General features: G+C 36.5%; 1 protein-coding gene across 4 annotated transcripts; it reads right to left on the minus strand.

Moving 5' to 3' along the window:
- Positions 1–50,242: 50,242 nt before the first annotated feature.
- On the minus strand, positions 50,243–115,095 carry LOC108049016 (homeobox protein Nkx-2.1). Of its 4 annotated transcripts, XM_044456562.1 has the most exons (7): positions 114,821–115,094; positions 101,664–102,132; positions 100,138–100,349; positions 88,927–89,078; positions 85,010–85,105; positions 67,738–67,824; positions 50,243–50,815 (listed from the first exon to the last, which is right to left on the minus strand). In XM_044456562.1, the coding sequence occupies exons 2-7, from the start codon at positions 102,089–102,091 to the stop codon at positions 50,384–50,386; spliced, it is 1,407 nt and encodes a 468-aa protein (XP_044312497.1). In that variant the 5' UTR covers positions 102,092–102,132; positions 114,821–115,094; the 3' UTR covers positions 50,243–50,383. The 4 variants fall into 4 exon arrangements, with proteins under 4 accessions (XP_044312497.1, XP_044312498.1, XP_044312500.1 ...); XM_044456563.1 differs by lacking the exon at positions 67,738–67,824 and having other exon boundaries at positions 114,821–115,095; XM_044456565.1 differs by lacking the exon at positions 101,664–102,132.
- Positions 115,096–144,179: the final 29,084 nt, after the last annotated feature.

The following is a 144,179-nucleotide window of genomic DNA, read 5'->3' on the forward strand; positions in this document are numbered from 1 at the left end:
GCTAAAAATAAATACAGTCATACCCATTTGCCAATTTTCTAACGCCTAGCTGCACTTAACGTACAAAGTAGGGTGAATTGATTCTCGATAGTAGAACTGTTGTTTTTCGAACTGTAGACCTCGTTTATCAAGTTGTTAACACATTTTAACAGTCAAGTCTAACGCCATGAGTCCAACTCACAAAGGCGAAACGACCCCCAGCGATAAGCTACCGTCTTTGCGGCAACAACGATCCAAATTTGAGGACAATATCAGTTAGCTAACCGCATAGAATTGCATTGCGCAAATTCTTGAGTCATAGTTCGGATAGCTACACGAAGGTCTTTGTCATCTTTGAGCAGTGCGGATGATATTATGAATGCGATAATGATAACCCTGGTTCTAGAAGGTTGTCAACGTATCCGAAATCGTTCTTAATTTCGCTGTCAAAGCCGTTTGTAACTACCCAAGCCAGCAGCGTTTCCTGTGGTTTAGCGACTCATTACGAATCTCACTGCAAGTCCTTTGCTAAATTAAATCTAGGTCAAATCAAGGATTACGTTAAAAAGGCACCACTTTGTTCTAACTGCTTACGGAAATCTCACACCCATCGAATTCAAGGTCCAGGTTATGCCAAACGACACATTACACTATTCTGCATGAATTTTCATCAATTCAGCCAGGAATCCAACAGCGGTAGTCCATATCAATGATGGAAACGGCTAGTTTCAGGAAAAAATGCGGCGTCGAGGCAAATATATTACAAACCACGAGTTTCGGGTTTTGAGTGGACATCGAACTTCGGGGTGATCGCCTCCATTTGTGCACAGCAACCGACTGAGGGTGTTGAGGGTGTAGTCCCAGCTGATCCAACATTCTATCAGCCCAGCAAAATCGACTTCCTGATCGGAACTAAAGGAATCTTCGAAGCTATCCGAGTTGGAAAGTGTACAATAGGTACGAACATGCCCATGCTCATAAATACAAGTTTTGGCTGCGTAATTGGTGGAAGTACAATGATGCCTAAAATCAGCCCTCTCTAGATGAAATTGTTTCCCATTTTTGGAAAGTGGTGGGGTACCAAGTGCCATGACAAACGCTTATCGAAGAGGAAAAACTCTGCGAACGGCATTACGAAACCACAGTTGCTATAGGATCTAACAATCGCATTACAGTTCGACTTCCATTCAAGGAATCGCCGCAAACGTTAGGCCAATCATACAACATCGACGCCAAAACTTTTTCCCTACTCAAACGCAGACTAAACAGAAATCCCTCGATAAAAGAATCATATGTTCAATTTATGTGTGATACATCAACACCACGGGTCATATGTCACTAATAAAAGGCAAGGCAAGGGAGAGCACCACTTTTTTCTTCCCCACCATTGTGTGTTACGGCCACAGAGCTTAACCACTAAACTACGAGTTGTAGTGCGCAAAAACGTCCAACAATAACTAATCACGACACTGCTTTCATTTCGTCTCAATCGTTTTGCTTTATCAGGTGACATATATCATGGATATATTGTCAATTTGTGGTCGACGAGCGGTATAGGAAATTTCAACTGATTCTTTGGAGAGAAACCGATACTTACATTCCACAGGTATATCACCTTAATGCGGTGACCTACGGTGTCCCAGCAACTCCTTTCCTCGTCATTCGTAGTTCATTTCACGGAGCCAATTTAAACGAACTAGAATTTCCTATCGCAGCCGCAGTGTTACGAACTGATCTGTTGTGGATGATCTTTTAACAGGCGCAGATGATCTGAACACCGTACTACAAAATAAGGAGGAAGTCTTCAAACTGCTAAGTAAGGCTGGGTTGACGATGACTAAATTTAACAGGAAATCATCAATATTTGGCAATTCATCAGACGCATGGAGGAATTGAAGTCAATGAAAATACTTGGACTAGCATGACAACAATCTGAGGATATATTGGTCTTTTAATTTAAATTCTAGTTTTCTGAGATTTCTACTTGACGGACTGTCCTATCTGAAATATCACGAATATTCGACTCGCTTGGACTTATCGCTACCGTCGTTCATGATTGGGATGAACCAATTCCAAACGATCTCGGTATAAAATCAAAAGTCGCTCCCATGCAATCCTTGTCGATACCAAAGCTTGAGCTGCTGATGATGGCAAAATGCAACGGAAAATCGACATAGCTTCATTGATGGAAATGTAGTCGTTTAGTAAAAACTGGAAGGGTGCACCTAGGCCAGCCGAAGTTTGCTTTCTTTATTGTTTTGTTTTAAAATTTAAAAGACAAAAACCATGACTGCAGGTTATACACCTATGGGTATTGTATTTGAAAGAAAGTGCAGTCAGTAGGGGCGCTACAACATGTTCGTTTTTGACTAATTTGTACATTTTTACCAATTTATTGAAATATGTCCGTGACAGGTAGAGGGAATCGTTTTTGACCCTTAACATTAAATTTTTTTTATTCTAGGTATTGTTCAAAGTTATTTTAAAATATATTACAAAAAATTAAAAACTAAATATTGAAAAAAAGTGACCACTTTTTTAATGGCCATTAACTTTAGGGATTTAATTTGATTCGTGGTGGAAATAAGCTGTGGTTCTTTTAGGTTTTTGTTATTAATTATTTACAAATGTTTCTCAAACTCTTAAAAGTAAGTCTTTTTAAGTTAAAGGAAAATTCTGCACTTTAAATAGTTTAGTAAGTTTAGTTTAATAAGACGAGTGGGAATGTACGTATACTTTGCAGGGCCAATAACGCTTTATTCCTGTTACATACATGTTACATACATTTTAACAATTTCAATTTATAATTTGTTTAAAATTATGTGTTAAAGCGGTTTACTTTGCCCATGTGGTTATAGTGGTGAAGCACCGTTTTCAAAGACGTCATCTTTTGAGTGCTAAAATTTTAATTGATTTGCGTTTATACGAAAGGAACACGAATCGATCATGCTGATTATATAAGAAGTCTAGTATCCAGTACGCAAAGTTGCTAAAGCTGTGTGGCCTGCTCGTTGCTCCGAAGTTTTTTATGTAATAGCTCTGTCAATTTACACAATATATTAAAAATATTTTTTTTTTTCGCGCGGAGTCCTACGGCCCACTTACCCGCCTAACCGACCAAGGGGCGCAGCCGTGTATCGTACGGCACGATTCGCGATAAGATAGACGTGAGATAGGAAAATAAAGGTAAAGGTCCGGGGAAAAAGTAATAGTTAGATCAATCTTGTGCCAATGAAGCAAGTATTAATCGTTTTTGGAGCGGCAGAGAGTCAAGATTTAATATTACAGGAAAAAGTCTATTATAGTCAGAACATAATACTCTGAAAGGCTCATGCAAGGCATAGTTAGATCTACAATGATTTTTAAATTAGGGGAATATAATTTCTAGTAACTCTATTTGGCACAGAAAAGTTTAGCCGACTTAACAAGTCGGGGCAGTCAATATCACCATGTATAAGGTTATAAATAAAGATAGTACCAAGCATCGTTCTACGGTTGGCTAGGGATCCCAGTTTAGGCGGACTAGCGAAATAAATAAAGTTTTAGTCAAATAAGGATCATCGAATTCTTTTGACCACCTTTTAATAAATACAAGCACTCCTCTGGCTTTATTAACCATAGACGAAATGTGATTAGAAAATTTTAGTTTAGGGTCCAAGAGAACGCCAAGATCGTTTACAAGAGTTATTCTATCCAAAGAGCTGCCACTTAACGTGTAAGTCGCGTATATCGAATTGGCCCGATAAAAAGTCATCAGCTTGCACTTGGAACCGTTTAAATTTAGTAAATTATCTCGGCACCAGTTTTGAAAATTATCTAGATCAGATTGCAAGTCTAAATGGCAGGAAATGTCCTCATACTGCAGGCCCAACTTAACATCATCTGCGTACATAAGTACGCAAGAATGACTTATAATGGAGGGAAGATCGTTAATAAGTAATGTAAAAAGTAACGGACCCAGATGGTTCCCTTGTGGGACACCGGAGGTAACAGGGAGAATTGCAGAAGTCGAATTTTTAAAAAGGACCCTTTGTGACCTGCCATTCAGATCACTTGAAATCCATTTAAGCAGATCTACTGGAAAACCTAACAGGTCTGAACAGAACCACCAACCACAAGATTTTCCCAAAAAAAAAAAAAAAAAAAAAAAAAAAAACAAAAAAAAAAAAAAAAAAAAAAAGAAGACAACAAACCAACAACATAAAAAAAAAAAAAAAAAAAAACAAAAAAAAAAAAAAAAACAAAAAAAAAAAAAAAAACAAAAAAAAACAAAAAAAAAAAAAAAAAAAAAAAAAAAAAAAAAAAAAAAAAAAAAAAAAAAAAAAAAAAAAAAAAAAAAAAAAAAAAAAAAAAAAAAAAAAAAAAAAAAAAAAAAAAAAAAAAAAAAAAAAAAAAAAAAAAAAAAACCCCCAAAAAACCCCACCACAAAAAAAAAAAAAAAAAAAAAAAAAAAAAAAAAAAAAAAAAAAAAAAAAAAAAAAAAAAAAAAAAAAAAAAAAAAAAAAAAAAAAAAAAAAAAAAAAAAAAAAAAAAAAAAAAAAAAAAAAAAAAAAAAAAAAAAAAAAAAAAAAAAAAAAAAAAAAAAAAAAAAAAAAAAAAAAAAAAAAAAAAAAAAAAAAAAAAAAAAAAAAAAAAAAAAAAAAAAAAAAAAAAAAAAAAAAAAAAAAAAAAAAAAAAAAAAAAAAAAAAAAAAAAAAAAAAAAAAAAAAAAAAAAAAAAAAAAAAAAAAAAAAAAAAGTTTTTGAACAAGAAGTAAGAGATTTACAGCGTCAAATGCTTTTCTAAAGTCAGTGTAAATGACGTCTGTTTGAAAACTACTTTTGAAGCCTTTTATCACAAATGTAGTTAGCTTTAGAAGGTTTGTGATTGTGGATCTACGTTTAATAAATCCGTGTTGACACGGAGAAATGATTGATCTGCAAAGGTGCTGCAAATGGGGAGTAATAATTTTTTCAAAAAGCTTAGGAATAGCTGACAACTTAGAAATACCTCTGTAGTTACTGGCTTCTAACTTGTTACCTTTTTTGAAAAGAGGAATAACAAATGATTCCTTCCAAATATTTGGGAATTGGGAGGTTTCTAGAGATAAGGTAAACAACTTGTGAAGAGGTTTGCACAGGGCCTTAGCGCAATACCTAAGCACGCACCCAGGAATACCATCGGGCCCTGGCGAATAAACAGGCTTAATACGAAGAAGATCCAAAAGAAGAGAGCTTTCTGTTAAAGTGGGACAGAATATGAGGTTTGACTTGGACATGGTGTAAGAATAAGGATGTGATGAATAATCTAAAGTAGAGTAAGTCGTTTGAAAAAATTGCGCAAATAAACCGGCTATTGCCTGACCTGTGGTTGCCGTCATGTTTTCGAACGACAGCGAGGAAGGAAAAGAATTAGATTTACGCTTGGTGCTAACAAAATTATAAAACTGTGTCGGGTCCTGAGAAAACTGGACCTTACAACGGTTTAAGTAACTATTATTACACTGAGCATTGAATATCAAGTTAAAACAGATTGAGAACCGGTATTTTTATATTTCCTAAAAAGCCTGACTTTAAATTTCTTAACTGTGTCAACTCTTTGCTAAAACAAGATGATTTATTGGAAATTGACGGATAGTAACTTGGAACACAGGAATAAAATAATGAGTTTATTGCAGTGTATAAAACATTAACTGCAACGGACATATTATTGCATAAGTAAAGATCAGACCAATTAAAGCCAGAAATATAATTATTTAGCCTCAGAAAGTCTGCCTTGCGAAAACAATGTATTCGTTTGGATTTTTCTGATTTTTCTTCTATAACTCGACCCGTATCAAACGAAAGTTCGATTGTTGGGTGATATGGATCTTCAGGATTTGATACAAATAACAAATCAAGTAGGCGACCTAATGAATTTGGAACATGGTTTACTTGAGATAGAGATATGTCAAGCAGGCCGTCAATAAAATCATGCTGTGCTATAGGTAGTAAGACATTCGATCCATCCTCAGTGGACCAAGTAACTCCAGGTATATTAAAATCACCTAGAACTACCAACTGATCCCTATCGGAAAGCTTATTTGCAACGGTCTTAATAAGGGATAGGTGATTTAAATAATCAGGAAGTTCAGACAACGGCGGAATATATGAGCAAGTTATGTATATAAAGTTACCAGGAAGCGATAACATTACACAAATAAATTCAATGGTATTGAATTCATCAAAAAATAACTCCTCAGACGGGAGGTTTGAATTAACTCCAATTAAGACTCCACCCCACCGTCTAGAGGGACGGTCATACCTATATATTGTGTACTTACCTGTAAAAACTTCGGAGCTAAAGATCTCCGGCTTTAACCAGTATGATATGAGATGCAAAGGAAAGGCTATCAGAATACAATTTAGTGAGTTTGCTACGCAAACCTCTTGCATTCTGATAGGAAAGAAGGAGGCTAGAAGTTAGTTTTTTGAAATTGGTACACTGGTTTGGCCTCGACTAGGAAGTTTTACTCCTACGGGCCCCTTCTTCTTTATCTTAGCCTCGAACTCTTTTACAACCATATTATCCGGCCAAAAGTCGCCCGAGCATATGGCTTCAAAAAGCTCGTTATGGACAGTTATCTTGAAAGATGAAATAGCATAAGAAAACTTAAACTTTTCCACCTTTACACTATTACAATCGGCTTTAGTTTTGTCTTGTATATAAGACAATACATCAGAAGATGTTTGATCAGGGGAAAGTCGAGAAACGAAAATTTGTTTCTTTAGTGGAACCACTGAAAGGGATTTTGGTGTAGCAGACATTGTTTCTGCAAAACCAACTTGAGCCGGTTGTCCGGCATCCCTTGTGGTGGTGATGCTACATTCTGAGAGATAGGTGGATCCACTAATTGTGAAACCACTACGGACAAATCGGCATTCTTAGAAGTCCCTGGTTGTAGGCATTCTGTAACGGATTGTTCGGATACCGAACCTATTTTAGCTGCTGATCTTAGCAACATTTGAGGGTTTGCTGAAATCAGCTGCTGATCCGCCGGAATGCTCTGTTGTTCTTTTGATTTCGGTTGCGGGGTGTTCCCCTTTTGCTCCTTACCACCAGCGGCCTTTTTGCGCTTTGGGGACTCTTCTAATAGCTTACGACTATTAAACTGCGAATCCAGCGCAGAGAGGAGATCATCAGCTCGGCGAAAACTATCTCTAGCAACTCCGAAACAGCTAATCAGCCCCATCAGGCCGCCTATAGTTTGGCGTATGAACGATTTCATCTCGTTCGCAACCTCGACACAAGCGTCACAACAAAACTTCAAATTGGGCCCCTTTGAAAGGTCATCACTTGTCCGGCCAGTAAAACCGGCGCACTTGGTGTGCACCATATTTTCACACAGCCAGCAAGTCATATTAGACTGGTCAGCCCTTATTACGAGGCTGCATTTTTTGCAGAAGCAGACTAAATTTTTATTATTCATTTTATTTCTTGGGACCACTGTACCAAGAAAGCGAATTGAAATTTATAGGCGAGCAGTTATAAGTACCGCAAGAGCGCAGAAACTGCACGCTTAGAACTTTCAAAGCAAAGAGAGCAAGAGAGCGGGAGCGTAAATAAGTTAAAGTGCATGCACAAAAGAGAAACGGCGGGGATATAAGAAAAGAAAACACAGATAACAATTACGAAAACTAAAACAATTTATTAGTATTAATACAAAGTGCAAACGCGAAGCGAACGGAGTTTAAATTTATGTTTCAATAACCGGAAGAAAATTACAATTGTTTTGATAAAACCCACCGATGGGAATAAATGAAAACAAAATACAAAGACGAATGATGATAAAAATAACTATTTATTAAATACATTGGCCTATATATATACACTTATACATTAATGGGTTTTATTGAGCATTACTTTCTCATATATATCATATTAAATATTTTTACTATTGACGTTACCATTAGGCTATACTATAAATATGTATATTTCATTTAATGAAACTAATATCCAATATAACCTTACCTTACAATTTTTATACCCGTTACTCGTAGAGTAAAAGGGTATATTGTATTCGTGCAAAAGTATGTAACAGCTAGAAGGAAGCGTTTCCGACCCTATAAAGTATATATATTCTTGATCAGGATCACTAGCCGAGTCGATCTAGCCATGTCCGTCTGTCCGTCTGTCTGTCCGTCTGTCCGTCTGTCTGTCCGTATGAACGCTGAGATCTCGGAAACTATAAAAGCTAGAAGATTGGCATTTTGCATGTAGATTTTAGGAGTTCCTACGCAGCGCAAGTTTGTTTCAAAAAGGTGCCACGCCCCCTTTAACGCCCACAATCGCTTATATACGATTTTAAAAATTTAAATATTTCGGAAAAGTAAAAATGCAGTTTTATTGTGTTTATCAATACCTATCGAAATGTATTTGAAATTTTTCAAATCGGACCATTCGTTAAAAAGTTATGCGTGATCAAAGTTTCTATCTCCATCTCCCTCGCACTCCCTTTACCTGAGTAACGGGTATCTGATAGTCGGGGCACCCGACTATAGCGTTCTCTCTTGTTAAAAATTATTTCTTACATATTTAGCCGAATAGAGTACACTTTGTTCAATTATACATTACATCATGCTCGCCCGGCAAATATTCACCATATTGCTGCTGATATCCATTAGAAATAAAATTATTTTGATTTCTATATGCCATGGCTAAGCTGTTCGACATCAAAGTATTATTGCAGGGTTACTGTAGCATAGCAACGTTGGAACCTCCAACAGTACCATAACAAGCGAGTAAAGAAGACGATGTAGATTACAGATCTAACTATGACTTGGTTGAGTCTTTCATAGTATTATGCTCTGACTATAAACAGTATGAGGGCTAAAGCTAGAGGTACTGCTCTTCATAATGCTTTTTCCAACGTTGCATCTGAAGTGCTTGCCACGGGCACGCCCACCCACAATCCGTACAACAGGAGGAGCACCCCGTCGTGCATAGATTGCTTTTTCTTCAAAGGTTTAGAAAGCAGCCTGCTCACTGTGCACGAAGAGTATGACCTGACGTGTGTTCACCTGCCGCTGGGTTGCGACGATATCAACATCGCCACAGAGAACTACTCCGACTTCGAGACTTGTTCCCCCAGGTAGCCATATACAACTCTTCTAAGATGAGCTGAACAATTCTGTTAACCTCAACACAGAGGTAAACACGGCGTGGGACGTCGATAAAGCTGTTGAAATGCTGATTAAGAAGGTCAAACACGCTGCTGAAATGGCATCTCCATCAAGAGCTCCTTCTTGGACAAGAAACGCACGCGGTTCCTTTGATCTAATTCCGGAAGCTGTTGGCCTTCTAACGCTCAAGAAACGCCTTAGACGAGAGCTCATCAGGGCATATAACGCAGCTATCGACAGACTACACGGCAGGATCTCTAACAGAGAGAAAGATACACCCGATGATAAATGAAATGTTGCTCTCTGGAAACCAGAGATCTAAGAGGCAAGTGCCCCGAAGTTTGCGATCCGAAGCCCAAATAGCTCTTGTTAACAATATCCACGGGACAGAGCCGAAGCGTTTGCTACCATTCTCGAGGAAAAATTTCAGCCACTCGAGACAGCGTCGCTCAGGAGATTACAACTGGTAGCTGAGTCTCTAGAAGCTCCTCTGCAGATGGCCCTGCCAGTAACCCCCATTACTCTTAATGAAGAGAATAACGAAATAAAAGCTCTTCGCAATAACAAGGCCCCTGGAGAGGACGCGATGGACGATTGATCATTTAAGCTTCTACCTCACAGAGCATTACTATTTCTGGTACGAACTTTTGAACTCTGCATTTCGACTCGGACACTGCCCAGACGCACTTGACATGCCCTCAAAAGACAACACGAATCCTTCACCTCAATGCCCTGCTAGTTGTAACTTTTGCGGATTACACTGGAGTCTCGGCCAGAAACAAATGCATTTACGCTGCTACTGACATGCTGCAGGCTTACCTTCAAAAATTTGGGCCTCTCGATGGAATATCGCGATAAACCTTGATAAATGTGTATCAGTCACATACACGTCCCCAGGTGTATTGCTGCATGCTAAGCTGCTTAACCAGACTAATGTACATAAGTATCTCGGTCAGACTATTGAGAAGCGGGTCACGTTCAACGTCTCAAGGCCAAAGCTATGTATGGTTTGGCTCCTCAACCCCAGGAACAAGCTATCCCTCAACAACAAGTTGAACCATCTGGAGATATGGCATCCAGGTATACGGCATAACTGCAAGGTCAAACCTAAAACAAGAAAGGAATGCTAACTTCGGGCGGAACCGAAGTTGATATACCCTTGCAGAATACTCTGTAAATTATATTCTCCAAAATTATTCATATGATGCATTCTTAATACTCATAAAAAATCCCAACTTCCTAACTTTAAAAACACCAAAGTTATAGCATTTCCAATCGTTCAGTTATATGGCAGCTATAAGATATAGTCGATCCTTATGAACTTTGGTAGGTCAGATTGATTGACCAAATATAAAACCCATAGAAAATCCCAGCTTCCTAACTTTACAAAACAGACAGACGGACAGACGGACAGACAGACGGACAGACGGACATGGCTATATCAACTCAGGAGGTGATCCTGATCAAGAATATATATATGTCTCCTTCACTGCGTTGCACACTTTTGACCAAAATTATAATACCCTCGGCAAGGGTATAATAAAAAACTTTTGAATGGTTCCGTCTCAATTCCTGCACACGATTTGTGGTGCGGAATGGTATATCCATAGCAACGACAATTATGAGCTCCGGACTCCGAGATTCGGCGATCAACACACAGCCTACCGCTTACCTGAATATGCTTGAAACGCACCCTAACAGACATTAATGGTGTTAAGGTGCGAAGAAGGCTACAAAACATCCATCTCACCGATTTAACTAACCGTTCCATATAATTGTTATATTTTTGTTTCCCTATGTACATTGTTCACTTTAGTCAAGAAATAAATATGTAATGATGTACATACAAGTATACTGCTGAATTAAGATCACAATGTAGCATAAGTTTTTATTCATAGTAACAGTGGGTTATATGAATAAAAACATCATTGACTAAATCTTTTTCTCCACAATAAACGATACATAACATATACATAAGAAAAAATACATCTACCGAAATTATATTTTGAAACATTGTCAAAAAAGAATTTCCCGCTCAGCTCTTAGAAGTGCCAAGCCATAATATTTGGTCACTGAAAAAATCTACATCGCCTAAAAATAAGTAAATATATTGCTAATGATGTTCTATTGTTTTTTATACATTTATAACAGTGGGTTATATTAATAAAAACATCATTGACTAAATCTTTTTCTCCACAATAAAATTAAAAAAAAAATAAAAGAATCCTGCCGTACGATACACGTCTGCGCCACTAAGGCGCTAGGCGGGTGGGTAAAAAAAATACATCTACCGAAATTAGATTTTGAAACATTGTCAAAAAAGAATTTCCCGCTCAGCTCTTAGAAGCGCCAAGCCATAAGATTTGGTCACTGAAAATATCTACATCGCCTAAAAATAAGTAAATATATTGCTAGTGATGTTCTATTGTTTTTTATACATTTCAAATTTGGAAATTGATGTAGCAGAATTAAATTATTAGTCTAACTTTGTAATTATGTTGAAGCTGGAGCTAACGCAAAACCGTGGCTTAATAACTCTACCTTTTGACTTCTTGAATTTGTTACGCAGCGTTTATTAATAAATTTAAACACAAATCAATGCCTATTTTTATTCTTATACAGCGCCAAGTGAAGATTAACAAGTTCAGCAGCGATCAAACATTTTGGCGACCGTGACAGGACGCATTCAAGAATACGAAAAGGTTGAGAAGTTGGCTTTAGATTTTGGAAAAGTGACCAGCGCATCGCACCGGCAAACGAAGGGCGATTTCAGCGTCAACCAAATATCTTTCGAGCTAATCACAAACGGAATCCATGGAGACATCAGCAGCATTGTCAACCTTCATCTATCCCTGTTCCATAATTCACATACTGCTACAAATAAATACAGTCATATCCATTTGCCAATTTTCTAACGCCTAGCTGCACTTAACGTACAAAGTAGGGTGAATTGATTCTCGATAGTAGAACTGTTGTTTTTCGAACTGTAGACCTCGTTTATCAAGTTGTTAACACATTTTAACAGTCAAGTCTAACGCCATGAGTCCAACTCACAAAGGTGAAACGACCCCCAGCGATAAGCTACCATCTTTGCGGCAATAACGATCCAAATTTGAGGACAATATCAGTTAGCTATCCGCGTAGAATTGCATTGCGCAAATTCTTGAGTCATAGTTCGGATAGCTACACGATGGTCTTTGTCATCTTTGAGCAGTGCGGATGATATTATGAATGCGATAATGATAACCCTGGTTCTAGAAGGTTGTCAATGTTCTTAACTTTGCTGTCAAAGCCGTTTGTTACTACCCAAGCCAGCAGCGTTTCCTGTGGTTCAGCGACTCATTACATATCTCACTGCAAGTCCTTTGCTAAATTAAATCTAGGTCAAATCAAGGATTACGTTAAAAAGGCACCACTTTGTTCTAACTGCTTACGGAAATCTCACACCCATCGAATTCAAGGTTCAGGTTATGCCAAACGACACATTACACTATTCTGCATGAATTCTCATCAATTCAGCCAGGAATCCCAAAGGTTTCTCTTGTACGTACCGCAAGAAAGACTCTTATACCAACAGCGGTAGTCCATATCAATGATGGAAACGGCTAGTTTCAGGAAAAAATGCGGCGTCAGTCAAGCTATTAGTGGGATTTTGGACACTTTGAGGCAAATCAATTACAACCACGAGTTTTGGGTTTTGAGTGGACATCGAACTTCGCGGTGATCGCCTCCATTTGTGCACAGCAACCGATTGAGGGTGTTGAGGGTGTAGTCCCAGCTGATCCAACATCCTATCAGCCCAGCAAAATCGACTTCCTGATCGGAACTAAAGGAATCTTCGACGCTATCCGAGTTGGAAACATGCCCATGCTCATTAAAACAAGTTTTGGCTGGGTAATTGGTGGAAGTACAAAGATACCTAAAATCAGCCCTCCCTAGATGAAATCGTTTCCCATTTTTGGAAAGTGGTGGTACGAAACCACAGTTGCTATAGGATCTAACAAATACAGTTCGACTTCCATTCAAGGAATCGCCGCAAACGTTAGGCCAATCATACAACATCGACGCCAAAACTTTTTGCCTACTCAAACGCAGACTAAACAGAAATCCCTCGTTAAAAGAATCATATGTTCAATTTATGTGTGGATACATTACCACCACAGGTCATATGTCACTAATAAAAGGCTAGGCAAGGGAGAGCACCACTTTTTTCTTTCGGTGACCTACGGTGTCTCAGCAACTCCTTTCCTCTTTATTCGTAGTTCGTTTCACGGAGCCAATTTAAACGAACCAGAATATCCTCTCGCAGCCGCAGTATTACGAACTGTTGTGGATGATCTTTTAACAGGCGCAGATGATCTGAACACCGCACTACAAAAGAAGGAGGAAGTCTTCAAACTGCTTAGTAAGGCTGGGTTGACGATGCCTAATTTAAGAGCAAATCATCAATATTTGGCAATTCATCAGAAGGCTGGAGGAATTGAAGTCAATGAAAATACTTGGACTAGCATGACAACAATCTGAGGATATATTGGTCTTTTAATTTAAATTCTAGTTTTCTGAGATTTCTACTTGACGGACTGTCCTATCTGAAATATCACGAATATTCGACTCGCTTGGACTTATCGCTACCGTCGTCATGATTTGCAAAACGTTCATTTAGGATCTAGGCACCCGAAAACTATCTTGGGATGAACCAATTCAAAACGATCTCGGTATAAAATCAAATCAAACAAGAAAGGAAAGCTAACTTCGGGCGGAGCCGAAGTTGAAATACCCTTGCAGAATATTCTGCAAATTATATTCTCCAAAATTATTCATTAATACTCATAAAAAATCCCAACTTCCTAACTTTAAAAACACCAAAGTTATGGCATTTCCAATCGTTCAGTTATATGGCAGCTAAAGAATATAGTCGGTCGATCCTTATGAAATTTGATATGTCGGATTGATTGGGCAAAAATAAAACCCATAGAAAATCCCAACTTCCTAACTTAACAAACACCAAAGTTATGGCATTCCCGATCAATCAGTTATATGGCAGCTATAGGATATAGACGGCCGATCCTTATGAAATTTGGTAGGTCGGATTAATTGGCCAAATATAAAACCCATATAAAATCCCAACTTCCTAACTTTACAAACACCAAAGTTATGGCATTTCCGATCAATCAGTCATATAGCAGCTATAGGATACAGTCGGCCGATCCATAGAAAGTACCAACTTCCTAACTTAACAAACAGCAGAGTGATGGCATTTCCGATCAATCAGTTATATGGCAGCTATAGGATATAGTCGGCCGATCCCGGCCATTCCGACTTATATACTGCGTGCAAAGGAAAGAAGGGTGTGTGCAAAGTTTGAATTCGATATCTTTAAAACTGAGAGACTAGTTCGCGTAGAAACAGACAGACGGACAGACAGACGGACAGACAGACGGACATGGCTATATCAACTCAGGAGGTGATCCTGATCAAGAATATATATACTTTATAGGGTCGGAGATGTCTCCTTCACTGCGTTGCACAGTTTTGACCAAAATTATAATACCCTCTGCAAGGGTATAAAAATGAAACGGAAAATCGACATAGCTTCACTGTTAGTAATATAGGCAAAGAATTCGAAATGTAGTCGTTTTGTAAAAACTGCAAGGGTATACATACCTAGGCCAGCCGAAGTTTGCTTTCTTTCTTGTTTTGTTTTAAAATTTAAAAGACAAAAACCACGACTGCAGGTTATACCCCTGTGGGTATTGTATTTGAAAGAAACTGCAGTCAGTAGGGGCGCTACAACATGTTCGTTTTTGACCAATTTATAAATTTTTACCAATTTATCCGTGACAGGTAGAAAAAAGCGTATTTGACCCTAAAAATTAAATTACGTTTTATTTATTCTAGGTATTGTTCAAAGTTATTTTACAAAACTAAATATTGAAAAAAGTGACCACTTTTTTAATGGCCATTAACTTTAGGGATTTAATTTGATTCGTGTTCGAAATAAGCTGTGGTCCTTTTAGGTTTTTGTTATTAATTATTTACAAATGTTTCTCAAACTCTTAAAAATACTATTCATAAATAATACACCATTTTTTTTAAATTAATGGAGTATTCTGCACTTTAAATAGTTTAGTTTTTGGATAAATGTAAATGAAATAAGACGAGTGGGAATGAACGTATACATTGCAGGGCCAACAACGCTTTATTCGACCTGTTACATGCATTTTAACAATTACAATTTATAATTTGTTTAAAATTATGTGTTAAAGCGGTTTACTTTACCCATGTGGTTATAGTGGGGAAGCACCGTTTTCAATGACGCCATCTTTTGAGTGCTAAAATTTTAATTGATTTCCGTTCATACGAAAGGAACACGAATAAATCATGCTGATTATATAAGAAGTCTAGTACCCAGTACGCAAAGTTGCTAACGCATTGTTGACCGCTCGTTGCTTCGAAGTATTTTATAAAATAAAATATTTTAAAAATAACTATTTATTAGATACATTGGCCTATAAATATACACCTATACATTAAAGGGTTTTATTGAGCATTACTTTCTCATATATATCATATTAAATATTTTTACTATTGACGTTACCATTAGGTTATACTATAAATATGTATATTTCATTTTATGAAACTGATATCCAATATAACATTACCTTACAATTTTAAAATAATTTCTTACAATTAAACGAATGTTTCTAATACATTTTATCATGCTCGCCCGGCAAATATTCACCAGATTGCTGCTGATATCCATTAGAAATAAAATTATTTTGATTTCTATATGCCATGGCTAAGCTGTTCGACATCAAAGTATTATTGCAGGGTTACTGTAGCATAGCAACGTTGGAACCTCCAACAGTACCATAACAAGCGAGTAAAGAAGACGATGTAGATTGCAGATCTAACTATGACTTGGTTGAGTCGCCCACCCACTATCCGTACAACAGGAGGAGCACCCCGTCGTGCATAGATTGCTTTTTCTTCAAAGGTTTAGAAAGCAGCCTACTCACTGTGCACGAAGAGTATGACCTGACGTCTGATCACCTGCCGCTGGTTGCAACGATATCAACATCGCCACAGAGAACTATTACTCCGACTTCGAGACTTGTTCCCCCAGGTAGCCATATACAACTCTTCTAAGATGAGCTGAACAATTCTGTTAACCAACACAGAGGTAAACACGGCGGGGGACGTCGATAAAGCTGTTGAAACGCTGATTAAGAAGGCCAAACACGCTGCTGAAACGGCATCTCCAACAAGAGCTCCTTCTTGGACAAGAAACGCACGCGGTACCTTCGATCTTTTTCCGGAAGCTGTTGGCCTTCTAACGCTCAAGTAACGCCTTAGACGAAAGCTCATCAGGGAATATAACGCAGCTATCGACAGACTACACGGCAGGATCTCTAACAGAGAGAAAGCTACACTCAAATGTTGCGCTCTGGAAACCACGAACAGATTTAAGAGGCAAGTGGCCCCGAAGTTTGCGATCCGAAGCCCAAATAGCTCTTGTTAACAATCTCCACGGGACAGAGCCGAAGCGTTTGCTACCATTCTCGAGGAAAAATTTCAGCCACTCGAGACAGCGTCGCTCAGGAGACTACAACTGGTAGCTGAATCCCTAGAAGCTCCTCTGCAGATGGCCCTGCCAGTAACCCCCATTACTCTTAATGAAGATAATAACGAAATAAAAGCTGTTCGCAATAACAAGGCCCCTGGAGAGGACGCGATGGACGATTGATCATTTAAGCATCTACCTCACAGAGCACTACTATTTCTGGTACGAATTTTGAACTCTGCATTTCGAATCGGACACTTCCCAGTCGCACTTGACATGCCCTCGAAAGACAACACGAATCCTTCACCTCAATGCCCTGCTAGTTGTAACTTTTGCGGATTACACTGCAGTCTTGGCCAGAAACAAATGCATTTACGCTGCTACTGACATGCTGCAGGCTTACCTACAAAAATTTTGGCCTCCCGATGGAACATCGCGATAAACCTTGATAAGGTAAGTCTACCGCTTACCTTAATAAGCTTGAAACGCACCCTAACTGACATTAATGGTGTTAAGGTGCGAAGAAGGCTACAAAACATCCATCTCACCGATTTAACTAACCGTTTCATATAATTGTTATATTTTTGTTTCCCTTTGTACATTGTTTACTTTAGTCAAGAAATAAATATGTAATGATGTACATACGAGTATACTGCTGAATTAAGATCACACTGTAGCATAAGTTTTTATTCATAGTAACAGTAGGTTATATGAATAAAAACATCGTTGACTTAATCTTTTTCTCAACAATAATCGATACACGCCTGCGCCACTAAGTCTTAGCGACTTAGCGGGTGGGTAAAAAAAAAAAATACATCTATCGAAATTATATTTTGAAACATGGTCAAAAAAGAATTTCCCGTTCAGCTCTTAGAACCGCCAAGCCATAAGATTTGGTCACTGAAAATATCTACATCGCCTAAAAATAAGTAAATATATTGCTAGTGATGTTCTATTGTTTTTTATACATTTCAAATTTGGAAATTGATGTAGCAGAATTAAATTATTAGTCTAACTTTGTAATTATGTTGAAGCTGGAGCTAACGCAAAACCGTGGCTTAACAACTCTACCCTTTGACTTCTTAAAATTTGTTACGCAGCGTTTATCAATAAATTTAAACACAAATCAATGCCTGTTTTAATTCTTATACAGCGCCAAGTGAACATTAACAAGTTCAGCAGCGATCAAACATTTTGGCGACCGTGACAGGACGCATTCAAGAATACGAAAAGGTTGAGAAGTTGGATTTAGATTTTGGAAAAGTGACCAGCGCATCGCACCGGCCAACGACGGGCGATTTCAGCGTCAACCAAATATCTTTCGAGCTAATCACAAACGGAATCCACGGAGACATCAGCGGCATTGTCAGTCTATCTGGAGACAGGTCAACCTTCATCTATCCCTGTTCCATAATTCACATACTGCTAAAAATAAATACAGTCATACCCATTTGCCAATTTTCTAACGCCTAGCTGCACTTAACGTACAAAGTAGGGTGAATTGATTCTCGATAGTAGAACTGTTGTTTTTCGAACTGTAGACCTCGTTTATCAAGTTGTTAACACATTTTAACAGTCAAGTCTAACGCCATGAGTCCAACTCACAAAGGCGAAACGACCCCCAGCGATAAGCTACCGTCTTTGCGGCAACAACGATCCAAATTTGAGGACAATATCAGTTAGCTAACCGCATAGAATTGCATTGCGCAAATTCTTGAGTCATAGTTCGGATAGCTACACGAGGGTCTTTGTCATCTTTGAGCAGTGCGGATGATATTATGAATGCGATAATGATAACCCTGGTTCTAGAAGGCTGTCAACGTATCCGAAATCGTTCTTAACTTCGCTGTCAAAGCCGTTTGTTACTACCCAAGCCAGCAGCGTTTCCTGTGGTTCAGCGACTCATTACATATCTCACTGCAAGTCCTTTGCTAAATTAAATCTAGGTCAAATCAAGGATTACGTTAAAAAGGCACCACTTTGTTCTAACTGCTTACGGAAATCTCACACCCATCGAATTCAAGGTTCAGGTTATGCCAAACGACACATTACACTATTCTGCATGAATTCTCATCAATTCAGCCAGGAATCCAACAGCGGTAGTCCATATCAATGATGGAAACGGCTAGTTTCAGGAAAAAATGCGACGTCAGTCAAGCTATTAGTGGGATTTTTTACACCTCGAGGCAAATCAATTACAAACCACGAGTTTCGGGTTTTGAGTGGACATCGAACTTCGGGGTGATCGCCTCCATTTGTGCACAGCAACCGACTGAGGATGTTGAGGGTGTAGTCCCAACTGATCCAACATTCTATCAGCCCAGCAAAATCGACTTCCTGATCGGAACTAAAGGAATCTTCGAAGCTATCCGAGTTGGAAAGTGTACAATGGGTACGAACATGCCCATGCTCATAAATACAAGTTTTGGCTGGGTAATTGGTGGAAGCACAATGATGCCTAAAATCAGCCCTCTCTAGATGAAATCGTTTCCCATTTTTGGAAAGTGGTGGGGTACCAAGCGCCATGACAAACGCTTAGCGAAGAAGAAAAACTCTGCGAACGGCATTACGAAACCACAGACTAAACAGAAATCCATCGTTAAAAGAATCATATGTTCAATTTATGTGTGGATATATTACCACAGGTCATATGTCACTAATAAAAGGCAAGGCAAGGGAGAGCACCACTTTTTTCTTCTCAACCATTGTGTGTTACGGCCACAGAGCTTAACCAAAAAACTACGAGTTGTATTTGATACTAGCGCAAAAAAGTCCAACAATACCTAATCACGACACTGCTTTCATTTCGTCTCAATCGTTTTGCTTTATCAGGTGACATATCCCAAGGATGTATTGTCAATTTGTGGTTGACGAGCGGGATAGGAAATTTCAACTGATTCTTTGGAGAGAAACCGATACTTACATTCCACAGGTATTCACCTTAATACGGTGACCTACGGTGTCTTAGCAACTCCTTTTCTCGTCATTCGTAGTTCGTTTCACGGAGCCAATTTAAACGAACCAGAATATCCTCCCGCAGCCACAGTATTACGAACTGATCTGTTGTGGATGATCTTTTAACAAGCGCAGATGATCTTAACACCGCACTACAAAAGAAGGAGGAAGTCTTCAAACTGCTAAGTACGGCTGGGTTGACGATCACTAAATTTAACAGCAAATCATCAATATCTGGCAATTCATCAGACGGCTGGAGGAATTGAAGTCAATGAAAATACTTGGACTAGCATGACAACAATCTGAGGATATATTGGTCTTTTAATTTAAATTCTAGTTTTCTGAGATTTCTACTTGACGGACTGTCCTATCTGAAATATCACCAATATTCGACTCGCTTGGACTTATCGCTACCGTCGTCATGATTCGCAAAACGTTCATTTAGGATCTAGGTACCCGAAAACTATCTTGGGATGAACCAATTCCAAACAATCTCGGTATAAAATCAAAAGTCGCTCTGTGCATCCGGGCTGATGACCCTAAACATTAAATTACGTTTTATTTATTCTAGGTATTGTTCAAAGTTATTTTAAAAAATATTACAAAACAAGAAAGGAAGCAAACTTCGGCAAGCCGAAGTTTATATACCCTTGCTGTTATTACAAATCGACTACTGCCTACATTACTAAAATCAATGAAGCTATGCCGATTTTGGGCTGCATTTTGCCATTAATTCTATGGCAGCTATATGATGTTGTTGTCCGATTTTGACAAAACTAAAAGCGTAATTCGGATTTAGTAAATAACTAATAAATCTCAAAAGAATATTTTAATAAATAGAAAAACAGCAAAATAATTGTTTTTTTAATTTTAATTTTTTTAATTTTTTGATTTTTCTATTGGAGCTATATGATACAGATGTCTGATATTAATTTAAATAAAACCGTAATTCCATAGTATTTAAATATTACCAAATCTGAAAGAAAAAAAAAAAAAATAAAACAACAATGTTTTACTTCACATATTTTTTCCGATTGTTCCTATGGGAGCTATATTATATAGTCGACCGATCCGGCTCGTTCCGACATATATAATACCTGCAAAAGAAAGAAACCGTTTGGGTAAGTTTCAAGCAGATAGCTTTAAAACTACGGGACTAGTTTGCGTAGAAACGGACGGAGGGACGGACAGGCGGACGGACGGACACACGGACATGGCTAGATCGACTCTCCTGCTTTAGTGTCGGAAATTTGACTGTAATTATAACACCCTCTGCAAGGGTATAAAAAATGCTTATTGTCGGTATAATGTAGCGGCAATTCACGAGCGTCTCAGCCTTGTGGAGGGTTTTTTCATGTTTTCTTAATCAGGTAATTCTGCGACTAGCTCGCTAGTGCTAGTGAACTGTAATACTTTCCGTTGCCTATAAGTCAAATAATTAAACCAATTACACATGCGGAAGATAAAAACACAACACTACTTGTCAATTTTGTTTGCATGATATTTTAGGTGATAAATTTCGACATGAAAATAGATGCCTCAAGAAACAAGAAAGGACTGGTGATGCTGATCAAGAATAGATATACTTTACTTTCACTGCGTTGCAAACTTTTAACTGAAATTATAATACCCTCTTCAAGGGTATACAAAAGGGTGGCTAATTTACATTTCTTTGTAAGAAAAATCGCCGTTTAGTGTGCCAAAGCCATACAAAATGCGGAAGTATTCTATAACCCGATTGCACTTGCTGCTGATAAAGTTTTAACTTTCCTACTTGAGATCTATTCTTCCGTAGAGGAATGTAATCCCATAATGGAATGACGCTAATAATGCTCTTGTCATATTTGCTGAAATTAAAAATACAGCTATAAATTATTATATTAACATCTTATGAGCAAAAGAGGAAAACTTAATATTTGGACGTTGCCCTTAAATTAAGATTTATATTTATTTTAATTTTTGTATCTAGACAGTTCAAAATAAATTCTGATAAATTTTAAGTATATTGCTTTAGAATATCCCAATTTTTTCAGGATCTATACAAAAAGTTGTATCTCGACCACTTAAATTAAACTGTTAAAAATATCATGCCTCCCATCGGCTACTTTTGAGGAACGAATCGGTTCAAAAAATTTACAAATTGGATAGGTTGCATCACGCTCGTAGGTACAGTCGCTGCCCTGTAAGATATATTTAAGAGACCCTTTAATTTTGACACTATTGATTCGGAAAACCGACCCTTCTTTTTCGCCTTCAACGGTCTTAGGCCTCATAAACCATGGCATCGAAGGCTTGAGAAATTGAGAACCAAATCCATATTTTGAGTTAAAGACAAAAGTCAAAGTGTGTTGGTTGGTCCGGTTATCGCCGTTAAGCTTAAAAATGTTTAAGACAAGGCATCAACACTTCGCGAGGTCATATATAAGTACGCAATAAGCCTCAAAAAACTTCGGCGTACAGTAGCGTCCTGGACAGTTGCGATACACAAAATACAATAATACAATTAAATAGTAATGCCCACTAAAAAAAACGTTAGAAAGGTTTTAACAATATTTTTATAATTTTTATTAAGACTCAACTTATAGGTAATAATAATACATAACAACTTAGGATAATTCGTAAGGTTTTTCAGAAAAAAATATAAAGGTGGAGTTTTACAATAATTGTTTCGGTGAAATTATAGGAGCATCACGTTGTTTAAAATGTTAACTTATAGATAACGGTCAATGATGGTTTTGACCCAATATACTAGCCCAACTCCATAGTATGAAAAAGTCGCACAAATCATTATTTCTGAACCACCGTGCTTTGTGTTTTTAAGGTATATTTAAAAAAAAACCACATCGAAACTGTTGATAGGCCTCTAGACAAAACTATTTTGGACTCATCCGACCACAAAATATTCCTCCACTTTTCCAATGGCCAATTCAAGTGCTGTAGTGCAAACTTAAGGGGTCTAGCGGCATGTTTTTTGTGAGTAACGGCACTTCTCATATTTAATAGCATTTCTAACCAGATGCCGTTTTTTTGGCATAAAGTCGAAAAATTGAGTTACACAGCTCAAACTTCGCACATTTTATTGTTATGGCATTAATAATTTGTGATAAAACAAGAAAGGAAAACTTACTTCGGGCGGAGCCGAACTTGAAATACCCTTGCAGAATATTCTGTAAGTTATATTCTCCAAAATTATTCATATGATGCATTCTTAACACTCATAAAAATACCAACTTCCTAACTTTAAAATCAACAAAGTTATGGCCTTTCCAATCGTTCAGTTATATGGCAGCTATAGGATATAGTCGGCCGATCCTTATGAAATTTGGTAGCTCGGATTGATTGGCCTAACTTAACAAACACCGAAGTTATGGCATTTCCGATCAATCAGTTACATAATCGATAGAAAATCCCAACTTCCAAACTTTGCAAGCACCAAAATTTCCGATCAATCAGTTGTATGGCAGCTATAGGATATAGTCGGCCGATCACGGCCGTTCCGACTTATATACTGCGTGCAAAGGAACGAAGGGTGTGTGTAAAGTTTTAATTCGATATCTTTAAAACTGAGAGACTAGTTTGCGTAGAAACAGACAGACGGGCATGCCTATATCAACTTACTGCGTTGCACACTTTTGACCAAAATTATAATACCCTATGCAAGGGTATAAAAATTAAAAACTAAATATTGGAAAAAGTGACCACTTTTTTAATGGGATTTAATTTGAAATAAGCTGCGGTATTTTTAGGTTTTTGTTATTAATCCCTAAAGATTATAAAATGAAAGACCGATTTTTAAGGGGATACGGCCACAGCCCAAACCGTAAGAGCAAGAGCAGCCAAATTTTTTCACAGTATTCCATTGGGGGCGTGGGCGCCCACTAAGATCCGATATGTCCCCCCAGTGGCCCCAAACAGCTCCAACATCCATTATTCTGAGCAAAAAAAAGTTGATGTATTTAAGCATAACTTCTAATCTGGTTGGAATTTCGATATTTGGTTTTTTCCGAATTTTAGGTTTTGAAAAGACCTAATTAGAAATCTAAAAGAAATTTTGATATCCCCCATAATTTGGGGGCTACATTTAAAATTAACTTTTCGATTTAAAAAATCTAAACCGCTGCTCCGATCAAGATGATTTTTCGCTCAATAGTTATTCTATGGCCCAAATGCTTAAGTTTAATTTTTCAAATTTTTAACATTTTTTTAAGTATTTTTAACGAATTTATTTAGATTTTCTAAGTCATTGCGTTGTATTTTGCGGGAGCCTGCCGAGAGAACGAAACCCAGAAGCCAAGAGAGCGACGGCCGAGAGAGCAACAGCCAAGAAAACTGATGAGGGGGAGGGGTAGTGCTGCAGGGAAAGGGGCGGGGAAAGAGGCAATTTAAGTTAAATTTGTTTAGGATTTTAAAAACTTAAACTGCTGCTCCGATCAATATGATTTTCGATCAATAGTCAGTCCTGTGGATCAAATGCTTAGGTTTTATTTTTCATTTTGTAGCAGAAGTAAGAGCCTTATTTAATTTCCACCATGGAAGAAAATAGAAAATTACTACAAATTCTGTAAGCAAAGCCAAAATGTTTCCAAGTTAAACTTTTGACTTGAACTTTTGACCAAATACGTATGTACATATGTATATTTGGATATGTTTTGATTTGCTTATATGTACAATACATGTACATACATACAATGTGTGTATGTTTCTATTCGAAAGTAGATAATGTGCTTAAATACAAATAAAATGATTTATTATACCCGTTTATCGATCAAATGTGGAATCTGAAAATAATACGTTACTTTGCTGTTTTTGTATTGGATGACAATCTTTTACTGTGTGTACAAAGGTTTTCGTTTCATTCAAAACAAGAAATTTGAAAACAACAAATTCCAATTTACAAACAAGTATACATATTTGTGCGCAAATTAAAATTGCATTGATAACATTGTAACTGATAAAAAGTATACAAGCTCACGACTTTTACTTGGATCACTTTCATCCCTAAAGATTATAAAATGAAAGACCGATTTTTAAGGGGATACGGCCACAGCCCAAACCGTAAGAGCAAGAGCAGCCAAATTTTTTCACAGTATTCCATTGGGGGCGTGGGCGCCCACTAAGATCCGATATGTCCCCCCAGTGGCCCCAAACAGCTCCAACATCCATTATTCTGAGCAAAAAAAGTTGATGTATTTAAGCTTAACTTCTAAACTGGTTGGAATTTCGATATTTGGTTTTTTCCGAATTTTAGGTTTTGAAAAGGCCTAATTAGAAATCTAAAAGAAATTTTGATATCCCCCATAATTTGGGGGCTACATTTAAAATCAACTTTTCGATTTAAAAAATCTAAACCGCTGCTCCGATCAAGATGATTTTTCGCTCAATAGTTATTCTATGGCCCAAATGCTTAAGTTTAATTTTTCAAGTTTTTAACATTTTTTTAAGTATTTTTAACGAATTTATTTAGATTTTCTAAGTCATTGCGTTGTATTTTGCGGGAGCCTGTCGAGAGAACGAAACCCAGAAGCCAAGAGAGCGACGGCCGAGAGAGCAACAGCCAAGAAAACTGATGAGGGGGAGGGGTAGTGCTGCAGGGAAAGGGGAGGGGAAAGAGGCAATTTAAGTTAAATTTGTTTAGGATTTTAAAAACTTAAACTGCTGCTCCGATCAATTTGATTTTCGATCAATAGTCAGTCCTGTGGATCAAATGCTTAGGTTTTATTTTTCATTTTGTAGCAGAAGTAAGAGCCTTATTTAATTTCCACCATGGAAGAAAATAGAAAATTACTACAAATTCTGTAAGCAAAGCCAAAATGTTTCCAAGTTAAATATTAATCTTAAGATTCGAACTTTTGACCAAATACGTATGTACATATGTATATTTGGATATGTTTTGATTTGCTTATATGTACAATACATGTACATACATACAATGTGTGTATGTTTCTATTCGAAAGTAGATAATGTGCTTAAATACAAATAAAATGATTTATTATACCCGTTTATCGATCAAATGTGGAATCTGAAAATAATACGTTACTTTGCTGTTTTTGTATTGGATGCCAATCTTTTACTGTGTGTACAAAGGTTTTCGTTTCATTCAAAACAAGAAATTTGAAAACAACAAATTCCAATTTACAAACAAGTATACATATTTGTGCGCAAATTAAAATTGCATTGATAACATTGTAACTGATAAAAAGTATACAAGCTCACGACTTTTACTTGGATCACTTTCATTTTTTAAAGCCCGCCCGTGTTAAGCATGTTCCCCTACTATCACCTTATTATATTGTTTAATATATATGTTTAGAATTATTTATATTCTTTAAAGGGGCGTATTATCCCTAAAGATTATAAAATGAAAGACCGAATTTTTAGGGGGATACGGCCACAGCCCAAACCGTAAGAGCAAGAGCAGCCAAATTTTTTCACAGTATTCCATTGGGGGCGTGGGCGCCCACTAAGATCCGATATGTCCCCCCCAGTGGCCCCAAACAGCTCCAACATCCATTATTCTGAGCAAAAAAAAGTTGATGTATTTAAGCTTAACTTCTAAACTGGTTGGAATTTCGATATTTGGTTTTTTCCGAATTTTAGGTTTTGAAAAGGCCTAATTAGAAATCTAAAAGAAATTTTGATATCCCCCATAATTTGGGGGCTACATTTAAAATTAACTTTTCGATTTAAAAAATCTAAACCGCTGCTCCGATCAAGATGATTTTTCGCTCAATGGTTATTCTATGGCCCAAATGCTTAAGTTTAATTTTTCAAGTTTTTAACATTTTTTTAAGTATTTTTAATGAATTTATTTAGATTTTCTAAGTCATTGCGTTGCATTTTGCGGGAGCCTGTCGAGAGAACGAAACCCAGAAGCCAAGAGAGCGACGGCCGAGAGAGCAACAGCCAAGAAAACTGATGAGGGGGAGGGGTAGTGCTGCAGGGAAAGGGGAGGGGAAAGAGGCAATTTAAGTTAAATTTGTTTAGGATTTTAAAAACTTAAACTGCTGCTCCGATCAATATGATTTTCGATCAATAGTCAGTCCTGTGGATCAAATGCTTAGGTTTTATTTTTCATTTTGTAGCAGAAGTAAGAGCCTTATTTAATTTCCACCATGGAAGAAAATAGAAAATTACTACAAATTCTGTAAGCAAAGCCAAAATGTTTCCAAGTTAAATATTAATCTTAAGATTCGAACTTTTGACCAAATACGTATGTACATATGTATATTTGGATATGTTTTGATTTGCTTATATGTACAATACATGTACATACATACAATGTGTGTGTATGTTTCTATTCGAAAGTAGATAATGTGCTTAAATACAAATAAAATGATTTATTATACCCGTTTATCGATCAAATGTGGAATCTGAAAATAATACGTTACTTTGCTGTTTTTGTATTGGATGCCAATCTTTTACTGTGTGTACAAAGGTTTTCGTTTCATTCAAAACAAGAAATTTGAAAACAACAAATTCCAATTTACTAACAAGTATACATATTTGTGCGCAAATTAAAATTGCATTGATAACATTGTAACTGATAAAAAGTATACAAGCTCACGACTTTTACTTGGATCACTTTCATCCCTAAAGATTAAGATTATAAAATGAAAGACCGATTTTTAAGGGGATACGGCCACAGCCCAAACCGTAAGAGCAAGAGCAGCCAAATTTTTTCACAGTATTCCATTGGGGGCGTGGGCGCCCACTAAGATCCGATATGTCCCCCCAGTGGCCCCAAACAGCTCCAACATCCATTATTCTGAGCAAAAAAAAGTTGATGTATTTAAGCTTAACTTCTAAACTGGTTGGAATTTCGATATTTGGTTTTTTCCGAATTTTAGGTTTTGAAAAGGCCTAATTAGAAATCTAAAAGAAATTTTGATATCCCCCATAATTTGGGGGCTACATTTAAAATTAACTTTTCGATTTAAAAAATCTAAACCGCTGCTCCGATCAAGATGATTTTTCGCTCAATAGTTATTCTATGGCCCAAATGCTTAAGTTTAATTTTTCAAGTTTTTAACATTTTTTAAGTATTTTTAACGAATTTATTTAGATTTTCTAAGTCATTGCGTTGTATTTTGCGGGAGCCTGTCGAGAGAACGAAACCCAGAAGCCAAGAGAGCGACGGCCGAGAGAGCAACAGCCAAGAAAACTGATGAGGGGGAGGGGTAGTGCTGCAGGGAAAGGGGGAGGGGAAAGAGGCAATTTAAGTTAAATTTGTTTAGGATTTTAAAAACTTAAACTGCTGCTCCGATCAATATGATTTTCGATCAATAGTCAGTCCTGTGGATCAAATGCTTAGGTTTTATTTTTCATTTTGTAGCAGAAGTAAGAGCCTTATTTAATTTCCACCATGGAAGAAAATAGAAAATTACTACAAATTCTGTAAGCAAAGCCAAAATGTTTCCAAGTTAAATATTAATCTTAAGATTCGAACTTTTGACCAAATACGTATGTACATATGTATATTTGGATATGTTTTGATTTGCTTATATGTACAATACATGTACATACATACAATGTGTGTGTATATTTCTATTCGAAAGTAGATAATGTGCTTAAATACAAATAAAATGATTTATTATACCCGTTTATCGATCAAATGTGGAATCTGAAAATAATACGTTTCTTTGCTGTTTTTGTATTGGATGCCAATCTTTTACTGTGTGTACAAAGGTTTTCGTTTCATTCAAAACAAGAAATTTGAAAACAACAAATTCCAATTTACAAACAAGTATACATATTTGTGCGCAAATTAAAATTGCATTGATAACATTGTAACTGATAAAAAGTATACAAGCACACGACTTTTACTTGGATCACTTTCATTTATTATATAGCTCTGCCAGTATCTTTCTGATTCTCTCTCTTGAAGGATCTTCTACAAAGGTTGTTTACACAAAGGTTTTCAAAAAACGCGCAAATAAGAAATAAGAAAGTCCTGACAACCCAATTTCCTAACTCCAAACTAATATTAAGCGAACGAAGTCGCTTCGGGTATAGCTATTTATTATATTTGTTTAAACAATCTGAATTTAATATATGTTTTTAAGGAATCTAAAAAGATGATATATATTTTCATCGATTTAACAAATTAATATCGCAAGTATTAGAAGAGGCGTATGCAAAAAATACACTTGCTCTCCTTTGCCACAATTCGATTTTTGGGAGTGAGAAGGAGGCAATTAGAAGAGGGCTATTTTTATTATTATACATATGTTTAAGCAACAATCTGAATTTATTATATGTTTTTAAACAATCTAAAACGATTATATGTATTTTCATGGATTTCACAAATTGAAATCCCAAGAACTAGAATTTTTGGAGTGAGAAGGTGGCAATTAGAAGAGGGCTATACAAAAAAACACTTGCTCTCCTTTGCTACAATTTCAATTTTAGGAGTGAGAAGGATGCAATGATAATGAGGGAGATCAGTAGCAAGTGTATAGGTAGACGCAAAAAAAAGGGGATGATCATGCGCACAACGAACCTCTGAGAGAGCTTGCCCAAAGAGAGAGAAACAAGACTGAGCATAAGATTGACAGTGGTGTGGCAAGGGGGTACGGCCAAAACTCACAATTTTAGTTTAAATTTTTGTTGAAAAACAAACCTCTTTTAGTACACATTTTGATTCTTTTTTGACTTCATTTTAATATTACTTTGATCAAATATTAATATTGAATGAATGACGCCCTCCACAAATTTTTGGTACGTCTATGAGACAGGCACAAGCCAAAAAACGGTTATTTGTTTTTCCATTTTGTGGCGCCACAGATCATGTGACCGTCACACAAATACATATGCAAGCGTAAATAGGACAAAAGGAATGTGGCAACTAATGGCTACACATTTCGACTATTCAGTAGCAATATGAATTTCAACAGGAGCGGAACATTCCAGGCTGCATGGCAGTCCCAACAACATCAGCAGCAGAATTTGCAATTGCAACTGGAGCAACACAAGCAGCAGCTTGAGTTGTTCCAGCTGCAATTGAACAGCCAACAGCCAACGCAGCATCAACAATTGCAGCAGCAGCAACAACAGCTTCAGCAAATGCAGCAGCAAATTTTAATGCAGCAACCAACGAAAGCTGCGCACCCAGGAAAGGATCGGCCGCCATTCCAAACGCTGCGAGAGGCCCACAACAGAATTCAGAAGCAGCAGCGCCAAATAAAGGGCCTTCAGGACAAGGTGGCTGCCTTGGAAAGTTTCCAGGCTTATGTGAGCTCCGTGATGCGCCTGCCCCAAACATGGAGTCCGCCGCAGGCAGTGCCGCCGCAGGTAGTACCGCTGCAGACAGTGCCGTTGCTGGCAGTGCCGTCGCAGAGTTTCCAGTCTGGCCCTTCTGCGGATGAGCTGATGCAGCAAATCGCCATGTTGCAACAGCAGCTCCAAAAGCAACAGGCGCAGGCGCGAGCCCCCGAGGAAGAGCGGCGAGATCAGCCGGGTCAACCTGGCTCAATGATGGCGCAGCAAATCCAGGGCTTGCAGCAACAGCTCCAGCAGCAAGACATTTCCAATTAATTATTTTTTTTTTATTTGTTTTTAATTTTTTATTTAGTCCTTACTTTAATTTAATTTTGTTCTTTTTCCCTTTCTTAGTTTTAAGTTTAATTTCATTACAATTTATTTTTAAATAAAAAAAACCAAAAAAAAAAAATCCATAAAAAAATGCTTATTTTGGGTGGCTCTTTATTGTTAACATATCTTGCATTTTCTTTTCCTGGGGTTTTCATTTTCTGTCTTCTTAGATGCGTTCCATTTTTTACACGAAATTGGAACATGAAAACAAAAAGTTAAAAGCAACTCATGTAATAGGCACGGTTACAAACCAATACATCCACATCTTACGATGTTTGTATTTGTGCTTGCGTCGCCGCTACGCAAATAGCTGAAAATTAAGGACAAGGAAATGAAGGAAACTAATAACAGCTAAACAGGCGCGAGAAGTTTAGTTTTATTTTGGATGCCTAAGCAGCAAGTGAAAGCTATTGTGAAGCGCAAACATTTTAAAATTTTTCTGTGCGTAAAGTTAATTTAAATTCTTACACGTAAGTTATTTTTTCTATTTCCACTATACAAGTTTTGTATAGACGCTAATCAAATTCTTGAGAAGCGAAGTCATAGTGACTTTCATTAGTTAGTTATCCATTTCCTTACAATGTATGGACACTTTTCACGTTAATATTTAACGTTGATCAGTGAAGTCAATTTTGACTTTAAATATAAGCAAGCTGTGCTTGAACGCTTTTCACGTTGCTTTTTAACATTGATTAGCGAGTTACTGTTGGCCTTTTTAAGTTGACATAACTAAATCGATTTTTTTTAACTTCTTTAATTGAAGTTGGCTATAAAAACTTTGGTAAAAGTTTAATTTGATCTTTGACCTTTAATACAAATTTAAAGCTTTAATATGTCAATTGAGAACCTAAGTATTAATGGTGAGCTGGTGCCCCATATGGTGGTTAAAATAATTGGCGATGGTGCTTGCCTGTTTAGAGCCATTTCATATCATTTAAAAGGCTCACAGCATTTCTCTGGAGTGATTCGCCAGGAAATTGTAGCTCACGTTGTTAACAATTGGGATTTTTTTCAAGTGCACGCACTAAACTCTAATGGACTAAATTTCATAAATTCTGCACAATATGAAGAGGAAATGATGAAGTCCCGTACTTACGGAACAGAGTGTGAGCTTCAAGCAGCTGCTAATGTATATTCAGTTTGCTTTCATGTTTTTCGAAATGGAAATTTTCATAGCGGTTATGGTTCAGAAGATAACCCTGTTAAATTATTGAAATTTTCTGGTGATCTTGAAAATGGACATTTCGATGTACTTCTATTGTATGAATCATCACCGTTAACAGATTCACCGTCACAAAGATTAGTTGAGGCTAGCACAAAAAAAAAAGCTCCCAAAAGGAGAGCTCGATTTTCTGATAGAACTAAGTCCCACCAAATAAAGGGAGCTAAAAAAAAATTCAGGATTGATCATACAGAACAAATAAAAGATAAAAATAAGGAATATTACGCTAATAAGACGTCAGAAGGACATCTTTTATGGAAAGTAAAAAAAATGTCTGGATTTACATATGATTGCCAAATAGCGTATAGTGCTGACAAAATTATTGAAATTGGGCCCATGAATAAGAAATGCAACTATTGCAATGCTTTGAAATGGAAGAACGAATCTGACGGAATTTGCTGTAGTTCCGGAAAAGTTAAACTTCCCCAACTTCAAACATTACCTGAGCCTCTTAAGAGCCTAATCCTAGGCGGTCATCCCAAGCATGCCCACTTCTTAGACCGTTTACGAAAATACAATTCATTATTTCAAATGACTTCATTCGGCTGTAATAAAGTTTATGAAAAAGGTTTCATGCCAACTTTTAAGGTTCAGGGTCAGGTATATCACCTAATTGGCAGTCTATGGCCTACAAAGGAAAAAAGAAGCACAGTTCCTTCAAATATATTTTGTTGGTGAGGATGAAAAGGAAACAGAACTGAGATGTAAAAATGCGTCTGATGTGAATCGTGATTTGGTAAAAGCTTTACAATCTATGTTGCATAAAATTAATCCGTTCGTTAAAGATTTAAAATCAACTATTGACAAAGTTCCTGCAAATACTACTGACTACAAAATGATAATTCATGCCGATCGCACACCATCTGGATCTCACAAGGGTTGCTATAATGCACCAAGAGCAAGTGAAGTAGCTTTACTTATTGTTGGTCAGCAGTTCAAACAGAGAGATATTATTCTTGAAAGTCATAATTCAAAATTACAAAAAATTAATGAACTACACCGTTCCTATGACGCTTTGCAGTATCCGCTTCTCTTTCCACATGGAGAGGATGGATATTCAATTGATATACCGCAAGTAGATCCTCTATCAAAAAAACATTTAAAAAAAACCGTATCGGCACTAAATTTTTATAGTTACCGAATAATGATTCGGGAGGGTGAAATTAATCATTTAATTTATTTCAAAGCTCTTTTAAGTCAGTTTTTAGTCGATATGTGTGCCAAAATGGAAGCAGAACGGCTTAATTTTATTCGAAACAATCAAGAAAAACTTAGGGCTGAAAGCTATATACACCTTAAAGACGCTATAGGTAGACAAGATGTAAATCCAGCTCAGCTGGGCCAAATGGTTATTTTACCATCTTCATTCACGAGTTCTGCACGTTATATGCATGAGAAAACTCAGGATGCTATGACATATGTCCGGCACTATGGCCGTCCTGATTTATTTATAACATTTACTTGCAATCCTAAGTGGAAAGACATTACAGAGTCATTATTACCCGGTCAGATGGCCTATGACCGCCATGATATAATAGCGCGAGTATTTCATTTAAAAGTTAAAGCACTAAAGGCTCTTTTAGTTAAGAACGAATTGTTTGGAGAAGTTCAATGTTTCATGTACACTGTAGAATGGCAAAAACGTGGCCTCCCACATGTTCATATACTACTTTGGCTTAAAAATCGAATTTATGCTGATCAAATAGACGATACAATATGTGCAGAAATTCCAGATCCACAGAAAGATCCCGTGCTACATAATATCGTAAAGTCCAATATGATTCATGGACCTTGCGGAATGTTAAACCGTAGTTCACCGTGCATGAAAGATGGCAAATGTTCAAAAAAATTTCCCCGTCAGCTCTCAAAGGAAACAGTAACAGGAATTGATAGTTATCCTCTGTATCGAAGAAGGGCTTCAGATGATGGTGGCTTTACTGTCGAAAAGAATGGTAATATTTTAGACAACCGTTGGGTTGTGCCATATAATTCAGTACTATTACGTGCAATGGAAGCACACATAAATGTTGAAGCCTGCAGTTCAGTTAAGTCTATAAAATACGTATGCAAATATGTCAATAAAGGCAGCGATCAGGCTTCATTTTCCCTTGAAGACCGACGAAATGAAGTTAAAACGTATGAAAATGGAAGATATATAAGCAGTTCGGAAGCCGTGTGGAGAATCCTGGCTTTCCCTATACACGAACGATTTCCAGCAGTTATGCAATTGTCTGTACATTTAGAAAATGGGCAGCGTGTGTACTTTAATCCCAATGATCCGAATCAACTAGCGAAGAAGATAAACACTCCTTCGAATACTACACTTCTCGCTTTCTTTGAACTTTGTAAAATTGATGATTTCGCCAAAACTCTTTTATATGTTGAAGTTCCATCCTATTACACATGGAACAATACAAAGTTTCTTAGAAGAAAACGAGGCAGTGACGTACCTCATTTTTCTGGAGTTAAAAAGGATTCAGCTTTGGGCAGAGTTTATACCGTTCACCCACATAACAGTGAATGTTATTTTCTTAGACTTTTACTCCATGAGGTACGAGGTCCAACTTCATTTTCGTATTTAAAAACTGTAAATGGCGTAATATACAGTACGTTTCAATTAGCTTGCAAAGCATTGGGCTTACTTGAGGATGATAGTCATTGGGACAAAACTTTGGCAGAAGCTAGCGTTTGTCAAGTTCCAAAAAACTTACGTGATCTCTTTGGAATTATGTTAGTTTTTTGTCAACTCTCGGATCCTTTAGGTCTTTGGAATAAGTACAAGACTTTCTTATCGGAAGATATACTTCATTCATTACAAATGCCCGTAAACTCTGACATTAATGACGAAATTATGGATAGAGTCTATAACAAATGTCTAATAAGCATTGAACATTTTGTATTGTCTATTGGTGGAACATGTCTTAAAGAATATGGTCTTCCTCAACCAATTATTCCTGAAGCCGAATTGGAAGAAAATAATACCGATTATCTAAGAGAAATAAGTTATGAAAGTAACAACACTCTCCTTACCAACAACGAAAATTTGCTTACAGACGAGCAAAAAGTCGTATACAATACAATTTTACAAAGCGTTGGGGCTGAGATGGGTGAAATATTTTTTTGGATGCACCTGGAGGGACAGGTAAAACCTTCTTGACAAACTTATTGTTGGCAAAAGTTCGAAGTTCAAAAAAAATAGCCCTAGCTGTAGCATCTTCCGGTATAGCTGCTACCCTGCTCAATGGAGGTCGAACTGCTCATTCTACATTTAAACTTCCTTTGGATTTAGTTAATTTAGAAACACCTCATTGCTCTATTTCAAAGCAATGTAATATGGCTGCGGTGTTTAAAGATTGTAAGTTAATTGTTTGGGATGAGTGCACAATGTCACATAAAGGTGGGCTTGAAGCCATAAATAGAACCCTGCAAGATATTAATGAGAATACTATGTTGATGGGTGGTATTACAGTCCTGCTAGCTGGAGACTTTCGCCAAACCCTTCCTGTTGTGCCAAGAGGTACAAGAGCTGACGAAATAAAGGCCTGTTTAAAATCTTCATTTTTATGGCCACAGATAAAAAAACTAGCGCTCACGAAAAATATGCGAGTGCACTTAAAAGGAGACAGTTCTGCAGGAATTTTTGCCGAAACTCTTTTAAAAATTGGGAATGGCGTCCATCCAACAGTTGATGGAAAAATAGTTATAACATCACGCTTAGGAAATGTAGTCAAAAACGTTCAAGACCTTACATCCAAAATATTTCCTGACATTTCCAACATATCATGTAAAAGCTTAGATTGGCTATCTGAGCGCGCCATTTTGACAACGAAAAATGAAAGAGCAACCACTATTAATAATTTATTGCTAAACTCATTTGATGGTTTAGAAGTCTCCTATAAATCGGTCGACTCTGTTCCTGATGCTGATAATGCTGTTCATTACCCTGTTGAATTTTTAAATTCTTTGAATCCTCCAGGAATTCCTCAGCATAATCTGTCTCTTAGGATTGGAGCACCCGTAATGTTATTGCGAAATTTAAGTCCCCCAAAGTTATGCAATGGGACACGATTGCAGATAAAAGGTCTTCATAAGAATGTAATCGAAGCAACAGTATTTACGGGGTGCGCGAAGGGGGAAACAGTGTTTATACCCAGGATCCCATTAATACCATCCAGTCTGCCGTTTCAGTTTAAAAGGCTACAATTCCCTCTAAAAGTTTGCTTTGCAATAACTATAAATAAATCGCAGGGGCAGACTTTGAAGCTGGCTGGACTAGATCTTAGAGAAGATTGCTTCTCTCATGGACAATTTTATGTCGCATGCTCTAGAGTTAGCTCTGCCAGTAGCCTTATTATTCTCGCTCCTGAAGGATCTTCTAAAAATGTTGTTTACACAGAGGTTTTAAAGTAATCATATTAATTAACATTATTAAACCTAGAAAGTTTCAGTGGAATAGGTCTAATTGGAGATACCACATTAAAAAAAACGCGCCAATTTCTCTACCTCAGGGGTGGTGTGGAAAAGGGAAAGTCTTGACAACCATACTCAAAACTAATTTTAAGCGAACGAAGTCGCGCCGGGTACAGCTAGTTATTTATAAATGTTTCTCAAACTCTTAAAAATACTATTCATAAGTAATACACCATTTTTTTAAATTAAAGGAGTATTCTGCCCTTTAATTAGTTTAGTTTTTGGATAAATGTAAATGAAATAAGACGAGTGGGAATGTACGTATAATTCGCAGGGCCAACAACGCTTTATTCGACCTGTTACATACATTTTAACAATTACAATTTATAATTTGCTTAAAATTATGTGTTAAAGCGGTTTACTTTGCCCATCTGGTTATAGTGGGGAAGCATCGTTTCAAAGACGTCACCTTTTGAGTGCTAAAATTTTAATTGATTTCCGTTCATACGAAAGGAACACGAATCGATCATGCTGATTATATAAGAAGTCTAGTATCCAGTACACAAAGTTGCTAACGCTTTGTTGACTGCTCGTTGCTCCGAAGAATTTTATGTAATAGATCTGTCAAATTACACAATTTATTAAAAATATTTTTAAAATAACTATTTATTAAATACATTGGCCTATATATATACACTTATACATTAATGGGTTTTATTGAAAATTACTTTCTCATATATATCATATTAAATATTTTTACTATTGACGTTACCATTAGGTTATACTATAAATATGTATATTTCATTTAATGAAACTAATATCCAATAAAACATTACCTTACAATTTTTAAATAATTTCTTACAATTAAACGAATGTTTCTAATATATTTTATCATGCTCGCCCGGCAAATATTCACCAAACTGATATCCATTAGAAATAAAATTATTTTGATTTCTATATGCCATGGCTAAGCTGTTCGACATCAAAGTATTATTGCAGGGTTACTGTAGCATAGCAACGTTGGAACCTCCAACAGTACCATAACAAGTGAGTAAAGAAAACGATGTAGATTGCAGATCTAACTATGACTTGGTTGAGTCTTTCATAGTATTATGCTTTGACTATAAACAGTATGAGGGCTAAAGCTAGATGTACTGCTCTTCATAATGCTTTTTCCAACGTTGCATCTGAAGTGCTTGCCACGGGCACGCCCACCCACTATCCGTACAACAGGAGGAGCACCCCGTCGTGCATAAATTTCTTTATGTTCAAAGGTTTAGAAAGCAGCCTGCTCACTGTGCACGAAGATTATGACCAGACGTGTGATCACCTGCCGCTGGGTTGCAACGATATCAACATCGCCACAGAGGACTACTCCGACTTCGAGACTTGTTCCCCCAGGTAGCCATATACAACTCTTCTAAGATGAGCTGAACAATTCTGTTAACCTCAACACAGAGGTAAACACGGCGTGGGACGTCGATAAAGCTGTTGAAATGCTGATTAAGAAGGTCAAACACGCTGCTGAAATGGAATCTCCAACAAGAGCTCCTTCTTGGACAAGAAACGCACGCGGTTCCTTCGATCTAATTCCGGAAGCTGTTGGCCTTCTAAGGCTCAAGAAACGCCTTAGACGAGAGCTCATCAGGGCAGGATCTCTAACAGAGAGAAAGATACACCCGATGATAAATTAAATGTTGCTCTCTGGAAACCAGAGATTTAAGAGGCAAGTGGCCCCGAAGTTTGCGATCCGAAGCCCAAATAGCTCTTGTTAACAATCTCCACGGGACAGATCCGAAGCGTTTGCTACCATTCTCGAGGAAAGATTTCAGCCACTCGAGACAGCGTCGCTCAGGAGATTACAACTGGTAGCTGAGTCTCTAGAAGCTCCTCTGCAGATGGCCCTGCCAGTAACCCCCATTACTCTTAATGAAGAGAATAACGAAATAAAAGCTGTTCGCAATAACAAGGCCCCTGGAGAGGACGCGATGGACGATTGATCATTTAAGCTTCTACCTCACAGAGCACTATTATTTCTGGTACGAACTTTTGAACTCTGCATTTCGACTCGGACACTGCCCAGACGCACTTGACATGCCCTCAAAAGACAACACGAATCCTTCACCTCAATGCCCTGCTAGTTGTAACTTTTGCGGATTACACTGGAGTCTTGGCCAGAAACAAATGCATTTACGCTGCTACTGACATGCTGCAGGCTTACCTACAAAAATTTGTGCCTCTCGATGGAACATCGCGATAAACCTTGATAAATGTGTATCAGTCACATACACGTCCCCAGGTGTATTACTGCATGCTAAGCTGCTTAACTAGACTAATGCTCATAAGTATCTCGGTGTGACTATTGACAAGCGGGTCACGTTCAACGTCTCAAGGTTAGCAGTATGGTTTGGCTCCTCAACCCCAGGAACAAGCTTTCCCTCAAGAACAAGTTCAACCATCTGGAGATATGGCATCCAGGTATACGGCATAACTGCAAAGCCAAACCTAAACAAAATTTTAATGGTTCCGTCTCAATTCCTGCACAAGATTTGTGGTGCGGAATGGTATATCCGTAACAACGAAATAAATTATGAGCTCCGGACTCCGAGGATCGGCGATCAACACACAGCCTACCGCTTACCTGAATAAGCTATAAACGCACCCTAACTGACATTAACGGTGTTAAGGTGCGAAGAAGGCTACAAAACATCCATCTCACCGATTTAACTAACCCTTCCATATAATTGTTATATTTTTGTTTCCCTTTGTACATTGTTCACATTAGTCAAGAAAAAACAAGAGGGAACGCTATAGTCGAGTGCCTCGACTATTAGATACCCGTTACTCAGCTAAACAACTTAATATTAATATGCCTTCTTGTAATAAATTGACTAGAAATATTAAACATACATACTTATATTGGCTAAACACATACATTCTTAAATAGTATTATGTATATTAAAGTCTAAATGTTTGCACAACACGAGTAACGGGTATAGCGAATAGCTTTCTTTGAGAGGAGTTATGTATCTTTGCCGGGCAATTGCAACTGTGTACAATGTATATACATACATATGTATAAGCTTACATACATACACACATACGCCATTGTTTGACTTAGACCTCCAATTTGGCTAACTAGATTTGATTTGCGTAGTTCTTGGGATATAGTTCGGTATTGACGATTTAATAGAAATCCTTATCGAGAATTAACGTTGACTCTGTTGAGCACCTTGGCCAGCTGTTCCAAAGTCATCCGTTAGATGCCGCCATGAAAGGCGGAAATCTAGGCGCTAGCCAGGCTTAAGCGTTTAATGGGTTTTTGGGCGTTAGAGTGGGCGTGGCAAACTTTTATTAGGCCAATCGATAGGTATTGACGAAACAAATACATATCAACTAAAATTTTCATAATAGCATCAAAACTGTGGCCAAAGCTTGTGGCTTGTGGGCGTCAGAGGGGGCGTGGCACCATTTTGAAACAAACTTGCGCTGCGTAGGAACTCCTAAAATCTACATGCAAAATGCCATGTCTTCTAGCTTTTATAGTTTCCGAGATCTCAGCGTTCATACGGACGGACAGACAGACGGACAGACGGAGAGACGGACAGACGGACATGGCTAGATCGACTCGTCTAGTGATCCTGAACAAGAATATATATACTTTATAGGGTCGGAAACGCTTCCTTCTACCTGTTACATACTTTTGCACGAATACAATATACCCTTTTACTCTACGAGTAACGGGTATAAATATGTAGTGATGTACATACGAGTATACTGCTGAATTAAGATCACACTGTAGCATAAGTTTTTATTCATAGTAACAGTAGGTTATATGAATAAAAACATCGTACGATACATGGCTGCGCCACTAAGTCGCTAGGCGGGTGGGTAAAAAAAAACATCTACCAAAATTATATTTTAAAACATTGTCAAAAAAGAATTTCCCGCTCAGCTCTTAGAAGCGCCAAGCCATAAGATTTGGTCACTGAAAATATCTACATCGCTAAAAAAAAGTAAATGTATTGCTAATGATGTTCTATGGTTTTTAATACATTTCAAATTTGTAAATTGATGTAGCAGAATTAAATTATTAGTCTAACTTTGTAATTATGTTGAAGCTGGAGCTAACGCAAAACCGTGGCTTAACAACTGTACCTTTTGACTTCCTGTATTTGTTACGCAGCGTTTATCAATAAATTTAAACAGAAATCAATGCCCGTTGTGACGAACACGGTGAAGTGGATGCTTTTTGGTTGCATACTCTGCCTACGGGATCGGCCTAGCTCAGGGAAGAGACAGCGTCACCGCCACACAATAAAACTTGTAGACAGAGTTAGGGAGGGCTAAAGGAAGGAGACAGTCAATCCGAATGAATGTAGGAGAAGATATCGATAAGTTAACTCGGTTGTTGAAGAACTGAGATGGTAATGTTCTTCGGCTTGGCCCACCCTACCTGTAAGGACACTTTAATGTTGAATGCCCTTACCCTTGTTAATGAAAACTGCTTTACCTTAGAAGCCCATTATGTTGTTCTTTACTTCATTTTATAAAACTTCAAATTAGCTCGACTTTAAATAAATTGGAACTTCAAATACATGTTTCCATCGGGACTCAATTGCAAATCACAGGACTCGCACAACTACTTAATATTATTTACGAAATTGAAAGAGTAATTAAATTGACTTCTCGGAACTTCAAATCTAAATAGGGGGTTCATATTCTTTCAACTTCACATTCGGTTGGTTTACACCATAAATTATTTAGATATCAAAGACAATGTGTTTACTCACGACCACTCCTCGATGTCCGCAGGCCTGTTGACTGTAGTGCTAGGATGAGTAAGGGTCAAATCAAATCATAAAAGGAATTTACTCTACGATTACTTAAACTTATTTCAAAATGTTAAAGATAACCGCTACTAAGCGGGACGCAGCATGTGCGGTGTTCTGTGACCGTTATTTGTCATTTGGCTAAATAATCATAAGCGTCACGTTCCCGTTTATCGCTGTTGTCGGAACACGGTCGAAATATGCAACCGAGCCAAAGTGAGCTTAAGCGCACGAGGGTTGCCGATGTGAGGTTATGTTGCTGCCCGAGACTATGTGGGGTTATGTTGCTGCCCAATGTGACTCCCTTGGTGTAGGTCAAGGCTCCAGATCAACGCTGCCCACGCACAATTTGCCGATCAAAATGCCAGCGCGAGTTGGCTCCTTGCACGTTTAGGGGCTGATCCAGAGGTAACTTAAAATATCGGTCCACAGGGAAAGGATGCTTTTGGGCGTAGTCCGACTCCTTTTGTTGCTATTATGGTATCCTGCGCGAATTATGGTATCCTTTTCTACATCGCCATCACATATTCTCCTTCTAGTCTCTTTATATTCTTTAAGCCGAATCATAGGTTTGAATTGCCGAGTTTTGGAAAGGTCAGGTATTTTAATTGATCTGTCAGGTATGTTTGTACAATCTGGTGTTTTAGAAATTTCGACATCCAAGTTCACATTCGGGCATCCGCTCTCGGACTGACACGGGTGTCCGGTTTCGAGTTTCCCGATCTTGGTGAACACTTTGGACAGGCAGGTTTATAGGTATCCGGAGCTCCGCACCTGTAGCAAAATACGCAGCGTGGCTAAAAGCACTCCTTGTATCGATGACCTACTTGATGGTCATTGCGAATTGCGAAAATCGTTGAATCACTTTCCTGAGTATTTTCCTCAGTTTCCTCATCTACATTTATCTCGTTGACGGTTCGCCTTGGTGCTGGGTGACGCGCATTGTTTCTCACTCTTAAATTATTAAAGAAGTCTTCATGACGATGACATTGTCTAACGACGCTATGGTGGGTGTATCTATATGTAATAATTCATGTCCTAGATCTGATCTCAAATTATTCAGAACCGCCTGAACCAATTCTGACTCTGACATAGGTTCCGATAGTGCATCTGAAATGGCCAGGATAGAATCGAGGAAATCGTCAAAACATTCATTAATTCCCTGCTTTCTTCTTCGCATTGCATCTCTTATGTCTTGGTCGGACTTCTGATCCTTATATATTTCCCTCAAACGAGAACACAGATGAGACCAATTCATTTTCTCAGACACTCTATGGCATCGCCATTGACGAGTCAATGAATTTACACGATATATGAAATCTTCAATGAAAATATCTTAGGTGAACCAGAAAACTTTAAGTTCCAGCGAGCAATTAAACTTGAAATTCGATCAGGTCGATCGACGTGATCTTCGCGACGGTACTCCTCTGAACGGTTATTAGCATATATTTGGGTAAGCGGAAAAGCTATTCTCGAAAGTCTGCCTTGGCAGTTGCTCTGCTGACGAATCCCATTCGATTGATTGCCTACGAGAGGACTGTACATTACGATTTTGCATTGCCGAGTTAATTTGATTGGTTAAGGTTGCCGTTATTCGGGTTTGGTACGATTCTAAGGCATTTGTTATCAGTTCATGAATTCTCCCTTCTGTGCCTGTAGAGCGTAGTGAGCGTGGAATTTGTGAACTGACATTGGATGCAGTCGTGGCTGATCGGGTACTAGGTCTAGTATTCGGGCGAGTTCTTGGAACAGTGCCTGTTCGTGCATTCGACCTATCTTCGTTTTGGGGTCTGGGAATCACTAAGTTGGCGTTTTCAGATACGCATTCAAGATTAGCGATCTGAGTAGGTAAGCATGGCTGTCTACAATTTGGGCATGTTTCGTTTTGCTGTAACCAGCTTTGCAGGCAACCGCGATGGAAACGATGCCCGCAAATGGTTTCGACACTTTCTGTATCTGCACTGGAGTCATTGCATATTGACCATAGCAAGAACTCAGCTGGCAATTTCTGATTAATTTCGGGACTTCTCCTGACCTACATGATTTAGTTTTCGATAATAATCAAGAACGATATATATATAGTGCGGTACGGGAGTGATTCGATAAAGCGGTACGACAAATTACGGTAGCGATACAACTGAAATTAATATATGATTAATTGAGACTTATTCTTCGTTAAATCGGTTTCATTTATAACATTACATGAGTTTTGATCGACTGATTTGCTCGGTGCACTGAATGAAAGAGTAGACTGCTGAAACTTTCCAGCCAGAATAATTCTCAATTTCTTCTTGCAACTTGACTGTAAATTATGTTGTTGAAATTTTAATAAAGTTATTAAGGAAAGAGGTATTGTTGAGCTAGCCAACAAATACAATACTCAAATTCCCTTTGACTTACTTTTTGTGTTAAATTATTCAAGACTATAAAAAGGAGGTATTGTTGAACTTTTCCACCAAATACAAATATCGACTTCCTTACTCCTGAATTGTAATGGATTCGCTTTCTTGAGCGGTTAATCCTCTGATTCGTAAGAATATCTACTGGTATGGTTCTGAAGCATATCCTAGACACACAGCAATTCCTATTATAAAGATTATAAAACGTTGTTTCTGAAACTATTGTGTCGGATGACTGTAAATGGATTTTTCAGAATGTTGGTTGGGGAACCATGGGGTAAACAATATTCTGATTTTCTTGCTTTTGCTTTGTTATTGTTGCAGTTGCTGTTGCAGTAGCCCCACGTTGGGCGCCATTTATTCTGTGACAAACACGGTGAAGTGGATGCTATTTGGTTGCATACTCTGCCTACGGGATCGGATTAGCTCAGGGAAGAGACAAGGAGGTCGGTTACTTCCTAAAAAGCATCACCGCCACACAATAAAACTTGTAGACAGAGTTAGGGAGGGCTAAAGGAAGGAGTCAGTCAATCCGAATGAATGTAGGAGAAGATATCGATAAGTTAACTCGGTTGTTGAAGAACTGAGATGGTAATGTTCTTCGGCTTGGCCCACCCTACCTGTAAGGACACTTTAATGTTGAATGCCCTTAGCCTTGTTAATGAAAACCGCTTTAACTCAGAAGCCCATTATGTTGTTCTTTACTTCATTTTATAAAACTTCAAATTAGCTCGACTTTAAATAAATTGGAACTTCAAATACATGTTTCCATCGGGACTCAATTGCAAATTACAGGACTCGCACAACTACTTAATATTATTTACGAAATTGAAACAGTAATTAAATTGACGATGTTCTGTGACCGTTATTTGTCATTTGGCTAAATAATCATAAGCGTCACGTTCCCGTTTATCGCTGTTGTCGGAACACGGTCGAAATATGCAACCGAGCCAAAGTGAGCTTAAGTGCACGAGGGTTGCCGATGTGAGGTTATGTTGCGCTCGAGCCTATGTGGGGTTATGTTGCTGCCCAATGTGACTGCCTTGGTGTAGGTCAGCGCCAGATCAACGCTGCTCCAATCACGCACAATTTGCCGATCAAAGCGTGAGCGCGAGTTGGCTCCTTGCACGTTTAGGGGCTGATTCAGTGGTAACTTAAAATATCTGTCCACAGGGAAAGAATGCTTTTGGGCGTTGCCTGACTCCTTTTTTTGCTATCCCTTAGCTGGCTGAGACCCGCGGTTGGAATGGGCAATTTCAGCAGCGCAGTTGTGGGAACGCCACTTAGGATCCGCGGCTGGCCGAGACTTGGGGTTCGCAAACTGCGATTACACAGCCTGCTGAGACCTCAATCTGGCACTGCCGGGTTGATTCCTGAAATCTACACAAGACAATTAGAGTCGATCTTGTGTTTGTAGTGGTTTATACAGTTTTCACATACGTGCGTGCCGCTGATAGGAACTTTCAAGAACTTGCGCGTATTGCGAAGTGTCTAACAGACACGGCGGAATCGATTGCCTTTACTACAGGACTTTGAGCGCGAGGTATATGTTGCTCACGCGTTGACTTTAAACTCTCTGTAAACTAGTAGCCCCACGTTGGGCGCCATTTATTCTGTGACAAACACGGTGAAGTGGATGCTATTTGGTTGCATACTCTGCCTACGGGATCGGATTAGCTCAGGGAAGAGACAAGGAGGTCGGTTACTTCCTAAACAGCATCACCGCCACACAATAAAACTTGTAGACAGAGTTAGGGAGGGCTAAAGGAAGGAGACAGTCAATCCGAATGAATGTAGGAGAAGATATCGATAAGTTAACCCGGTTGTTGAAGAACTGAGATGGTAATGTTCTTCGGCTTGGCCCACCCTACCTGTAAGGACACTTTTATGTTGAATGCCCTTACCCTTGTTAATGAAAACCGCTTTAACTCAGAAGCCCATTATGTTGTTCTTTACTTCATTTTACAAAACTTTAAATTAGCTCGACTTTAAATAACTTTGAATTCAAACACATGTTTGCATCGGGACTCAATTGCAAATTACATGACTCGTACAACTACTTAATATTATTTACGAAATTGAAACGGTAATTAAATTGACGATGTTCTGTGACCGTTATTTGTCATTTGGCTAAATAATCATAAGCGTCACGTTCCCGTTTATCGCTGTTGTCGGAACACGGTCGAAATATGCAACCGAGCCAAAGTGAGCTTAAGCGCACGAGGGTTGCCGATGTGAGGTTATGTTGCTGCCCGAGACTATGTGGGGTTATGTTGCTGCCCAATGTGACTCCCTTGGTGTAGGTCAAGGCTCCAGATCAACGCTGCCCCAATCACGCACAATTTGCCGATCAAAGCGCGAGCGCGAGTTGGCTCCTTGCACGTTTAAGGGCTGATCCAGAGGTAACTTAAAATATCTGTCCACAGGGTGCTTTTGGGCGTAGCCCGACTCCTTTTGTTGCTATCCCTCAGCTGGCTGAGACCCGCGGCTGGATTGGGCAATTTCAGCAGCGCAGTTGTGGGAACGCCACTTGGGATCCGCGGCCGGCCGAGACTTGGAGTTCGCAAACTGCGATTACACAGCCTGCTGAGACCTCGATCTGGCGCTGCCGGGTAGATTGCAGGAATCTACACAAGACGATTAGAGTAGATCTTGCGTTTGCAGTGGTTTATGCAGTTTTCACATACGTGCGTGCCGCTGATAGGAACTTTCAAGAACTTGCGCGTATTGCGAAGTGTCTAACAGACACGGCGGAATCGATTGCCTTTACTACAGGACTTTGAGCGCGAGGTATATGTTGCTCACGCGTTGACTTTAAACTCTCTGTAAACTATGCGTCTGTTCGCTTGGCTGAACGAATCGTAAAATAACGCTTTGGTTGAGCGGAAATGTTCTATTGGAAGTTTACCAGGTTGCCAGATCGACATTTGACATTTGTCAATTGTCAACGTAGCCAGATCATAGACCAAGGAAACTATCGCTGTTAGGGTTAACAGCACCCTCCTTGCTGTTATGGGCAAGTCTGTTGTTGACGACTGTTAAGTTTGAATTTTGGGACAACTAATTTCGTACCCTCACACTGTTTTTATTCTTATATAGCGCCAAGTGAACATTAACAAGTTCAGCAGCGATCAAACATTTTGGCGACCGTGACAGGACGCATTCAAGAATACGAAAAGGTTGAGAAGTTGGCTTTAGATTTTGGAAAAGTGACCAGCGCATCGCACCGGCCAACGACGGGCGATTTCATCGTCAACCAAATATCTTTCGAGCTAATCACAAACGGAATCCACGGAGACATCAGCAGCATCAGCCTATCTGGAGACAGCCATAATTCACATACTGTTTAAAATAAATACAGTCATACCCAATTTTCTAACGCCTAGCTGCACTTAACGTACAAAGTAGGGTGAATTGATTCTCGATAGTAGAACTGTTGTTTTTCGAACTGTAGACCTCGTTTATCAAGTTGTTAACACATTTTAACAGTCAAGTCTAACGCCATGAGTCCAACTCACAAAGGTGAAACGATGCATTGCGCAAATTCTTGAGTCATAGTTCGGATAGCTACACGAGGGTCTTTGTCATCTTTGAGCAGTGCGGATGATATGAATGCGATAATGATAACCCTGGTTCTTATAGGTTGTCAATGTATCCGAAATCGTTCTTAACTTCGCTGTCAAAGCCGTTTGTTACTAGCCAAGCCAGATGCGTTTTCTGTGGTCCAGCGACTCATTAGATATCTCACTGCAAGTCCTTTTCTAAATTAAATCTAGGTCAAATCAAGGATTACGTTAAAAAGGCACCACTTTGTTCTAACTGCTTACGGAAATCTCACACCCATCGAATTCAAGGTTCAGGTTATGCCAAACGACACATTACACTATTCTGCATGAATTCTCATCAATTCAGCCAGGAATCCCAAAGGTTTCTCTTGTACGTACCGCAAGAAAGACTCTTATACCAACAGCGGTAGTCCATATCAATGATGGAAACGGCTAGTTTCAGGAAAAAATGCGGCGTCAGTCAAGCTATTAGGGGGATTTTGGACACTTTGAGGCAAATCAATTACAACCACGAGTTTTGGGTTTTGAGTGGACATCGAACTTCGCGGTGATCGCCTCCATTTGTGCACAGCAACCGATTGAAAGTGTTGAGGGTGTAGTCCCAGCTGATCCAACATCCTATCAGCCCAGCAAAATCGACTTCCTGATCGGAACTAAAGGAATCTTCGACGCTATCCGAGTTGGAAACATGCCCATGCTCATTAAAACAAGTTTTGGCTGGGTAATTGGTGGAAGTACAAAGATGCCTAAAATCAGCCCTCTCTAGATGAAATCGTTTCCCATTTTTGGAAAGTGGTGGGGTACCAAGCGCCATGACAAACGCTTAGCGAAAAGAAAAAACTCCGCGAACGGCATTACGAAACCACAGTTGCTATAGGATCTAACAATCGCATTACAGTTCGACTTCCATTCAAGGAATCGCCGCAAACGTTAGGCCAATCATACAACATCGACGCCAAAACTTTTTCCCTACTCAAACGCAGACTAAACAGAAATCCCTCGTTAAAAGAATCATATGTTCAATTTATGTGTGGATACATTACCACCACAGGTCATATGTCACTAATAAAAGGCTAGGCAGGTGACCTACGGTGTCTCAGCAACTCCTTTCCTCTTTATTCGTAGTTCGTTTCACGGAGCCAATTTAAACGAACCAGAATATCCTCTCGCAGCCGCAGTATTACGAACTGTTGTGGATGATCTTTTAACAGGCGCAGATGATCTGAACACCGCACTACAAAAGAAGGAGGAAGTCTTCAAACTGCTAAGTAAGGCTGGGTTGACGATCACTAAATTTAACAGCAAATCATCAATATCTGGCAATTCATCAGAAGGCTGGAGGAATTGAAGTCAATGAAAATACTTGGACTAGCATGACAACCATCTGAGGATATATTGGTCTTTTAATTTAAATTCTAGTTTTCTGAGATTTCTACTTGACGGACTGTCCTATCTGAAATATCACGAATATTCGATTCGCTTGGACTTATCGCTACCGTCGTCATGATTTGCAAAACGTTCATTTAGGATCTAGGCACCCGAAAACTATCTTGGGATGAACCAATTCAAAACGATCTCGGTATAAAATCAAATCAAACAAGAAAGGAAAGCTAACTTCGGGCGGAGCCGAAGTTGAAATACCCTTGCAGAATATTCTGCAAATTATATTCTCCAAAATTATTCATTAATACTCATAAAAATCCCAACTTCCTAACTTTAAAAACACCAAAGTTATGGCATTTCCAATCGTTCAGTTATATGGCAGCTAAAGAATATAGTCGGTCGATCCTTATGAAATTTGATATGTCGGATTGATTGGGCAAAAATAAAACCCATAGAAAATCCCAACTTCCTAACTTAACAAACACCAAAGTTATGGCATTCCCGATCAATCAGTTATATGGCAGCTATAGGATATAGACGGCCGATCCTTATGAAATTTGGTAGGTCGGATTAATTGGCCAAATATAAAACCCATATAAAATCCCAACTTCCTAACTTTACAAACACCAAAGTTATGGCATTTCCGATCAATCAGTTATATAGCAGCTATAGGATACAGTCGGCCGATCCATAGAAAGTCCCAACTTCCTAACTTAACAAACAGCAGAGTGATGGCATTTCCGATCAATCAGTTATATGGCAGCTATAGGATATAGTCGGCCGATCCCGGCCATTCCGACTTATATACTGCGTGCAAAGGAAAGAAGGTTGTGTGCAAAGTTTGAATTCGATATCTTTAAAACTGAGAGATTAGTTCGCGTAGAAACAGACAGACGGACAGACAGACGGACAGACAGACGGACAGACAGACGGACAGACAGACGGACAGACAGACGGACAGACAGACGGACAGACGGACAGACGGACAGACGGACAGACGGACATGGCTATATCAACTCAGGAGGTGATCCTGATCAAGAATATATATACTCGGAGATGTCTCCTTCACTACGTTGCACACTTTTGACCAAAATTATAATACCCTCTGCAAGGGTATAAAAATGAAACGGAAAATCGACATAGCTTCATTGATAGTAATATAGGCAAAGGATTCGAAATGTAGTCGTTTTGTAAAAACTGCAAGGGTATACATACCTAGGCCAGCCGAAGTTTGCTTTCTTTCTTGTTTTGTTTTAAAATTTAAAAGACAAAAACCTCGACTGCAGGTTATACACCTATGGGTATTGTATTTGAAAGAAAGTGCAGTCAGTAGGGGCGCTACAACATGTTCGTTTTTGACCAATTTATAAATTTTTACCAATTTATCCGTGACAGGTAGAGGAAAGCGTATTTGACCCTAAAAATTAAATTACGTTTTATTTATTCTAGGTATTGTTCAAAGTTATTTTAAAATATATTACAAAAAAATTAAAAACTAAATATTGAAAAAAGTGACCACTTTTTTAATGGCCATTAACTTTAGGGATTTAATTTGATTCGTGGTCGAAATAAGCTGTGGTCCTTTTAGGTTTTTGTTATTAATTATTTTCAAATGTTTCTCAAACTCTTAAAAATACTATTCATAAATAATACACCATTTTTTTAAATTAAAGGAGTATTCTGCACTTTAAATAGTTTAGTTTTTGGATAAATGTAAATGAAATAAGACGAGTGGGAATGAACGTATACTTTGCAGGGCCAACAACGCTTTATTCGACCTGTTACATACATTTTAACAATTACAATTTATAATTTGTTTAAAATTATGTGTTAAAGCGGTTTACTTTGCCCATGTGGTTATAGTGGGGAAGCACCGTTTTCAAAGGCGTCATCTTTTGAGTGCTAAAATTTTAATTGATTTCCGTTCATACGAAAGGAACAAGAATCGATCATGCTGATTATATAAGAAGTCTAGTATCCAGTACGCAAAGTTGCTAAAGCTGTGTAGACTGCTCGTTGCTTCGAAGTATTTTATGTAATAGCTCTGTCAATTTATACAATTTATTAAAAATATTTTAATAAGAACTATTTATTAAATACATTGGCCTATATATATACACTTATACATTAATGGGTTTTATTGAGCATTACTTTTTCATATATATCATATTAAATATTTTTACTATTGACGTTACCATTAGGTTATGCTATAAATATGTATATTTCATTTAATGAAACTGATATCCAATATAACATTACCTTACAATTTTTTAAAATTATTTCTTACATATTTAGCCGAATAGAGTACACTTTGTTAAATGAAACGCATGCTTTTAATACATTTTACCATGCTCGCCCTTGTAACGGCAAATATCCGCCACATTGCTGCTGATGTCCATTAGAAATAAAATTGTTTTGATTTCTATATGCCATTGCTAAGCTGTTCGACATCAAAGTATTATTGCAGGGTTGCTGTAGCATAGCAACGTTGGAACCTCCAACAGTCCCATAACTAGCGAGTAAAGAAGACGATGTATCTGGCGAGTGTGAGTTTGGAGCATCTCCTGTTATAAGGTTCAGACCACTCGAAACATTGGCAGTTACCGAAACTCCTCCACTATGGGTATTTCCACTATTAGAAGCACCAGTATTATTGCCTGCTGTTGTGGTACCATTTCCATGCGGTTGCGATTGAGCTGAATTATTATTTCCAGAGCAGGGTTTACCGTCCTTAACAAGTACAGGAACGGCAACGCGTCTTGGTGAACTTGCAGTCTAAAATGAAATGTAATAAACAGTGGCAATGTTATATCATTTTAATGTAGTATTGTTAATTAAGTGTGAAATGCTTAAGCCGCATATTTTTCTAAATTAAAAATTTAACTTAAGTTTTATGATCTGTTTTGTATTTCTGATGCTAAAACCGTGCACGCGTATCACAAAAACTTGAAAAGGTCTCAACTGATTTACATATTATATTTTTTGAAATGTCGCTGGTTTAAAACCTGAACATTGGTGAAAGATATTTTTTAATATTTAAATAATAGTAAACGTGTGATTTGCCAGAGTTGTATGAATTTGTGAGATCCACTTGTATTACTAATAGGCAAGTAAAACTTTTTATTGTTTTTTTGTCATTTCGGTCTTTTTTTTTTTTTTTTATTGCACGTCCATTAGTGTTCGATTGCACCTGGTCCTGTCCAAACTTTTAATGTCGACTGGACGCGGTAAAACCACTGGTTTGACAAGAACAAGCGAATAAAGTTTCACCCAATTCTAAACGCATTCGCATTTCGGGTATCGCAGGAGGGATAGCCGAGAGAAGGGAGGTCAAGTACCCACTAAAAGAAATGTCAGACGATCGCTTTCGATGCTGATACACTCGTTAATTGTGAAGAGAACTTAAGTAACTTGTAAGGAAGATTACTATGAAATTTGGTACTTTAAATTTTGAGCAAGTTTTATATCGTTCAGATTGGTTGGTTTCGATATAATTTTTTACAGCTACATTTTACTATTCGGTCTTAAAAATAATTAAGTTTAAATTTAGGTGGATATAAAAATAAATGTCTGCAGATTGCAGAAAATATATACCTACAGAATGCGTATGCGGATGATAGATAATATCTGGTCATAAAATCTTGTAAATTCGTCAAGTTAACAAGAAGTTCCTGAACTCTTAGCATGTGTACTTATAATCGTGTTTAACGAAGTTTAAACCAGTGTTTGGAATTACTACTCCGTAATAGCGAGATGAATACAAATATTGCTATGCTATTGCTATCGCTCTCGCTCTCTTTTTGACGAGAGCCGTAGCAGAGCCATAGCAGAATAACAAGAAAGTTTGTGCTCTGCTCTGCTTGCAGAGCCCAACCAATAAATTCACCATGACGCGAGGTGGATTGCGTCGTATGTTGAGTTCAAGAAGAAGTCCAAGATAAGAAACGAAAGCGAGCAGTCAACGACTGTGCAAATAATTATATTGAACCGAAAAGCACGTGTTATTACTGGAGCGTTACAATGGGTAAAATTTAAATTGCTAAGCGATTTCTGTTACCTGTAGCCTAAATTGCGTAGATGTAGTCATTTTATAGCTGCTTGTGTTTCCGAAGTGACTAAATGTGATTTGTTTGTGTAGTTCTGTTATTAATAAGCTTATGGTGCCAATGCTGACGTTGTGCATTACAATTCAAGGTGCATTGTGAATGGTCGTTCATCGCAGACAGCTTCAAAGAGTTCATTTTCTTGGCTTAATAATCTGTAGCTGATGTTTTGTTAAAAAGCGGAAACAGATGTGGATCTTTGTGGACACCTTCAAGCAATGTCCGAATTGGTCAACAGTGAGTGTGTGCTTTGGGGTATTTAGCTTGAATATACTCCAACTTTATAACTCCCTTCACTCCAAACTTCATAGCTTTCACGGCAATACTAAATGAAATATGACATGGGTCTTCCGCTCCTATGATCACTATTTGACCTCGTAGTAAATAATCTCGAATTTTAACTAGTTGTCCCATTAATTGCTTAGAAGACACAAGTAGTCGGATATTAGTGAGTACGTAAGGTTTTTCCGTTGTAATCGTTAAAGACTAGTAGTCAACAATGTCAATTGAACTGTTTATATATATAATAACAAATTCGGGATTTAGCACTTTGAAAAAAATATAATTTTTATTTATCAAAATAGTGTAAACGCGAACTGGGAGAGATAGAGCTGCGTCTGCAATTTTACAGTATTGGGGGATAAAAGCATTTTGGAGTTTGGGGACATTTGTTTATAATGCAAGAGGATGTTTACATAAATTGGTCAGTCGTGGGAGCCGACAATTTGGGGTTCTTTCATTTGTTTATAACTCAAGAGGATGTTTATATTAATTGGCGACTCTTGGGAGCCGATGATTTTGGGTGTGACAAATGCGTAATGTAAATATGTTTATGTGGTAGGTATGTGGGTGTGTGTATGTTACTTTATGTGGTAGATATGTGGGTGTGGGTATGTTACTTCCCCATCCATTAGAAAAAAGCCTGTCCTCAGGCGGATATATTAGGGTATATGTAAGTGGGTATATTAGTTTGTGTAGTATTTTCGTTTAATTGTAGGGTATTTTCATTTGGTGCAATATTGTTTAATTCTGTTAGATTTTCTGGGTTCTTAGTATTGTTTTTGTTTTAATTTTTATATTTAATTACAATGTTTCTCGGAATACTCTTAAATTAATAGATGAAGTAAATAATTAAAATTATAATTATTACAATTAAAATAGTAAGTATTATAATTTGAAATGTGTTATTTTTTCTTGTATGTATTCTTATTATATCTTTTGCTTCAATTATTGACAGTGGTTCTATCATTGTTACATTATTGTTAACATAAATAGTTTGTGTGTAATCCATTATAGTATTTGTTATTAAGATTTCTTCGATTTGTACAGAACAATTAAATGCTTTTACGATTTTATTTCCTTCGACAACTATTGCTTGATTTATACATGTTTGGTTTAAAATAGTTTTCGGTAAGTTCCAAGTAATTATAAAATTTGGCTTTATATAATTTGTTTCATATTTTTTATACATTTTTGTGTATTTACATTCGGCATTGGCTTGGTTTAATATTCCTATAATGCATTTATTTGTAACTCTTTCTTTTGTGTTAAATAAAAATATTTGATTATTTTGAAAATAATATTTGTCTTCTAAAGGTTCTGTTAATATGTCATTAAATTCATTTGGGTAAGGCAAAATTTTGAATATTGAAGTTTTTATAATGTCTTTTGGGATATGAGAAATTATCAATATTTGATTAGTATTGGTTTGTAAAATGTATTAAAATTAATAAGATGTTGATAGTGTTGATCAACAAGTTAGGTTTGGTTTTCATTTGGCGTGCATCTTGAATTATCGTATTTATTTTCGTTAATTTTCTTTGTTTTCTTATATTTAGACTTATAATGTATTATTTTTCTTCCTCTGTTAACTTCTTCTTAATGATTATCATCTAATTTTGTGATTTTTCCTGTCTTTTTAAACGGATTAGTGGTTTTTGATTTTACTAGTGGAGCTTGTCGATATCTAGTATCAAATTCAAATTTATTTCGGGATTCATTTAGTTTTTCTATTTTATTGATTTTATTTGACTGTGTATTATATTTTGGAGTTCCAGCGAAAATAAAAATATCTGCAGGAGTTCTGCCTGTCGTGTTATGTTTTGTTTTATGATTATAGACATAAAGAATAGTTTCAAATTTTGTTAGCTTATTTTCTATGTCTGTTTCACTGTTTATGATTCTTAACTTTTCATTTACCGTTTTATGAAATCGCTCAACTTCAGAAATTCCATTTTTGCTTGTTGTTATATCAATAACAACATCTTCCGATTTTAACCAAAGTTGCAATGCTGCACACATGAAAGCTGAATCTTTGTCTGCTTTAATTTGGTTTGGTTTACCCATTTCATTAAAAACTTTATATTTTTAATAAAAGTTAATGCTATTTTTGCTTCTAACCAATCTCGACTGTTGACTTCTATTAAGGTGGCAAATTTTGAATAAATGTCTATACAAGATAAAAATTGTTTATTATCTATCATATAAAAATCAATGACATATTTTTCTCTTGGATTAAAAATTTCTGGGGTTATTTCGAATTCTAATTTAGTATTTCTGTGTTCTGTTTTTGCGATGTTGCATACTTCGCATTCATTAATAAAATTTTGAATTAACTTTTGGTGATCGGGAAAATAATATTTTTCTTTAAAAAGTGCTGTTTGTTTTTCTATTCCTGGATGTAATAGTTCTCTGTGTGTTTTAATAATAATTTCTTTGAATTAATATCTAATTAATTTACTATTAGTTTTCATTGTTTTAGTTAAGTTATCTGGGGAAATAATTTCAACGTATGCCTTTTGAAAAATTAAAAAGTCTATTTCAATTGGAAAGTATATTACGCTTTTCTTATTAGAAAAGTATTCAATTATTAATTGTTTTGCGTATTCTATTGTCATCTCTTTATATGTTATTATGATTTTTGTTTTATGAAAATAATTTATTACTTCGACTTCATTTAAGTCTCCTCTTATAAATTCTAATTGTCTGTTATAATAATTCAGTGGTCTTTCTGTTATTGAAATGTGGTTTTGGTTATCTTCTGGTGCACTATGCACTGTAGCTACTGTTGTTATTGTATTTGAATTACTGGAAGTCTCTCCTAAATAGGCTTCCTCTATTCTTATTCTAGATAAGGCGTCTGCCACATGGTTTTCTTTACCGGGCAAATATTTTATTTCATAATCAAACTCATTTAGTTTGATTTTCCAGCGTTGTAATTTCATATTAGGTTCTTTGATATTATTGAGCCATACTAGAGGCCTGTGATCACTTAGGATCAGAAATTTTCTGCCAAAAAGATAGGACCTGAAATATTTGGTGGCCCAGACAATAGCTAAAAGTTCTTTTTCTATTGTCGAATAATTAATTTCGTGTTCATTAAGAGTTCTGCTGGCATAACAGATTGGTTTATGATTTTGCGATAATACTGCTCCTATAGCAATATTACTTGCATCTGTTGTTAATGAAAATGGTTTTTCGAAATTTGGGTATATAAGTATTGGATCGGACATTATTAAAAGTTTATGTTTTTCAAACGCTTGTACATAGACATTATCTTTTATATTTAAAGTTACGCCTTTTTTAAGCTTTGCTGTCATTGGTTTTGCTATTTTAGCAAAGTTTGGGATAAATATCCTATAAAAACCACAAAGACCTAAAAAGGATTTTATTTGTTTTGGGGATTTGGGTATAGGGAAATTTTGTATTGCCTCTATTTTGAGAGGATTTGGTTTTATACCAGTTGTTGTTATAATATGTCCAAGGAATTCTGTTTCCTTTTTCATAAACTCGCATTTGTCGAGTTGAAGCTTGAGATTAGCTTCTCGTAATTTTTCAAATACCTTTCGCAAAGATAATACATGTTCCTCCAACGAAGTGGAGTACACGATAATATCGTCCATGTAGACCAAACAATCCTTGTAGATCAAATCTTCTAAGAGATTGTTCATGCACCTTTGAAAGGTAGCAGGGGCATTTTTCAATCCAAAGGGCATACGAGTATATTCATAATGGCCATTTTTGGTGGAAAAAGCTGTCTTTGTAATAGAATTTTCATCCATTTGTATTTGGTGAAAACCTTTTGCAAGGTCAATAGTGGTAAGTACCAAGTTTGTCCAATATTTCATCCATGACCGGGATAGGGTATTTGTCATCTACCGTAATTTCATTTAAATTACGATAGTCAATTACGATACGGAACTTTTTTGTTCCAGATGCATCACCTTTCTTAGGTACTATCCAAATGGGTGAGCAATAAGGGGAATTTGACTTTCGAATTATTCCCTGTTTTATCATATCTCTCATTTGCGAATCGACTTCTTGGTCGTAAGCTTGAGGATATTTGTATGGTTTTTTGTAAACCGGTTGCTCATTTTTTGTATGAATGACATGCTTGATAGTACTAGTGAAAGTCAAATTGTCACTTTCTTTGTACTGTATGTCGCTAAATTCATATAAAATTTTCTTATTTTCTATTTCCTCGTCATTAAGGTGTTCTAATCTAAACTTATTGGTTTCTTGCAAGTCGTTATTTATTGCAAAACGAAAAGGTGTATCTGTTGAAAATGGGGGATCGCAGCAATCAATTTCTGCTTCTCCTTGTTTATATTCGATATCGTTATAATTAAATCTCATTCCGAATTGATAACCGTTTAAATTAACTGTTTTTGATTTATAATTAATAATTGCGTTACAGGCTTCGAGATATTCTCTTCCTATGAGCATATCATATCTATCGGAAAAATTATGGACCCAAAATGTTTGTTTGGTCGGACAAAGGTTACTTGCATGGTAGGACACGGATTTATTTAACTGAATATTACCATTTATGGTATGAACTTTAAGAGGTGTATTTTTGGTTGGAAAATAAAGTAATTTTCTTTAATTAAATTAATAGAAGAGCCTGTGTCTACAACACATCGGAACTCTTGGTTATTCATGATGATTCGTATGTAAGGGTTTCTATTTCCTGTTCGGTGTCCGAGGCTTGTTGATGAAAATTTTCGGTATCCATTTTCATATGGCCACTCGTACTTTCGCGATTTCTTTTTATTGGTCGATTAGGAGCATTAGCCCCATTTTGTTGTGATTGATAATTTATAGGATTCCTAACCTGATTATAATTTAATTTTTGTTGGAATTCTTGTTTTGTTGCTTGATATAATGGGTGGTTTTCATAAAAAGTTTCGCTGTTATTTTTTTTATTATAATTAGGCTTATGATGGCCTTGAGATGTACTAGCCTGTTGCTTATATTGATTTGGGGAAATATTATTCTGCTGTCTGTATTGGTTTTGGGAATTATAGTTTTGTTGTTTATTAGTATTTTGTTGGGGTTGATAATTTCTCTTATCTTGGTTTTGACTTTGTGAATTCTTTGTTCGATCTGAATAAACTCTTTCATAACAACCTTCTTGTTGTGCTACACATTTTAGTTTATTAGCATTAGTAATATCATACCTAGCCAATGTCATAAAAAGTCTGTCTGGCAATTTTTTCATAATAACATCTTTAACTGTATTATTAAGAGCATTTGTGTATAAAATTGTATTTGAAGCGTTATTTTCTAAGGCTTATTTATTTAATATTACAAAAGATTTGGACTCAATGTCCTCAACAAACTTACGTATACACCCTGGAAAGGGGGTGTTATACAAACGTCTTAGTAGTTCTTCGCAGGGCGTCTGGGTTTTATATTCGTTATGAGGGCGTTCCTTAAATCCCTCCAGCATCTGGCTGTTGATAGTTGAGATATCCTCTGGGCATCTCCGTAAAGCTGCATTTCAATCGCACTGCAGAATACGCTCGACTGGCGTATACATGTTGTGGGGTACAACTCCAGGATGAAAGTCTATCCTCCTGATGAACGGGCTGAGTTCGAGCGTGTTGCCTCCAAATTGCGGCACTTGCCTGATTTGGTTCAGGGCTTGATTTAGATGGTTTTCTGACAATAATATCACTGGTTCTGCCATTTTTGGTTTTTTATTTAGTTTTATAAATTTTTCACAATTTTAAAAGTTTTGTATTATGAATTTGATTTAAATTTGTTATACCTTGTCTCTTACCACTGGTGGGGGAGAACTAAGGTGTTTTAATTTTTAGTAACCCTTGTGTTACGAACAAAGGCACTAGCTTTTACAATAAAACGGGTTTCTGCAAAAAATTTGTTTTAGTTACTTGACAGTCACACGGGTCAAGATTTATGTTTAAAAAAAAACCTCGCAACCTGAGCTTCGATAGCGTGTTGCAAAAATTGAGGTTTCCGTTCATATATTAGCGACACAAACCGACACTGCGATAGCTGGTTTATAATTGCACTGGGACGAACGACGTTTGGGTTCTTTAAGGATATAACGGTATAAAAAGTTATATCCTACCGGCTGCGCCAATAACAAATTCGGGACTTAGCACTTTGAAAAAAATATAATTTTTATTTATCAAAATAGTGTAAACGCGAACTGGGAGAGATAGGTCTGCTCCTTACAAGATACAACTTAAAACTCGAACTTAAAAACTAAGCTGGCGCTTATCAAACCTTTGATTGGGAGAAAGAACTTTATTGATAAATTGAGAGTGTCCAAAATGAGAGCACTGAGCAAGAGAACGATCTAGGTTTGAGCTGCGTCTGCAATTTTACAGTATTGGGGGATAAAAGCTTTTTTGGAGTTTGGGAACATTTGCTTATAATGCAAGAAGATGTTTACATTAATTGGTCAGTCGTGGGAGCCGACAATTTGGGGTTCTTTCATTTGTTTATAACTCAAGAGGATGTTTATTTTAATTGGCGACTCTTGGTAGCTGATGATTTTGGGTGTGACAAATGCGTAATGTAAATATGTTTATGTGGTAGGTATGTGGGTGTGTGTATGTTACTTTATGTGGTAGATATGTGGGTGTGGGTATGTTCAAAGACCAATATAATCATTGTTTATATTGGTCTTTGGTATGTTACTATATATATATACCCCTTTCCTTCTTTAAGGCGCTCATCGGTGCCTGGCTTCTTCATTCTGACTTGATTGATTGTATGGTCCAGAATTGATGTTTGGTTTGGAAGTACTTGCATTAAATATCCTTAATTTGCATTTACTTCAGTTATGCTTTTGCCATATTTTCGCTTCACCTTGAGTCAAGCACGCCAAATAATGAGTTGGCTACGTATCTGACACTATTAAATATGGATCTTCTTTGTCGAGAGTGGTGAAGGCGGGGGGTCCCTGACGGTAGCTCAAAGTTTGAGAATTAAGCTTCATGCTTGTGTGTTACGAAATTCTGGTTTTCTGGCTCTAGTTTAATTTCTAGTTATACCCGTTACTCGTAGAGTAAAAGGGTATATTGTATTTGTGCAAAAGTATGTAACAGCTAGAAGGAAGCGTTTCCGACCCTATAAAGTATATATATTCTTGATCAGGGTCACTAGCCGAGTCGATATAGCCATGTCCGTCTGTCCGTCTGTCCGTCCGTATGAACGCTGAGATCTCGGAAACTATAAAAGCTAGAAGATTGGTATTTTGCATGCAGATTCTAGGAGTTCCTACGCAGCGCAAGTTTGTTTCAAAAAGGTGCCACGCCCCCTTAAACGCCCACAATCGCTTATATACGATTTTAAAAATTTAAATATTTCGGAAAAGTAAAAATGCAGTTTTATTGTGTTTATCAATACCTATCGAAATGTAGAAGAAATTTTTCAAATCGAACCATTCGTTAAAAAGTTATGCGTGATCAAAGTTTCTATCTCCATCTCCTCGCACTCCCTTTACCTGAGTAACGGGTATCTGATAGCCGGGGCACCCGACTATAGCGTTCTCTCTTTTTTTTAATTTACTGATAATTATTTGCTAATTTAAAGTTCATAACTGCACTTTTATTGTGTTTTTTCGTACATTCTGGACCTAAAAAAAAATTGCTCTGACAAGAGGCACCCCAGATAGTATTAATGTTATTTTGTCCTCACATGTAAACACCTGCAATCGACTTTTGTGAGTTTTTTGAGTTTTTCCTCCATTTCTTATAATGTTCAGTGACAAGCGTACGCCAAGAGATTAAATTTTTTAATCTTTTCGCTAGGGTTCACCCAAAGTTCATTTCCGCAGACTGGCAACGCTATGGAATTTTCTGGTATTTATACCCGTTACTCGTAGAGTAAAAGGGTATATTGTATTCGTGCAAAAGTATGTAACAGCTAGAAGGAAGCGTTTCCGACCCTATAAAGTATATATATTCTTGATCAGGGTCACTAGCCGAGTCGATATAGCCATGTCCGTCTGTCCGTCTGTCTGTCCGTATGAACGCTGAGATCTCGGAAACTATAAAAGCTAGAAGATTGGCATTTTGCATGCAGATTCTAGGAGTTCCTACGCAGCGCAAGTTTGTTTCAGAAAGGGGCCACGCCCCCTTAAACGCCCACAATCGCTTATATACGATTTTAAAAATTTAAATATTTCGGAAAAGTAAAAATGCAGTTTTATTGTGTTTATCAATACCTATCGAAATGTAGAAGAAATTTTTCAAATCGGACCATTCGTTAAAAAGTTATGCGTGATCAAAGTTTCTATCTCCATCTCCCTCGCACTCCCTTTACCTGAGTAACGGGTATTTGATAGTCGGGGCACCCGACTATAGCGTTCTCTCTTGTTTTTTTTTCCAGAGTAACTGCATGACAATTTTAGCTTTTACTACAACCGGTGCAAAAAGGACAAGCGGCCCATACTTGACGGAAAATGTCCATTGTGAATACGTATTTGAGTTCTGAGCGGTAATAAATATGCACTTTTCCTCTGATTGCTTTTAGCTTTTGTCCTTTAGTTTTATAAGACAGACCATTCTTTCTGCAAGTTAAGTTTTTAGGTATCACATTTTCTTAATTGCCGGCGTGTTTGTTTCATGAACTATACAAAAATTATCTTTTATTTAAAATACTTTTGATTCTTAGTATGGTCATGAGCGTATTCTGTATTTATTTTCGATACCTTCGGTAGGATTCTTTATTGTATCCTTTCTCAATCGGACCCAATATCTCCCTTTGTCGACGGCAGATTGAAGCTAATGCTTTATCAATGATTTGAGTAATATTTTGTTGCCTGTTGCTAGTTCCTTGTAGCAGTATATCAAGACCATCTTAAAAGACTTTACTATATTTTTCATGGGTCAATCGAAAATCCTTAAGCTCCTATTTGCATCCAAAACTGGTCAGAGAAACTTATTACTTAAGCTTCAAAATTTCTGTGGTCGATATTTTTCAAGGACATAAATATTTCCCGAATTTACTACTTGGATTTTTTACATGATAATTTCGATGTGTTAATCAAGAAGGCCTAACGTGTTTTTCAAGACAATTAATTTTCAGCCAAAAACGTACAAAATGGTGCTGGTGGCAACCTATCCGTTGAAAATAATCGAAATTTTAACAAGTTTTATTCGCTGAGGTTAGATTGTAATTTTTAGATCTTGTAAAGAAAATACAATTTTGAAGAAAATAAATGGAGAACGCAACACATATCTCAAAATCTCATGAAATGGATAGTGGAAAAATGGGTATTTACTTCCTTATTATACTGTAATCACATTCATTTTTCACCGCAGTGGCAAAGTCATCGACCTTTTCGACAAAAGTTGATATTGTGATTGTCCTAGTATTCAAATAAAAAAAATTTAGATGAGCAAGAATTTGAAGAATGTTTGAAGAACTTAAAAAAAAGCTCCACGACTTACAAAAGAATAACTGAAAGTAGATTTTATTGAGGAAATGGCTTTGATATGGAAAATGCTGATCGATGAAAAACCTGAGGAACACAATCTTTTGATATATGAAGAACTGTATAATAATAAAAATCTAATAAGATGCAATAGCATCACAATTAAATTTTCTTGAAATTAAAAAAAAAAAACAAGATTTAATGGATTTATCGAGATTGGAAACACCTTTATTATACCCTTAGCAGAGTGTATTACAATTTCAGTAAAATGTTTGACACGTAGACTTTTCGATCCTTTAATCCTATATCTAGCTATATTTATCTGTTCGTCCGTCCGTCTGTCTGTCTATCCGTTTCTACCAAAACTATTCTCTCACCTTTAAAGCTATTTGGGTAAAACTTTCCCAAAAATAAGCCGGATCGGACGACTTAAGGACATAGCTTCATGGGAACAATCCAACAAAAAAGAAACTAAACAGAAAGCAATTTTGTCGCCGCCGAAATCTGTAACAATAGACAGATCCAATGAGCCCGCTATACTTTGGTGGGCTAATGTTCCAATCAGCAGATGAGTGACTGGAATTGTACCGTTTAACATAAGCTTTAAGCGCACTTGTCGGGTATGCGAGCACTTGCTTCGCCCACGCTTATTCAGTACAGCATTAGCCACCGTCTGCTACGATTATTTTTAAAGCGGTTCCCTTATTTCTTTGTCTCACGGCTATATGTAACGCCATACAGCCATCAGTTATATACTGAATAATAAATTGGATATATGTTAACCTGCGAGTTTTATTAGGAGCGGGACGTGCTAAGTAAAGTCGAGGACAGGGTGGCGATGGCCTCAACAAATTTCGTTAAATTTGTCAACTATTGCTAATTTTACTTAGTTAAGTTAACGAACTAATCATTATAAAATAAATTGCGTTCCATTTTATTTTTAAATATTGCGACTTATACCCAGCCCACAATCAACGAACTCAAGCAGAATTGTGCTGCTTTAATGCTCTGCCCCATCGCTAAGAGAGGCTCTTTAGATTTGAAATCTCAAAAATTCAAAAATATGTTAAAATTAAGTTTAAGAGGATTAAAAACAAATCGTTTAGCTTACTGTATAGTCATCTGAATGGCAAGATCAGTGTACACAAAAACAGATACAGTTAGCAAAGAATCACGTTAACAGCTTTTACACCGTTTGAATAAACTGCATAGAAGCGTACATTCAGTAGCTGCCAACAGGATAAATAATCCGACTTTGATAAAAGGTATTGGCCAAAATTTTATTTAGACAAAAACATAAAAAACTATGGAAATTCTTTTAAAACAGTAATATTTAACTAATATAAGATATAAAGATTTAGCATTCAAACCGTTTTATTTTTGCTGCTGACTTGCAAAGAATGTAGATGTCCATTCACTATTTCATGCAATTTTCTGACCTGATGAACACAACCTACGATGTGAATGTTGCTTTGACACAGTCAGTTTTGGAACGGCATTTGGAAGTACAGGTTGAAAGTAATGTACATTATATGCAAAACGGGTATTCTTTAATTACCGCTGCTCTGAAAATGACCAACTGATTGGGTGATTACTGAAGGAATGGTAGCCGGAAAATGGTCTGCAAATCTTAAATCGCTTCTGAGTGATATTTCCTTAAAACATCGGTCAAGCACCAACATGTTGGAACTCGACAATCAGGGTTCTTTAAAAACTTTTGGGCTTAATTGGCACCCTAAATGTGATTATTTTGTCTTCTTTCCACAGTTGTTAAGCTTTATAACCCTTTGGGCAGGGGATCCTAAAAGAGGCCAGAAGAACTCGAATTTAACGTTTTTTTTTTCCAAATTACCCTCCGACAGCATGGGATAAAGCTCTACCACCTCTACTACAGGAATTCGTAAATAGCTTGCGTCACATTGAAATCGATGGCTCGAATTCAATATGAAACCGCAGCCTGGCTACTTTCAGCTGAATGTGAAAATGGCCCGCTTAAAAACCCTTGTCGCAAACCGGGTAGAACAAATACTCAAGTCCAGTTCGTCGGCGCAGTGGCATGTTCAAGCAAGGGTCAACCTGGCTGTTTGCGCTACACGTGGCCTCAAACACAAAGAGATTGCAGCTCATCAGAGTTTAAATCACAATTTTCAAAGAGGAGTTTCTCCCAAAGTGATCAATCGCGTTACAACTACCCTTATTGTCTTAACTGTGGAGCCTTATAAGTAGCCAACGTTAAAACAGATAAATCTCATCTTCACTGAACCTTTTTTTTGAGTTACCTATAAGGCTCCACGAGGAGTGTAATTGTAAAGAGAATTACACACCCCGTGGAGCTTTATGGGACAGATAAAACTCGCTTTCTCTAGCACTGTTGATCGTTGACGTAAAAAGACTTTTGTCTTATACAGCTCAATATTTAGTTCTATTAAATTCAAAGCTAAACACTGCACACAAAACAGACTCAATAAAATGCAATGCAAAGTTTTTTAAAGGTTTGCGAAACTTAATTTATGTGGTTAGGGATAATAAATTTAAATGAACCAAACACGCCTCTGAATAGACAACTTTAGTTTTGCGTCTAAAAGGACACCAACATCTTTTACAAGAATTATTTTATCCAAAATTGTAGTGATTGACCCGATAAAAGTCATCAGCTTGCACTTATAGCCGTTTTAATTTTGTAAATTATCCAGGCACCAGTTTTGAAAGCTTTCTAAATCGGGTTTTAAGTCTAAGTGGCATTTCCTTATAGTGCACGCATAATTTATCATAATCTGCTTATATAAGTACGCGAGAATGACTTATAATTAAAGGAAGGTCGTTATTAAATAATATAAAAAGAAGCATACCAAGAAGGCTTTCTGGAGGGACAACGGAGGTAACACGGAGAATTTCAGAAATTTAAGTTTTTAAAAGGACCATTTGTGACCTGCTATTCTAGTAACTTGAGATCCATATAAGGAGATCAACTGGAAAACGTAACAGGTCAAGTTTCTGAACAAGAAGTAAGTGATTTACAGAGCCAAATGTTTTACTAAAGTCAGTGTAAATGACGTTTGTTTGAAAACTACTATTGATGCCCTTTATCACAAATGTAGTAATCTCTAGAAGGTTTGTGATTGTGGATCTACGTTTAATAAATCCGCGTTGACACAGAGAAATGATTGATCTACAAAGGTGCTGCAAAAGAGGAGTAATGATTTTTTCAAAAAGCTTAGGAATAGCTGACAAGTTAGAAATACCTCTGTAGTTACTGTCTTCTAACTTGTTACCTTTTTTGAAAAGAGGAATAACAAATGATTCCTTCCAAATATTTGGGAACTGGGAGGTTTATAGAGATAAGGTAAGCAACTTGTGTAGAGGTTTGCACAGGGCCTTAGTGCAATACCTAAGCACGCACTAGACTTCAGCATGAATGTACTCATTTGTAGCATAACAGATCTCTACAGTAGTGTAGTGTTTTTAAAAATACTGTACTCATTCTCTACTGTACAGTATACTTTATAGGCCCAGAAGAAGATAGCACAACATTTTCAGTGTACTTACTTCGAGTGGTTGTACTCTGCGTGAGTGAGTACTACATTGTCCTTTTTTAAACACGCTGTACAGCTTGTGTGGTGAACTGTGTACAACTGTGCAGATGAGTGTAGTATTTTAAATTACTCTAAATTCTCAGAATTAGAAATGGACAAACTTTTAAAGACGTACAATAAATGATGATTAATATTCATATAAATAGCCAAAATGATGACATAAAAAATTAATTAAACCTACACAAAATATCGATAATATATTTTCAGATTATTCAGAACCCATTCAGAGCACTAACATTTTATTCAGGATGAACTTCAAACATATAAAAATTTAAATGAAGCGTATAGTGAAGATTTTGATGTTCTGCCGTGGTGGTCAATTAATAAAGACCGCTTTAATCTGCATTATCAAATTAGCTGCAAGGTACTAGCAGCTCCCGCGAGCAGTGCAGCATCGGAAAGGGCGTTTTCTTTTGCCAAAAATTTAATTAGCGAAAAACGGTCAATAGTTGCCACCACTATAGATTCTTTAATAACATAAAATAATTATTATAATTAGTTTTAATTAAAATATTAATAATTTATAAATTCTTTATTTTATAATAAATAAATACATTTAAAACAAAAATACAAATCAATTTTGAATCGTATTATTTCTATGACATACATACACACGACAATTATATATGTGTGTATGAACCAGTCATGAAATTTTACTCACTGTACAGTAAGTCAACTACACACCAAAACACTGTACAGTGCGTTGACTACTGCACACCAATTTTGCGGTACTTATCAACAGCTGTACAACTATGTGAAAACACGGTCAATCATAACAGACAATACTACCCTACTCACTCACACCCAAATATTATGTGCAGAAAAAAAAGTGTGCCCACTTTTAGAATAAGTGATTCATTTGTCGTTTTGGATGCATTCATGCAGAAGTCCAGCACGCACCCTGGAATACCATCGAAAGAGAGCTTTCTGTTAAAGTGGGACAAAATATGAGGTTTGACTTGGATATATGAAAAAATTGGGCAAATAAATAGGCTATTGCCTAATCTGTGGTTGCCGTTATGTTTTCGAACGACAGCGAAGAGGGATAAGAATTAGACTTACGCTTGGTGATAACGAAGTTATAAAACTGTTTCGGGTCGTGAGAGAACTGGACCTTGCAACGGTTTAAGGGGGGGTATAGTTAATTCGGTGAAAAATCGGACATTTTAAAAAAATTTTTATTGGCGATACGGATAGTCTCAGCTCTATTTGGTTTTTTGCATGTGATTGGGCAACAATTAAACAATATGATTTTTTTCTTCCAAAAATATTAAAAATTGAATGAAATACATGCAATCTCCGGCGGCGGCTCGAAGAAAAGATGTTTTGCGGTGTACACGATAACCGTTCACAGAATCATCCGAAATGAAAAAATCCAATTGCATTAGTTAAAGAACAAGATTCCTCAGGTAATGCTGTCGAGTTTCTATTTTTTGTATTTTTTTTGCTTTTTTAAGGCACTTGAAAGTTATAACCGATTTACGCCTAAAACGTCGAGATATTTGTTGCTCTAAAAATAATAAATTTTCAAAAAAAAACTCGACAGCGTTACCTGAGGAATTTAGTTGAGAACCACTGTGCAAAATTTCAAAACGATCCGTAACTTTTCAGGAGAGCGTTTTAAAGTTTTGGACACGCATACAAAACGAGCTAACTTACCTACGTTCAACTGCCCATAAGTTCGGAAGCTTTACTCGGATCGATCTAAAACTTTAACACAATATTCTCAAGATGTTGTGCATTCAGAAAAAAAAATAAAAAAAGTGCAAAAAAAAAATTTTAATACTATACCCCATTGAAGAATATATTACAATACAAATTAATTTTCCCTTCTCACTAAAATAATTGCCTTCGTTAGATAAAATATATGGCTGACATGAAAATTTGAATCCCGCCAATCATTTAAGGTTTCACGAATGGAAACATTACGAAAGTTAATTTTAGATGGTGGACCAAATGCAAAGTAATGGAGGTAGGTGTTCTATAGGAAAAGTCTAAAAAAATAATTTAACTTAGTTTATTTATGTCACTTTTTCACTTGTAATAGCCTATTGTTTTCAAAGTATATATTGAAGCCATTTCTTAAAACTTAAATAGAGCGCACTACTTTTGGTGTAAAATAATGTGATAGTGATTTATTGATATTTGAATTTTAAATAGATATATTTTTGTTGTTGAGGTATTCGTCAATGGAAAGGCAATTTTCTATTAAAGTGTGAATCTACCAAATCTAATAAATAAACAAATTTTAGAATCTATATTAAAGAACACAAAATGGAAAATTATTTTAAGTGAAATACTTTTTACCTGATTATGTTGATTTTGCTCAGCCATTGCCTTTTCTTTTGCTTGCCGTTTACATTTATATCTATGATTCTGGAACCAAATCTTCACCTAAAATAAATATTGAGAAAAAGACGAAAAATATAAGCCATTAATGAGCACAAATATAAAATATTCCATAAAACCAAACTTAAACTAACAAACTGTACTGTACTTAAAATATAATAGCTCCAATTGTTTGTTTTTAAGGTTATTATCAATGCTCAACCCTTTTTTGGTATTGATTATTTAAAGAAAAGCTGAAATAGGTGTAAAGGAACGGAAATATTTTAATTTATATTTGTTTTTGAAAGCCTTTAATACCACTTTATAGTATTGCTCATTATTTGTGTATACATCCAGATTTTCCCGAACTTTTTTAAAGAAAATATTATTATACCATCATCATTAGCAAAGCTATTTTAACTGAAGTTCAAAGTTTAAGTGTATATATGGTATACGTATATATACTTTTGATAAATAGCTGTAAATAATAAGCTATAAGAGCTAAAAAATTTGGATTAAGCATACAGATTCTAATGATCCATATGCATCATCCGAAAATATAAACACTCAGTTATTACTATTGATTAAACCTAAGGCTGGGCCAACACTGTGTCGAGCTATGGTGTTATTGCGTTTTTTTAAACGAATGATTAAAATATGATTACTCGAAAAGTAAAGTGTTATAACGTATTTGCATATTTAACGAGAACGGAAGCTAACTTCGGCAAGCCGAAGTTTTAATACCCTTGCAGACTTTGCCGAAATTGCTAAAAGTGAAAAAGTAGCGAAAGGAATAAGGTATACATAAGTAAACTAGATTTGCATCGTTTCAAGTCAATTGCTTTTATACTGCAAAAATGTCATATACAAATAGAAAAAAAGGGATACTTTCGCAGACTTTAACAATTTTTCCTATCTCCTTTAAGATATAGACTACCGAGCGGCAAGCGCTATTACCCTAATCAAGATATGCGTAAATAAATAAGAATTGGAAAAATTTATGTTAGTAGCTTACACACTGCGCCAAATATTCTGATAATCGTCAAATTTGGACCGATTACACCCTATTGTTCCTATGGGAGCTATATGATATAGACGTCCGATCGTCGCTTTTACCCTGATCAAGGTACGCATAAAAAAATAAGATTTGGAAAGATTTATGTCAATAGCTTTTACACTGCGCGAAATATCTTCCAATCTTGCAAGTTATATCCGATTGTTCCTATAGGAGCTATAGGATATAGACATCTGATCGGGGCGGTTTTCAAACTTGATCTGCGTACACTTGTTTTAGGACGACTGTGAAAGTTTCAGATCGCTAGCTTTTAAACTGAGCTCGCAAACGGTATTGAAACAGACGGACAGACGGACGGACGGACAGACGGACATGGCTATATCGACTCCCCTATTGATCCTTATCAAGAATATATATACTTTATAGGGTCGGAAACGTCTCCTTCACTGCGTTACAAACTTCTGACCAAAATTATAATACCCTCTGCAAGGGTATAAAAAGAAAGGAAGCAAACTTTGGCAAGCCGAAGTTTATATACCCTTGCAGTTTTTACAAAACGGGTACATTTCGATTTCTATACCTATATTACTAAACACAATGAAGCTATGTCGATTTGAGCTGCATTTTGCCATCGTTTCTATGGCAGCTATATGATATTGTTGTCCGAGTTTACGTAAAAGCGTAATTATGATATAGTTGTAAACTTTTGACTGAAATTATAATACCCTCTGCAAGGGTATAACAACTAAGTTATAGTTTTTATACATTTGCAGAGGGTATTATAATTTCAATTTAAAGTTTGCAACGCAGTGAAGGAGACATTTCCGACCCTATAAAAGTATATATATTCTTTATTAGCATCACCAGGAGAGTCGATCTGGCCATGTCCGTCCGTCTGTCCGTTTCTACGCAAACTAGTCCCTCAGTTTAAAAGCTATCTGCTTAAAACTTTCCCAAAAGTTGTCTTTCTATTGCAGGTAGTATATAAGTCGGAACGAGCCGGATCGGGCGACTATATGATAGCTATGATAGATATATGATAGCTCCCATTGGAACAATCGGAAAAAAATTTCAAAAAACTTATAACTTTGTTGTTTTTATTTTTTTTTGTGGTGCTTTGGGACTTGGTAATATTTAAATATTATGGAATTACGGTTTTAATTAAATTAAAATCGGACAACAATATAGGTGCCATAGAAACGATGGCAAAATGCAGCGCTAAGTCGACACAGCTTCATTGTTTTTAGTTATATAGGCATAAAAATCGAAATGTAGTCGATTTGTAATAACGGACGGACGGACAGACGGACATGGCTATATCGACTCCCCTATTGATCCTTATCAAGAATATATATACTTTATAGGGTCGGAAACGTCTCCTTCACTGCGTTACAAACTTCTGACCAAAATTATAATACCCTCTGCAAGGGTATAAAAAGAAAGGAAGCAAACTTTGGCAAGCCGAAGTTTATATACCCTTGCAGTTTTTACAAAACGGGTACATTTCGATTTCTATACCTATATTACTAAACACAATGAAGCTATGTCGATTTGAGCTGCATTTTGCCATCGTTTCTATGGCAGCTATATGATATTGTTGTCCGAGTTTACGTAAAAGCGTAATTATGATATAGTTGTAAACTTTTGACTGAAATTATAATACCCTCTGCAAGGGTATAACAACTAAGTTATAGTTTTTATATATTTGCAGAGGGTATTATAATTTCATTCTAAAGTTTGCAACGCAGTGAAGGAGACATTTCCGACCCTATAAAAGTATATATATTCTTTATTAGCATCACCAGGAGAGTCGATCTGGCCATGTCCGTCCGTCTGTCCGTTTCTACGCAAACTAGTCCCTCAGTTTAAAAGCTATCTGCTTAAAACTTTCCCAAAAGTTGTCTTTCTATTGCAGGTAGTATATAAGTCGGAACGAGCCGGATCGGGCGACTATATGATAGCTATGATATATATATGATAGCTCCCATTGGAACAATTGGAAAAAAATTTCAAAAAACTTATAACTTTGTTGTTTTTATTTTTATTTTGTGGTGCTTTGGGACTTGGTAATATTTAAATATTATGGAATTACGGTTTTAATTAAATTAAAATCGGACAACAATATCATATAGGTGCCATAGAAACGATGGCAAAATGCAGCGCTAAGTCGACACAGCTTCATTGTTTTTAGTTATATAGGCATAAAAATCGAATTGTAGTCGATTTGTAATAACGGCAAGGGTATATAAACTTCGGCTTGCCAAACTTTTCTTTCTTTCTTGTTAACATTTTTTTTCGATTGTTCCTATAGCAGCTATATGGTATAGTTGCCCGATCCGGCTCGTTCCGACTTATATACTACCTGCAAATAGAAAGACAACTTTTGGGAAAGATTTAAGCAGATAGTTTTAAAACTGAGAGACTGATTGGCGTAGAAACGGACAGACGGACGGATGGACAGACGGACGGATGGACAGACGGACATGGCTAGATCGACTCTCCTTGTGATGCTAATAAAGAATATATATACTGTGTTGCAGACTTTTGACTGAAATTATATTACCCTCTGCAAGGGTATACAAATTAAAGCGGAACTCACTTTAATGAAATTATATTACCCTCTGCAAGGGTATACAAATTAAAGCGGAACTCACTTTAATTTAGGTACAACACTTCTCGTGGTGTACAAAAAATATTTAATTAAAAGTTTAAATTTTTAAGTGTACTACGTTGATCTACAGTATGTTAACAAGTATAGCTGGCTTAGTGTTAATATAATTAAGAATGAAATTACGTTCAAAGCATCTTTTTTATACCCTTGCAGAGGGTATTATAATTTCAGTCAAAAGTTTGCAACGCAGTGAAGGAGACATTTCCGACCCTATAAAGTATATATATTCTTGATCAGCATCACCAGGAGAGTCGATCTAGCCATGTCCGTCTGTCCGTCTGTCCGTCCGTCTGTCCGTCTGTCCGTCTGTCCGTCCGTCCGTCCGTTTCTACGCAAACTAGTCCCTCAGTTTTAAAGCTATCTGCTTAAAACTTTCCCAAAAGTTGTCTTTATATTGCAGGTAGTATATAAGTCGGAACGAGCCGGATCGGGCGACTATATCATATAGCTGCCATATAACTGAACGATCGGAAAAGCCATAACTTTGGTGTTTTTAAAGTTAGGAAGTTGAGATTTTCTATGGGTTTTATTTTTGGCTAATCAATCCGACCTACCGAATTTCATAAGGATCGGACGACTATATCCTATAGCCGCCATATAACTGATTGATCGGAAATGCCATAACTTTGGTGTTTGTAAAGTTAGGAAGTTGGGATTTTCTATGGGTTTTATTTTTGGCCAATCAATCCGACCCACCAAATTTCATAAGGATCGGCCGACTATATCTTATAGCTGCCATATAACTGAACGATTGGAAATGTCATAACTTTGGTGTTTTTAAAGTTAGGAAGTTGGGACTTTTTATGAGTATTAAGAATGCATCATATGAATAATTTTGGAGAATATAATTTAAGGAATATTCTGCAAGGGTATATCAACTTCGGCTCCGCCCGAAGTTAGCTTTCCTTTCTTGTTTGACTTTAGAAAAACCTGTTCAAAAAACAACTGGTTTAAATTTGCAATCATAAATATGAATGTTTATTTATTATATATGTATATACATACATATATGCATATCAAAAAGACCTAGATGAGTTTAAGTGGCATTTATTGAATCATAAAATGGAAAAATAGTACGACGGAGAGCAAATTTTTTCTTTGAATAGCTTAGTCGTTTCCCAATTTATTGTACATATACACCTATATATGGGAAAATCCTTAAAGAGGGTATTATTATTTAAGTCAAAAGTAACTTTGGTTTTCGTGTTTTTCAACTTAAATACTATCGAAGAACTGTATTTTTACTTTTCTGCTGGCATTTTTTGACTATGCGAATCAATATTTAATAAAAATTTTATATTTTTGAACACTACATTTGGACTGTAATAAGAATTAACAGGACAAAATTAAAGACTTTATAACATATGTAGCTGTCATAGGTATCATCAGAAAGAAATAGAAAACAAATTATAGCTTAATTGTTGTCAAACATATTTGATTATATATAGCTGCCTTAGAAACGATCGAAACGTTCACTGAAAAATATAAATACCAATAAAATTTTTAAGCATTTACGTAAACAATATAGACTTATAGTCGTTTTATAAGCCAATAATTTTTTTATACCCGTTACTCGTAGAGTAAAAGGGTATATTGTATTCGTGCAAAAGTATGTAAAAGGTAGAAGGAAGCGTTTCCGACCCTATAAAGTATATATATTCTTGTTCAGGATCACTAGCCGAGTCGATCTAGCCATGTCCGTCTGTCCGTCTCTCCGTCTGTCCGTCTGTCTGTCCGTCCGTATGAACGCTGAGATCTCGGAAACTATAAAAGCTAGAAGATTGGCATTTTGTATGTAGATTTTAGGAGTTCCTACGCAGCGCAAGTTTGTTTCAAAATGGTGCCACGCCCCCTCTGACGCCCACAAGCCACAAGCTGTGGCCACAGTTTTGATGATATTAAGAAAATTTTAATTGATATGTATTTGTTTCGTCAATAAATATCGATTGGCCTATTAAACGCTTAAGCCTGGCTAGCGCCTACATTTCCGCCTTTCATGGCGCCATTTAACGGATGACTTTGGATCAGCTGGCCAAGGTGCTCAACAGAGTCAACGTTAATTCTCGATAAGGATTTCTATTAAAGGAAATTGCGATGGCTTTCATTTGTCAATACCGAACTATATCCCAGGAACTATGCAAATCAAATCTAGTTAGCCAAATTGGAGGTCTGAGTCAAACAATGGCGTATGTGTGTACATATGTACGTAAGCATATACATACATATGTATGTATTTACATTGTACACAGTTGCAATTGCCCGGCAAAGATAACTCCTTTCAAAGAAAGATATTCGCTATACCCGTTACTAGTGTTGTGCAAACATTTAGACTTTAATATACATAATACTATTTAAGAATGTATGTGTTTAGCCAATATAAGTATGTATGTTTAATATTTCTAGTCAATTTATTGCACTCAAAAACATAAACACAGCTGCTGGTGCAGGACAAAAGCTGCGCGCTAAAGCAGCGCTGGTGCTGATGCTCGTGCTGTAAAGCTGCCAGCACTAAGAGATCTCCGAATTCAAATTGATAATTTGAACTTTTTGTCCTATTTTCCTGTGGTCACTATAATTCACATTATGTTAAAAAAAAACACAAAAAAAAACACAAGAAGGCATATTTATATTAAGTTGTTTAGCTGAGTAACGGGTATCTAATAGTCGAGGCACTCGACTATAGCGTTCTTTCTTGTTTTACTCTCAAAAAGTTAATTTTTTGTTGTACACGAAATAATTTTTGAAAAAAATTAAAAAAACATTAACACCACAAATATTTTCTTTTAAAACCAGAGAAAAGCTGTTGTGCAACAAAAAACAACAGTATTAAAATTAATATTAAAAAAAAATTAAAATAAGACCTTACAATTTTTTTGTCGTAAACTTAGTATATGGGGACAAGGCGTAAATACATTATTAATGTAAGGGTGTGATACTAACATTGCCTACCACTTAACACATAATTGGCATTAGGTTAAGCAATTACTTTTGCGGTCTTTACAAAAGGTTCAAGATGCGACGTGTTATAACAATAAAAACATTTGAATTGTGTTGTCACCCTCCTGAGGTATTTGGTAGAAATTTTCTTCAATGAGTACCCCCATAAACAGAGATGTATATTACCCCTGAATAAAGAAAACAAAATATACGTATTCACAACAGTCTCTGTTTTTGAAAGATAAAAGTGCATTAAGGAACAATGAAAAGTATAATACATTTTAAACACACCCCTAAACTCTATTGAAAAGTGGTCATTGTTTGATCATGCTCTTTACTGTTAAAGGGCATGAGCATTGTGTTAACATAAATGTAGTAAGCACCTATGATACAAAACTATATGTGTGTATGTGTGTGCTCAACTTAAAAATGAATTAAAAACCTTTCTACCTACTTTTGCCGTAGCACAAAATCGTACCTTTGAATAAAACTGGAGTTCTAAACGACTAGTGGAGCGAAATACCCCACAACGCGTTGAAAGACTTCTTTAAAATTTATTCTGTTTTTGTTTGTCGTTCAGTTACATTTTTATCGCCGAGAAAACCAATTTGATTTTAACTTTTTTCAACAAAACCCGGCTCCTTGGAATTAGTTGAGAAATGGCCTTTTCCTAATCTCTCAAAGCAAAATCAGAATTATTACTTCTGTTTACTTAAATATTAATGTTGCTGTCAAAGCTGATATATAAATTACACATTGTATATCAAAAACAAAAAGTCATTTAAGAGCCTCTTATCTTTTATAAAACACTGCACACTTTGCTTAAAATATCTAAAGCACAGGAATTCATTGAAAAACAAGAAAGGAAAGCTAACTTCGGGCGGAGCCGAAGTTGATATACCCTTGCAGAATATTCCTTAAATTATATTCTCCAAAATTATTCATATGATGCATTCTTAATACTCATAAAAAGTCCCAACTTCCTAACTTTAAAAACACCAAAGTAATTTGGTGGGTCGGATTGATTGGCCAAAAATAAAACCCATAGAAAATCCCAACTTCCTAACTTTACAAACACCAAAGTTATGGCATTTCCGATCAATCAGTTATATGGCGGCTATAGGATATAGTCGTCCGATCCTTATGAAATTCGGTAGGTCGGATTGATTAGCCAAAAATAAAACCCGTAGAAAATCTCAACTTCCTAACTTTAAAAACACCAAAGTTATGGCTTTTCCGATCGTTCAGTTACATGGCAGCTATATGATATAGTCGCCCGATCCGGCTCGTTCCGACTTATATACTACCTGCAATAGAAAGACAACTTTTGGGAAAGTTTCAAGCAGATAGCTTTAAAACTGAGGGACTAGTTTGCGTAGAAACGGACGGACGGACGGACAGACGGACATGGCTAGATCGACTCTCCTGGTGATGCTGATCAAGAATATATATACTTTATAGGGTCGGAAATGTCTCCTTCACTGCGTTGCAAACTTTTGACTGAAATTATAATACCCTCTGCAAGGGTATAAAAAAGGGCAAGCACTTCGTCCAAACAATAATGACATTTAATTTAAATTAATTTTCAATTATGAGGAGATGTAGAAGCTTCGCTTTAAGGGATATGTCTCCCAAAAATAATAAGACTGCGTATTCTAATATCTATTAAACGTTTTTTATTATCTGGAATATGTCTACCCCTGCAGAGTTTGCAAAAATTTCGGTCCAAAGCTTGCAACACGAGTTGATATACGTAAAATAGTCTCTCTGTTTCGAAGCTACCTACATATGTATAAACTTTACCATAAGTCATATTTTTATAAGTCTTAACGAATGGACTATCATAAAGCTGCCATCGGAACATTGGGAAAATTTTTTTAAAAAAAATTATAGTTTCGTATATTTCAACATACAATCAAAGTCGTTTGATAAAAAATTACATTATTTACCTTGGGGTATTATATTTGGTCAAAGTGTGCAACGCAGTGAAGGAGACATCTCCGACCCTATAAAGTATATATTTCTTGATCAGGATCACCTCCTGAGTTGATATAGCCTGTCCGTCTGTCCGTCTGTCCGTCTGTCTGTCCGTTGTTGTTTCTGGACTAGTCTCAGTTTTAAAGATATCAATTCAAACTTTGCCACACCCTTTTTCTTTGCACGCAGTATATAGTCGGAACGGCCGGGATCGGCCGGCTATTCCTTGGCTGCCTATAACTGTTGATCGGAATGCCTAACTTTGGTGTTTGTAAGTTGGAAGTTGGGTTTTCTGGGTGTTATATTTGGCCGCCATCCGACCTACCAATTTCTGGATCGGCCGCTTATCCTTAGTGCCTATACTGACGATTGGAAATCTCTTTGTTTTTTATGGTATTTGTTTTTTTTTTTGTTTTCTTTTTGGTTTTATTTGGTTTGCGGTGTTAGTTTTTTTTTGGTTTCTCTTTTTCGTTCTGTTTTCTTTTTTACTGTGTTTTAGTGCTCTTCAGTTGTTTTTTTGGGTGATTAGTGCGTGGCCCTTTTTGTCTTACTGACTATGTTTTGTTTTAGTTGAGTTGGTTTTTGTTTTTTATATCCCCCATTTGTCGGCACTTTCCTTGGCCTTATTGTTGTCATGCTTTGTTTTGTAATTTGTTGTTTGTTTTTTTATACCCCCCATCTTGCCCTGCTCCTTACTGACATTGTGTTTGGTGTTTTAAAGTTGGTTGACTTTTTGTATTAGATATATATATTTGTTTTTTTTCTGTCTTGTTGTATCATATTTTTACTATCTGTTTTGTATATTACAAATTTGTTATTATACCCTTGCAGAGGGTATTATAATTTTGGTCAAAAGTGTGCAACGCAGTGAAGGAGACATCTCCGACCATATAAAGTATATATATTCTTGATCAGGATCACCTCCTGAGTTGATATAGCCATGTCCGTCTGTCCGTCTGTCTGTTTCTACGCAAACTAGTCTCTCAGTTTTAAAGCTATCGAATTGAAACTTTGCACACACCCTTCTTTCCTTTGCACGCAGTATATAAGTCGGAACGGCCGGGATCGGCCGACTATATCCTATAGCTGCCATATAACTGAACGATCGGAAATGCCTACTTGGTTTTTAGTTGTTTGGTTTGTTGTCCATTTAGGTCGGCCGACTTTGTTGTGCCTATCTGACGATCGATGCCCAACTTTGGTGTTTGTAAGTTAGGAAGTTGGGATTTTCTATGTGTTTTGTATTTGGCCAATCAATTTGACGTACCAAATTTTATAAGGATCGGCCGACTATATCCTATAGCTGCCATATAACTGATTGATCGGAAATGCCATAACTTTGGTGTTTGTAAAGTTAGGAAGTTGGGATTTTCTATGGGTTTTATTTTTGGCCAATCAATCCGACCTACCAAACTTCATAAGGATCGACCGACTATATCCTATAGCTGCCATATAACTGATTGATCGGAAATGCCATAACTTTGGTGTTTTTAAAGTTACGAAGTTGGGATTTTTTATGAGTATTAAGAATGCATCATATGAATAATTTTGGAAAATATAATTTACAGAGTATTCTGCAAGGGTATATCAACTTCGGCTCCGCCCGAAGTTAGCTTTCCTTTCTTGTTTTTTTCCTGTTTATGATTTTCTTAACACGCATATTGAAGTTAGGTCTGCGTAGCGCAAGTTTATTTGCAATTTTAACCATGCCATTATAACGCACACGAATCGCGAAATTTGCTGATGACACCTTGAGCCATGATAAATTTCAGTTATTGGGCGGTATATGTTGTGGCCACAGCTTGTGGCTTGTAGGCGTCAGAGGGGGCGTGGCATCATTTTGAAACAAACTTGCGCTGCGTAGGAACTCCTAAAATCTACATGCAAAATGCCAACCTTCCAGCTTTTATAGTTTCCCAGATCTCAGCGTTCATACGGACAGACAGACAGACAGACGGACAGACGGTCATGGCTAGATCGACTCGGCTAGTGATCCTGAACAAGAATATATATACTTTATAGGGTCGGAAACGCTTCCTTCTACCTGTTACATACTTTTGCACGAATACAATATACCCTTTTACTCTACGAGTAACGGGTATAATAATGAACCGTAACGCTTGTAAATGTCCGTCTGTCTGTCTGTTTCTACGCGAACTAGTCTCTCAGTTGATATCGAATTGAAACTTTGCAAACCCTTCGTTTCTTTGCTCGCAGTATATATGTATGTAAGTCGGAACGGCCGGGATACTATAGCCGCCATATAACTGATTGATCGGAAATGCCATAATTTTGGTGTTTGTTTAGTTAGGGAGTTGGGATTTTCTATGGGTTTTATTTTTGGCCAATCAATCCGACCTACCAAATTTCCAGGATCGGCCGACTATATCCCATAGCTGCTATATAACTGAACGATAGGAAATGCCATAACTTTGATGTTTTTAAAGTAAGGAAGTTGTGATATTTTATGAGTATTAAAAAGTCATCATATGAATAATTTTGGAGAATATAACTTACAGAATATTCTGCATGGGTATATCAAGTTCAGCTCCGCCAGAAGTTAGCTTTCCCTTCTTGTTCTTTATCTAATATGCTGATATTTAAATGAAATAAACCATTTTAGATAGAATCCTTTAATTTACTTTTAAATATAAGTGCCTTCACTAATTAATCTTTTATAAATAATTTAATAAAAATAAAAAACCAAAAAATTAACCCAATTTCCCTGAACAAAATTATTGGCACACTAGTGTTTTAATTAACTATTTTGTTAAATATTTATAGATTTGGCAACTTTATTTGCTTAATCACATTTTCTTCTATACTCTAAATGATATAGTAATACATTTTTAAAAAAGGAAAAGTCATTTGACTTAAAAAGGTTAAACGAAAATTAACCGCATGTGTCCAAAAATTAAAATTTAATAAGCAGGATCCAGGCAAATCGCATGTTAAGATTGGAGAAGCCATTTTTACCATTCGGAGCCCTTTGAGACATTTTAAAGGAGCAACGTCCCTTCAAAATGCAAGGCACAGTGGCCAATCAATGGTTTTGAGTGGCCAGGAATGTGTAAGGATCTTATGAATGGATAATGTCAACCCCCAGATCTCCTCAAGATAGTTCAAAGTTAAGAATAAGTAGGACTTTGGTAAGTATATTATCCGTTTTGCCCTGCATGATGGTTTTTACAAACGACTTGCTTCTAGAAAAGAACAATCGATTTGAAAAGTTAAAAACAACCATTTATATATAATATATGATATAATTATCTTTTCACTAAGCAAAAGGCTTCTGTTAGTTGACTTTTCAAATCGATTAATTTTTCTGGGAGTAATGCTTGCTCGCCAAGTGCAAATTATTATTGTCTGCTCTTCTAGAATAGTGCATTGTGGTCCAGATGTCGGGATCGGCCGACTATATCCTATAGCTGCCATATAACTGATTGATCGGAAATGCCATAACTTATATCCTTGTTTTCTTATTTTAATCTTAAAGTAAATTTATCATAAATTAAAGAAATTTTAATTAAAAGCTTTAAGGGGGGTATGGTATTTAAATTTTGTTGTTGCCTTTTTTTTCTACAAAACAGGACAGCAAATGGGACGTCCAACCTTATCTTACACGATTGCGTGTACAAGACTAAAAAGGAAATTTGCATATGACCTCGCAAATAAAAATAATTGTGACACAAATCTTCTTGCACATGCTGTAGCAGTATCTGCAAAGGCACAAAGCAGGACGGACACGGCTTTTGTTCTTAATAACCATTACAACACCCGAATACTCAAGTGAATCGAGAAAGCAATTTGATATACAAAATCCCATTCCACTTACACCCGATGAAGCTTTGGCTTTCCTCCTGGAAAAATCCCCTACAAAACAGCATGCATGAACATTTAACCAACCTATAGTTTAGTAATGGTATCTAAATTACAATGCCGTCCTGTAGATATAAAAGTAAAGGGAACGGCCGCCCAAGTATCATTACAAAACCTTTTGGATCATACTGCGCACAGAATTTTATTGTGTTTATCAATACCTATCGAAATGTAGAAGAAATTTTTCAAATCGGACCATTCGTTAAAAAGTTATGCGTGATCAAAGTTTCTATCTCCATCTCCCTCGCACTCCCTTTACCTGAGTAACGGGTATCTGATAGTCGGGGCACCCGACTATAGCATTCTCTCTTGTTGTTACTTCTGTTATACCCATACAAATTATAGACTCTTTTGATCACAAGATATGGAATAATAGAACAACGCCATCTATACGGTTGTGTAGACCTCTGAAATTTGAACTAGTAAAAGAAACTATGGCCCACATAAAGATGGAAAAGAACCTTTTAGATTCTCAAATTAATAATCTCAAACCTTCTGTTTATAAATTGAATGAAAATCGTGATATAACAGTAACGTATGAAATGCATATGACACTTATTGATGGAAAAGTGCTATACGTTTTAACTACAACTAAATCTACTCAATGTTGTCCGATCTGTGGTGTGACTCCAACAAAAATATTAGAAATAATAGATTTTAATTCTGAACTTTTTGTCCCAAAGTCTGGAGCTTTGCAGTTTAGAATTGTCTTGAATTTGTCTTAAACATTTCATATAAAATTGAAATAAAACAAGAAAGGAAAGCTAACTTCGGACCGAGCCGAAGTTGATATACCCTTGCAGAATATTCTGTAAATTATATTCTTCAAAATTATTCATTTGATGCATTCTTAATACTCATAAAAAGTCCCAATTTCCTAATTTTAAAAACACCAAAGTTATGGCATTTCCAATCGTTCAGTTATATGGCAGCTATAAGATATAGTCGGCCGATCATTATGAAACTTGGTATGTCGGATTGGTTGGCCAAAGATAAAACCCATAGAAAATCCCCTTCTTAACTTTACAAACACCAAAGTTATGGCACTTCCGATCAATCATTTATATGGCGGCTATAGGATATAGTCGTCCGATCCTTATAAAATTCGGTAAGTCGGATTAATAGGCCAAAAATAAAGCTTGCTAACTTTAAAAACACCAAAGTTATGGCTTTTCCGATCGTTCAGTTATATGGCAGCTATATGATATAGTCGCCAGATCCGGCTCGTTCCGACTTATATACTACCTGCAATAGAAAGACAACATTTGGGAAAGTTTCAAGCAGATAGCTTTAAAACTGAGGGACTAGTTTGCGTAGAAACGGACGGACGGACAGACGGACGGACAGACGGACGGACAGACGGACGGACAGACGGACGGACAGACGGACGGACAGACGGACGGATAGACGGACGGACAGACGGACAGACAGACGGACAGACGGACGGACAGACGGACGGACAGACGGACATGGCTAGATCGACTCTCGTGGTGATGCTGATCAAGAATATATATACTTTATAGGGTCGGAAATGTCTCCTTCACTGCGTTGCAAGCTTTTGACTGAAATTATAATACCCTCTGCAAGGGTATAAAAATGGCATATAAAAGGTTATGATAAGATTCAATGAGCAAACGGAAAAAAATATGTTCCAGAAAAGATTTGAAACGAAATGGGACTTCGGGTAAGCATACCAAAGGAGAATGGAAGCGGCAATAGCAATGTTGGTAATACGGCTAGGAGAGTTTTTGCCAATACTAAACTACTAGCATCTATTACCAACTTCAACGAAGATCTTTTAAATAAATTTTAGCCCATTTTAATCGCTATTTCTTCCATTTAGTATATAAATTTGGAAAAATTTCGATTATTTTGTGAAACAACTTTCCATTATATATGCGTAGCTACCCATGGTATCCGATGTCACCAACAATTCATAAAATATTGGTTCATGGTTACCAGATTAATAATTCGAGCTTGGTTTCACTAGGATGCTTAGGCGGATATGCTTCTGAAGCACGCAACAAAGTTTACAAAAAAGATAGATTGTCGCATTCAAGGAAAAATAGTCGGCTCAATACTATGACTGATATATTTGACAGAGCTATAGATTCCTCTGATCTATTATTTTCGAGTGTTTCTCTAAAGGAAAGAGAGAGAAAATATTAAAAAAAACCCTTCTCAAAAGAGGTATTAAGTCTACAGCTAAAAAACGATCTGAAAACGATCTGCAGTGCGATTCTGATGACGTTCTCATCGTCATCAATATTTATAAAATTGAATTGGATGAGCAAGTAAATTGCATTTAAAAAATAAGTAAGTAATTAAATAGAACAGTAAATAATATATATTTATTCCAAATCTACTATCAATGAGTTTGAAGCGGCGGCAAGAGTGGACGTGGTCGCCCTGTTCCAATTTTTATACCCTTGCAGAGGGTATTATAATTTGGTCAAAAGTGTGCAACGCAGTGAGTTGATATAAGCATGCCCGTCTGTCGGTTTCTACGCAAACTAGTCTCTCAGTTTTAAAGATATCGAATTAAAACTTTACACACACCCATCGTTCCTTTGCACGCAGTATATATGTAAGTCGGAACGGCCGGGATCGGCCGACTATATCCTATAGCTGCCATACAACTGATTGATCGGAAATTTTGGTGTCTGTAAAGTTTGGAAGTTGGAATTTTCTATCGATTATGTAACTGATTGATCGGAAATGCCATAACTTCGGTGTTTGTTAAGTTAGGCCAATCAATCCGAGCTACCAAATTTCATAAGGATCGGCCGACTATATTTTATAGCTGCCATATAACTGAACGATTGGAAATGCCATAACTTTGTTGTTTTTAAAGTTAGGAAGTTGGTATTTTTTATGAGTGTTAAGAATGCATCATATGAATAATTTTGGAGAATATAACTTACAGAATATTCTGCAAGGGTATTTCAAGTTCGGCTTCGCCCGAAGTAAATTTTCCTTTCTTGTTTTATCACAAATTATTAATGCCATAACAATAAAATGTGCGAAGTTTGAGCTGTGTAACTCAATTTTTCGACTTTATGCCAAAAAAACGGCATCTGGTTAGAAATGCTATTAAATACGAGAAGTGCCGTTACTCACAAAAAACATGCCGAATCAATAGTGTCAAAATTAAAGGGTCTCTTAAATATATCTTACAGGGCAGCGACTGTACCTACGAGCGTGATGCAACCTATCCAATTTGTAAATTTTTTGAACCGATTCGTTCCTCAAAAGTAACCGATGGGAGGCATGATATTTTTAACAGTTTAATTTAAGTGGTCGAGATACAACTTTTTGTATAGATCCTGAAAAAATTGGGATATTCTAAAGCAATATACTTAAAATTTATCAGAATTTATTTTGAGCTGTCTAGATACAAAAATTAAAATAAATATAAATCTTAATTTAAGGGCTACGACCAAATATTAAGTTTTCCTCTTTTGCTCATAAGATGTTAATATAATAATTTATAGCAGTATTTTTAATTTCAGCAAATATGACAAGAGCATTATTAGCGTCATTCCATTATGGGATTAAATTCCTCTATGGAAGAATAGATCTCAAGTAGGAAAGTTAAAACTTTATCAGCAGCAAGTGCAATCGGCGATTTTTCTTACAAAGAAATGTAAATTAGCCACCCTTTTGTATACCCTTGCAGAGGGTATTATAATTTCAGTTAAAAGTTTGTAACGCAGTGAAAGTAAAGTATATCTATTCTTGATCAGCATCACCAGTCCTTTCTTGTTTCTTGAGGCATCTATTTTCATGTCGAAATTTATCACCTAAAATATCATGCAAACAAAATTGACAAGTAGTGTTGTGTTTTTATCTTCCGCATGTGTAATTGGTTTAATTATTTGACTTATAGGCAACGGAAAGTATTACAGTTCACTAGCACTAGCGAGCTAGTCGCAGAATTACCTGATTAAGAAAACATGAAAAAACCCTCCACAAGGCTGAGACGCTCGTGAATTGCCGCTACATTATACCGACAATAAGCATTTTTTATACCCTTGCAGAGGGTGTTATAATTACAGTCAAATTTCCGACACTAAAGCCGGAGAGTCGATCTAGCCATGTCCTTGTGTCCGTCCGTCCTTGTGTCCGTCCGTCCGCCTGTCCGTCCGACCGTCCGTTTCTACGCTAACTAGTCCCGTAGTTTTAAAGCTATCTGCTTGAAACTTACCCAAACGGTTTCTTTCTTTTGCAGGTATTATATATGTCGGAACGAGCCAGATCGGTCGACTATATAATATAGCTCCCAGAGGAACAATCGGAAAAAATATGTGAAGAAGTAAAACTTTGTTGTTTTAATTTTTTTTTGTTTTTCTTTCAGATTTGGTAATATTTAAATACTATGGAATTACGGTTTTATTTAAATTAATATCAGACATCTGTATAAAATAGCTCTAATAGGAAAATCAAAAAATTAAAAAAATTAAAATTAAAAAAACAATTATTTTGCTGTTTTTCTATTTATTAAAATATTCTTTTGAGATTTATTAATTATTTACAAAATCCGAATTACGCTTTTAGTTTTGTCAAAATCGGACGACAACATCATATAGCTGCCATAGAATCAATGGCAAAATGCAGCCCAAAATCGGCATAGCTTCATTGATTTTAGTAATGTAGGCAGTAGTCGATTTGTAATAACAGCAAGGGTATATAAACTTCGGCTTGCCGAAGTTTGCTTCCTTTCTTGTTTTATGTTAATTCATTTTATACACTAAAACTAAAGTTTTACTCACCTGAGTTGGGGTTAAATGAATTAGACTGGCCAAGTGTTCCCGTTCCGGTGCTGATAGATATCTCTGCTGCTTAAATCTCCTTTCAAGTTCATATACCTAAAATAATTGAAGATATTATTTCTCATTTTTCATACGATCGGAAGATTTATTTATGATCCTTCAACGTACACAGTTAACCATATTCCCAAGTTTTGGGAAAATTAACTCGGATTCGGTGTAATTTTAATGATATTTTAAAGACTTATGAGAAAAATTGATCAATGTAGTTAAGCTAAGAAACTATTTTGCGTAAAAAGGGCATGTATCCTGATGATATAAAATGTATATGGTTGAAAATTCACGTTATAAACATCTTACTAAAATTATAGTATACCAAAAATAATCAAATGTTGCTTAATCAAATTTCAACAACAACAAATAAAAAAAGAAAGGAAAGCTAACTTCGGGCAGAGCCGAAGTTGATATACCCTTGCAGCATACTATGTAAATTATATTCTCCAAAATTATTCCAACTTCCTAATTTTAAAATCACCAAAGTTATGGCATTTCCAATCGTTCAGTTATATGGCAGCTATAAGATATAGTCGCCCGATCCGGCTCGTTTCGACTTATATACTACCTGCAATAGAAAGACAACTTTTGGGAAAGATTCAAGCAGATAGCTTTAAAACTGAGGGACTAGTTTGCGTGGAAACGGACAGACGGACAGACGGACATGGCTAGATCGACTCTCCTGGTGATGCTGATCAAGAATATATATACTTTATAGGGTCGGAAATGTCTCCTTCACTGCGTTGCAAACTTTTGACTGAAATTATAATACCCTCTGCAAGGGTATAAAAATATTTTGTGTTTGAATATGTACCAGTGAAGAAAATTAAATTTGTAAATCTGATGTTTTTAATTTATTCTATTTCCAGTCAAAAGTTTGCAATGCATAAACAGGCACATTTCCGAACCTATAAAATATACTTATTTACTATTACTGAGAAATGAACATTTTATAAACCAAATTTCCTTTTTTAACTTTAAAATATTTTAAATATCTTGTGGTTTATTAAAAACTGTATAGATCCCAAAGTCTTATTTAGGTATATTGACTGATAAGATGAGATACAGTTGTTATAGCTTGATTATCTTTAAATATATACACATTTACTCCCCGATATAGCCATTTTAACATTTTCAAAAATCCGAATTTATTTTATAAAAGTCAGTTGACTATATCGTACAGCTGACAAATATGTGCTGTCATAGAATCGATTGAAAAAATATATTTAAAAATTTAGGAGTAGGAGTATGTCTACAAATCGATATAATCTTCTTTATATAAAATATTAAATTTAATATTTTAAAGATACAATTTAATATATAGTCTTTTCATAAACAAGGGTATATAAACTTTGGCTTGACGGATTTGGACTTCTTTCTTGTTCATTTAAACTTTTTTTTTCAGAGAAACGCAAAGTAAAATCCATCTCAAATATTGAGAATGTATTAATGAAAAACGTATTTTGTATTTACCTTACACTTGAAGACTTGAAGGCTTATATAAATACAAATATTATTATGAGTTTTGTATTTACATTGTGCAAAAGCTTGTTTGCTCTAGCAGTACGTTTCTTACTACTGTTTGGTAACCATGTGCCCACGTAAAAATACTTACGTGGAGACATCTCTAGGATGGGACACCACTGTATTTTGCTCTGTCATTTGGTTATAAGCTTTTAAACTCAATGTGAAAGAATTATATATGTTCCCTAAATACAAAGAAATTATAGTGCCAGTATCGCCCTTTATCGTTTAAAGCATTTTTGTAACAATAAATTATAAGTTGTAATTTAACTGTCATAGACAAAATGGCTTGACCTTGATTTTAAACTCTTATGCTAAAACTTTAGTAGACAAAAAGCATAATATTGAAACATAAAACAGAAAGTAAACTTCGGCAACCCAGGGTTTATAGGCCCTTACAGCTATAACACAAATTATCTTATAATTCTTGTATCCTATAACTAAGAATCGATTTTAGGATGTGTTGAATACATTTTTCGTTTCTTCCTATAGCGGCTCAACTAATCTTTATGTTGAAATAAATAAAAATTAAACTTTTACATTTTTCTTTTTATACCCTTGCAGAGGGTATTATAATTTTGGTCAAAAGTGTGCAACGCAGTGAAGGAGACATCTCCGACCCTATAAAGTATATATATTCTTGATCAGGATCACCCCCTGAGTTGATATAAGCATGTCCGTCTGTCCGTCTGTCTGTCCGTCTGTCTGTATCTACGCGAACTAGTCTCTCAGTTTAAAAGATATTGAATTGAAACTTTGCACACACCCTTCTTTCCTTCGCACACAGTATATAAGTCGGAACGGCCGGGATCGGCCGACTATATCATATAGCCGCCATATAACTGATTGATCGGATATTCCATAACTTTGGTGTTTGTTAAGTTAGGAAGTTGGGATTTTCTATGGGTTTTATTTTTGGCAAATCAATCCGACATACCATAGGGATCGGCCGACTATATTCTTTAGCTGCCATATAACTGAACGATTGGAAATTCCATAACTTTGGTGTTTTTAAAGTTAGGAAGTTGGGATTTTTATGAGTGTTAAGAATGCATCATATGAATAATTTTGGAGAATATAATTTACAGAATATTCTGCAAGGGTATTTCAACTTCGGCTCCGCCCGAAGTTAGCTTTCCTTTCTTGTTAGAAGAAAAGTTTATATATTTTAGAAGTCGTTTCCCATAATTTCTACGAAATTTTAAGCTTACATTAAAAATATTGTTAATTTATGCATGTTAAGGAATAATTTATAATCTGTCCAGACCTAGTTTTTACTTCCGAAAAATCTTCGCGGAATCTAGTTTCGAGACCTGTTCCGGGCCTTACTTTCGAAATATACATAGTTCGAGGAATTTTGTTTTGTTATTTAGACGCTTCTTTTTAATTTTTGCCATTAAACCCTCGGCAACCACTTAAGAATTTTATTATTTTATAATTTTATTATTTTTTGTGTATTTTATTTACTTTTGCCAGCAAAGAACGATATTTTTAGCCATAAAGAAATTTATTAAAAACTTTTTCACTGTTTTCTTAGAAATTTTTTTTTGCAAATTTTTATTTGCGTTTTTATACCCTTGCAAAGGGTGTTATAATTTTGGTCAAAAGAGTGCAACGCAGTGAAGGAGACATCTCAGACCCTATAAAGTATGTATATTTATTCAATTATATATTATAAGCATGTCCGTCTGTCCGTCTGACTGTTTCTACGCGAACTAGTCTCTCATTTTTAATGATATCGAATTGAATCTTTGCACACACCCTTCTTTCCTTTGCACGCAGTATATAAGTCGGAACGGCCTTGATCAGCCGACCATATCCTATAGCTGCCATATAACTGATTAATCGGAAATGCCATAACTTTGGTGTTTTTAAAGTTTTTTTATGATTATATTGTTTTTGCGCGATGTTGTATATCTAAAAACAAAAAATTTGTATTTAATAAATTTCCGATTGGAAAACTTTAACTAAGAATAAGGTTTACTGAAACAAACGTGCAGACAAGCTAGCTGATTTACACTCCGCCAAGAAGAAAATCCTTTAAATTTTATTTTAAAATAATAATATTTTGTAAAATGGCTAGTCATCCAAAGACGACCTACATTTGGCGGGTGATGCTGATCAATTATGTGCATCTATGATTTATAAAGTCGGATATGTCTTCTTAACTGTTTTACTAATTATTGACTTTATTTATGGGTGTTAGTTCATAACTGTATTTAAATTTGTTATTTAAGTCTTTAAAGCAGAACGTATTTTACACAAAATATATATTTTAACTGTTGTTAAATTGCATTGGCTATATTAATAGTATCAGATTAATTTTAATTAATTTTACTAACCTGAGCTTGCGTAAATAAAACTCTCCGCTTTCTTCTTTGGGCCAAGGGAAACTGTAGCGGTTTTGTATCGCTTACGCTGCAAGCTGCTAGTCCACCCATATTTCCCATATGGCTCATCGACCCACTGGCTGACGAACTCATGAGACGTGATACTGAAATATTGATAAGAAATTAATACTCCAAAATTGTGATAAAGTTTTTTTTACACTATAAAGCTAAGTTGAACAAGAAAGGTAAACTATTTTCAAGGACCAACTTATAAACATGTTTCCCAAAACAAAATCTCGTTGTCACTAAAATCGGTTTTAACTTGTCGTCGTACTTTAAAATACTGTTTATTGTATCAAAAATGAAATACATAAATTAAATATAAGAAACATTAAATACAAATTAAATTTTTTTAATTTAACTACTTCCTCACCATACTTCTAAAATAGTTAATCCATAAGTTGCGTTATATATTTAATTTAGTAATTTTTAGGTATCAAATAATAAATACAGTAAAATCTGGTTATAGCGAATTTCAAGGGGCCGACGATTTTACGTCGTTATACCCGGAAGACGCACTAACCATATAAGTTTGCATGGGGTCCAACCAAGCCATCAAGTTTTCGTCGCAATAACCGGAGTCGTTATAACCGGATTCTAATGTACATTAAATTAAATAATTTTTCATTTTTAATTTGATAAATTTTAGTATATAAAATTTTTTGATAAGAATTTCTAGCCTCACTGATTATGTGAAAAATTATGCTAAAGACTATATCATATAGCTGGATAGGATCAATCTGGAAAATAAAGGAAATAAAATTTAAAAAAAATTCGTAACATTTACCCATATCCTCCAAGTTATATAATAATTTTAACGATTTTAGAATCACGGTTTTAGTTCTATATCACATAGCTGTCGTGTGAAAGAAAAGAAAATTACATGCAAGTCCACAGAAATTCGTGTTTTTTAAACATAATCAGAGATATAGTTTTTATACCCGTTACTCGTAGAGTAAAAGGGTATATTGTATTCGTGCAAAAGTATGTAACAGGTAGAAGGAAGCGTTTCCGACCCTATAAAGTATATATATTCATGTTCAGGATCACTAGCCATGTCCGTCTGTCTGTCCGTCCGTATGAACGCTGAGATCTCGGAAACTACAAAAGCTAGAAGATTGGCATTTTGCATGTAGATTTTAGGAGTTCCTACGCAGCGCAAGTTTGTTTCAAAATGGTGCCACGCCCCCTCTGACGCCTACAAGCCACAAGCTCTGGCCACAGTTTTGATGCTATTATGAAAATTTTAATTGATATGTATTTGTTTCGTCAATACCTATCAATTAGCCTAATAAAAGTTTGCCACGCCCACTCTAACGCCCAAAAACTCATTAAACGCTAAAGCCTGGCTAGCGCCTACATATCCGCCTTTCATGGCCCGTGGTACCAATGTCTTGGGGTAGATGGCGCAATACAATAGCGCCATCTAACGGATGACTTTGGAACAGCTGGCCAAGGTGCTCAACAGAGTCAACGTTAATTCTCGATAAGGATTTCTATTAAAGGAAATTGCGATGGTTTTCATTTGTCAATACCGAACTATATCCCAAGAACTATGCAACTCAAATCAAGTTAGCCAAATTGAAGGTCTGAGTCAAACAATGCGTATGTGTGTATGCTGGTGCAGGACAAAAGCTGCCTGCGCTAAAGCAGCGCTGGTGCTGATGCTCGTGCTGTAAAGCTGCCAGCGCTAAGAGATCGCCTAATTCAAATTGATAATTTGAACTTTTTGTCATTTTTTCCTGTGGTCACTCTAATTCACATTATGTTAATGCAAAATCTAAAGTTGTTTAGCTGAGTAACGGGTATCTAGATGTCACAACATATATGATCATTTTTAACTGTTGCAGTTTAAGCTTTTAATTATTTCTATAAAATATTTTGCAAGGATATATAAACTTCGGCATGACAAAGTTTAACACGTTTAATTGTAATGATTTGGAGTTGGTTTGACTATGCTTGCTCTTATAATTGTTAAAGCATATAGTCACAAGGAATTTGTAGAAAAATTAATTTGGGAAATTAGGAACCCAAACTCTTGGTTATTTCTGGTTTTATGCCTTTATTCAATTTTATCATCAACGCGCAAAATTTAGGTAAATAACACTGTTAAAATGTTTTTTCGTTAAATTCTAATAAGATATATATATAAGTTTTTAACTTGATCTGCGCAAGCGAAGCTAATATTTTATGGATTGTTATGGCCATTTATTCTGTGGATTAAATTCCCCTAACTGATACAGCTTAAAACATTCAAGATCATTCCCAATCTTTTTGATTGATTACCACATGCAGTGATTCGGTTTAGTGCCTCATGTTTATTATGCATGTGTTCAAATAAGATGGGGTAATACTGATATTGGATGCTTACTTTTATAGACCTGCTTATTTATAGTAACTGGTATCCATGGATGCAATTATTGATTTTACTAAGGAAGTATATAATACAATTTCGGTGCCAGTCTTCCTAACATTGTTTGCCTCAAGCATTACAAATCGCATACAGATGCAGCTTAAACTCTTCAAATATTAAGAAGAATATCAAATAAAATAATTAGAAAGTGTGTCAGTTGTCAAGTTTAGATAAGCCTGGAGAACCACAATGCAAACAGTATGTTTTTTATTACACGCTAATTAAACACAACAAAATACAAATAAAACAAGAAAGGAAAGCTAACTTCGGGCGGAGCCGAAGTTGAAATACCCTTGCAGAATATTCTGCAAATTATATTCTCCAAAATCATTCATAATGCATTCTTAATACTCATAAAAAATCCCAATTTCCTAACTTTAAAAACACTAAAGTTATGGCATTTCCAATCGTTCAGTTATATGGCAGTTATAGAATATAGTCGGCCGATCCTTATGAAATTTGATATGTCGGATTGATTAGGCAAAATAAAACCCATAGAAAATCCCAACTTCCTAACTTAACAAACACCAAAGTTATGGCATTTCCGATCAATCAGTTATATGGCAGCTATAAGATATAGTCGGCCGATCCTTATGAAATTTGGTACGTCGGATTGATTGGCCAAATATAAAACCCATAGAAAATCCCAACTTCCTAACTTTACAAACACCAAAGTTATGGCATTTCCGATCAATCAGTTATATGGCAGCTATAAGATATAGTCGGCCGATCCTTATGAAATTTGGTACGTCGGATTGACTGGCCAAATATAAAACCCATAGAAAATCCCAACTTTCTAACTTTACAAACACCAAAGTTATGGCATTTCCGATCAATCAGTTATATGGCAGCTATAAGATATAGTCGGCCGATCCTTATGAAATTTGGTACGTCGGATTGATTGCATAAAACCCATAGAAAGTCCCAACTTCCTAACCTAACAAACAGCAGAGTTATGGCATTTCCGATCAATCAGTTATATGGCAGCTATAGGATATAGTCGGCCGATCCCGGCCGTTCCGACTTATATACTGCGTGCAAAGGAAAGAAGGGTGTGTGCAAGTTTCATTCGATATCTTTAAAACTGAGAGACTAGTTCGCGTAGAAACGACAGACGGACAGACAGACGGACAGACGGACAGACGGACAGACGGACAGACGGACAGACGGCATGGCTATATCAACTCAGGAGGTGATCCTGATCAAGAATATATATACTTTATAGGGTCGGAGATGTCTCCTTCACTGCGTTGCACACTTTTGACCAAAATTATAATACCCTCTGCAAGGGTATAATGACGATTAACTAGCTTTTCAGATATACTATCTTAAAGCAGACAAAATGACCTAAAACAAGAAAGGAAAGCTAACTTCGGGCGGAGCCGAAGTTGAAATACCCTTGCAGAATATTCTGCAAATTATATTCTCCAAAATTATTCATATGATGCGTTCTTAATTCTCATAAAAAATCCCAACTTCCTAACTTTAAAAACACCAAAGTTATGGCATTTCCAATCGTTCAGTTATGTATATGGCAGCTATAGAATATAGTCGGCCGATCCTTATGAAATTTGATATGTCGGATTGATTGGGCAAAAATAAAACCCATAGAAAATCCCAACTTCCTAACTTAACAAACACTAAAGTTATGGCATTTCCGATCAATCAGTTATATGGCAGCTATAGAATATAGTCGGCCGATCCTTATGAAATTTGATATGTCGGATTGATTGGGCAAAAATAAAACCCATAGAAAATCCCAACTTCCTAACTTAACAAACACTAAAGTTATGGCATTTCCGATCAATCAGTTATATGACAGCTATAGGATATAGTCGGCCGATCCTTATGAAATTTGGTACGTCGGATTGATTGGCCAAATATAATACCCATAGAGAGTCCCAACTTCCTAACTTAACAAACAGCAGAGTTATGGCATTTCCGATCAATCAGTTATATGACAGCTATAGGATATAGTCGGCCGATCCTTATGAAATTTGGTACGTCGGATTGATTGGCCAAATATAATACCCATAGAGAGTCCCAACTTCCTAACTTAACAAACAGCAGAGTTATGGCATTTCCGATCAATCAGTTATATGGCAGCTATAGGATATAGTCGGCCGATCCCGGCCGTTCCGACTTATATACTGCGTGCAAAGGAAATAAGGGTGTGTGCAAAGTTTCAATTCGATATCTTTAAAACTGAGAGACTAGTTCGCGTAGAAACAGACAGACGGACAGACAGACGGACAGACGGACAGACGGACAGACGGACGGACGGACAGACGGACAGACGGACATGGCTATATCAACTCAGGAGGTGATCCTGATCAAGAATATATATACTTTATAGGGTCGGAGATGTCTCCTTCACTGCGTTGCACACTTTTGACCAAAATTATAATACCCTCTGCAAGGGTATAAATATAGTGATCTTACAAAACCTTAATACAGTCAACTTTGAACTGTAAATCTTTGAAGGGTTAGATTTTTGTAATGGGGTCTCTCAAAATTTTCTAAAGGCAAATAAAACATTGTTCTTTTTATACCCTTGCAGCGGGTATTATAATTTCAGTCAAAAGTTTGCAATGCAGTGAAGGAGATATTTCCGACCCTATAAAGTATACATATATCATATATCAGCTTCACCAGGAGAGTCGATCTAGCCATGTCCGTCTTTCCGTCCGTCTGACCAATATCATATAGATGCCATAGAAACGATGGCAAAATGCAGCGAAAAATCTACATAGCTTCATTGTATTTTGTAATACCTACAAGGGCTTGCCGAAGTTTGCAACGCCTGGTCCAATAAGTAAAATTTTTGCGAGATTTATTTTTAATGAACATAATTGAAAATTTTATTAGGCTTCCAAATTTTGTGGTGGAAAACGATGTGGTAAAATACGATTATGTAGGAAAAAAACACAAATTTTATGGTAGTGTGAAATAGTTCTTTGTCATATCTTAACGATTACAAATTAAACTTTTTAATATTCACGTTTTTTAAGATATATAAATTTCATCAACAAAAAAGTAAGACCCAAATAATTCAAAAGTTTATAAGTAATTTGCAATTTATTTCATCGCCAAATTTTTTCCCCTTTTCCACCTTTTTATATTCCATTTTTTTCGATTGTTCTTATGACAGCTACACCCCTATTTTTTCGATATGACAGTTATTTTTTGAAAAAAAACTAAATAGGGTATATCCGGAGGAACAGACGAAGTGCAGACGGACGGAAATGGCCAAATAATTGAGCTGATGTTGGAGAATATAATTTATTAAATTTTAAATGTCTCCATGAGTGCGTTGAATACTTTTAAGTGAATTCGTAATACTATCTGAGAGGACATACAAATATTATCGGTAAACAAGAAAGGAAGCAAACTTCGGCAAGCAGAAGTTTAATATGAAATAATTAAATCGTTCCAATGGCAGCTATGTGATATAGTCGTCCGATTTTATATAACTAAAACCGTAACTCTGAAATCATTTAAAATGACTATATCTCGTAGTATATGCAAAGAACCAACGAAGTTCAATTTTTATTTCCCTTTTTTCCCGATGGTTCCTATGGGAGCTATATTATATATTAGGTCAATCCGGCCCGTTCCGACTCATATACTTTCTGCAACAGAAATAAGACTTTCTGCACAGTTTCATACAAAAACTGAGCGACTAGTTTGTGTAGAAACAGACGGAGGGACCGACGGTTCGACTCGCCCGGTGATACTGGTCATTAATATACAGTTTGTCAAGTAATTGTTTGCAAAATATTAAATTTCGTTAAAACTAAACTATGTATTATTTCGGTTTTTCTATTTATCAAAATACTCCTTTGAGATATAGAAATTATTTACAATATCAGAAATACACATTTAGTTTTTTCAAAATCGGACAACAATTTCATACAGCTGCCATAGAAACGACAGCAAAATGCAGCGCAAAATCGAGTCGATATAGCCATGTCCGTCTGTCCGTCTGTTTCAATACCGTTTGCGAGCTCAGTTTACAAGCTATCGATCTGAAACTTTCACAGTCGTCATAAAAAATGTGTACGCAGATCAAGTTTGTAGGTAGGGTAGGGTACAATCGTATATACCTAGCAAGAGTTGAAGATATTTCGCGCAGTTTATAAGCTATTGTCATGAATCTTTCGAAACCTAATTTTTGTATGCATACCTTTACCAGGGTTAAAGCGCGTGGCAATCGGACATCTATATCCTATAGCTCCAATAGGAACCATAGGGTAAAATCGGTCCAAATTTGATGTTTTTCAGATTATTTCGCGCAGTGTAAAAGCTATTGCCATAAATTTTTTCAAATCGTATTTTTTATGCATTCCTTCATCAAAGTAAAAGCGCGTGCCGATCGGACGTCTATATCCGTTAGCTCCCTTAGGAACAGTAGGGTGAAATCGATTAAAACTTGATGTTTTTCAGAATATTTTGCGCAGTATATAAGCTATTGTCATGAATCTTTCGAAATCGTATTTTTGTATGCATACCTACGGACGGACGGACAGATGGACAGACAAACGGACGGACAAACGGACGGACAGACGGACGGACAGACGGACAGACGGACAGACGGACGGACGGACATGGCTAGATCGACTCTCCTGGTGATGCTGATCAAAAATATATAGGGTCGGAAATGTCCTCTTTACTGTGTTGCAAACTTTTGACTGAAATTAAAGTACCCTCTGCAAGGGTATAAAAACCTCTGCAAGGGTAATAAAAACCGTAAAAAACCAAAAATGAGCACTTTCGGGCTCCCATAATCGAAAACAATATCATAAAGCTTCATTGTTTGTAGTAATATACGCATATAAACAGAAATATAGTCGTTTTGTAATATCTGCAAGGGTATAAAAACTTCGGCGAGCCGAAGTTTTGCTTGTGCTGAAATACGGTATTTTCTTATGAATACATTTAGCTAACGCTTCTAAAAGAATATTACAAAAGAAAAGCTGTGAAAAATCTTGTTTTTGTTTATAAATTTTCGATGACATTTTTCATTTTGCAAATAATTACTTGACAAACTGTACATGTGTACTTTATAGAGTCGGCAATGTGTCCATCCCTGTGTTGTTTATTATAATTTGAGAGTCATTGTAAGCCAGGTGGGTGATTCTAGCTTAAAATAGATAAGAGTATATAAGAGCACGAACTGGATTTCATTTTACCTGGGAAATGCTTAAACATCTCTATTCATATCTACATATGTACATATATATGTAGAGTTCTATACAAACCAAAATGTTTACCTACATATATGTACATACATGAATATGCGGTTATATGTGTTTTTATTACAGACAACCAGAGCCTCTTAAAACCGAAGGGTCATAAACGTAAAAATCAACAATCATCTTTCCATTTCTAAGATAAACAATGACAACCTTATAAATTTAAAATCAATTATATTTTCAAATGCCTTTTTACTTTATTTTATGGGTACAGGCCTAAAAATCACTTTGTTTGTTAACAGTAATATATGTAACATAATTTAGTGATAGTCCTACTCTTGGGCTTTATTCAATATCTCGTTAAACAAGAAAGGAAAGCTAACTTCGGGCGGAGCCGAAGTTGATATACCCTTGCAAAATATTCTGTAAGTTATGGCATTTCCAATCTTTCAGTTATATGGCAGCTATAGGATATAGTCGGCCGATTTTTATGAAATTTGGAAGGTCGGATTGATTGGCCAAAAATAAAACTTTTAGAAAATCCCAAGTAAATCCTAACTTTACAAACACCAAAGTTATAGCATTTCCGATCAATCAGTTATATGGCGGCTATAGGATATAGTCGGCCGATCCCGGCCGTTCCGACTTATGTACTCCGTGCAAAGGATCGAAGGGGTCTTTAAAATACCCTCTGCAAGGGTATAAAGAGAACGGAAGATAATACCCCTGCAGATTTTTCCAAAATAAAAACAAATTTTCGACTTCTCACAAGAGTAGAGCGCAAATTACGTTTTGGAAAGTTTTAGAACCATATGGGTAGTATGGCAAATAAACGGCAGCCTTGGGATACAGACAACCTACACTGACGAGCAAAACTGTAACACGAGTTCAAAGGTCTGTAACTTCTGTGCTAATATATGCACGCTAATAATATTAGTTTTGTTTTGTTGGTATGTTCATACACTACGTTTGTAGAAGCCATTGAAGCCATTTAATAATGGAGTAACAAATTCTGGAGAAAACAGTAAAATAAATAAAATGTTACAGTTTTGCACTGCGGTCATTTTGTGAACAAATATTTTGATTAATATTATACCCTTGCAGAGGGTATTATAATTTTGGTCAGAAGCTTGTAACGCAGTGAAGGAGACGTTTCCGACCCCATAAAGTACATATATTCATGGTCAGGATTAATAGAGGATTCGATATAGCCATGTCCGTCTGTCCGTCTGTTTCAATACCGTTTGCGAGCTCAGTTTAAAAGCTAGCGATCTGAAACTTTCACAGTCGTCCTAAAACAGTTTGAAAGCCGCCCCGATCGGATGTCTATATCCTATAGCTCCCATGGGAACAATCGGATATAACTTGCAAGAATGGAAGATATTTCGCGCAGTGTAAAAGCTATTAACATAAATCTTTTCAAATCTTATTTTTTTATGCATACCTTGATCAGGGTAATTGGAAAAATTTAATGATTTTTAGGATATTTCGCGCAGTATAAAAGCTATTGACATGAATCTTTCCAAATCGTATTTTTTTATGCATACCTTGATTAGGGTAAATGCGCGTGACGATCGGACGTTTATATCCTATAGCTCCCATAGGAACAATAGGGTGAAATCGGTCCAAATTTGATGATTTTCAGAATTTTTCGCGCAGTGTGTAAGCTACTGACATATATTTTTATACCCGTTACTCGTAGAGTAAAAGGGTATATTGTATTCGTGCAAAAGTATGTAACAGGTAGAAGGAAGCGTTTCCGACCCTATAAAGTATATATATTCTTGTTCAGGATCACTAGCCGAGTCGAACTAGCCATGTCCGTCTGTCTTTCCGTCTGTCTGTCCGTCTGTCTGTCCGTATGAACGCTGAGATCTCGGAAACTATAAAAGCTAGAAGATTGGCATTTTGCATGTAGATTTTAGGAGTTCCTACGCAGCGCAAGTTTGTTTCAAAATGGTGCCACGCCCCTCTGACGCCCATAAGCCACAAGCTTGGCCACAGTTTTGATGATATTATGAAAATTTTAATTGATATGTATTTGTTTCGTCAATAAATATCGATTGGCCTAAAAAAAGTTTGCCACGCCCACTCTAACGCCCAAAAACCCATTAAACGCTTTAGCCTGGCTAGCGCCTACATTTCCGCCTTTTATGGCGCCATCTAACGGATGACTTTGGAACAGCTGACCAAGGTGCTCAACAGAGTCAACGCTAATTTATTGTTTTCATTTGTCAATACCGAACTATATCCCAAGAACTATGAAATCAAATCAAGTTAGCCAAATTGGAGGTCTGAGTCAAACAATGGCGTATGTGTTTTATGTAAGCATATACATATGTATGTATTTACATTGTACTCAGTTGCAATTGCAACAACAACCTTTTTGTACAAGAAGGCATATTTATATTAAGTTGTTTAGCTGAGTAACGGGTATCTAATAGTCGAGGCACTCGACTATAGCGTTTTCTCTTGTTATTTATTTATTTACGCATATATTGATTAGGGTAAAAGCGCTTGCCGTTCGGATGTCTATATCTTATAGCTTCCGTAGGAAAAATTGTTAAAGGCTGCGAAAGTATCCCTATAAAGTATAAATATTCTTGATCAGGATCACCTCCTGAGTTTATATAAGCATGTGCGTCTTTCCGTCTGTCTGTTTCTACGCAAACTAGTCTCTCAGTTCCAAAGATATCGAATTGAAACTTTGGGTGAACCTTAGCGAAAAGATTAAAAAATTTTATCTTTTGGCGTGCGCTTCTCACTAAATATTTTAAATAATGGAGAGAAAAAGACTTATTTTGCCAAAGTAGTTCATAATATCTTTTAAAGGCTCTTTCCAGTAAATACGATTTTTGAATTTTAACTGCTTGTCGATCAACCCAGCTGATTGACAGTACAGCCGTAGCACGCTTAATTCTGATGAGCTCTCGAAATTTTGGTCGCACTGGAAAGACTAAAGTTTTTACGCTAGCGCACTCGTTTGTCGATCATTAAGATCGACAAAAATATACTAGAAAATTGCTTAACGTTGGCAGTCTACTGAAGTGAACGTTCGTCAGGCCCTAGCGAATAGATTAAAAGATGTAATTTTTTGGGGAGTTTGTTGTCAGAACAAAGTGAAAACCCCAACAAAAAAGAATTTAGGGCAGCTGTAATCTCTAAATTACCAAATAATTATCAGTAATTAAAAAAAACAACTATTAAAAATTATATTGTTTTCTAATTTATTTGTATAGCGGCAGAAATATCTTGCCAAAGTAGTTGAGAATATCCTTCAAAGGCTCTTTTCAGCAAATAAGATTTTTTAATTTTAAAGGCTTGTTAACAAGCCCAGCTGATTGACAATACGACCGTAGCACGCTCAATACTGAGAAACCTCAAAAATGCTTTCACACTGGAAAGATTCAAGTTTTTCTGCTGGGGAACTTGTTTTTCGATCCGAGGCTTTCAATTAAATTTTACCTCTATTAGTGCTATCCGATTTTGATTTGCTTAAATCTTGTTCTTTACTAGTAGGTCGAAACATTGCCAAAAATGTGGTATTTTACTTACTGGCAAATCTTGGATCGTTTGCAGTTGATCCATACCATGAGGCAGAGCTTCTCATATCAGTGTAGTGACCAGCAAGAGATAGGTTATCAGTAGGTCCGCAGTAGCTTTGAACTCCTGGGCTATGATATAAAGATCCCATAGCATAAGGATTGGCCATAGTTGAAGTAGGCAATGTTCCAGGTGAATTTATACTGCTGCCACTGGAGTTGGACCTGAAAGTAGATATATTTTTATGATATTTCGCGAAATCTTACTCTTGTTACTGAACTAAAGCCAACGAATATTAATATTGAAACAGTTGAAATCCCCCAAATATTGGCCAACGAAACTTCTACTAAACATAACAAACTCACAGCTCTTATAGACCCCAGCCGAAAGTGAAAAATTTCGGCCTAACTTACATAGATGATCATCTGGCCGGTTTTGAAAACAATGTCAGAGTGAAACCATTCGGTTTTTTTTTAACAAACTTGGCGTTCAATTGTTGCAAAAAAAGGTGTGTTGGGTGTATTATGTATTTCGTTTGTCGCTAGACTTTTTTCCATCGTTTCTATGGCAGCTATATAATATTGTTGTTCGATTTTAACAGAACTAAACGCGTAATTCTGCTATAGTAAGTAATTACTATATATTTTTAATTTTTACTTTATTTAATTTTTTGGGAGCATCTATATCAACTAGCTGTTATAGAAAATTCAAAAAATTAAAAAAAAATATATTAGAAATATAAATTTTATATTGCTGTTTTTTCATTTATAAAAATATTCCTTTGAGATATTAATTATCTACTAAATCAGTATTACGCTTTTAGTTTTGTCAAAATCGGACAACATTATTATATAGCTGCCATAGAAACGATGGCAAAATGCAGCGCAAAATCGACATAGCTTCATTGTTTTTAATAATACGAATAGAAATCAAAATATAGTCGTGTTCTAATAACTGCAACGGCATATAAACTTCGGATTGCCAAAGTTAGCTTCCTTTCAGGTTTTAATTTGTTTTTTCAGATTGTTCCTTTGGGATCTATATGATATAGTCGCCCGATCCGGTTCGTTCCTATACTGCCTGTAATAGAAAGACAATTTTATGAAAGTTTCAAGATGATAACTTTAAAACTAAGAGACTAGTTTGCGTAGAAACGGACAGACAGATGGACAGACCTTTCATTATTAGTAAACATCTACTTTATAGAACAATATATTTTAAGACTCTAACCAAATTGCAACTGAATTTGCTGAAAAGAGATTTCTGACAGAGCCCGAATTGAAAACAGTATTTCTCAACTAAAAAAATTTTTTTAAATTAAAAATTGAAAAATAGTGGTTTCTCTGGTGGCTGGCCTCTCGCTCACCCTCATGGACAACGAAATTTCCACAAAAGGGGCGAAATTTATTTTTAATAGCCATACAAATATGAGCGAAATTGATTAATTTAATATCTATGTGGGGTCTCTGTATTTTTTTTCTCTAAAAAATATTTAAAATTTATTTAAGACATACTTAATGCTTAGGTATTATATTTACCGAAACGGAGATGGCGGGTTTCCGTTTAGTTCCAGTTTGCGATACGATTCTTCAATCGGACTTAAGATATCGGTCACGCTAAAAGGTGTTGAATGATTACTATTAAATAAGGTACTCTGATGCTGACTATGCAGACTTTGAAGGTGGTGAATATTTGAAAGATTGTGGTGATGATGAGCAACCGCTACCGCGGCTGCTGTTGTTACGGTGTTGTGTGTCGATGTTTCGTTTGTATTTAATTTAATAGAAGTATCCACTTGATGTTGCTGATTAATGGCGGTAGGAATCAGTATGTCCTTTGAAGATAAACTCATAACCAAATCTTCTTCATTTAATTCTGTTGCAAAATTTGTATCCCTACTAATATGTAGTTCTCTACAGGCCCTTTTTTCAATTATTGATGTATTTGCAAAACCGTGGGATGACATGCGAAGTGATTTTTTTACAGGTCCATAGAAAGGTCAAAACGCTAAAATAAAAAAAAAATTGTATATTAATCAGTGCCTTTTTGTATATTTTTCTATGTTATCGGTAGGAAAATGATATACACATTGAGATCCAAAAAGACCAGAAAGAATTAAGTTCCAAAAATTCATTATTAAACAATTTAAACAAATGAATTAATGTTTAATGTAGATATAATTTATTTTAAATAATTAAGTAACTATGTGTTATAAATTAAAATATTTATTTCTTATAAGCCACCGTTTCCCGAATGCTTGGTGCTCAATTGTGTTAAATGTGGCTTTTTATTGCCTCCATTTAAGATTCTTTCTGGAGGCCTTGTACTCAGATCGACAAACTTTAATCTCGACTTTAATCTTTCCAGTGTGACCAAAAATTTCGAGAGTTCATCCGAACTGAGCGTACTACGGTCATACTGTCAATCAGCTGGGTTTGTTGACAAATAGAAAACCAAACAAATTTAAAAAAACGAAAATATCGAGTTCAATGGAAGGAAGAGTGCAATTGGCTGTCGGTATGGCGGCATGTATTATGGTAATAGATTCAACTATTATCTAAACATAAATATTGTATATGTCCACGTTAACAAATATTTAATAATTTACAATTAGACTTATTATCTTTCCTCCCACGCTCTTTTATAATAGTGGCATTAAAATGTTTTTTATTTGACAAATCCCACAATTCTGGGCGAGACTCCACAGATCGTATTAATGTTATTTTGTCCTCACAAGTAAACTCATGCAATCACCTTTTCCTTTTTTTTTTTGTTTTTTACCCTCCATTTTTTAAAATGTTCATTGAGAAGCGCACGCCAAAAGATTAAATTGTTAAAACCTAGTAATCAGATCGACGAAAACTGTACGCCAGTCATGAGAAAGAGCGAGAGGCAAACAGCTGGCGTTCACTTTTCGTCTGGCTTTCTTTTTCACCTCGGTATTCAGATCGATGAAAAAAACAGAAAATTTCATGGCGTTGCCAGTCTCTTGAAATGAACTTTTGGGAGAACCCTAGCGAAAAGAAAAAAAAAAATGTAATCTTTTGGCGTGCGCTTCTCACTGAACATTTTTAAAAATGGAGGGAAAAATTAAAAAAAGCCCGCAAAAGGTCGATTGCAGGAGTTTTCTTGTAAGGGTGTTAATCTTTTGGGGTGCCTCTTGTCAGAGCAAAGTCTTCCCTGCAGTTCCGAAATTCATCACTACAAAAATTCATCACTGTTTAATCAGCAGCGGACTGCGACGCCGGCAGAGTCGGCAGAGCCGAGTGGGACGCAGGCAGAGCCGAAACTCTCAGTCTCCGATCGTAGGCAACGCAGAAAATTTTCCATCTCCCTCTCTTACTCTGTCTCTCTCCCCATCAAATGACCTGAGAGGTGAAGGACAATGTATTAAAATCAGATCGACCTTTATACACCCTTGAAAATAAATAAGCATAATTATACCCTTGCAGAGGGTATTATAATTTTGGTCAAAAGTGTGCAACGCAGTGAAGGAGACATCTCCGACCCTATAAAGTATATATATTCTTGATCAGGATCACCTCCTGAGTTGATATAGCCATGTCCGTCTGTCCGTCTGTCTGTTTCTACGCAAACTAGTCTCTCAGTTTTAAAGCTATCGAGTTCAAACTTTGCACACACCCTTCTTTCCTTTGCACGCAGTATATATGTCGGAACGGCCGGGATCGGCCGACTATATCCTATAGCTGCCATATAACTGATTGATCGGAAATGCCATAACATTGGTGTTTGTAAAGTTAGGAAGTTGGAATTTTCTATGGGTTTTATATTTGGCCAATTAATCCGACCTACCAAATTTCATAAGGATCGGCCGACTATATCCTATAGCTGCCATATAACTGATTGATCGGAATTGCCATAACTTTGGTGTTTGTGAAGTTAGGAAGTTGGGATTTTCTATGGGTTTTATATTTGGCCTATCAATCCGACCTACCAAATTTCATAAGGATCGGCCGACTATATCCTATAGCCGCCATATAACTGATTGATCGGAAATGCCATAACTTTGGTTTTTGTTAAGTTAGGAAGTTGGGATTTTCTATGGGTTTTATTTTTAGCCAATCAATCCAACCTATCAAATTTCATAAGGATCGGCCGACTATATCCTATAGCTGCCATAGAACTGAACGATTGGAAATGCCATAACTTTGGTGTTTTTAAAGTTAGGAAGTTTGGATTTTTTATGAGTATTAAGAATGCATTATATGAATAATTTTGGAGAATATAATTTACAGAATATTCTGCAAGGGTATATTAACTTCGGCTCCGCCCGAAGTTAGCTTTCCTTTCTTGTTATACCCGTTACTCGTAGAGTAAAAGGGTATATTGTATTCGTGCAAAAGTATGTAACAGCTAGAAGGAAGCGTTTCCGACCCTATAAAGTATATATATTCTTGATCAGGGTCACTAGCCGAGTCGATATAGCCATGTCCGTCTGTCCGTCTGTCTGTCCGTCTGTCTGTCCGTCCGTATGAACGCTGAGATCTCGGAAACTATAAAAGCTAGAAGATTGGCATTTTGCATGTAGATTTTAGGAGTTCCTACGCAGCGCAAGTTTGTTTCAAACTGGTACCACGCCCCCTTTAACGCCCACAATCGCTAATATACGATTTTAAAAATTTAAATATTTCGGAAAAGTAAAAATGCAGTTTTATTGTGTTTATCAATACCTATCGAAATGTAGTTATGCGTGATCAAAGTTTCTATCTCCATCTCCCTCGCACTCCCTTTACCTGAGTAACGGGTATCTGATAGTCGGGGCACCCGACTATAGCGTTCTCTCTTGTTTTTGTATTGTAGTCGTTGATTCTTATTAATTATATTATTTTATGGAAATACTTTTTAAAAATAAAATTATTATGATAGTTTTGAAGGGTACGGATTTCTTTTTTAAGTGAATTTAAGTTATGTGATTATTTTGCATAGTCGGACATGCTTTTATATACCCTGCTTTGACGCGAAGCGAAACATGTAAAGACAAATTAGGCAAAGGAAAGAACAATAGGATAAACGGCGCCCTTGTTATACCCTTGCAGAGGGTATTATAATTTCAGTCAAAAGTTTGCAACGCAGTGAAGGAGACATTTCCGACCCTATAAAGTATATATATTCTTGATCAGCATCACCAGGAGAGTCGATCTAGCCATGTCCGTCTGTCCGTCCGTCTGTCCGTCCGTCTGTCCGTCCGTCCGTTTCTACGCAAACTAGTCCCTCAGTTTTAAAGATATCTGCTTGAAACTTTCCCTAAAGTTCTCTTTCTATTGCAGGTAGTATATAAGTCGGAACGAGCCGGATCGGGCGACTATATCATATAGCTGCCATATAACTGAACGATCGGAAAAGCCATAACGTTGGTGTTTTTAAAGTTAGGAAGTTGGGATTTTCTATGAGTTTTATTTTTGGCCAATTAATCCGACCTACCGAATTTCATAAGGATCGCACAACGATGTACTATAGACGCCATATAACTGATTGATCGGAAATACCATAACTTTGGTGTTTGTAAAGTTAGGAAGTTGGGATTTTCTATAGGTTTTATATTTGGCCAATCAATCCGACCTACCAGGATCGGCCGACTATATCCTATTGCTGCCATATAACTGAACGATTGGCCATAACTTTGCCATAACTTTGGTGTTTTTAAAGTTAGCAAGTTGAAACTTTTTATGAGTATTAAGAATACATCATATGAATAATTTTGAAGAATATAATTTACAGAATATTCTGCAAGGGTATATCAACTTCGGCTCCGTCCGAAGTTAGCTTCCCTTTCTTGTTTTTAACTGAAGTTGTTTTCGCGGTTTTTACGTGCACTTGCATTTGAGAGAACGGAGAGAACAGATCGAAGCTGAGATTTTTTGTGAAATTTTATAACTAAATTTATCAGAAATTTAGGTAAGTGTTATTTTATTAATTATTTTGAACTGTACCTACATATACTGTTAATATATTTATTCATTATTTAAGGCGAAGCTTATAATAAAACTGTTGGGCCAGCACAAACTAAGCTGGACTTGGCCGGCGGCAAAACAAGAAACGCAGTAAGTTTTTATATATTTTATAATAATTTTTCTATTTTAGATATACTTGGTCAGGAAGAGCCAGTACATAAAGCACGAAGTCAAAAAAAGGGCACCGAAACCGAAACATCCTCAACACCTCCGAGACAACTGAAAACGTACATATGTAGATTGAATTAAGTTAAATTATTTAGTTATATGTAATGAAATAATAATGTAATAAAATAAAAAGAAATTTATATGAAAATTTACTGAATGAATTTTACTGATGAAAAAAAGCGATGAAAAAGCGATGTAAACGCGATGAAAAAGCGATGAAAATGCGATGAATAAGCGATAAAAATGAGATGAAAAAGCGATGAATTACTGATTAAAGAGTGATGAATTTTTCACTGATTAAAGAGTGATGAATTTTTCACTGATTAACTCCTAGGACATGCCAATGTTAAATTCATCACTAATTTGTATGAAGATTCATCAATGATTAATCAGCAGTGATTAAATTTTGGTGAACGGTACTGCAGGGTTGCTTAAGCCTAGTAATCGGATCAAAAACCGAGTTCGCACACAGCTGGCGTACACTTTTCGGTCTTTTTTTACCCCGGTACTCACATCGACAAAAAAATATCAGAAAATTGCATAGCGTTGCCCGTCTGCTGAAATTAACTTTAAAATAATTAATCTTTTGGGGTGTCTGTTGTCAGAGAAGAGTGTTTTTAGGACAAAAAAGGACGGAAAAACACAACAAAAAAAACCAAAACAAGAAAGGAAAGCTAACTTCGGGCGGAGCCGAAGTTGATATACCCTTGCAGAATACTATGTAAATTATATTCTCCAAAATTATTCATATGATGCATTTTTAATACTCATAAAAAATCCCAACTTCCTAACTTTAAAAACACCAAAGTTATGGCATTTCCAATCGTTCAGTTATATGGCAGCTATAGGATATAGTCGGCCGATCCTTATGAAGTTTGGTAGGTCGGATGATTGGCCAAAAATAAAACCCAAAGACAATCCCAACTTCCTAACTTTACAAACGCCAAAGTTATGGCATTTCCAATCGTTCAGTTATATGGCGGCTATAGGATATAGTCGGCCGATCCTTATGAAATTTGGTAGGTCAGATTGATTGGCCAGATATAAGACCCATAGAAAATCCCAACTTCCTAACCTTACAAACACCAAAGTAATGGCATTTCCGATCAATCAGTTATATGGCAGCTATAGGATATAGTCGGCCGATCCTTATGAAATTTGGTAGGTCAGATTGATTGGCCAGATATAAGACCCATAGAAAATCCCAACTTCCTAACCTTACAAACACCAAAGTAATGGCATTTCCGATCAATCAGTTATATGGCAGCTATAGGATATAGTCGGCCGATCCCGGCGTTCCGACTTATATACTGCGCAAAGGGAAAGCAGGGTGTGTGCAAAGTTTCAATTCGATATCTTTAAAACTGAGAGACTAGTTCGCGTAGAAACAGACAGACGGACAGACAGACGGACAGACGGACATGGCTATATCAACTAAGGAGGTGAGTAATGGCATTTCCGATCAATCAGTTATATGGCAGCTATAGGATATAGTCGGCCGATCCTTATGAAATTTGGTAGGTCAGATTGATTGGCCAGATATAAGACCCATAGAAAATCCCAACTTCCTAACCTTACAAACACCAAAGTAATGGCATTTCCGATCAATCAGTTATATGGCAGCTATAGGATATAGTCGGCCGATCCCGGCCGTTCCGACTTATATACTGCGTGCAAAGGAAAGCAGGGTGTGTGCAAAGTTTCAATTCGATATCTTTAAAACTGAGAGACTAGTTCGCGTAGAAACAGACAGACGGACAGACAGACGGACAGACGGACATGGCTATATCAACTAAGGAGGTGAGTCTGACCAAGAATATATATACTTTATAGGGTCGGAGAAGTCTCCTTCACTGCGTTGCACACTTTTGACCAAAATTATAATACCCTCTGCAAGGGTATAAAAATCGCCTAAAAGGACTTAGGGCAGCTATGATCTCTATATTATCAAATAATTATCAGTTATTAAAAAAAAACAACTATTAAATTTAAATTATATTATTTTCTAATTTCTTTGTATTCGACTTTTGACTGAAATTAAATAATCATCTGCAAAGGTATAAAAACAACGAAGTTTTGAAAACCAAATGTTCTGTGGGTAGCCAGAGAACTTACACGTATATTTTTAATAATTTTTATAGCTATCTTAAGTCGAATGTTTAATTATTTTTCGTTTTGTTTGTCCTATAATCATACTTACTACCAATTCAATAAAATTCCTAAAATTCCATTTGTATAGAATTAAATCTGTTTGGCACTACCAGGCCTCATAACCGTGATTTAAGGGCCAAATATGTAACATAAATGCCTTTTTACATTTAAAAACAAGAGAGAACGCTATAGTCGGGTGCCCCGACTATCAGATACCCGTTACTCAGGTAAAGGGAGTGCGAGGGAGATGGAGATAGAAACTTTGATCACGCATAACTTTTTAACGAATGGTCCGATTTGAAAAATTTCTTCTACATTTCGATAGGTATTGATAAACACAATAAAACTGCATTTTTACTTTTCCGAAATATTTAAATTTTTAAAATGTATATAAGCGATTGTGGGCGTTTAGGGGGCGTGGCACCTTTTTTGAAACAAACTTGCGCTGCGTAGGAACTCCTAGAATCTGCATGCAGAATGCCAATCTAGCTTTTATAGTTTCCGAGATCTCAGCGTTCATACGGACAGACAGACGGACAGACGGACATGGCTATATCGACTCGGCTAGTGACCCTGATCAAGAATATATATACTTTATAGGGTCGGAAACGCTTCCTTCTAGCTGTTACATACTTTTGCACGAATACAATATACCCTTTTACTCTACGAGTAACGGGTATAAATACCAGAAAATTCCATAGCGTTGCCAGTCTGCGGAAATGAACTTTGGGTGAACCCTAGCGAAAAGATTAAAAAATTTAATCTCTTGGCGTACGCTTCTCACTGAACATTATAAGAAATGGAGGAAAAACTCAAAAAACTCACAAAAGTCGATTGCAGGTGTTTACATGGGAGGACAAAATAACATTAATACTATCTGGGGTGCCTCTTGTCAGAGCAAATTTTTTTTAGGTCCAGAATGTACGAAAAACACAATAAAAGTGCAGTTATGAACTTTAAATTAGCAAATAATTATCAGTAAATTAAAAAAAACAAGAGAGAACGCTATAGTCGGGTGCCCCGGCTATCAGATACCCGTTACTCAGGTAAAGGGAGTGCGAGGAGATGGAGATAGAAACTTTGATCACGCATAACTTTTTAACGAATGGTCCGATTTGAAAAATTTCTTCTACATTTCGATAGGTATTGATAAACACAATAAAACTGCATTTTTACTTTTCCGAAATATTTAAATTTTTAAAATATAAGCGATTGTGGGCGTCAGAGGGGGCGTGGCACCATTTTGAAACAAACTTGCGCTGCGTAGGAACTGCTCAAATCTACATGCAAAATGCCAATCTTCTAGCTGTTATAGTTTCCGAGATCTCAGCGTTCATACGGACAGACAGACAGACAGACAGACGGACAGACAGACGGACAGACGGACAGACGGACATGGCTATATCGACTCGGCTAGTGACCCTGATCAAGAATATATATACTTTATAGGGTCGGAAACGCTTCCTTCTAGCTGTTACATACTTTTGCACGAATACAATATACCCTTTTACTCTACGAGTAACGGGTATAAAAATGTCAAATACAATAAATTGACGAGTATAGTATAACTGCCTTTAATTTCTTAAGGATCCTTAGAAAAATCCTTTTTCCTATACGATAAATGTATGAAAAACAGATTTTTGTAGGGAATGGAGAAATCAATACTTCACAATGAGAAAAATGTCAATGTGGGAATAGTTCTAGTTTCTCCTTTAGGACTAACCCAAAAATACGGTGAGGAGATTGTTAGAGAGGTCAAAAACTCTCTGAAGACGCGCATTATCTATTAAAGTATGGAGCATTCCTCGAATTACTGACTCTGCTGGGAGATTTTGACGACCAAATATTGAGTCGATAAAACGCGCTACTCTTTAAAAAGCCTACGTTATTATACCCTAGCAGTGGTTATTATAATTTTGGTCAAAAGTTTGCAACGCAGTGAAGGAGACATCTCCGACCCTATAAAGTATATATATTCTTGATCAGGATCGCGTCCTGAGTTGATATAAGCATGTCCGTCTGTCCGTCTGTCTGTCTGTTTCTACGCAAACTAGTCTCTTAGTTTTAAAGATATCGAATTGAAACTTTGCACACACCCTTCCTTCCTTTGCACGCAGTATATAAGTCGGAACGGCCGGGATCGGCCGACTATATCCTAAAGCCGCCATATAACTGATTGATCGGAAATGCCATAACTTTGGTGTTTGTAAAGTTCCTAACTTGGGATTTTCTATGAGTATTAAGAATCTATCATATGAATAATTTTTAAGAATAAAATTTACAGAATATTCTGCAAGGTATATCAACTTCGGCTCCGCCCGAAGTTAGCTTTTCTTTCTTGTTATATTTATATATATACATATTTAAATACAGGCCTTCCCAAACATGGGGCTCATAAGTCTGCGTACAGCAAACAATCTTAATTTTTGAAAGGACCAGTAAATTGTTAAAAGTCCTTACAGTATGTTTAAATGTTTAGGTCTCAAAAACTTGAAATAAAATACAAATCAGGATGACGTAGAGGCGTTTTCAACTAAATTTCAATGTTCCAGGTTATCCTAAGGACATCAAATGGACACTTTATTGTCAGTATGCTTCTGGTCATTAAACAAAGAATATATTAAACAAAATATTTTGTAGAATAGTACAGTATATCATAAACAATATATAAATGAGCTGTACCACGGTGATAACTAATATAGTCCTCTTATATGCGATATTTAAAAGATCACATCTCTTCATAATTTAAACTTGATTTGCCGGCGCATACAATAGGACGATTACGAAAGTTTAATGTCCACAGCTTTTAAGGTGATAGAGTTAATTGCACCGAATCGGACTATAGATACTATATAAGGTCTGCAATATCTCCTTCTCTGCGTTGGAAACATCAAAATTAAATAAACCCGCTGCAAAGATAAAAAAAAAGAAAGAAAGGAAAGGATTATAATCCCAAGAATGAAAACCATTTTCGGCAAAATTACATTTATATTCCTCGCAGCTGTTAATAATGAATGAAAATGAAATGTTCGTAAACAATAAGGCCATGTAAATTTTTTGATACATTTTATAGTCCTTGCTATTTTTTAAAACCGTAAAAATTGTGTACGTCGGAAGTGAATTCTTTGAATGAAGTAAATTTCTTTCGCCATTTTTATGTTAAATAAAATTTTTGAAAAATACTTCGTTCAGCAACAAGATAATTTATTAATTAGGTTAAAATCAAGCCCCAAGCAAAGAAGACGCTTAATAAAACCTTTTTTTGTACTTATTAGAAAAATTAAAGATTTGAATTTTGTCTAGCTTGGTATTGGTGGTTATAGATTCGTTAGGGCTAATTAAGGGGACCCCCCCTTCTCGGTTTCAAAAAATCGATTTTTTTTATTTAATTCGAACCTATAACTATAATAACAAGAATGTTCCTTTAAAATTTCAAGACAAAATTTCAAAAACTTTTGAAGACAGACGATTTATGGTGGAACCGTCAGGCGATGGGGAGAGTTTCTCAAAACTTTAAACACGTTTTTCTCGAAACATTAGTTTTTCGACTGGCGCATGAGGTTTCTTAAAAACTATTAATCTAATCAATTCCAAATTTCAATACGTTTTTCTATATATATATGGCATTAACTAGGATAAATCAAATCGGGGAAGATCTTTTTTACTTTTCAACTTAATTTGTATCTGAAAAAAAGAGATTTTTGTTACTTTTTGTGCGAAATTAATAATACTAGTTCATGCCAGAGCCAAACATGTACTCTTCCTAATCCCATTGGAATTTTTGGTTTCATATGTTCCAGTGAGCGGAAATCACATCCGCCGCCGAAAAGAAGAGCTTTTGTTAAATAACAAAAAACAGAAAAAAAGATATTTTTTAAGACTTCAAATAAATGGATGCAAAGTTACAAGCCTAAAAAATAATATATGTGCATTTACCAGCCCATTGAAAATCGTCAAAATTTAATATCGAGAATGGGGGATGGAACCAAATAGTCTGTCTAGTAAAAATAGATTAAGTGGAGTCTTTGTGTTGGCATAAAATCGCGTCTTAGATTAACTTCGAATTTAAAGCGAAACTTGAAAAAGGTATATTATTGATATGCCGAAATTTTCTGAATACTGATATTTTTGTCCAGACTATTTCTAAAACATCATATTTTTTTTACCATATTAATGATGCTATCTTTTAACAACACGTAAAAATACTGTTTTCAATTGTTCGTATTTTATAAAATTTTAAAATATTCATCGTTGCCAACGACTGTCAAATTTTCTTAGGGTGAAAGGGCCAAAAACATTTGACAACCATAATTATTGTGCTCTACTAACTGCCCATCGAATTTAAAATAAAATAGTTCTATTAGTTAACTTAGCAAAACTGGATATACATTACAATCTTCGGACAAATGTGTGGAACACAACATAAATATACCGGGTATTTAATCCAATCAAAAAAACATGCATTCTTTGAAAATCAAATCTTTCAATTTTACCGACTTTTGATACTAAATACTTAAAAATACTTTTTGGACATAAAACGTATGATTAAGTTAATGGAAATAAACATATATAATATATAAACAGCCGAGTCTGCCTGTATGAATATTAATAACATTGTGCCATACTTTAAATTAAGACTTTAAAGATGTTGCATTAACCTTGAAAGCCATAGAAATATATGAGAAAATACAGTTTGTTTCAAGACTTGAAAACTTATTTTTTTGTATAGGTAAAACTAAATTTATACCTCAAAACTAGTTCTTCCTACAACATCTTTGAATGTATGGAATATTATCCAATGCAATTTTTATAAGCTGTCCACCAAACAGATTCAATGTTGTTTTGAAATACTTTTGTATATGTTGGGTAATTCTTATTTTAAATATCATTAGAAAGAATAGATTGATCGTTTTTCGTATACATGACAAGTAACCTAAATAATACTAAACAAGTAAGGAAGAAAACTTCGGCATGCCGAAATTTATATACCCTTGCAGTTATAACAAAACGACTACATTTCGATTAATATGCCAATATTACTAAAAACAATGAAGCTATGTCGATTTTGCGCTGCATTTTGCTATAATTTCTATGGCAGCTTTATGATATATATTAAAACCGTAATTTCATAATATTTAAATATTACCAAATCACAAAGAACAAAAAAAAAAATTTGTAATTGTTTTTCCCATTGTTTCTATGGGAGCTTTATATTATTTTTTAGTATTTTAAAAAGATTTTAGGATAAAAACCAGAAAGAAAGCAAACTTCGGCAAACCGAACTTTATATACCCTTACAAAACGACTACATTTCTATTTATATGCCTATATTACTAAAAACAATGAAGCTTTGTCGATTTAGCGGTGCATTTTGCCATCGATTGTATGGCAGCTAAATGATGTTGTTGTCCGATTTTGACAAAACTAAAAGTAAATAATTACTATATCTCGAAGGAATATTTTGAAAAAAAGAAATACAGCAAAAAAAAGGGGTTTTCATCATACTATGAAGGGGACATTTTCGACCCTATAAAGTATATATATTCTTGATCAGCATCTCCCAGGAGAATCGATCTAGCCATGCCCGTCTGTTCAAATTATGTTATTACCCTTTATTAAAGTTTGCAACTCAGTGAAGGAGACATGTCCGACCCTATAAAGTATATATATTCTTGATCATCATCACCAGGGGAGACGATATAGCAATGTCCGTCTGTATGTGCCTCCGTCCGTCAAACTAGTCCATCAGTTAGCTCAGATAGCTTATTTGCTTAAAACTTTCCCAAAAGTTGTCTTTCTATTGCAGGTGGTACATAAGTCGGAAAAAGTATAAGTTTGTTGTTTTTAATTTGTTTTCTCTTTGGGATTTGGTAGTATTTGAATACTATGAAAGTACGGTTTTAATTAAATTAAAATCCGAAATCTACATCATATAGCTTCCATAGGAAAATCTAAAAATTAAAAAAAAAATTTTTTATTTATTTTGCTGTTTTTTTTATTTATTTAAATATTCCTTTGAGATATAGTAATTATTTACTATATCAGAATTACGCGTTTAGTTTTGTCAAAATCGGACAACAAATCGAAATGTAGTCGTTTTGTAATAACTGCAAGGGTATATAAATTTTAAACTTTATAAAATAATTTCATTGTTTTCCCAATATTGTAAACAACAACAATTTCTCAATTTAGTTTTAGTTTCTCAACATTTAGACTGGCTATTTTCTCGTAATGGATGACGATGACTTTTGTATGTATACCACTTAAATAAATGCAGTAAGATTATTAATGCAGAATATTGGTTTCCTAAAATAAACTAAAATAAAATAATTGGAAGACATGTTACCAGCTTAGTGTTAAAAACACCACATTTTAAATATATAATAATATTAAATTGCACTCACTTAATTTTGATTACTTGACTACATGCAAATATTTTGAGTTTTAAAACATATCAATAAAATGTTTGTTATTTGAGGTCGATTGATTTAAAGATGAAATATTTATTTTCAAATCACTTAGAATATCTAACATCTGATTTTTGTTTCTTAAGCACAATATAAGTATGTATGTAAATTCAACACATAGAAGCCCACGTCAGTGAATTTATTATGAATATCCACTCGACACGATTCCGTCAAATGAAATAAGAGGTCTGAACAGTACTGACGAGTACTCCTCAGATGGCTTCTGGATAGCCCTCGAATAAGTTTTTCCTATTAACGATGACTTTGTGTTGTGTTTGGTACTGGCTACATACTTAGTTGAATAAAACAAACATGAAATATTGCTTATTCATTTTACTTCAGCTGGCCAATACCAGCTTCAGAAATAAAGAGGGCTGTCCCGAAACCAAGCTCTCCCTATGGTCATAGCAGCTCGTTTTAAACTCAGCTTCTATCTTCGTTTCACGATGTTGGCTTCGTTTCATTCGCACCCCATACTAATGGAAATTTAAATGAGTCAGAAAGAGACGACAATTGCTTTCGTTTGTCGTTAAATTTTCAGGTACGTGTTGAAATTTTACGGCGAAACGAGAAGCAACCAATAGCAATAACGTTGTTTTTTCCACCCCCAATGAGGTCTTGCGCAAACCATTTAAGCAGGCAGCAGACTTCACTCTTCTGAAATTGTTGAATTGATTTTACTGTCGCTGCAAACAAAGGAAGTACTAGCTTAGCTTATATTTTCACGCAATATAACAAAGCAGACTCGGACTCTAAAAATGAAAACAAGCAAATGGTTTTGCGAACACTTTTGTGCGTCAACCGAAGATGATTGTGTTTCTTTAATTTATTATTAGACATCGAATTTTAAATTGTTTTCGTTTGTGGTTTTAAAAAATCTGAAAGGAATAGACTAATATTTGTACGAGCTTTCCAAAAATATTGGCCTATCACAAAAATGCTTGTGTCTTGTAGAACGCGATTTCTTAGGAATTTACTATAATATTTTGGAGGCGTGCCATACTGTTACTCGATATTAATATTTTTGCTCTAAGCTGCAAGTAGGATTTTCTACCACCAGCTGGCTTTTTAGTCGCTTACCATAAAGAAAGTTGTTGAGTGACTTTTTTATACCATTGCAGATGGTATAATTTCAGTCAAAAGTTTGCAACGCAGTGAAGGAGACATTTCCGACCCTATAAAGTATATCATAAAGTGATCAGTATCACCAGAAGAGTCGATCTAGCCATGTCCGTCTGTCAATCCGTTTCTACGCAAAGTAGTCCCTCAGTTTTAAAGCAATCTGCTTGAAACTTTCTTGTCTTTCTATTGCCGGATCGGTCGACTATATCATATAGCTCCCATAGGAACAACCGGGAAAAACAATTTTTTGAAGTATAATTTTGTTGTTTTTAACTTTTTTTGCTCTTTGAGATTTGGTTATATTTAAATACTGTGGAATTAAGGATGAAATTGTATTTTGCTGTTTTTTTATTTATTAAAATATAGTAATTATTTATTTGAGATATAGTAATTATTTACTATATCAAAATTACGCTTTTAGTTTTATCAAAATCGGACAACAATATCATATAGTTGCCATAGAAACGGAGGCAAAATCGACATTGCTTCATTGTTTTTAGTAATATGAGCAAACAAATCGAAATGTAGTCGTTTTGTAATAACTACATGAGTATATAAACTTCGGTTTGCCGAAATTTGCTTTCTTTCTTGTTTCTTGTTAACATGATAGCAAAACTATCCTAGATGGACTCCGATTTAAAAAACAAAACTACCGTGTTTGACATAGACCGCGATTTTTCTAAGTATTCTAGAATTGTTACGTGTTAAATATCAATAAATATTTATTTTATTACTTCTTTTTACTTCACGACTTTATTTTATCTTTCTTTATACATAAGTTAATCCAATATATTCTCATAAATATTTGGACAATAAATATTTGTGATTCCCAATTGGACTAGAACGTTGACTTGGCCTTAGAGACCACAAAAACAAATACCACATTGGGCAAACAAATGCATTGAGGACAATGCACCGCGATTTTTTAAGATTAACAATAAAGAAAGCAAACTTCGGGAAGCCGCTGTTACAAAAATGAAATATTCTGTATTTGGCTTTCGATACCTAAAAAGAATAAAGACTTTCCGATCAATTTTTTTATCGTATGGTAGTCCGATTTTTATAAAACGTATATGAATATATGTAAAGAGACAAAAAAGTTATATGATATAGTAGGCCGATCCGGATTTTTGGTATTTAAACTCCAAATAGTTAGCTGGTCAAGAATTTCAAAAACAAGAAAATGTTCGCTACAGAACGCCTTGCCAAACATTGAATGTGAATGTGATTACACAAAGCAGAGGAGCACACAAATTGACATATATATGGATATGTTACAAATTGAGCACCTGAAAAAGTTTCCTAAGAGTATTGTTAATCTTTTGGGGTGCTTCTTGTCAGAGAAAAGGGTTTCTTAGGTCAAAAACGTAAGAAAAACACAATAAAAAACATAGAAAAATCGCCTATTAGATCTATGTGCAGCTATGAACTTTAAATGAGCAAATAATTATCAGTAAATAAAATAAAAAAATAGCGGCAGACTTGTCTTACCAAGGTAGTTGATAATATCTTTTAAAGGCTCTTTCCCGCAAATACGATATTTGAAGCTTAACTGTTTGTCAACAAACCCAGCTGATTGACAGTACGACCGTAGCACGCTTAATTCTGATGAACTTGTGAAAATGCAGTCACACTGTAAAGATTAAAGTTTTTACGCTAGCGTACTCGTTTTTCGATCTGAGTACAAGGCTTAAAATACTTATTGTTGCTGATCACAATCAATTTTTTAAACGTCAGAAGCGGGACTTTCAAACACATAAGGAATGGGTCGCTGATCTACGTAGCATTACCCGTGAGTGTCAATTTTGTTACCAATCGGAATGGTGCTCATTTAACTACGAAAATTAATGAATCATACGCGATCTACTTATTAAGCACACTTTATTTGACTCTATGAAGTTCTCTCAACTGCGGAAACATACTAGGCCACAACAAAATCAATGGCAGTGATTTAGGAAAGCGAGAAGAGAGCCCTATATATAAAAACTCAGTATAGTTTGGGCTATTGTGAAAAACTCAAGCCATCTATTTGGCTTAGAATTGTTTAAGATATTTAATTATAAAATGTAGCAGGGTACTCAAATCACGAATCTTTGTAAGATGTATGAGGAAGTATTTGAGCCGCCTATCGGTACAATTAAAACTTTTAGGCATTAATATATTTAAAGCTAACTTCCATACCAAAGTTCTACTAAAGGAAACGCAGCACCTCACAGAAGCAAATATTTGGGAATCTGTAAGGCATGGCAACTGAGCATCGTCAATAGCACTAGCACAAAAGCCAGGTGGAGCATTACGAATTTGCGGCGGTTCGAAAAAGTAAATAATTTACGTGGAAAAACCACTCATTCCAAATTTGATTTCGTTAATAAGACATATTTTTGACGCTATGTAGGTTGCACATTTTAAAGGGGATATTTCACTCAAATTTAGCTACAGAATCTTAGAACATATTCATCCATATTCCAAACAATTTTAAATGTTAGACCAAGTGAAATGACCCGGTTTATTTACTACTACTATTTAATACAAAACCAAAATCAAAAAATATTGCATTTGTTTTATTTATGAAATTACGGTTTTAATTAAAACAAGAAAGGAAAGCTAACTTCGGGCGGAGCCGATGTTGATATACCCTTGCAGAATATTATGTACATTATATTCTCCAAAATTATTCATATGATGCATTCTTAATACTCATAAAAATCCCAACTTCCTAACTTTAAAAACACCAAAGTTATGGCATTTCCGATCAATCAGATATATGGCGGCTATAAGATATAGTCGGCCGATCCTTAGGACATTTGGTAGGTCGGATTGATTGGCCAAATATAAAACCCATAGAAAATGCCAGCTTCCTAACTTTACAAACACCCAAGTTATGGCATTTCCGATCAATCAGTTATATGGCAGCTATAAGATATAGTCGGCCGATTCTCATGAAATTCGGTAGGTCAGATTGATTGGCAAAAACTAAACCCATAGAAAATCTTAACTTCCTAACTTTACAAACACCAAAGTTATGGTATTTCCGATCGTTCAGTTATATGCCAGCTATAGGATATAGTCAGCCGATCCCGGCCGTTCCTACTTATATACTGCGTGTGTGCAAAGTTTCAATTCGATATCTTTAAAACTGAGAGACTAGTTTGCGTAGAAACAGACAGACGGACAGGCGGACATGCTTATATCAACTCAGGAGGTGATCCTGATCAAGAATATATATACTTTATAGGGTCGGAGATGTCTCCTTCACTGTGTTGCACACTTTTGACCAAAATTATAATACCCAACTTTAAAAACACTGAAGTTATGGCATTTCCAATCGTTCAGTTATATAGCAGCTGTAGGATATAGTCGGCAGATTATTATGAAGTTTGGTACGTCGGATTGATTGGCCAAAAATAAAACCCATAGAAAATCCCATCTTCCTAACTTAACAAACACCAAAGTTAAGGCATTTCCAATCGTTCAGTTATATTGCGGCTATAGGATACAGTCGGCCGATCCTTATGAAATTTGGTAGGTCGGATTGATTGGCCTAATCTTACCTTTCTTAATGAAAAATAGTCTTCATCGATGTAATTTTTAGGTTTCTGACACATATTTTGCCATTTTTGATGAAATTTTTTTTCTTTTAAACAAATATTAATTGGCATCTTAAATTCAATCATCTACATTTACAAATATCTTCTTTGGCTGCCTATGCTACTATTGCAACATCTTTTTTCATGTAAAGGATGCTATCAAAGCAGAATAAAAACCAAATTATATCCGCAAAAATTTCATTTTGTTATAATGTTAAAGTATAGTGAACAAAAAAAAAACAAATGCCTTAAAATCAAGTCAACTTTCAAACGTTGTTGGCTCTACTGCAAAAACAGCAACAGCAAAGGTTGAATTATCAGTGTCACTGATGAAAATGTCAAAATGAACTTTTGGGTGAGATCTAGCGAAAAGAATAAAAAATGTAATCTTTTGGCGTGTGCTTCTCGCTGTACAATTTAAAAAAACGGAGGGAAAAATCAAAAAACCCGTAAAAGTCGATTGCAGGGTGTTAATCTTTTGGGGTGCTTCTTCTTAGGTCAAATATATATATATATATATATAAATTATATTCTTCAAATTATTCATATGATGTATTCTTAATACTCATAAAAATTCCCAACTTCCTAACTTACAAAACACCAAAGTTATGACATTTCCAATCGTTCAGTTATATAGCAGCTATAGGATATAGTCGTCCGATCCTTATGAAATTCGGTAGGTCGGATAAATTGGCCAAAAATAAAACTCATAGAAAATCCCAACTTCCTAACTTTAAAAACACCAACGTAATGGCTTTTTCGATCGTTCAGTTATATGACAGCTTTATGATATAGTCGCCCGATCCGGCTCGTTCCGACTTATATACTACCTGCAATAGAAAGACAACTTTTGGGAAAGTTTCAAGCAGATAGCTTTAAAACTGAGGGACTAGTTTGCGTAGAAACGGACGGACGGACGGACAGACGGACCGACAGACGGACAGACGGACGGACAGACGGACATGGCTAGATCGACTTTCCTGGTGATGCTGATCAAGAATATATGTACTTTATAGGGTCGGAAATGTCTCCTTCACTGCGTTGCAAACTTTTGACTGAAATTATAATACCCTCTGCAAGGGTATAAAAACTTAGCAAAATCGCCTGTTAGAACTAAGTGCAGCTATGAACTTTAAATGAGTAAATAATTATCAGTAAATAAAAAAAAAAAAACAGCGGCAGACTTGTCTTACCAAGGTAGTTGATAATATCTTTTAAAGGCTCTTTCCCGCAAATACGATATTTGAAGTTTAACTGCTTGTCAACAAACCCAGCTGATTGACAGTACGACCGTAGCACGCTTAATTCTGATGAACTTGTGAAAATGCAGTCACACTGTAAAGATTAAAGTTTTTACGCTAGCGTACTCGTTTTTCGATCTGAGTACAAGGCTTAAAATACTTATTGTTGCTGATCGCCATTTTTTAAACGTCAGAAACGGGACTTTCAAACACATAAGGAATGGGTCGCTGATCTACGTGGCATTGTCCGTGAGTGTCAATTTTGTTACCAATCGGAATGGAATCATTTAACTACGAAAATTAATGAATCATCCGCGATCTACTTATTAAGCACACTTTATTTGACTCTATGAAGTTCTCTCAACTGCGGAAACATACTCGGCAACAACAAAATCAATGGCAGTGATTTAGGAACGCGAGAAGAGAGCCCTATATATAACAAGAAAGGAAAGCTAACTTCGGGCGGAGCCGAAGTTGAAATACCCTTGCAGAATATTCTGTAAATTATATTCTTCAAAATTATTCATATGATGCATTCTTAATACTCATAAAAAATCCCAACTTCCTAACTTTAAAAACAACAAAGTTATGGCATTTCCAATCGTTCAGTTATATGGCCGCTATAGGATATAGTCGTCCGATCCTTATGAAATTTTGTAGGTCGGATTAATTGGCCAAAAATAAAACTTATAGAAAATCCCAACTTCCTAACTTTAAAAACACCAACGTTATGGCTTTTCCGATCGTTCAGTTATATGGCAGCTATATGATATAGTCGTCCGATCCTTATGAAATTTTGTAGGTCGGATTAATTGGCCAAAAATAAAACTTATAGAAAATCCCAACTTCCTAACTTTAAAAACACCAACGTTATGGCTTTTCCGATCGTTCAGTTATATGGCAGCTATATGATATAGTCGCCCGATCCGGCTCGTTCCGACTTATATACTACCTGCAATAGAAACACAACTTTTGGGAAAGTTTCAAGCAGATAGCTTTAAAACTGAGAGACTAGTTTGCGTAGAAACGGACGGACGGACAGACGGACAGACGGACATGGCTATATCAACTCAGGAGGTGATCCTGATCAAGAATATATATTCTTTATAGGGTCGGAAATGTCTCCTTCACTGCGTTGCAAACTTTTGACTGAAATTATAATACCCTCTGCAAGGGTATAAAAACTCAGTATAGTTTGGGCTATTGTGAAAAACTCAAGCCATCTATTTGGCTTAGAATTATTTAAGATATTTAATTTTAAAATGTAGCAGGGTACTCAAATCACGAATCTTTGTAAGATGTATGAGGAAGTATTTGAGCCGCCTATCGGTACAATTAAAACTTTTACGCATTAATATATTTAAAGCTAACTTCCATACCAAAGTTCTACTAAGGGAAACGCAGCACCTCACAGAAGCAAATATTTGGAAATCTGTAAGGCATAGCAACTGAGCATCGTCAATAGCACTAGCACAAAAGCCAGGTGGAGCATTACGAATTTGCGGCGGTTCGAAAAAGTAAATAATTTACGTGGAAAAACCACTCATTCCAAATTTGATTTCGTTAATAAGACATATTTTTGGCGCTAGGTAGCTTGCACATTTTAAAGAGGATATTTCGCTCAAATTTAGCTACAGAATCTTAGAACATCTTAGAACAAAAAATATTGCATTTGTTTTATTTATGAAACTACGGTTTTAATTAAAACAAGAAAGGAAAGCTAACTTCGGGCGGAGCCGAAGTTGATATACCCTTGCAGAATATTATGTACATTATATTCTCCAAAATTATTCATATGATGCATTCTTAATACTCATAAAAAATCCCAACTTCCTAACTTTAAAAAACACCAAAGTTATGGCATTTCCGATTAATCAGATATATGGCGGCTATAAGATATAGTTGGCCGATCCTAATGACATTTGGTAGGTCGGATTGATTGGCCAAATATAAAACCCATAGAACATCCCAGCTTCCTTACTTTACAAACACCAAAGTTATGGCATTTCCGATTAATCAGTTATATTGCAGCTATAGGATATAATCGGCCGATCCTTATGAGATTTGGTAGGTCGGATTGATTAACCAAATATAAAACCCATAGAAAATCCCAGCTTCCTCACTTTACAAACATCAAACTTGTGGCATTTTCGATCAATCAGTTATATGGCAGCTATAGGATATAGTCGGCTGATCCCGGCCGTTCCGACATATATACTGCGTGCATAGGAAAGAAGGGTGTGTGCAAAGTTTCAATTCGATATCTTTAAAACTGAGAGACTAGTTTGCGTAGAAACAGACAGACGGACAGACGGACATGCTTTTATCAACTCAGGAGGTGATCCTGATCAAGAATATATATACTTTTTAGGATCGGAGATGTCTCCTTTACTGTGTTGCACACTTTTGACCAAATTATAATACCCTCTGCAACAGTATAATAAAATCGGACAACAATATCATATAGCTGCCATAGAAACTATGGCAAAATGCAGCGCGAAATCGATATAGCTTCATTGTTTTTAGTAATATAGGCATAGAAAGCGAAATGTAGTCGATTTGTAATAACTGCAAGGGTATATATATATACCAAATTTCTTAAGGATCGGCCGACTATATCCTATAGCTGCCATATAACTAAACGATTGGAAATGCCATAATTTTGGTGTTTTTAATGATAGGAAGTTGTGATTTTTTATGAGTGAAAATATAATTTACAGAATATTCTGCAAGGGTATTTCAACTTCGGCTCCACCTTAAGTTAGCTTTCCTTTCTTGTTTTTTGTTTTTTTCGCCAAGCGGCAAACATACCTTTAGTTTTTCAGTATTTCACTCTTAGCAAAATTAACCATAAATTTTAGAAAATTGCCATAAAACTTTATTTTTTCTAAATCCAAGAAAAGATTTATATTTTTAAAGAATTTTTTTCTAAAATCAACGAAATTTTTCTTAAATCAAGAAAGTGTTGCCAAAATATAGAAATTTTCGCCATAAACTAAAATCGCCCTAAATCCAAGAAAAAGTCTCTATATTTTAGTTAAAATGGTACCTGTTTTTATACCCTTGCAGAGGGTATTATAATTTTGGTCAAAAGTGTGCAACGCAGTGAAGGAGGCATCTCCGACCCTATAAAGTATATATATTCTTGATCATGATCACCTCCTGAGTTGATATAGCCATGTCCGTCTGTCCGTCTGTCTGTCCGTCTGTCTGTCCGTCTGTCTGTTTCTACGCAAACTAGTCTCTCAGTTTTAAAGCTATCGAATTGAAACTTTGCACACACCCTTCTTTCCTTTGCACGCAGTATATATGTCGGAACGGCCGGGATCGGCCGACTATATCCTATAGCTGCCATATAACTGATTGATCGGAAATGCCATAACTTTGGTGTTTGTAAAGTTAGGAAGCTGGGATTTCCTATGGGTTTTATTATTGGCCAATCAATCCGACCTACCAAATTTCATAAGGATCGGCCGACTATATCCTATAGCTGCCATATAACTGATTGATCGGAAATGCCAAAACTTTGGTGTTTGTAAAGTTAGGAAGTTGGGAATTTCTATGGGTTTTATATTTGGCCAAGCAATCCGACCTACCAAATGTATAGGATCGGCCGACTATATCCTATAGCTGCCATATAACTGAACAATTGGAAATGCCATAACTTTGGTGTTTTTAAAGTTAGGAAGTTGGGTATTAAGAGTATTAAGAATGCATCATATGAATAATTTTGGAGAATAAATTTTTACAGAGTATTCTGCAAGGGTATATCAACTTCGGCTCCGCCCGAAGTTAGCTTTCCTTTCTTGTTAAAACTATTATTCTTAAAATGAATTCTGCCCTAATAAATAATTTACCCTAAAAAATAGAAAAATGTTCTCAAAATAACCAAAAAAAATATATAGCCATAAAAATTATAAATGTTACTAAAATATAGAAATATTTTCTTAAATATAGGAATATTTTGAATAACATAGAAAACATTTTCTAAAATATCACACCCTGACCATAAAATTGTTCTAACCCTAAAAATAGAAATATTTGGGTTAACGGGGTTAGAACGTCTGAAATTTAAGCACCGCAAGTTCAATTTCAACTGCCGTTGGGCCATACATTTTTATTATTTTATTTTTACGTGTGGTATAAAAACACATAAAAAGTAATATTTAGAACGACTAAAAGTTTTACCTTTTATTGTAGTGTTATTGAATTACTCGACGTCATACGTTATAACCAATTAATTTCTTCTATAACACAACGATTTATTCCACTTAACTTTCATCACACTTACACTCCATGAGGAGTGAACCCATAGACACGTCACCTCAGACTCATCAGCTATCTACGGGGATGAGAGCAGAGCGTCAGAAACTCCCCAATGTTACGATCAGAGAAGCTTTTTTGGCAATTGTGAGTTGCCAAAGTTCATTGGTTTTAACATAGGTGGAGTTCTGTCGTTAAAGCTTCTATCAGTGTGTGAAAGTTTTCAGTGTTTTCTCTGTTGAAAAACCCTCGGTTTTTTCGATATGCAGACTGGTAAATACAACAAATAGTTGAAGATTGTTTAATTGCTGAATTTTGGGGCGTGTGGATCCCTTTTGTTTATGTTGGTTTTGGTATCGACCTTGTTAAACAATGATTGTAGTGTTATTGAATTACTCGAGGTCAGACATTGGTTATATTTTAATTTCTTCTATAACACAACGATTTATTCCACTTAACTTTCATCACACACTCCCTGGGGAGTGAATCCGACTATGATAGGACTAGCTAGTTTCGTCTGCACGTCACCTCAGACTCATCAGCTATCTACGGGGATGGAAGCAGAGCGTCAGAAACTCCCCAATGTTACGATCAGAGAAGCTTTTTTGCCAATTGTGAGTTGCCAAAGTTCATTGGTTTTAACACAGGTGGAGTTCTGTCGTTAAAGCTTCTATCAGTGTGTGAAAGTTTTCAGTGTTTTCTCTGTTGAAAAACCCTCGGTTTTTTCGATATGCAGACTGGTAAATACAACAAATAGTTGAAGATTGTTTAATTGCTGAATTTTGGGGCGTGTGGATCCCTTTTGTTTATGTTGGTTTTGGTATCGACCTTGTTAAACAATAATTGTAGTGTTATTGAATTACTCGAGGTCAGACATTGGTTATATTTTAATTTCTTCTATAACACAACGATTTATTCCACTTAACTTTAATCACACTTACACTCCCTGGGGAGTGAACCCGACTATGTTAGGACTAGCTAGTTTCGTCTGCACGTCACCTCAGACTCATCAGCTATCTACGGGGATGGAAGCAGAGCGTCAGAAACTCCCCAATGTTACGATCAGAGAAGCTTTTTTGCCAATTGTGAGTTGCCAAAGTTCATTGGTTTTAACACAGGTGGAGTTCTGTCGTTAAAGCTTCTATCAGTGTGTGAAAGTTTTCAGTGTTTTGTCTGTTGAAAAACTCTCGGTTTTTTCGATATGCAGACGGGTAAATACAGCAAATAGTTGAAGATTGTTTAATTGCTGAATTTCGGGGCGTGTGGATCCCTTTTGTTTATGTTGATTTTGGTATCGACCTTGTTAAACAATAATTGTAGTGTTTTTGAATTACTCGAGGTCATACGTTGGTTACATTTTAATTTCCTCTTTAACACAACGACTTATTCCACTTAACTTTCATCACACTTACACTCCCTGGGGAGTGAACCCGACTATGATTGGACTAGCTAGTTTCGTCTGCACGTCACCTCAGACTCATCAGCTATCTACGGGGATGGAAGCAGAGGGTCAGAAACTCCCCAATGTTACGATCAGAGAAGCTTTTTTGGCAATTGTGAGTTGCCAAAGTTCATTGGTTTTAACATTGGTGGACTTCTGTCGTTAAAGCTTCTATCAGTGTGTGAAAGTTTTCAGTGTTTTGTCTGTTGAAAAACCCTCGGTTTTTTCGATATGCAGACTGGTAAATACAACATATAGTTGGAGATTGTTTAATTGCCGAATTTTGGGGCGTGTGGATCCCTTTTGTTTATGTTGGTTTTGGTATCGACCTTGTTAAACAATAATTGTAGTGTTATTGAATTACTCGAGGTCATACGATGGTTATATTTTAATTTCTTCTATAGCACAACTGAAAAAACTTGAGAACGCAGGGAAAATTGGCGAGAGACGGGGCGAATTCGCGAGAGCGATTAAATCTTTATTGTGCTCCCGCTCCCGCCTTACACTATTTAACAAATTTCAAAACGCAAAGTGCGCGAACACCGCCCCTTCTTAAGGACCGCCGTCTTCAGCATGTCCCATCCTTCGTCTTCACGTCCGCCACTCGGACCTTGCCGTCAGCGCCGACGTGCACTGCCACGATCCGCCCGGTCATCCACTGCTGCGGCGGAAAGTTGTCCTCGGCGACGACGACGAGAGCTCCCACGTCGACGTTTTGAACCTCCTGGTGCCACTTGTTTTTCGCCTGGAGGCTCGAGACGTACTTTCGGGACCAACGCTGCCAAAACCTGTGCCTGAGACACGAGACACTGCGCCATCGTCGTAAGCAGGTTGGGCTGACTTGGTCCGGGAGCGCTGCTGAGGGTGGAGCTAGGAAGGGGCCCGCCGATCAGGAGATGGCCTGGGCTTAGGGCTTCGCCGTCGTTGGGATCCGTGCTGATCGCTCCGAGGGGCCTGGAGTTGAGCACGGCCTCCACGCTGGTGAGGAGAGTTACGAGCTCCTCCGAGGTCAGGATGTCTTCAACGACCGTCGGAAGGAACAGGTGCTTTGCAGACTTCACACCTGCCTCCCAAAGTCCGCCGAAGTTAGGTGCTCTGGGCGGTATAAACGCAAACTCGCATCCTTTTTTTAATGCGAATGTTGCGATACCGCCCCCTGCTCCTCCAGACGAACTCTCTCATGTGGCGATCGGCACCGACGAAGTTCGTCGCGTTGTCGCACCACACCTTCTCCGGAATCCCGCGTCGACTCACGAACCTTTGGAATGCCAACAAAAGCGCATCAGTGGTGAGGTCAGACACTAACTCTAAGTGGACCGCTTTGGACGCAAAACATACAAACAATGCCACGTATAATTTGTACGGTGGCTTACCACGGATACGATACGTTGTGTTAAATGGGCCACAAAAATCAACACCATATTAAAAGGGCGGAGAGCTCGAAGTCTGTCTGATGGCAAGTTCCCCATGATTTGCGTCAAGAGTTGCGGCTTGCACCGAAAGCAACGAACGCAAGCACGAACTGTTCTGCGGCAAACTTCCTGCGCATTAACCAACCATATCTTTTCTCGCAACAGACTTACAAGAGCTCGAGGGCCTGCATGACAATTTGTAACTTTCAGGTATGACACGTACGTTTTAACAAACTGTGAGCCTTTCGACAACAACAACGGGAATTTGGCTTCGTACGGGATAGGAGCATTCAATAACCGACCCCCAACTCCCAACAATGTCGAGGAACACCAATCTAATTTTTTCTCCTGGAGAAAAGGGCTTAGTTTTTGTATATTCGTTGCTACCGGTTTATTTTTCAGAATTTTACCTATGTCGTCACTGAACTCGTGAGATTGGATCACTTCCACTATTTTCTCGAACGCAAAATTCAGTTCTCTTGGTGTTATACTTTTTTCAAAAGGCTGCGACACTTTTTTACACCTTTGAATAAACCGTAAGACCCACACGAAAACCCTTAGAAGCCTTATGTGCGACGAAAAGGATTCTATTTTCTGAAGCACATAATTGGGCTCTGGGATTACCACAAGCGCCAATGCTGATCTGCGTAATTCCATCGACTCGATATTAGCAGGTACTTCAAAGTGTCGATTTACCGGCCAATCTTTTTCTGCATCGAGCAAAAACGACGGCCCAGCGAACCAAATGGAAGCTGTAAGTTCCTCAACGTTACATCCCCGTGACACGATGTCCGCTGGGTTTACTTTCGTGGGGACATGTCTCCAGATTGCTTTTTCCGACCAATCTTGAATCTCCGCAACTCGGTTTGAGACAAAAACTGACAACGACGAAGGATGCGTTTTGATCCAATGCAAAGTGATCTCCGAATCCGTCCAGAGGAACACTTTTGTAATCGGAAAATTAAGCAATGGTCTTACACGATTATAGAGATCCGCAAGAAGGTGAGCTGCGCACAACTCAAGGCGAGGCAAAGTTTTCGTCTTGAGGGGAGCTACTTTGGATTTTGCTGTCAATAAAGATACTTTTAAACCTAAAACCTAAAACGTAGATGCACGCTCCATATGCTCGCATGGAAGCGAAACCATGTATTTCTGCTGGGACTTTGGCGTCTGTATGAACGAATCGCGATACCTTGATCTTGGGCAGCTGCAACAGCGTTCCCTTAAAAGCTTCCCAAGATGTCTGCAGGCGCATCTGGCGCCAGTCAACAAATCGTCAACATAAAAGTCATTCTGAATGACCTTAGCGGCTTTTGGACACGAATCCTGCGCGATCTCCCCAAGCCGCATTAAACACCGAATCGCCAGATAGGGTGCTGGCGAAGTTCCATAAGTCACGGTGTTCAGCTTGAAGATTTTTAGAGACTCAGATGGATCTCGTCTCCACACTATGAGCTGAAAGTTTCGGTCAGCTTCGTCAACCATTACTTGACGATACATCTTTTTACGTCTGCTGCAAGCGAAAACTTGTGCAGTCTGAACCGAAGAAGGGTCGAATACAGCTCCTCTTGAATGGTGGGGCCAACCATCAAGATGTCATTCAACGCGACCTGCGTCGATGTACGGCTCGAGGCGTCGAATACCACTCTCAACTTTGTCGAGGTGCTTTGAGGTCGCAGCACGCATTGGTGCGGAATGAAATAGAGCGAACTGTCTGGAATTTTATTGTTAGTGGAAGACATGTGGCCCATGGCTTCATATTCTTCCATGAATTCCAGATACATCTTTTTTATCTACGTTTCGCAACTTCATATGATGAACCAAGAGTGTTTGGGTCAGATTTGAACGGCAAACGAACCGAAAATCTTCCGGACGACAATCTTTGAGTATTTTTCTCAAAGTGTTGCTCACAAAGTTGCTGCTCAGGAGTATGGACCTTGGCCTTGGGCGGCAAGTTCTCCACAGACCAAAATTTCTGCAGGGTTGTGTCTATTGACTCCAACACTTCCTCCTGGCAGCTGAGATGTACCAACTTTTCAGCATTTCTTATTTTTTCTGAGGCACATCTCCCTGACACTATCCAGTCGAGAACTGTTTTCTGCAAAATGGGAAACTTAGGCCCTTGCTTTATCTGGCCGACTGACAATAGTTCAAAGAACGAGTCTGCGCCTATAAGCATGTCTATTTTTTGGGGCTTGAAGAAGAATGGATCTGCCAATTGAATATTTTCAGGCACCCTCCAGCCGCTGTTGTTCACCGTTTGATCCGGATGATAACCAGAAATATTTTTTAATATGTACAATTCGGACGACAATTGACTGCTACCCACTCGCGACTTGACTATCGTGTCTATTTTCTTGGTTGCTTGAGCATTAGTTCCACCAATGCCCCGCAAGCTCAAACACACGTCCTCTCTCTTAACATGAAGTCTCTGAGCGAGCTCGTCGGTCACAAAATTTACTTGTGAACCAGAATCGAGCAACGCTCGAGCCAAAACTAATTCGCCACTTTTTGTTTGGACGCTCACGATGGCTGTGGCAAGAATAACTCTATCCGATGCAGTCGCATGCAAAACATGCGAAGTGGATGGAGTATTCTGCAAGAGCGTGGGCTGAGGAGGAGGTGGCAACGCGAGATTTGATGGCGAATAAATGTGCAGCAATGTGTGGTGTGAGGACTTACACACCCTGCATCTCTTCGATTTGCATCTTTTTACCGTGTGGCTTTTACGGAGGCAGTTAATGCACAAGGGAGCCTTTTTTGCGAAATCGAATCTTTGCTGAACTGTTAGGGCAGCAAAAGCAGTGCAATTTCCTACTTGATGTTCTGCTGAGTTGCAAAACACACATACTTCGCGGTCGTCCATGGCAGCACCAAACGAAAAACTCCTGTTTCCATTCTTCTTTGGATAAGCCTGGCTCTGCTGAACAATTTTTGGCTTACACGCTTCTTCGGCAACCATATGCTGATAGCGCTTGTTCAGGGCCGACTCACACTCGCTCCAAAGAGGAAGCGAGGTATAATCTAATTGTTCTTCCCATTTTCTTTTAGTTCCTGCATCGACTTTGCCCATTACTAGATGGATGAGGATGGCATTCGTAATACGTTTGTCATCCCCAATGGACAAAAGAGAATCGTACAGCGCTGTGACTGTGTCGATCAGGTTTCCCAAGGCGGTAGCTGATGGCTGGGCAATCTTTGGCAGATTAAACAGTGTCGATATATTGTCAAAGAAAATTAAACAATCATTATCGTACACCCGCCTTAGGCTAGCCAGAGCTTTTGGATAATTATCCGCGGTAACTTGGAATGACCTTACTGTTCCTAGCGCGTCTCCAGCCAAACACGATATTAGATGGTTCAATTTTTCGATATCGTGCAGCGTGTCATCTTTGTCAACAAAAGTTTCGAAAAGGCTTATAAAATTTTTGAATTCGGAATGTTTTCCGCTGAAGGTTGGAAGAGCGACGCTCGGCAAACGGCATTGGGGTGTGCGCGTTACCGGCGGAGCGGAATTGTCAACGCTCTTACGCTTTGTTTTCGCAATTAGGGAAATTAGCAACGATTTTGCTATTATCGCAGTCGCTTCAATTTTATTTTGTATAAGTGAAGCATTTTCGATGTGCGTATTTAGGATTTCTAATCGACATTCTAACTGAACCGTATTTAAAGAGAATCGACCCTCATTTAAATATCTTTGCGTTCGCTCTATACTCCTCATATATCCATCTCGTTGGTTTTTCAACTCTTCGATTTCCTGGCTGTTACTTTCTGATTTTGGCATTTTTATACCCGTTACTCGTAGAGTAAAAGGGTATATTGTATTCGTGCAAAAGTATGTAACAGCTAGAAGGAAGCGTTTCCGACCCTATAAAGTATATATATTCTTGATCAGGGTCACTAGCCGAGTCGCTTATATACGATTTTAAAAATTTAAATATTTCGGAAAAGTAAAAATGCAGTTTTATTGTGTTTATCAATACCTATCGAAATGTAGAAGAAATTTTTCAAATCGGACCATTCGTTAAAAAGTTATGCGTGATCAAAGTTTCTATCTCTATCTCCCTCGCACTCCCTATACCTGAGTAACGGGTATCTGATAGTCGGGGCACCCGGCTATAGCGTTCTCTCTTGTTTTTTTTTGTATCGAAGATTTTTAAATTTAATTTATTTTAGTTTTTTTTTTTTTTTAATGAATGTAAGTGTGTACAAAAAAAATTTAGTTTTTTAAATTTATTAAATTTAAATAATAATAACCAACGAGAGGAATAAGCTGAACGCAAGCAGTGTAGGGGAGTTATTTAAATTGAATTAAGGAATTACTTTAAGTAATCCTAAATTATTTTAATAATTCAATAATTATAATATGCCGAGCGCACGTAGTGTAGGGGAGCACACGCCAAACTCAATCTGATGGACGTTGATGCACTACGAGCAGTACAAACAAGTGGCCCAACGACACCAAGCACGTGCTTGTTACGCGCGGGCCCTATTATCAATTTGGGCAAAAAATGCGAGTTCGCGAGGAAAATACATAAATTAAATAGAGACAAGACACAAGTGAAAATAAAAGGCACAATTAAGAGAAAAGCAAATGAGTTAAAATATTAGTTTTTAGTAACGGGATAGAAGTGGAAATGCAGATTAGATGATAAAGGTTGTTATAAGTATTACATAGAACGCGAAAGGGCTCGTGCAGACAAAAATTTGATGAACATCGTGGCAAATTTAGAGGGATATAATTTCGTGTTAGTCTAACAGGAACATTGAAAGTTAGGCGGTTTACAAGTTCTGCAGAATCAATATCACCTCTTATAAGATTATGCATAAAAATAGTACCAAGCATTTTTCTACGATTTACAATATTCCAAAATAGGACGGACAAGGGAGGTAAATAATAATTTGGTCGTATAAGGGTCATCAAATTCTTTTGACCAACGCTTTATAAAGCCAAGAACACTCATTTAGGGTCAAGAAGAACACCTAAATCGTTAACTGAATATATACGGTCGAGTGACGTATTTTCAAGAAAATAACTAATAAACGTAGGAGTACCCCTATAAAAAGTCATGACGTTGCATTTAAGGTAGTTCAACTTTAAAAGGTTGTACTCACACCATTCATGAAAACAATCAATATCTGACTGTAAGTTAAATCCCGACGCTATATCATTATATGATAAACAAAGCTTAACATCATCAGCATACATTAGAACACGAGAATGTGTTATGATAGAGGGAAGATCGTTGATAAACAAAGTAAACAGCAAAGGGCCCAGATGACTTCCCTGAGGGACTCCAGATGTCACGTAGATCAATTTTGAAACAGAATTCTTGAATCTAACCCTCTGAGTCCTACCATTCAAGTAACTTGAAATCCAAGTTAATAGATTACCAGGAAACCCAAGCAGATCTAATTTGAATAAGAGAAGAGAGTGGTTGACGGAGTCAAAGGCCTTACTAAAATCTGTATATATAACGTCAGTCTGCATTTTTTTCTGAAATCCATTTATTACAATAGATGACAATTCAAGAAGGTTGGTGGTGGTCGATCTTCGCTTAACAAAACCATGCTGACACGGTGATATAAGCGAGGAACATAAATGTTGCAAATGAGAAGTGATAATACGTTCAAATGCTTTAGGAATTGCCGACAATTTGGAAATACCTCTATAATTCTTGGCATCAGCCTTCGCACCCTTTTTATGAAGTGGAATAATAAAAGAGTCCTTCCAGATAGTAGGAAAAACTGATGATGAAATAGACAAATTAAAAAGTTTAAGAATCGGTTTACAAATGGTTGACGCACAAAACTTGAGCACACATCCAGGAAGTCCATCTGGACCGGGAGAATAAGTCGGCGTTGTTGTTTCTAAATCTATTTAGAGAGAGTTTTCAGTAATTAAAGGGGAAAAAATACAATTTGCCCTATTTAAGGGATTAGGGTAGTTAGAATTTGACCAGGCTGTCGAACTATAAGTGGTTTGGAAAAACTCAGCAAATAAATCAGCAATATCAGAATCCGTCGATGCCTCCATTGAGTTTAGACGTACCTATGAAGGCAATGCCGATGACTTACTCTTGGCATTAACAAAGCTGAAAAACTGTTTCGGATCATTTGAAAATTCAAATTTACATCGATTTAGATACATAGAATAGCAATGACTGTTGAGAACATTAAAATCCGATCGAGCCACTACATATTTCGAAAAATCTGATGGCTTACCCGATTTTTTATACTTTTTATAAGTATTTGATTTAAGGTTTTTAAGTCTTTGAAGCGCATTGGTAAACCAAGGAAACCTATCAGGAACGCATTCATTAAAAAAAGTATTTAACGCTATATAGAATAGTTCAGTGGCACTTTCAATGTCTGTACAATTGTACAAGTCTGTCCAATTATAATGAGAAATCATATCGTTAAGTTTATTATAGTCACATTTACGAAAACATCTCATTTTAGTTGGGGCACTAAAGGAGAGAGGGTATCAGAGCAGGGGAGGCAAATTGTCAATTCCATTGTTGGATGATATCGGTCTTCAGGTAAAACAAGAGCGTCAATTCTACATACCGTGACCTCGGACGGGTCTGAAACAAACACAAGATCTAATTGTCTATTTAAAGAATTTCGTATAAAGCTTACTTGCTGTAACGATAAATCTAAAAGGCCATCTACAAAATCATGGGCGGATAAAGGTATAGCGACAAGTGAGTCAGTGGGAGGAGACCAAGAAATATCAGGTAGATTAAAGTCACCCAAAACAATCAAAAGGACTCTGTTAGAAAGAAGGGTTAGTACGGTGCTCATAAATTACTAGATCAGAGCCAGGTGGAATATAGGAACATGTAACAAAAATAGATAAAGATTGCAAAGAAACTTTCACACTTACAAATTCAATTTCGTTTGGGATATGAGTGAGAATTCTTTCGGATGTTAGGCTAGAGGTAACAGCAATCAGTACACCGCCCCCCTACGTGAGGAGCGATCGGTCCTATAAGTATTAAAGTTATTTGACAGAACTTCAGAGTCAGATATCTCTGGTTTTAGCCAAGTTTCCGTAAAAGCCAAAATATCTTCGGTGAATGCAGAGGAGTCGGCATAAAGCTTGTGTAGCTTCATATTTAGTCCCCTAACATTTTGATACGCCAAGAATAAACTATTTAGTTTTTTGGCACAGTGGAAGGCCTGTTATTTGTTCTCGGTTTATTTGGAACAAATTCTTTAATTACTAAATCATCATTAAGCCAAAAACTTTCAGAAAGTAACACATTAAACACATCAGGCGGAGCAAATATTTTAAAAGACGATATCCTACGAGCGTAAGAAAATCGAAATTGTTCAACTGCAATATCCTCGGATGGGAATTTTTGACGTATAAATTCCAAAACATCCTAAGATGTGGTATCTGGGGTGAATCTAGAAACAAATAATTGCTTCCTTTGTGGAACAACTGAAAGTTTCTTACGACCCCCACCAGCAGTCTGAACCACACTGGGCTGAGAACCAGGAACGGTGTCTTCTGTACCTGTAGGTACGGTCGGCAACGAATTCTTTGACTTAGCCAGTACTGTAGCTTTTATAATGGAAACAGAGGTACCACCCGAACTAGCTGTATCCATAGGCACAGTTGGTTCATTTACCCCTGTGTCAACAGAAACTGCTGCTACCAAGTTCGGATTTGGGGTGGATTCCACAATCATATTAACGGCGGTTAAACTGGCTTTTTTACGTTTAGGCGACTCGGTTAATAATTTTTTATTATTAAACTGGGCACAGACGGAATTGAACCCCTCATTGAGTTGTTTAAAAGCTCCTGAGATATTCAATAAGCTGTCTCGAGTCTGCCTCATAAAGCCACTCATCTCAACAACCATTTCCTTGCAGGACCCACATGACCACATGAGACCAGAATTAAGATCAATGAAATCTTTGACTCTGCCAGTAAATCCTGCACATTTAACGTGCATCATCGAATCGCAGAGCCAGCAAAAAATAAAAGGGTCTTTAGTTGAAGACGCAAGAGTACAATTTTTCTTAGAACAGACAAGAGCCATTGTAAGTTTAAAGCAAAATAAAAAAATAAGAATATGAAAAATACATCAAAGTAAATTTGGCACTGGGATCAAATCAAATTGTCAAAAACCACAAAACACGAAAAAAGTAAGAGCGCGAGATCACGAAATTAAGTCGAATAAAGAGAGCACGAGAGAATAAATCTTATATCGACTGAGCGTGGCTTGTGCAACACAACAACTTTAATCAATAAACAAATGCAATGTAAAGCATGCAGAGAGAGAGAGAGAGAGAGAGAGTTAGAGAAATAAACGAACAAGTCTACCAGAAGTTCATAGAGAGTAAATTACAGTTATAAAATAGAGCGGGAGAGATTGAGAGGGAGTAAAAGATTTCTAGCAAGTATAGAGAGCGTAAATTACACTAACAAAGCTACGAGATTAAACAAATCTAATAGAAATGTTAAAACAATTCTAAACACATACCCGTTTACTGGGAGATCTATTTAAAATTTCTAACACAGATATGTATTAAGTTAAGCTTTGTAAATAAATTAACACAAAACACTCGCACAAAATCACTGAAAAAATACAAAAACTCAGAGCACAAAGGTAAACACAACTGTTCACAAGCGACGCTAAATCGAATACACCAAAAACGAACAAACGTTAAGGCAGCGGCAACGCTTGCACCGTTCCAGCGATCGAAAACGAAAACGACGAAAGAGAACTCGAAATAACGGGCTGCGTTGTCTGTGTGCGTGTGTATGTGTGTACGGCTGGCGGTGCTCAACGCAATGCTAACGGAGGATGATGCACTGACCGATAACTAAGGGCAACGAATATATAAACCTGACGCTTAAAAGCGCGGGAAATGGCAAAAAGCGAGGGAAATTTAAAGAAAATGCGAGGCAGAAAATTTGCCGGGAAATTAATTCTGGAATTATAACTTTTCACAATTCTCAACCTTTTTAATTTTTTGCAAAGCTATAATTGGTGTTCACTACGACGAGAATTGGGGGAATTTTTATTTTTTAAATGCCGACAAATTTTTATTTGAATTTGGTCCAAAGCGATTCACTTATGTATCTATGTATAATTATACATACATTCAATTATAATCGTTAGTACATGCAAGTTTTATTTATTTCTTGGTTAGAATGCTCGCTATCTACCGAATTTTTCACACGAATGCAAAAAGTTGAAAGATGGGCCAAAACACAATTTAGGACACGCCACAGATTAACTTTCAACTTTAAACACTCTATACCTCTATACACATCCGTCGGCAACTTTCCTCTTTAAATCCATATCCCTTCCTTCATAGGCAGCAACTGGCGACAAGCAGCGGCAACAACAACTTCTGGTCCAGTTAACGAACTGCAGCGGTCAAATTGTCCAGCGGCAGCAACGACGAATTAAAGTATGTATAAATTAAAGCAGCGGCAACAACCACTTCAATGTTTAAAGCCGGCGCGATTTATTTAGTTTTAATTTTGTATTTTCACCAAAAATAACACTCGATTTTCACTGCAGATCACGTAGCTAGTTTCGTCTGCACGTCACCTCAGACTCATCAGCTATCTACGGGGATGGAAGCAGAGCGTCAGAAACTCCCCAATGTTACGATCAGAGAAGCTTTTTTGGCAATTGTGAGTTGCCAAAGTTCATTGGCTGTAACATAGGTGGAGTTCTGTCGTTAAAACTTCTATCAGTATGTGAAAGTTTTCAGTGTTTTGTCTGTTGAAAAAACCACCCTTTTTCGATATGCAGACTGGTAAATACAAAAAATAGTTGAAGATTGTTTGTGTGGATCCCTTTTGTTAATGTTGATTTTGGTATCGACCTTGTTAAACAATAATTGTAGCGTTATTGAATTACTCGAGGTCATACGTTGGTTATATTTTAATTTCCTCTATAACACAACGATTTATTCCACTTAACTTTCATCACACTTACACTCCCTGGGGAGTGAACCCGACTATGATAGGACTAGCTAGTTTCGCTTGCACGTCACCTCAGACTCATCAGCTATCTACGGGGATGGAAGCAGAGGGTCAGAAACTCCCCAATGTTACGATCAGAGAAGCTCTTTTGGCAATTGTGAGTTGCCATAGTTCATTGGTTTTAACATAGGTGGAGTTATGTCTTTAAAGCTTCTATCAGTGTGTGAAAGTTTTCAGTGTTTTGTCTGTTGAAAAGCCCTCGCTTTTTTTCGATATGCAGACTGGTAACTTCAACCATTAGTTGAAGATTGTTTAATTGCTGAATTTTGGGGCGTGTGGATCCCTTTTGTTTATGTTGATTTCGGTATCGACCTAATTAAACAATAATTGTAGTGTTATTGAATTACTCGAGGTCATACGTTGGTTATATTTTGATTTCTTCTATAACACAACGATTTATTCCACTTAACTTTCATCACACTTACACTCCCTGGGGAATGAAACCGACTATGATAGGACTAGCTAGTTTCGTCTGCACGTCACCTCAGACTCATCAACTATCTACGGGGATGGAAGCAGAGCGTCAGAAACTCCCCAATGTTACGATCAGAGAAGCTTTTTTGGCAATTGTGAGTTGCCAAAGTTCATTGGTTTTAACATAGGTTGATTTCTGTCGTTAAAGCTTCTATCAGTGTGTGAAAGTTTTCAGTGTTTTGTCTGTTGAAAAACCCTCGGTTTTTTCAATATGCAGACTGGTAAATACAACATATAGTTGGAGATTGTTTAATTGCCGAATTTTGGGGCGTGTGGATCCCTTTTGTTTATGTTGGTTTTGGTATCGACCTTGTTAAACAATAATTGTAGTGTTATTGAATTACTCGAGGTCATACGTTGGTTATATTTTAATTTCTTCTATAACACAAGGATTTATTCCACTTAACTTTCATCACACTTACACTCCCTGGGGAATGAAACCGACTATGATAGGACTAGCTAGTTTCGTCTGCACGTCACCTCAGACTCATCAGCTATCTACGGGGATGGAAGCAGAGGGTCAGAAACTCTCCAATGTTACGATCAGAGAAGATTTTTTGGCAATTGTGAGTTGCCAAAGTTCATTGGTTTTAACATAGGTGGAGTTCTGTCGTTAAAGCTTCTATCAGTGTGTGAAAGTTTTCAGTGTTTTGTCTGTTGAAAAACCCTCGCTTTTTCGATATGCAGACTGGTACATACAACAAATAGTTGAAGATTGTTTAATTGCCGAATTTTGGGGCGTGTGGATCATTATACCCGTTACTCGTAGAGTAAAAGGGTATATTGTATTCGTGCAAAAGTATGTAACAGGTAGAAGGAAGCGTTTCCGACCCTATAAAGTATATATATTCTTGTTCAGGATCACTAGCCGAGTCGAAGTAGCCATGTCCATCTGTCCGTCCGCCGTCTGTCTGTCCGTCTATCTGTCCGTATGAACGCTGAGATCTCGGAAACTATAAAAGCTAGAAGATTGGCATTTTGCATGTAGATTTGAGGAGTTCCTACGCAGCGCAAGTTTGTTTCAAAATCGTGCCACGCCCTCTCTGACGCCCATAAGCCACAAGCTGTGGCCACACTTATGATGATATATTGAAAATTTTAATTGATATGTATTTGTTTCCTCAATAAATATCGATTGGCCTAATAAAAGTTTGCCACGCCCACTCTAACGCCCAAAAACCCATTAAACGCTTTAGCCTGGCTAGCGCCTACATTTCCGCCTTTTATGGCGCCATCTACCGGATGACTTTGGAACAGCTGACCAAGGTGCTCAACAGAGTCAACGCTAATTTCATTTGTTTTCATTTGTCAATACCGAACTATATCCCTAGAACTATACAAATCAAATCAAGTTAGCCAAATTGGAGGTCTGAGTCAAAAAATGGCGTATGTGTGTATTTATGTAAGCATATACATATGTATGTATTTACATTGTACTCAGTTGCAATTGCAACAACAACCTTCTTGTATAAGAAGGCATATTTATATTAAGTTGTTTAGCTGAGTAACGGGTATCTAATAGTCGAGGCACTCGACTATAGCGTTTTCTCTTGTTTTTGTTTATGTTGGTTTTGGTATCGACCTTGATAAACAATAATTGTAGTGTTATTGAATTACTCCAGGTCATACGTTGGTTATATTTTAATTTCTTCTATAACACAACGATTTATTCCACTTAACTTTCATCACACTTACACTCCCTGAGGAGTGAACCCGACTATGATAGGACTAGCTAGTTTCGTCTGCACGTCACCTCAAACTCATCAGCTATCTACGGGGATGGAAGAAGAGCGTCAGAAACTCCCCAATGTTACGATCAGAGAAGCCTTTTTGGCAATTGTGAGTTGCCAAAGTTCATTGGTTTTAACATAGGTGAAGTTCTGTCGTTAAAGCTTCTATCAGTATGTGAAAGTTTTCAGTGTTTTGTCTTTTGAAAAACCATCGGTTTTTTCGAAATGCAGACTGGTAAATACAACAAATAGTTGAAGATTGTTTTATTGCTGAATTTTGGGGCGTGTGGATCCCTTTTGTTTATGTTGGTTTTGGTATCGACCTTGTTAAACAATAATTGTGTGTTATTGAATTACTTGAGGTCATACGTTGGTTATGTATTAATTTCTTCTATAACACAACGATTTATTCCACTTAACTTTCATCACACTTACACTCCCTGGGTAGTGAACCCGACTATGATAGGACTAGCTAGTTTCGTCTGCACGTCACCTTAGACTCATCAGCTATCTACGGGGATGGAAGCAGAGCGTCAGAAACTCCCCAATGTTACGATCAGAGAAGCTTTTTTGGCTATTGTGAGTTGCCAAAGTTCATTGGTTTTAACATAGGTGGAGTTCTGTCGTTAAAGCTTCTATCAGTGTGTGAAAGTTTTCAGTGTTTTGTCTGTTGAAAAACCCTTGCTTTTTTCGATATGCAGACTGGTAAATACAACAAATAGTTGGAGATTGTTTAATTGCCGAATTTTGGGGCGTGTGGATCCCTTTTGCTTATGTTGATTTTGGTATCGACCTTGTTAAACAATAATTGTAGTGTTATTGAATTACTCGAGGTCATACGTTGGTTATATTTTAATTTCTTCTATAACACAACGATTTATTCCACTTAACTTTCATCACACTTACACTCCCTGGGGAGTGAAACCGAGTATGATAGGACTAGCTAGTTTCGTCTGTACGTCACCTCAGACTCATCAGCTATCAACGGGGATGGAAGCAGAGCGTCAGAAACTCCCTAATGTTACGATCAGAGAAGCTTTTTTGGCAATTGTGAGTTGCCAAAGTTCATTGGTTTTAACATAGGTTAAGTTCTGTCGTTAAAGCTTCTATCAGTATGTGAAAGTTTTCAGTGTTTTGTCTGCTGAAAAACCCTCGGTTTTTTCGATATCCAGACTGGTAAATACAACAAATAGTTGAAGATTGTTTTATTGCTGAATTTTGGGGCGTGTGGATCCCTTTTGTTTATGTTGGTTTTGGTATCGACCTTGTTAAACAATAATTGTAGTGTTATTGAAATACTCGAGGTTATACGTTGGTTATATTTTAATTTCTTCTATAACACAAGGATTTATTCCACTTAACTTTCATCACACTTACACTTTCTGGGGAGTGAACCCGACTATGATACGACTAGCTAGTTTCGTCTGCACGTCAGACTCATCAGCTATCTACGGGGATGGAAGCAGAGCGTCAGAAAGTCCTCAATGTTACGATCAGAGAAGCTCCTTTGGCAATTGTGAGTTGCCATAGTTCATTGGTTTTAACATAGGTGGAGTTCTGTCGTTAAAGCTTCTATCAGTGTGTGAAAGTTTTCAGTGTTTTTTCTTTTGAAAAACCCTCGCTTTTTTCGATATGCAGACTGGTAACTACAACAAATAGTTGAAGATTGATTAATTGCTGAATTTTGGGGCGTGTGGATCCCTTTTGTTTATGTTGATTTTGGTATCGACCTTATTAAACCATAATTGTAGTGTTATTGAATTACTCGAGGTCATACGTTGGTTATATTTTAATTTCTTCTATAACACAACGATTTATTCCACTTAACTTTCATCACACTTACACTCCCTGGGGAGTGAACCCGACTATGATAGGACTAGCTAGTTTCGTCTGCACGTCACCTCAGACTCATCAGCTATCTACGGGGATGGAAGCAGAGCGTCAGAAAATCCCCAATGTTACGATCAGAGAAGCTTTTTTGGTTCATTGCTTTTAACATAGGTGAAGTTCTGTCGTTAAAGCTTCTATCAGTGTGTGAAAGTTTTCAGTGTTTTGTCTGTTGAAAAACCCTCGCTCTTTTCGATATGGAGACTGATAAATACAACAAATAGTTGGAGATTGTTTTATTGCTGAAATTTGGGGCGTGTGGTTTTGGTATCGACCTTGTTAAACAATAATTGTAGTGTTATTGAATTACTCGAGGTCATATTTTGGTTATATTTTAATTTCTTCTATAACACAACGATTTATTCCACTTAACTTTCATCACAATTACACTACCTGGGGAGTGAACCCGACTATGATAGGACTAGCTAGTTTCGTCTGCACGTCACCTTAGACTCATCAGCTATCTACGGAGATGGAAGCACAGCGTCAAAAACTCCCCAATGTTACGATCAGAGAAGCTTTTTTGGCAATTGTAAGTTGCCAAAGTTCATTGGTTTTAACATAGGTGGAGTTCTGTCGTTAAAGCTTATATCAGTGTGTGAAAGTTTTCAGTGTTTTGTCTGTTGAAAAACCCTCGGTTTTTTCAATATGCAGACTGGTAAATACAACAAATAGTTGGAGATTGTTTTATTGCTGAAATTTGGGGCGTGTGGTTTTGGTATCGACCTTGTTAAACAATAATTGTAGTGTTATTGAATTACTCGAGGTCATACGTTATTTATATTTTAATTTCTTCTATAACACAACGATTTATTCCACTTAACTTTCATCACACTTACATTCCCTGGGGAGTGAAACCGAGTATGATAGGACTAGCTAGTTTCGTCTGTACGTCACCTCAGACTCATCAGCTATCAACGGGGATGGAAGCAGAGCGTCAGAAACTCCCTAATGTTACGATCAGAGAAGCTTTTTTGGCAATTTTGAGTTGCCAAAGTTCATTGGTTTTAACATAGGTTAAGTTCTGTCGTTGAAGCTTCTATCAGTATGTGAAAGTTTTCAGTGTTTTGTCTGCTGAAAAACCCTCGGTTTTTTCGATATCCAGACTGAAGATTGTTTTATTGCTGAATTTTGGGGCGTGTGGATCCCTTTTGTTTATGTTGGTTTTGGTATCGACCTTGTTAAACAATAATTGTAGTGTTATTGAAATACTCGAGGTTATACGTTGGTTATATTTTAATTTCTTCTATAACACAAGGATTTATTCCACTTAACTTTCATCACACTTACACTTTCTGGGGAGTGAACCCGACTATGATACGACTAGCTAGTTTCGTCTGCACGTCAGACTCATCAGCTATCTACGGGGATGGAAGCAGAGCGTCAGAAACTCCTCAATGTTACGATCAGAGAAGCTCCTTTGGCAATTGTGAGTTGCCATAGTTCATTGGTTTTAACATAGGTGGAGTTCTGTCGTTAAAGCTTCTATCAGTGTGTGAAAGTTTTCAGTGTTTTGTCTGTTGAAAAACCCTCGCTTTTTTCGATATGCAGACTGGTAACTACAACAAATAGTTGAAGATTGATTAATTGCTGAATTTTGGGGCGTGTGGATCCCTTTTGTTTATGTTGATTTTGGTATCGACCTTATTAAACCATAATTGTAGTGTTATTGAATTACTCGAGGTCATACGTTGGTTATATTTTAATTTCTTCTATAACACAACGATTTATTCCACTTAACTTTCATCACACTTACACTCCCTGGGGAGGAATAAATCGTTGTGTTATAGAAGAAATTAAAATATAACCAACGTATGACCTCGAGTAATTCAATAACACTACAATTATTGTTTAACAAGGTCGATACCAAAACCAACGTTTTACGTTTTATTGAAAAATAACTAAAATATTTGATGTCATATGAATTATCATCTTAAAATGATAAATTTAAAGAATTTCGACTTTTACAGTTGCGACTTAACGAGTTCTAAAAAATATTTTAAATTAATATTCTTCGCTAACGACCCGACATAAAGTCTTTGGTCTTGCCGTGGCTTAATTCGATGACTTCGAAATCACGCGGGGAAGATGGCCTGATTTCGAATCTCACCGACGGTCTAA

Source organism: Drosophila rhopaloa, unplaced genomic scaffold (assembly GCF_018152115.1).
Source record: "Drosophila rhopaloa isolate 14029-0021.01 unplaced genomic scaffold, ASM1815211v1 contig_116, whole genome shotgun sequence".
In the NCBI taxonomy this organism is placed as follows: Eukaryota; Metazoa; Arthropoda; class Insecta; order Diptera; family Drosophilidae; genus Drosophila; species Drosophila rhopaloa.

Bases quoted from the DNA above. Each gene is read 5' to 3' on its own strand.
- LOC108049016 (XM_044456562.1), bottom strand. From the start codon at position 102,091: ATGTCATCCCACGGTTTTGCAAATACATCAATAATTGAAAAAAGGGCC. The intron at 100,350-101,663 runs GTAAATATAATA...ATCTACTTTCAG, and splicing joins AACCCGCCATCTCCGTTTCG to GTCCAACTCCAGTGGCAGCA. The intron at 85,106-88,926 runs GTTAGTAAAATT...CAATTATTTTAG, and splicing joins TTTTATTTACGCAAGCTCAG to GTATATGAACTTGAAAGGAG.